General features: G+C 36.8%; 14 protein-coding genes and 1 long non-coding RNA gene across 17 annotated transcripts; 5 read left to right on the top strand and 10 right to left on the bottom strand.

The window, feature by feature from the left end:
* Window positions 1-2,063: 2,063 nt before the first annotated feature.
* On the bottom strand, window positions 2,064-3,074 carry LOC110867434 (transcription factor MYB73). Its single transcript, XM_022116459.2, has one exon. It carries the CDS (start codon window positions 2,944-2,946, stop codon window positions 2,092-2,094), a length of 855 nt encoding a protein of 284 aa, XP_021972151.1. The 5' UTR covers window positions 2,947-3,074; the 3' UTR covers window positions 2,064-2,091.
* Window positions 3,075-10,579: 7,505 nt separating this feature from the next.
* LOC110867435 (transcription factor MYB73) lies at window positions 10,580-11,370 on the bottom strand. Its single transcript, XM_022116460.2, has one exon. The coding sequence runs from the start codon at window positions 11,231-11,233 to the stop codon at window positions 10,748-10,750; it is 486 nt and encodes a 161-aa protein (XP_021972152.1). The 5' UTR covers window positions 11,234-11,370; the 3' UTR covers window positions 10,580-10,747.
* Window positions 11,371-39,061: 27,691 nt separating this feature from the next.
* LOC110867436 (probable protein phosphatase 2C 25) lies at window positions 39,062-40,959 on the bottom strand. Its single transcript, XM_022116461.2, has 4 exons — window positions 40,550-40,959; window positions 39,818-40,159; window positions 39,571-39,750; window positions 39,062-39,385 (listed from the first exon to the last, which is right to left on the bottom strand). The coding sequence occupies exons 1-4, from the start codon at window positions 40,940-40,942 to the stop codon at window positions 39,221-39,223; spliced, it is 1,080 nt and encodes a 359-aa protein (XP_021972153.1). The 5' UTR covers window positions 40,943-40,959; the 3' UTR covers window positions 39,062-39,220.
* A 3,905-nt stretch (window positions 40,960-44,864) lies between these two features.
* LOC110869002 (10 kDa late embryogenesis abundant protein) lies at window positions 44,865-46,377 on the bottom strand. Its single transcript, XM_022118287.2, has 2 exons — window positions 46,179-46,377; window positions 44,865-45,215 (listed from the first exon to the last, which is right to left on the bottom strand). The coding sequence occupies exons 1-2, from the start codon at window positions 46,321-46,323 to the stop codon at window positions 45,082-45,084; spliced, it is 279 nt and encodes a 92-aa protein (XP_021973979.1). The 5' UTR covers window positions 46,324-46,377; the 3' UTR covers window positions 44,865-45,081.
* Window positions 46,378-48,213: 1,836 nt separating this feature from the next.
* Window positions 48,214-50,814, bottom strand: LOC110868997 (protein ESKIMO 1). Its single transcript, XM_022118283.2, has 5 exons — window positions 50,163-50,814; window positions 49,691-49,862; window positions 49,238-49,437; window positions 48,948-49,106; window positions 48,214-48,845 (listed from the first exon to the last, which is right to left on the bottom strand). The coding sequence occupies exons 1-5, from the start codon at window positions 50,648-50,650 to the stop codon at window positions 48,497-48,499; spliced, it is 1,368 nt and encodes a 455-aa protein (XP_021973975.1). The 5' UTR covers window positions 50,651-50,814; the 3' UTR covers window positions 48,214-48,496.
* Window positions 50,815-54,594: 3,780 nt separating this feature from the next.
* On the top strand, window positions 54,595-55,305 carry LOC110867098 (protein ZW2). Its single transcript, XM_022116234.1, has one exon. The coding sequence runs from the start codon at window positions 54,595-54,597 to the stop codon at window positions 55,303-55,305; it is 711 nt and encodes a 236-aa protein (XP_021971926.1).
* A 1,915-nt stretch (window positions 55,306-57,220) lies between these two features.
* Window positions 57,221-116,875, bottom strand: LOC110869003 (pentatricopeptide repeat-containing protein At4g18975, chloroplastic). 3 transcript variants are annotated; one of them, XM_035975390.1, is made up of 9 exons: window positions 116,650-116,875; window positions 116,400-116,461; window positions 116,149-116,226; window positions 114,911-114,943; window positions 114,753-114,817; window positions 58,817-58,901; window positions 58,595-58,738; window positions 57,867-58,079; window positions 57,221-57,585 (listed from the first exon to the last, which is right to left on the bottom strand). In XM_035975390.1, exons 3-9 carry the CDS (start codon window positions 116,179-116,181, stop codon window positions 57,388-57,390), a joined length of 771 nt encoding a protein of 256 aa, XP_035831283.1. In that variant the 5' UTR covers window positions 116,182-116,226; window positions 116,400-116,461; window positions 116,650-116,875; the 3' UTR covers window positions 57,221-57,387. The 3 variants fall into 3 exon arrangements, with proteins under 3 accessions (XP_035831283.1, XP_021973981.1, XP_021973980.1); XM_022118289.2 differs by lacking the exons at window positions 57,221-57,585; window positions 57,867-58,079; window positions 58,595-58,738; window positions 58,817-58,901 and adding exons at window positions 112,709-113,099; window positions 113,343-113,555; window positions 114,068-114,211; window positions 114,293-114,377; XM_022118288.2 differs by lacking the exons at window positions 57,221-57,585; window positions 57,867-58,079; window positions 58,595-58,738; window positions 58,817-58,901 and adding exons at window positions 112,709-113,099; window positions 113,343-113,555; window positions 114,068-114,211; window positions 114,293-114,377 and having other exon boundaries at window positions 116,400-116,443; window positions 116,650-116,831.
* On the top strand, window positions 62,799-64,925 carry LOC110868995 (myosin-7B). The gene is made up of 3 exons (XM_022118279.2): window positions 62,799-63,661; window positions 63,744-64,034; window positions 64,109-64,925. Exons 1-3 carry the CDS (start codon window positions 63,242-63,244, stop codon window positions 64,520-64,522), a joined length of 1,125 nt encoding a protein of 374 aa, XP_021973971.2. The 5' UTR covers window positions 62,799-63,241; the 3' UTR covers window positions 64,523-64,925.
* LOC110869000 (probable protein phosphatase 2C 25) lies at window positions 65,698-67,603 on the bottom strand. Its single transcript, XM_022118285.2, has 4 exons — window positions 67,135-67,603; window positions 66,404-66,745; window positions 66,072-66,251; window positions 65,698-65,994 (listed from the first exon to the last, which is right to left on the bottom strand). Exons 1-4 carry the CDS (start codon window positions 67,525-67,527, stop codon window positions 65,830-65,832), a joined length of 1,080 nt encoding a protein of 359 aa, XP_021973977.1. The 5' UTR covers window positions 67,528-67,603; the 3' UTR covers window positions 65,698-65,829.
* LOC110868999 (probable protein phosphatase 2C 25) lies at window positions 82,418-84,228 on the bottom strand. Its single transcript, XM_022118284.2, has 4 exons — window positions 83,819-84,228; window positions 83,087-83,428; window positions 82,840-83,019; window positions 82,418-82,654 (listed from the first exon to the last, which is right to left on the bottom strand). Exons 1-4 carry the CDS (start codon window positions 84,209-84,211, stop codon window positions 82,490-82,492), a joined length of 1,080 nt encoding a protein of 359 aa, XP_021973976.1. The 5' UTR covers window positions 84,212-84,228; the 3' UTR covers window positions 82,418-82,489.
* LOC110869001 (10 kDa late embryogenesis abundant protein-like) lies at window positions 96,601-98,172 on the bottom strand. The gene is made up of 2 exons (XM_022118286.2): window positions 97,975-98,172; window positions 96,601-96,949 (listed from the first exon to the last, which is right to left on the bottom strand). Exons 1-2 carry the CDS (start codon window positions 98,117-98,119, stop codon window positions 96,816-96,818), a joined length of 279 nt encoding a protein of 92 aa, XP_021973978.1. The 5' UTR covers window positions 98,120-98,172; the 3' UTR covers window positions 96,601-96,815.
* Window positions 102,941-105,441, bottom strand: LOC110868996 (protein ESKIMO 1). The gene is made up of 5 exons (XM_022118282.2): window positions 104,715-105,441; window positions 104,244-104,415; window positions 103,798-103,997; window positions 103,509-103,667; window positions 102,941-103,436 (listed from the first exon to the last, which is right to left on the bottom strand). The coding sequence occupies exons 1-5, from the start codon at window positions 105,200-105,202 to the stop codon at window positions 103,088-103,090; spliced, it is 1,368 nt and encodes a 455-aa protein (XP_021973974.1). The 5' UTR covers window positions 105,203-105,441; the 3' UTR covers window positions 102,941-103,087.
* On the top strand, window positions 109,484-110,769 carry LOC110867100 (protein ZW2). Its single transcript, XM_022116237.2, has one exon. The coding sequence runs from the start codon at window positions 109,813-109,815 to the stop codon at window positions 110,668-110,670; it is 858 nt and encodes a 285-aa protein (XP_021971929.2). The 5' UTR covers window positions 109,484-109,812; the 3' UTR covers window positions 110,671-110,769.
* Window positions 116,876-122,249: 5,374 nt separating the features above from the next.
* LOC110867101 lies at window positions 122,250-123,130 on the top strand. The gene is made up of 2 exons (XM_022116238.1): window positions 122,250-122,363; window positions 122,480-123,130. Exons 1-2 carry the CDS (start codon window positions 122,250-122,252, stop codon window positions 123,128-123,130), a joined length of 765 nt encoding a protein of 254 aa, XP_021971930.1.
* Window positions 123,131-125,198: 2,068 nt separating this feature from the next.
* Window positions 125,199-125,443, top strand: LOC118480491. Its single transcript, XR_004862974.1, has 2 exons — window positions 125,199-125,289; window positions 125,379-125,443. It is a non-coding gene; the product is annotated as an uncharacterized LOC118480491 (long non-coding RNA).
* The last annotated feature ends 18,054 nt before the right edge of the window (window positions 125,444-143,497 follow it).

The raw sequence follows: 143,497 nt of genomic DNA, 5'->3' as shown, positions 1-143,497 counted from the left end.
GTAGCTAAAACCTATGGGATATGTATGGGATATATATAAAAAAACTATATGAACACCTTGCTCCTCGGGTATGACAAGGCCACCGCTTTTGTGCTTTGCGCCTCAAATTTAGACCTTGTCGCTATTGTGCTCCTATCGCTTTTTAAAACCAAGGATCACCCACAGCCTTTGTTTTTTGTGATTTGATCCGAAGCCGGTGTTTTAAGTGAATCGATCTGAATTCTGTGTTTTTATCATTTTATGGGCTGTGTCTGTGTTTAGTGAATCGACATTGATCTTGTATGTTTAGGTAGTCGACCTTGAGCATATGTGTGTAGTGAAAAACAACCTTGGGTCTGTGTATCTAGTTAATCGACCTAGAGCGTGGGTTATATGCTAATCGACTTGAGTCTGGGTTACCAGCGAATCGACTTTGAGCTTGTGTTTTCTATGACATGTAAATGTAAGTTGAAGTGGAATGATTTTAAGGTTGGATTCAGTAATCGATGTATTAGAGTGGTAGCCACGTCTAATAGGACGTGTGGGTGAACGCCGCCATGGGGGTAAATGAGCGCTAGTACTCGGAATCACACAGTTTTCACCATTCGCGTGAAACACAACACTGTCTTGCAAACCATGAATCAAATTCAGTTTCATCAAAAATACGTTCTTAATATACAAGTAATGGTTTAAAGGCGATAAAAAAGCCATATTGAAACAATGGACATGCAAAATACTATGTTTAAAATAGAATTAATGGAAATTTGTTAGACTAACTGTGTTAGATTATACTTGTAACAATAACAAGAGTTATTCAAATTTTAAGATCAGAACTGTAATTTGCTTATAACCATGGTTGCAAAAGTCGCTAGGCGCTCCCTAGTCGGTCGACCGGGGAGTTGAGAGTACTCGGCCTAGGTGGAGAGTACTCGGACATGTTAAACTATAAAGAAATTAGTTTTTGGAAATTAAATACATGTAAAATAACATAAATTTACTAATATCTATAACAAAATACGTAAAAATGATATTCATTCTTTAATATGGTAGGCATATAAATTATGTTTTATTATTTTTCAAGTCAAACTCGACCCAAGTTGACATACCAGATACGATTTTGGCCACAGTTGACCATGTTTGACCGATTCCGAGAAATTAGGCGGAGTCAAAGAAAGTCGCCTCGGCAACCTACCTTATAGCGACTACTCGGGGAATACTCGGCCTTGGAAACCTTGTTTTACAAGTTACAACCATGCTTATAACAAATAACCCAAACTAAAGTTTTAGAAACCCCGAATTGAAAGCAAAAAAAGAAACCTTAACTCATCATGGCTATGTCGATCAAATTGAGATAGAGGATGTAGAGTTATTTAAAATCTAAGATCAAAACTGTAATTTGCATATATCACTTAAATCACGTGTGTCTATTTCTAATGATAGGGCTCCAAACAACTGAAAACGAACAGTTTGTGAACTGTTCAGGGGACATTCTTTTACGTTCGTTCATTTGATAAATGTACGAATATGAACAAGAAATTAGTTCAATTAGTTAAATGAACGAACAAGAAAAATTGTCTTGTTCATTCAATTCTATGAATTTTCGGTAATGTGTTTGTGAACATTCCTTCATGTTGTTTGTTTATATTGTTCATTAAAGACTTTTGTGCATTTTTATTTATTTTACTACCCTAACAAATAAAAAAGGAAACCATATTCTCACCCTGTTTATGTATCGTTCCCCTATCCTTCTCATTATTCACATCGACAAATAAGGAGAAGGGCTTCAAGGTCTAGCACCGCTCCATCTCACCATCCATTTGTGTGCGTTTGTATCCGTGAACACGCTTATTTCCACAATGAACGAACACTGACATAAATTTTCGTTTGGTAAATGTTTATGAACCATTGGTGAACACATTATTTTCTTAACGTACTAACACGAACAAGATCTTGTTCGTGTTCGTTTGGTTCGTTTGCAGCTGTAACTGTAATGATAATAGACATCAATTTAACACTAGTTGTGAATAAATGTGGATAGAAGAGGTAAGATGATGAGAAAAAAAAAAAACAATTGACATGTTAACTTCGAAATAAAATCAAAATACATTGCTGCTAATCTTCTCGGGCTAAACTTTGGACTTGCTCACTCTTTTGGGCCCAAGCCTGTAACCCAGGCCCAGATGCAAGCCCAACCTCTTCTTTGCCCCTCATTTCATTAAAGTAAATCCTAACTTCTTCCGCTATCATACGCTTCATGATCGTCACCAAATACGTATTTTCAATCTCCACCGTCGATTTATCCTCCACGTCATCACCCCCCTCATTCTTTTCCGTTACTTCTCCAACCGCCTTCATCTCCCCGGGTGGAAAAAGCGTAAGCACCGTCGCTGGCCCGTCACAACTAACCGGTTTGGGCTCAACCGAGGTTTCTAAACACTTCCTTTTCAGCCCCGGGTCCGACTGAGTCGACTCGCTCGTCCCATCAACAAACGGGCGTTTCATAACACTGTTGTTTGTCCCATTTGACCCGTTTGGCCCGTTTGACCCGTTTGGCCCGTTTGACCCATTTGACCCGTTTAATCCAGGCGAACCATTCTTCGCAACTCCCCGTCGCCGAAGAGTGGAATTCCAATGGTTTTTAATCGCGTTATCCGTACGCCCATGAAGGAGTCTAGAAATAGTAGACCACTTGTTACCATGGATAGCATGAGCCCGAACAATGACATCATCCTCTTCACGAGTAAACGGGCGGTGTTCAACGTCCGGGCTGAGCTGGTTACACCAACGTAGACGACAAGACTTCCCGGACCGGCCCGGTATACACGAGCTAATGAGGGACCAGTTTCTGGGCCCATGTTGTTCCACCATTTTGATGAGTGTAGCGTCTTCGTTCGGGCTCCACGAACCCTTGATCTTGCACCCGCTACCGCCGCTGTTGCGACCGCTGTTAACAAGTGTTTCTGGCATTTGAGTTTTGTTGTTATTGAAACGGTTGAGGGGGTTTATGAAGGGGGAAGAAGGAGGTTAGGTTTAACCGTTTTGGGAAGGGGGAGTTGTTGGCATGACCTTAAACTGCTCGTGCGTTTGTTTGTTTTATTTATTAATTAATTAGTTTATCCGAAACTAACATTGAATGAGTAACAATATCACTTGGTCAGTTACTTAATACAACTTAAATAAATAAATAATTAATAAAACAAAGTAAATCAAATTTCATTTGGATAAAAGTTCATATACACAATTGGTGTATAACAGTTCGTGAACTGTTTGACGAGAATTTAATAAACGAATGAACATGAACAAAAAACTTCGTTTGGTTAGCTAAATGAACGAACGTGAACAGAGGTTTCATTCGTTCAGTTGTGTTCGTGAACGTTCGGTAATGTGTTCGTGAACATTTGTTCATTTGCATTCGATTATATTCGTTCATGTTTGTTTGTTTTTGTTTTAATTTAAGATTTTGTACTTTCTTATATTTTATCTAAACTTTGTATATTCTTTAATTTTTATTTATTTTACTATCCTAACAATTAAACTAAGAAATTCTATTTCTACCTTGTTTATGCACTTTACCCCTTTCCTTTCTCTTTATTTATATCGATGAATATGATCGACCTCCGTTCAAAGATTCTGGATTCAAGTTCTAGCACAGCTCTCTCCACCATCCAACTTTAGCCTTCTTCGTGTTCACGAATTTATTTGTGTTCATTTGTGTTCGTGAACACACTCATTTTCTTAGCGAACAAACACGAACAAAAAATCATGTTTGTTAAGTGTTCATGAACCGTTAGTGAACACATTTATGGCCTTGTTTGTGCTCAGTCGATTCGTTTACAACCCTATGTATAGTTGTGTAATTAATTAAACGGGATTATTTGCTATTCAAACTTTTTTTTTTATATTATAAACAAGTATAGAAATGAAACAAGATACGGTTTTTTAAATGCATGTGAATTGTAAAGGCGGTTGGTGATATAAACCAAAAATCAGAGATTCGGGAGGGCATCCAAATCCTACCTTATGTTGGTTGCAACTGATTACACAAGTTGTAACGGCCTTTCTATAAATATTAATGTGACACTATTGTTTTATACGTACCAAGAGTTGACCATTCTATATTTACAATTGTTAGTTGGGTGGGTACTTGTACATGATGTATGTATTTTGTTGACACCACATTAAAGTGAATGCAAGTACCATTTAGGTACAATAGAGAGTTCTATACATGTTATTAAGCTTTTATATTGATGACATTTTCAATCAAAATAAACGAAAATACATGGTGTAAAGATCAAATACAAATGGGTCATATATAACATACAAAATACATTTAACATGAGAAGTGAAAGCGAGATTTTTTTTTTCTTTTAATTTTTTTTGCTTACTGCTTTAGAATGATATTTAATTGCAAAATATAAAAAAAAGATTCGTGATTTTACAGTAGTAAAGTAATTACTATAGAGTAATTAAAATTACATAATAACTTACTAGTCTAAATTCATGATTTTTTGGATTATGAGCAGGGTTGTTCCTACATTTTTGGAGACCCTAAGCGAACTATGAAGTGGGGGCCCTAATTTCGTCGATAAACTCTCCCCTTATCTCAACGCCATGGGTGATTACCCTTACTTTTTTCGTCTAATAATAGCCGATAGCCTAAAATTACAAGCAGGTTGCGATGGGAAGTGAGAATGATGATTGCGGTTGTATTAGGGGCTTTAGGTTGCTAAATATTGATGATTAGGTCGATGGTTGTTGCGTTGTAATACTTGGAAATCAAGGCCAAATTGGTTTTGAATCTTGGCCTTTTTTGCTAAACAATATTTATTTTGAACTCCTTCAATTAAAAACAAGTTTTGTTTTGAAATAAATGTATTTATTTGGGCCTGATACATATACTATATAAAAACTTTCAAAAAACTTAGAGGCCCTTAGTTTTTGGTGGCCCTAGGCCCATGCCTAGATTGCCAAGTTTATGGAGTCAACCCTAATTATGAGACTAAAATACGTGATTAATAAGATGAGGAAAAAATTCAAAAAAAAAAAAAAAATCTTTTTCAATTCTCACGTTAAAACTCTTTTTGTATGTTAAGGCTATTTTTATAATAACCTCACTCAAAATATATGATACAAGAGTGAACAAAAAGTTAATGGAATAAGAGTGTTTTTCATACGGTACTCAAAATAAGTCCTTAAAACCTAAACATATATAAGAGTGAACAAAAAGTTATGGAATAAGAGTTTAAATAAGGTTTTTCATACAGGAGTCAAAAAGAATCTTTAAAACCTAAACATACATCCGAAATTAAAATTAGTAATTGATATTTAAACTTTTACAGATGATTTATTAATCTTGTTTTAACATGTTTTTCAGTTTTTAGACAACCTCTTATCAGGGGCGGACCTAGCACTTTACAAGCCGTAGCACGGGCTACGGCTCAACTTCGTCGGTATAGTGTAAAATTAGTGTAATTTCCTCTGTTTTTATAAACTTTCTTATATATATTACCCAAATTATTTACATAAACCAAAATGAAGTTGGTGCAGTGGTTGGTAAATGGCTACCTTCTGTCTCTAATTGCTGAGGAAGTTTGTCCGGCTTCGAACCTTTCGAGCCAAATTTTTGTTTGCTAATGTGGGTTTTTTAATTTGTCTTTGTGTATGTCTATAAACTTTATTAGATACAATTCATAGTGTAGTGCATTTAATGCCTTTTACTTTGTTTTTGTTTATACACTACATCTTCAAACTTTATTTAGTGAATTTCACAAAATTTAACAAAACACGTATTTCATCCACAAAAATTTTTTTTGGTAAATTCTCTCTTGATGACTAAAGGAATACAAATATTTTGACATGTTTATATATTATATATAGTTGGTTATAAATGTATATGATACTTTTTTTTTTTCCAATTTGATCTTTTATGCTATAAATAAATACTAGTAGCGTCTCACGCTTCGTTTAACTATTTAAAATAATCATTTTGCAACAATAATTTTATTTTTTATTATTGTTATGATGTTATTAAAATTATCTTCTTATTATTATTTTTTTATAAATAACTTTATATTAAGGGATGGTTCTGCCAAGATCCAAAATATTATTTTTTAGGATACTCCTAAACTTTTCTTCTAGTTCCGCCACTGCCTCTTATTATAGTTTCCTTTAATATCTTGTTTTAAGATAATTCTTCTGATGACACAAAGAAATATCTACATCAATCAAACAAAATAATTTTATCTTTCACTTATAGAATATTGATTTTAAGTTAATAAGAGAGATCAAATTGATTTTGATTGATTGATCAAGATATCATTCTTTGTATCATTAGATTAATTGTCAGATTAATTGTTGACTTGTTTCCATGGTTCAATGAAATATTGAAGGATGTTATCGCATACTGAAATGCTAATACTGTTAATTAGACCGGGCAATTGACTAGGTACAATTTTGAATCTTGTACCTGGTTCAAACTACTTGCATTAAGTGGGTTCATATGCCATATTATTGAGGTTAGTCAATGTCTATGAAGCACGGGGAAACCAAGTATCATTGAGTACCCGTCCCGGGGACGTTTTGGGGACGGAAACACAATGGGGATGTTCCCCAAACGTTTTCGGGAAAGTGGGGACGACGGTATGACGTTTCAGGGACATTTCCTATTATATCCGACGAAAAATCCGACTCCGGTGATGTTTTCTGCCGGAAACCATGAAGAAGAAGATAATAGAAGAAGATGAAGATAACGGCTGGGTTTTAGCATGTTTTAGGCTTTAGGGTTATATAACTTTATGTATTTTGACATTTAGCCCCTCTATCTTCTTGGAATATCTGCTGATAAGTTTTGATGGCGGTTGGTGGCAGCGGACAGTGGTAGAGAGAGGTACATAGAGAGATACAAGATGGGTTAGGGCAGGTGTATATGTGTGAAATACATATAAATATACTAGATTATAACCTCGTGTATTACACGGGTTGTATAAATATAATTTTATATACTAAATAACAAAAAAATATATCTTAAAAAAACCTGTGTAGTACACGAGTTGAATAAATATAATATCGGTTAACACATACGGTCATCAAGATATGTATTTAAAAAATGAACTTATATGTACTTAAAAAATACTATTTACTTATTTTAATTTTTTATTTATTATTATGTTAGAAACATGTGTATCACACGGGTTAAACCAATAAAATATTAGATGCTTATTAATAAGTGAAAAAAAAAACAGTTGAGAAAGTAAATTTAAATAAGTAATAATAATCTTACTATACTAATAATAATTTAAATAAATTTAATAATAAAAGAAAAATTTTCCATACTTACCCTAGTTATGGTTCTACGAATAAATTTAAAAAAAACATATATCTTCTACGGAGAAGAAATAAATACAAACAATATATATTATTATTAATATTAATTCAAAGTTGAAAAAAATCTTTACTTCTATCTAAATAAGAACACTCTAGAAATCCGCTCATAAATATCAAGGATATTTTGTATAGAATTCTCTAGAACTTGTGATGTACTAGTATAAATAGGTGATGGAGTCTAATTTGGAGATCACCCAACAACTTAACAAGTTAGCACACTTTTACTTGTAAATCTTCTTTTGATCAATACAAAGTTGTTCCTTTGTATACAATACTTGCAACCATCACTAGAATCAATCACAATACGAGCATCGTTGGGGTACAAAGCATAACTTAGAGTAAGTCTAAGTCGCTACACGCGAGTTAGGAAATTACTCTGTGACACCAAGCTCTTTAAGCTTTGTTCCCAAAGATGTCGTGATTGCCACCACAAAGTCCTCGCACGCCCCTTGGGGCCGGTTAAACTGGATATCAGACACGAGTCTGGTACGATAAAGGTCGGTAAAATACGAATACGGTATGTCTTATGTATCGGCGGTGAATCCGGTTCTACCGGTTCAAACCATTGAACCGGTTTGCATTATCTAAAATTTGATTTCTTAATTTTAATAAAATACAATATTAAGGTGATATTGATCTACCATATTTCTGGTAATTAACCTAGTGCCTTCTATTCCAATATTCCGTCCTTGTTGAAATCGTTACTCACCTCATACAATGCAACATTGTTTATAACTAATAAAAATATTCTTAAAATGCTTAATAGTTTACAATAAAAATAGTTGTTTTTAGATAAAACTATGATTAGTTACACAAATCCTAGTTGAGATTGGATTGTTTTTTGAGATGAATTTGTATTTTATGGAATTTATAGGGTTAACTAGTAACTGGTTCAACCGCCCGATACAACCCGATTCAACCGGTTGAACCATTTTAGAGCACAACCCGGTATGACTTAAAAATCGGTTTTCAAAACATTGTTTTAAACTCTCTTGTAAACCTTCTTTTGATCAATACAAAGTTGTTCCTCTGTATACAATATTTGCAACCATCACTAGAATCAATCACAATACAAGCATCGTTGGTTAGGAAATTACTCAGTGACCCAAGCTCTTTAAGCTTTGTTCCCAAAGATGTCGTGACTGCCACCACAAAGTCCTCGCACGCCCCTTGGGACGTGGAGACGTGCAAGACCTCCAACTTGTTAATTTTCTTTATTGCCTGTATGGACGTATTCACATTAAGCCTTTGGCAACCAACCACATACAACTCGATTAAGCTTCCTCTAAGATCACGCGCCAAGTCATTTAATCCACAACTTGTGATTTTGTTACACATGCCAATGTTAAGACACTGGAGTGATGGCGCTAGTTTGGCAATAAACGTGAGCGTGCTATCGAAAAGAAACCTTTTTGCGTGTCCGAGAGATAAGAGGCGGAGGCTTGGCAACACTTTTGTGACATATAAGGGAACGTGAAGGGTAATGATACGCAATAAAAGATCACAAAGTTGGACGACACTAACCTCGAAAGTACGGGTTGTCATAATAGCTATAACCATTACCTCTAGAATCTCAGGTGTCATTCGACCCGTGGCTTTGAGTTTGTCAACGAAAAGTTGTTTGAAATTCTCCGGTAACATCTTATACCTCTCTTGATCTGCTATGATTTATTTTGGATTCTCTTTTAAAACTTTCATACATAATTTCAACAAAGAAGGGGAACATGGTGAGGAACACTTTTCACATCTATCCTCCATATTAACGATAAACCACACCAACAAAAGCATAAAAAAGTCATTATTAATTAACATATATAGTGACTAATTGTATTATTTTTAAATCTAACTAGGATTTTGACCCGCCGCGCGTTGCGGCGGCGTCGAATGTTAAAGTAACTCGAATTTATACCGTATATTTGACCCGACTCATTGTTGATTACGTCGCCGTCGAATGAAAAACCCAAATATAAGATTAAGTGTGTGCCCAGGCTCTTTTAGTTCAGCTCGATTAGAATTTTTAGCAAGCAAAACAATCTAGAGTCGCTCATGGTGACTTTTTTATACCAACAATTTTAAGTTAAAATTGTTTGTTGTTTTTAGTTAACATCAAACTAATCTTGTAATTGCAAAGAAATATAATCGTACACTTGCTCAAATGTTGTTCTATTTTTTTCCGTTGAAATTACATTCTTGAATTCAGTCTTAGTTTTTTAATTCTCTATACATACCACAACTATTAAGGTCATGATTGCAATTGCCTTTTAATATGTTATATGTATGAATCATGAATGATCAACTTTTTTTTATTTGCTTACATTATAATTGAACCTTCGATGATGTAATTTCAATCCTTTTGTTAGGGCTATTTAAAAACATTTGAAACGAAAGGTAACGTAAACTACTAACGAAAGTGAGAGCATCCCAACAAATTAGTTTTTTTAATTGCTATCGATGTTATTTACTCGCATTGAATTTGTATTAGTACATCGGTTTTACTTATAACAATTGTCCAAACTATCTGTTTATATATGCTTACTTTTATTATTAGTTCTCAAGGTGAAAAATTAAAGTGACCCGAAATCGGAAATGAACCTACTTTTCGGGTTTCTGTCCGAGTCGGGTATGAGTCGGTTCAGCCCGGTTTCACTGGTATGCTCACCCCTGCAACCATCGTTTACCCACATTACCCAATTATTAAACACAACCAAGAAATTAAAAATAAATTCAAGAATTTAGCAAAAACCCACTTCAACCCTTGGGCGATGACCATGATCATTTACTTCAAAGTAAAAAACACAATTTCAATAAACAAACAAACATAAAACCATCCCAACAACCACCACCATGTCCAACGTCACTGAAACGACAATCAACCGGCAACCTACAAAACACAGACCCACAAAAACATATTTATATAAACGAAGAGTCGTCGTGCAATTTTTTACATACTCGAGTAGAATTTCCCTCTGGCTTTTCTAAACCCTTATCTTGATGTAGAGATCTACAACATACAAAAGCAAGACGACTAATATATAATGATAGGAGTAAAATATAGAATTCTATGATAAGTTGTACTAAAACTTACCTTTAATAAGTAGAAAGGTATAAACCTAGTAGTGCACAAGCTTCTACACCCTTTAAAACCTCTAAAATTGGTTTAGCAAGATAATAAATTCAAAGGCTTGGTTTGCAAGAGGTTCCTTATGACAATTAAAGATAACTAAAAGAAACCATCAATTCAACGGGTATCACCCTTAATGGTTAGTTCTTACATCATATACGATTGCAAACTGAAACAAATCATATCAAATGATATGAGGTCCTTAACATGCGCATTATGAGAATTAGACATTATACTCCAAGCCTAATGTAGCTGTGGACAACATCAGATTACTAACAGGATGCATAAGGGTTCAAATAAATATCCGTTTGGCCCGTTTGACCCGTTTGGCCCGTTTGACCCATTTGGCCCGTTTGACCCGTTTAATCCAGGCGAACCATTCTTCGCAACTCCCCGTCGCCGAAGAGTTGAATTCCAATGGTTTTTAATCGCGTTATCCGTGCGTCCATGAAGGAGTCTAGAAATAGTAGACCACTTGTTACCATGGATAGCATGAGCCCGAACAATGACATCATCCTCTTCACGAGTAAACGGGCGGTGTTCAACGTCCGGGCTGAGCTGGTTACACCAACGTAGACGACAAGACTTCCCGGACCGGCCCGGTATACACGAGCTAATGAGGGACCAGTTTCTGGGCCCGTGTTGTTCCACCATTTTGATGAGTGTTGCGTCCTCGTTCGGGCTCCATGAACCCTTGATCTTGCACCCGCTACCGCCGCTGTTGCGACCGCTGTTAAGTGTTTCTGCCATTTGAGTTTTGTTGTTATTGAAACGGTTGAGGGGGTTTATGAAGGGGGAAGAAGGAGGTTAGGTTTAACCGTTTTGGGAAGGGGGAGTTGTTGGCATGACCTTAAACTGCTCGTGCGTTTGTTTGTTTTATTTATTAATTAATTAGTTTATCCGAAACTAACATTGAATGTGTAACAATATAACTTGGTCAGTTACCACCTCTTTTTACAGTTATTTAATACAACTTAATTTAATAAATAAATAAATATCAAATTTCATTTGGATAAAAGTTCATATACACGATTCGTAAACTGTTTGACGGGAAGTTCGTTCGTTTAATAAACGAACGAATATGAATAAAAAATTTCGTTCGATTAGCTAAATGAACGAACATGAACATATGTCTCGTTCGTTCAATTGTGTTCGTGAACGTTCGGAAATGTGTTCGTGAACATTTATTCATTTGCGTTCGATTATATTCGTTCATGTTTGTTTGTTTTTGTTTTAATTTAAGATTTGGTACTTTTATATATTTTATCTAAACTTTGTATATTCTTTAATTTTTATTTATTTTATTATCCTAACAATTAAACTAAGAAACCATATTTCTACCTTGTTTATGCAGTTTTCCCATTTTCTTTCTCTTTATTTATATCGATGAATATGATCGACCACCGTTCGAAGATTATGGATTCAAGTTCTAGCACAGCTCTCTCCACCATCCATCTTTAGCATTCGTCGTGTTATTGATTTTATTTGTGTTCGTGAACACACTCATTTCCTTAGCGAACGAACACGAACACAAAATCATGTTCGTTAAGTGTTCATGAACCGTCAGTGAACACATTTATGGCCTTGTTTGTGCTCATTCGATTCGTTTACAACCCTATGTATAGTTGTGTAATTAATTGAACGGAAATACGGAATTATTTGCTATTCAAACAATCAAACTTTTTTTATATATTATAAACAAGTATATAAATGAAACAAGATACGTTTTTGAAATGCATGTGAATTGTAAAGGCGGTTGGTGATATAAACCAAAAATCTGAGATTCGGGAGGGCATCCAAATCCTACCTTATGTTGGTTGCAACTGATTACACAAGTTGTAACGGCCTTTCTATAAATATTAATGTGACACTACTGTTTTATATGTACCAAGAGTTGACCATTCTATATTTACAATTGTTAGTTGGGTGGGTACTTGTACATGATGTATGTATTTTGTTGACACCACATTAAAGTGAATGCAAGTACCATTTAGGTACAATAGAGAGTTCTATACATGTTATTAAGCTTTTATATTGATGAGATATTCAATCAAAATGAACGAAAAATATATAATGTAAAGATCAAATACATTTGTCTTAACATACAAAATACACTTAACATGAGAAGTGAAAGCGAGATTTTTTTTTAAATTTTTTTTTGCTTACTACTTTTGAATGACGTTTAATTGCAAAATATAAAAAAAAAAGATTCGTGATTTTACATTAGTAGAGTAATTATTATAGGGTAATTAAAATTACGCTACAAAATTACATAATTACTCTACTAGTGTAAATTCACGATTTTTTTTGGGATTATGATTCTAAAATACGTGATTAATAATTTAAGGAAAAAAAATTCAAAAAAAAAAAAAAGAATCCCTCTTTCAATTATCACGTTAAAGTTTTTTTTTGTGTGTGTTAAAGACTATTTTTACAAAAAACCACACTCAAAATATATGATATAAGAGTGAACAAAAAATTATGGAATAAGAGTTTAAATAAGGTTTTTCATACGATACTCAAATGAGTCCTTAAAACCTAAACATTTATGAAATAAGAGTTTAAATAAGATTTTTCATACGGTACTCAAAATGAGTCCTTAAAACCAAAACATATATAAGAGTGAACAAAAAGTTATTGAATAAGAGTTTAAATAAGGTTTTTCATACGGTAGTCAAAAAGAGTCTTTAAAACCTAAACATACATCCGAAATTAAAATAGTAATTGACATTCAAACTTTTACAGATGATTTATTAATCTTGTTTTAACATGATTTTCAGTTTTTAGACAACCTCTTATTGTAGTTTCCTTCTATTCTTTCTGATGACACAAAGAAATATCTTGATCAATCAAACAAAATAATTTGATCTTTCACTTATAGAATATTGATTTTTTGTTAAATAAGAGAGATCAGATTGATTTTGTTTGATTAATCAAGATATCATTCTTTGTATCATTAGATTAATAGTTAATTATACAGATGGACCCTGTAGTTTATAGATAGTTTCACTTTTGTGTACTAATTTTTTTTTAACATGTTTAGGTTTTATGGTTTTAATTTTGTAACACCTTTGGGAATTAACACCAAAATTATCAATATAATGACTAAAATACCCCTTCCATTTGTTTTTAATTTTATCAGTGTAACACCTTTGGGTACCAACACCTAATTTTATTTAAGTTTAAATCAATTTTACAAAATCAATTTTTTTATTTTCATCTTTTTGTTATATCTCTTAATTAACATAAAGTCTATTTATTTTTTTTATAAGTAAATATTTTTATATAATTTTTTAAGAAATGATAAATAATGTAGCACGATAGAAGTTGCTCAAAATCTTAAATAATAAAAAATTCAATAGGTATAATAATAGTTGGTAATGTGCAAATAAATTATTATTAAGATATTATGTTAAAACTTCGTGTATTACATGTGTTTAATGTATAAAACTTAGTTTTAATTTTTGTAATTTTAAATATATAGGATTAAATAATATAAAACCAATAACAATAATAATAAAAGACTGTATCTCATCGGAACTAAAGTGTTTCCTAAGCACATAGATACACAAATAAAATAGAGACGCCATCTTTTAATCACACTGTCTCAAAATGTGGCAAGTAATTGATCGTAACAAACAAATCAGATTAGATTATACATTTTTACGATTTTACTACAAAATATATTAAATTAATTGTAGTTATTTTTAAACAGTTTTTACTACATATCTTGATATATTAATTTAACTAATTTTCAGATATTATATTCGTGTGTTTTCAAGATTGCTATTGATTTTAATAGATACTTATTATATCATTTGTTTCATTATTTAATTTATATTTTAAAGAGTTTTTATATATTCATAATATTAGTCGGATTTATCTTGTATTATTTAGTAATATTATTCATAAATAAAAAATGGAGCGGGTGTTTTCTGACCTTTTTAATTTATATTTATAAATTAAAAATAAAAACATAAATAGATTTTATTTTAATTAAGAGATATAATAAAAAGATGAAAATAAAAAAAAAAATTAGATTTTGTAAAATTGATTTAAAATTAAATAATAATTCTTTTCTTTACTTTTTAACTTTAATTTAATGATTTTTAGTATCACATGTTGGAATAAGCTTGGTGTTAACCGGTATCGAAAATACCGGTACGATCCTGTTCGGTATCGGTACATGAAGGTAAAAACCAGCACCAGCCTGCACAGAAAACGCCAAAAGTCGGTACCGAGTTGATATTGAAAATCTTTTAGCTAGGGAAATTCGGTGCTGCTACCCGGTATCATTTGCTCATCCCTGATCACAGGTACTATACGAACAATAGTATCGCACAACGTTTTTTTTAGTTGATTTTCTTCAACTTTTAAAGATTTCTTTTTTTTAGTTTCAGGGGTAGGGATGAGCTCAGTGCCAACCGATACCGAATCGGTACTAGTATCGAAAATACCGGTTACAGTACTGTTATATGAAGGTAAAAACCGGTACCAAGAACGCTAAAAGTCGGTACCGAATTGGTACTTATGATCTTTCGGTTCGGGAATTTCAGTACCGACACCCAGTACCATTTACTCGTCTCTGACCTCGGATTTCATACTAACAATATCATTACCATAAAAAATTTTGGTTGATTTTCTTTTCAGTTATTTTTTAGTGTTTTTTTCTACATTTTCTTTTTTATTCTTCTCAGCGGGAAGTATAGACCTAGTTCATGTTAAATATAAAAATAAATTTATGTTTAACACTAGGGGTAACTTTATAGAAATGTAACCAAGTTTGCAAAGTGTTCTAATTAAGTCACTGAAACTTTTTTTGTCTCTCTAAAGTCATTGAAGTTTTATTTGTTATTATAATACTATGTAATTATCAGGTTACCAGGTCACTAGTGATGACGTGTCAGGTTACATTAATTTATTTTAATCTTTGATATGATGTGGAAAATATATATAACCACAAGGATTTTTTTTATTAAAAAAACAAAAAAAAAATCACATTTTAATTCTAAACTTACAATTTAATCAGTTTTAACTTTGAAAAATATTTGTTTGTTTTTTAAAGCATAAAGCTATATTTTTATTAGTTTGCATTTTTTTATTTATACTAAAACACTTTACGATGTGATTTCAAATACTTTTTTTAGTAGTCTTTCAAAATTTAAAGAACACCACTACCTCTAATGCTACCTGCTCCATGTTATGAACTTCATCATTCTTGGCATTCTTAAATCCTCCATTCTTTTCGATACCATCAATATGAAATCAATAAACATAAAACAAAAAAAAGCATCAATCATTCTTTTCCTTTCCTAGCCATCGCCATCCCATTAACCATCTCGTAGAACCACTAAACATGAAACTTCACTAGCTAGAGATCGCGAAAAAAGAAACCATACATGGTTTTCTTCGTCAAAGGTTGTCGGCCGAAGGTTCGCTGAATTGCTGGCTGGGTCATCGTTGAAGGTAGGTCGGTTGTCGGAAGGTTTGAAACGACGGTTGTCGGAGGGCCAGATTGGGTTGGGAGGGTCGACGAAGGGTTCAGTGATTTTGGTTCTGAAACGTCGGCAGGAAGTTGGGAGGGTTTATATATATTTAATTTTATAAAATCTATTTAACCTCATTAATATTCAATTAAACATTAATAGAAAATAAAAATATAAAAGAAAATAAATGATAACCTGATAACCTAGTAATTACATAGTACTAAAACACCAAATTTAAGTTTAGTTATTTTAGAGAAACAAAAAAAGTTTCAGTGACTTAATTGGAACAGGTGACAAACTTGGTTACATTTCTATGACATTTTCCCTCACTATCTTACGACCAATAATACAAATTTGTGAAAAGGGAAATATTTGTTTTAAGTTTTTTTTTAACAAAATAGCTGGTCAATGCCAAAAAAAAAAAAAAAAAAAAGAAACATGAAAATGAGTCAAATCAAAATCATTAAACTTTGAAAACTGAAATACATTCTTTTAAAAAGTAAAGTTTCTACAAATAACTTTAATGTACTAAACATACGAATAGTATAAAAAAGACAAAAACATGTGGTGCTATTTTTGTAATTATCTGCTTGTAGGGTAATTATCAAAATTATTCTACAAATGATACTATAGAGTAATGTTGATCTTGTATAGTAATTTTGTAAAATGTTATTTTAGAGTAATTTTGATTAAAAAAAAAAAACTATACCTCACCAAAAAAAACCCACATAACCTGACACCCACCCCCTCCCCCCCCCCCCCCAAAAGAAAGAAAAAAGAAAAACCTAACCCCCCTCCCCCCACCTCTCAAAAACCTAAAAAAAAAAAACCTAACCGATACCGAATCGGTACTGTTATCGAAAATACCGGTTACAGTACTGTTATATGAAGGTAAAAACCGGTACCAAGAACGGCAAAAGTCGGTACCGAATTGGTACTTATAATCTTTCGGTTCGGGAAATTCGGTATCGACACCCAGTACCATTTACTCGTCTCTGACCACGGGTTTCATACGAACAATATCATTACCATAAAAAAATTTTAATTGATTTTCTTTTCAGTTATTTTTTTGTGTTTTTTTTCTAGATTTTCGTTTTTACTCTTCTCAACGGGAAGTATAGACCTAGTTTATGTTAAATATAAAAATAAATTTCTCTTTAATTATATCACTCTCTTACGACCAATATAGTACAAATTTGTGAAAAGGGGAATATTTGTTTTAAGTTTTTTTTTAACAAAATAGCTGGTCAATGCCGAAAAAAAGAAACATGAAAATGAGTCAAATCAAAATCATTAAACTTTGAAAAGTGAAATACTTTTCTTTTAAAAAGTAAAGCTTGCGTAAAAATAACTTTAATGTGCTAAACGTACGAATAGTATGAAAAAGACAAAAACACATGGTGACATTTTTGTAATTATCTGTTTGTAGGGTAATTATCAAAATTACTCTACAAATGATACTGTAGAGTAATTTTGATCTTGTATAGTAATTTTGTAAAATGTTCTTGTAAAGTAATTTTGATAAAAAAAAATTATACCTCACAAAAATAATAGAACGCATCTTTTGTTTCAAGTACATGTTTGATATTTTTTTATTTACATACCAAGTTTAACAACCGGTATTAGAGCAATATACGATGGATCACACAAGATCAACAACGAATGATCATGCCCCTTTGATTTTGCTTCACACCTTTTCGAGGGGTTGAATAGGAAAAAAAGACATGAAGGATTAAATTAGAAAAAAACAACAAACCATCATGTTGGTTCATGAAAGATGCAAAATGATGCAATGATTCGCTACACTTATGTATGGATGTTATGACTGTTCGAAGAGGTGTCGGACTAAATTGAAAGAGCATCATCTACCCTATAAATAAAGTAATATCTTATTGCTTAAATGGCTATGCAATTCATTGACCGACAACTGGTGGCCAGATGAAGCAACCCGTTGTTGGTCGTATCTTTGTTATCACTAATGTCGATGCACCTCAATTCTGGGCACCGGTTTCCGATGGCTTCTAAAGAGTGGTCTGTTAACTTGATTAGATGATGTGTGTACAATAGGTAATTAGCAAAATTATCCATACCTTCAGTAATTAACTACTTACCCACAAGTGGCTAGGCCAATGTCACGATCCGTCTAAATACATAATTTTTTTCGTGAGTTCCAGAAGTTTGCGGAGCACTAAAGAAGCATCCAGGGCTCTCCGAAAGTCCCCGGAACAACCTACATATTGCTGGAACGTTTTGGCACCTTTAGAAGGATCAAGATCAGCCTTGAAGGGTCTAGAATGGGCTACATAATTCAGCCAAAAAATGGCAGCCAAGAACCATCTTGAATAGTCTTAAAACTCTTGGAATTAGGGATGGGCTTTTTTCCCCAAATACTCGTACCCGTATCTGTACCCATATCGATTTTAGGTATTTGGTACATGTATCGGTACCCAGTTTTATTGATTTTGGTATTCGGTACTTTCGGTATTGGTACGGTACATGTATAAACGGGTACTGGTACCGAATTTTACGTAGACCTAAAGTTTTTTTTTTGTATTATGTTTTATTTCGTATTACTCGTATTGATTTTACCTATTTGGTATTCGTACTATATTGGTACTCATGTCAATTTTACCTATTTAGTACTCGTACAAGTGCTCAAAAACTAAATAAAAACAAAATGGTACCAAAGCAGGTACCGCATCGAATATATCCGTACCGTACATATATATTTGGTACCCAGTTTTGTTCAAATTCGTTACCGGTATTTTCGGTATCGGAACGGGTACTGTACCAATACCATCCCTACTTGGAATTGCTTGATATTTTTTGCAAGAACACTCTAGAAATCCGCTCATAAATATCAAGGATATTTTTTATGGAATTCTCTAGAACAAGTGATTACTAGTATAAATAGGTGATGGGGTCTCATTTGGAGATCACCAACAACTTAACAAGTTAGCACACTTTTACATTTACTTGTAAACCTTCTTTTGATCAATACAAAGTTGTTCCTTTGTATACAATACTTGCAACCATCACTAGAATCAATCACAATACGAGCATCGTTGGGGTATAAAGCATAACTTAGAGCAAGTCTAAGTCGCTACACGCGAGTTAAGAAATTAGTCTATGACACCAAGCTCTTTAAGCTTCGTTCCCAAAGATGTCGTGATTGCCACCACAAAGTCCTCGCACGCCCCTTGGGGCCGGCTAAACTGGATATCGGACACGAGTCTGGTACGATAAAGGCCGGTAAAACCCGAATACGGTATGTCTTATGTACCGGCGGTGAATCCAGTTCTACCGGTTCAAACCATTGAACCGGTTTGCATTATCTAAGATTTGATTTCCTAATTTTAATAAAATACAATATTAAGGTAATATTGACCTTCCATATTTCCGGTAATTAACCTAGTGTCTTCTATTCCAATATTTCGTCATCGTCGAAATTGTTACTCACCTCATACAATGCAATAATGTTTATAACTAATAAAAATATTCTTAAAATGCTTAATGGTTTACAATAAAAATAGTTGTTTTTAGATAAAACTATGATTAGTTATACAAATCCTAGTTGAGACTGGATTGTTTTTTGAGATGAATTTGTATTTTATGGAATTTATAGGGTTAACTAGTAACCTGGTTCAACCGCCCGATACAACCCGGTTCAACCGGTTGAACCATTTTAGAGCACAACCCGGTATGACTTAAAAACCGGTTTTCAAAACATTGTTTTAAACTCTCTTGTAAACCTTCTTTTGATCAATACAAAATTGTTCATTTGTATACAATACTTGCAACCATCACTAGAATCAATCACAATACAAGCATCGTTGGGGTACAAAGCAAAACTTAGAGTAAGTCTAAGTCGCTACACGTGAGTTAGGAAATTACTCAGTGACACCAAGCTCTTTAAGCTTTGTTCCCAAAGATGTCATGACTGCCACCACAAAGTCCTCGCACGCCCCTTGGGACGCCGAGACGTGCAAGACCTCCAACTTGTTGATTTTCTTTATTGGCTGTATGGGCGTATTCACATTCAGCCTTTGGCAACCAACCACATACAACTCGATTAAGCTTTCCTCTAAGATCACGCGCCTAGTCATTTATCCCGCAACTTGTGATTTTGTTACACATGCCAATGTTAAGACACTGGAGTGATGGCGCTAGTTTGGCAATAAATGTGAGCGTGCTATCAAAAAGAAACCTTTTTGCGCGTCTGAGAGATAAGAAGCGGAGGGCCGACAACGCTTTCGTGACATATAACGGAACGTGAAGGGTAATGATACGCAATAAAAGATCACAAAGTTGGACGACACTAACCTCGAAAGTACGAGTTGCCATAATAGCTATAACCATTACCTCTAGAATCTCAGGTGTCATTCGACCCGTGGCTTTGAGTTTGTCAACGAAATGTTGTTTGAAATTCTCCGGTAACATCTTATACCTCTCTTGATCTGCTATGATTTATTTTGGATTCTCTATTAAAACTTTCATACATAATTCCAACAAAGAAGGGGAACGAGGTAAGGAACACTTTTCACATCTATCCTCCATATTAACGATGAACCACACCAACAAAAACATAAAAAAGCCATTATTAATTAACATATATAGTGACTGATTGTATTATTTTTAAATCAAACTAGGATTTTGACCCGCCGCGCGTTGCGGCGGCGTCGAACGTTAATGTAACTCGAATTTATATTGTATATTTGACCCGACTCATTGTTGATTACGTCGCCATCGAATGAAAACCCAAATATAAGATTAAGTGTGTGCCCAAGCTCTTTTAGTTCAGCTCGATTAGAACTTTTAGCAAGCAAAACAATCTAGAGTCGCTCATGGTGACTTTTATATTTTGTTGTTTATAGTTAACATCAAACTAATCTTGTAATTGCAAAGAAATATAGAATCGTACACTTGCTCAAATGTTGTTCTATTTTTTCCGTTGAAATTACATTCTTGAATTCAGTCTTAGTTTTTTAATTCTCTATATATACCACAACTATTAAGGTCATAATGGCAATTGCCTTTAATATGTTATATGTATGAATCATGAATGATACAACATTTTTTTATTTGCTTACATTATAATTGAAACTTCGATGATGTAATTTCAATCCTTTTGTTAGGGCTATTTAAAAGCATTTGAAACAAAAGGTAACGTAAACTACTAACGAAAGTGAGAGCATCCCAACAAATTGGTTTTTTAATTGCTATCGATGTTATTTACTAGCATTGAATTTGTATTAGTACATCGGTTTTACTTATGACAATTGTCTAAACTAACTGTTTATATATGCTTACTTTTATTGTTAGTTCTCAAGGTGAAAAATTAAAGTGACCCGAGATCGGAAATGAACCTACTTTTCGGGTTTCTGTCCGAGTCGGGTATGAGTCGGTTCAGTCCGGTTTCACTGGTATGCTCACCCCTGCAACCATCGTCTACCCACATTACCCAATTATTAAACACAACCAAGAAATTAAAAATAAATTCAAGAATTTAGTAAAAACCCACTTCAAATCTTGGGCGATGACCATGATCATTTACTTCAAAGTAAAAAACCCAATTTCAATAAACAAACAAACATAAAACCATCCCAACAACCACCACCATGTTCAACGATATTTTTTACTTTAACCCATAGAAGACGAACTTGTCCGATGGTGGCTAAGTTAGTGTCACGGTAACCGGATCGCAAATGCAAACACAAATAACAAAACCATCATCACCAAAGTAACAAAAGAAAGTAAAGAAAGCTAATAAAAGAATCGACTCAGATCTATAATCATCATCATCAATGGTAAATAAACAGGCCCATATACCGCTACGGCTGCAACCGGAGTTGCCCAGGTAGTAGACGCGAGACCACCATCAATGGCACAACAGATCTTTAAACGAACACCCTAAAGGATTCAGGGTAGAAATCAGATATAAACAACATCCAAGCCGAACAACCATCTCACATTCTATATGGGGGTTTCAAAACCCCAAAAAAGAAAAACACCAACGTCACTGAAACGACAATCAACCGGCAACTTACAAAACACAGACCCATAAAAACATATTTATATAAACGAAGAGCCGTCGTGCAATTTTTTACATACTCGAGTAGAATTTCCCTCTGGCTTTTCTAAAACCTTATCTTGATGTAGAGATCTACAACATACAAAAGCAATACGACTAATATATAACGATAGGAGTAAAATATAGAATTCTATGCTAAGTTGTACTAAAACTTACCTTTAATAAGCAGAAAGGTATAAACCTAGTAGTGCACAAGCTTATACACCCTTTAAAACCTCTAAAATTGGTTTAGCAAGGTAATAAATTCAAAGGCTAACACTTGCTGTTCCTGCAACTTTTTCATACGTTTCCTACGCTCGTGTGCTCCCCTACTGAACCATCCCCTCTTTTTCTGAGGAAATGGCTCTTCAGATTGAGCCTTAAACACAAATATTCCTTCTTCCGTATCAGCAGAGTACCCTGAGAGGGCACGCTGAGAAGAGGAGGTGCCTTCGCTTCTAGGCGAACCAAACAATTGACGATACGCGTCAGATGGTCCTTGGTCGCTCATACTGTAAACTAACAGATAGTCAGATAACACATAACAAGAAAATACAATTATGCACGTATTTCCGTTATTTATTTCCTAACACTTTTGAATTTTGATGTCAGCGGAACACTTCTGTGGCTGAATCAGTGGCATAGCTCTGATACCACCGTCTGTCACAGCCCCCGATCCTAAATCCCCGGGAACGGGCGGCCGCGAGCCAATTTCGGTGGTATCACGTTATTTATTCAATTTGGCAGCGGAAATTTTCATTAGGAACGTAGTTAGGAAATATTTTATCAGAGTAAACCACCACATTTTATAATATTAAACACATGGGTAAAGCCCCAAGTTTTCAGTACACATAATTTTATAGGGATAAACCTTATTTTATTTAAGAAAAAACATCTATTTCTTTTTAGGTAACTTTATTGCCACTTTTCCAAGCCTCCAGTGCTGTCCAGCTGGCTTCTATTTGGCTTTCATATTTTGTTACCTGAAACGCGTTTTAAAAATATTTTGTCAGTGGGAAATACTGGTGAGTGAATCCCAGTTTAATCAAGTTGAAATACCAATCATTTTACAGTATTAAGGGCGCATCCGCAATTACATTTGTTTCCAAGATATAACAATTAACATCAGTGGTACTGTCATACTCAACTTGTGGAATGTTACCACGCCAGTAACAAATTTTGTATACAAAACCCCAACATAGCCACTGTAATTGTGTTCTTACAAATACTCAATAACTGCTTTGTATATATTTAATTTAGTGAGGTTTTGTAAAAACAGTTAACAAAAAGATTTACAAGAAGTGGATCAACTCACATTGCTGTTTTAGGGTTTTCATTAAGGATTTCCTGGGAATAATCTATAAATTACACAAATGCACGTGTGTTAGTATAATAACCCATTTTAACATTAGTAATACCCTCCCCGAGACGGCATTCCAACGACTACGTTGGGCAGAACCACCACAGCCGTTACGGAACCCTAGATTAATCGGGCAGCGTATCTAATACATATCCAGGGGTTATAATACTTACAACGGAGCAGAACTTCGCTAATTTAGGGGTATAATACCCGAGTATTATAACTTTCCTACAGAAATTGTGATTCGAGATTGAAATTGTGAGCGAACTGAAATGAAATCCGATGCCATCTATTTATAGTTGCTGAATTCGACTTTCAGGCGGCCCGCGTAAGGTAAGGCGAAGCCTTACGCGGCCCGCGTCAACACCCGGTCAACATGTAGCTTAGCTAGGTCAGCGTATAGGTCCGCCACGATGTCGACACGTGTCGGCTCAGGGTGTCTCCGCGTAAGATTTAAGGTGAGCTTACGCGGCCGGCCTTGACTTAAAATTCCACCGGACTAAGTTTCAGCCTTGATACCGCCCGCGTAGGGTTGAGGTGGGATCCTACGCGGCCCGCCTCAACTTATATTTCAGATTTTATATTTTATTTTTAATATTATGTTATATTTCGGGCTCGGTTCTCACATACGGGGTGTATTTAAAGACATTTTGGATATTTTAAGATATATTAGGGTGTCGGAAAATAATCGAGGATGACGGTTTATTGAGGATTGTTACACCATGCGTCTTTCTTGGATACCCTACTAATCATAGGGGCTATAAATGTCTCGACCTTACTACACGTAAAATCCTTATCAACCGACATGTTATTTTTGATGAAACTGTCTTCCCCTTTGCCAATCACCCCACCCCCTCTTTACAAACTTATGATTTTCTTATTGATCCCATCCACCCACTCCACCTACATAATTTCGGCCCTCCTTCGAATACCGTCCCCACTACTCCTCCATCTCCCACAGTGGGCCCATAACCCACTAAGTCATTTTCTGGGTATTCACGTCCATCGCGAAGGTGCCAAGATGTTTTTCTCTCAACAGGTCTACACGAAAGAGATAATTGATCGGCCAGGCATGTCTTCTTGCAAACCTGCGGCCACACCAGTCGATACAAAGCCCAAGCTCGGTTCACACTCAGGCGCTGATTTCGAGGATCTGACATTGTATCGTAGTCTTGCGAGAGCTCTTCAATACTTAACGTTCACGAGACCTGATATTTGCTACGCGGTTCAACAGGTTTGCATGTACATGCATGCACCCAAAGTGGACCACTGGAATGCTCTTAACGTATCATCCGATATCTTCAAGGCACGTCATCTCATGAGCTCACTATCGGTGCCTCCGAAGATTTCTCCTAACGGGCATACACGGATGCCGATTGGGCGGGGTGTCCGGATACGCGGCGTTCCACATCGGGTTATTGCGTCTACTTAGGTCCGAACATTATATCATGGTCGTCCAAACGACAATTTGTTATATCTCGTTCTAGTGCTGAAGCCGAATATCGGGCGGTTGCTAACGTCGTTGCTAAAATATGTTGGCTGCGTAATCTTTTGCTGGAGCTGCACAGGCCTTTAACCACAACCAGTCTAGTGTACTGTGATAATATTAGTGTGATTTACTTGTCAGGCAATCCAGTTCAACATCAATGTACCAAACATATCGAACTGGATATCCATTTTGTTCGTGACCTGGTTCAACGCGGTTCAGTTCGAGTCCTTCACATCCCTACGCGTTTTCAAGTAGCTGACATCTTCACGAAAAGTTTGCCTAAAGTTCTATTTGACGATTTCCGGTCCAGTCTAAGCATTCGACCTCCTCTCGCTTCGACTGTGGGGGTGTAATAGACATAATCGACATTTGTATAATTTAGGAAATCTCAACAAACAAATCTGTTATATTTGTAATGTGTATATCTCCACAAAGAATAGGAGATTCTCTATACGCTATTTATTCATTGTAAACATGAATGAGAAGGCAAGCAGTTTACATTCTTTCAATTACAAAAGTAAGAAACCAGTTCAATAAAATGATGAATTAGCATTTGCCAGTTACCTTCTAAAGTGACTAGGTGGAGATCTATTGTTCTTTATTTTATACTAGTTGTAGGACCCGTGTGAACACACGAGTAGGTTTAATAACCATCGAAATCAAATATTAAAAAATAGATTATAATACATCATTTAAATTGTTTGTGTTTAGTTACATATCTTTATAAAACAATGTTAAAAACAATATGTGTTAGTTTTATAAGTATAATGATAAAAGTTTTTGTCTACATCTATAGGTAAAATATGATGTTACATTATATCATCACAACCTCCTACTTTCAAACAATTAAAAGCAGCAAAAAAAGTAAAGCAAACAGAGCCTCATTCACTTGATCAAAACACAATATAAGAAGATCATCAACTCATATATGATCAGAAGATCAAAGGGTAAAAGGGAGGTTATTATAAGAAACCCTCACACTCTCAACAGAGCCTCATTCACTTGATCAAAACACAATATTCCATGTAAGTGGCGCGTAAGTTTGCTATCACAATATGGAACATGAGCACCTTCTTTCCGTTACCTTTTATCGCCAAGGGTGTAAACTCCCTCAAAGACCTAAGAAAAGAGACAGGATGATTCAAAGAACCTTACATGCAATGGAGGTAGAAGACAGGTGTGTTATTACTCATGTTCAAGATAACCTCTTTCGTGTTCATGTGAGCAAGAAGAGAGGAAGACACAAAGGATGTGTCAAACACAGTTCAGATGATACAGGTTCAGGTAATAAGAAGAAACCCTCTGTTGAAGAAGCAACCAGTGATAGTGTTTTGGTGGAAAACGTGGAGGGGTCGGTCACATTGTCGAGCGTTGTCAGGAAATGCTATTTGATTTCTGACAACCCTCGATAATGTCACTGACCCCTCCACGTTTTCCACCAAAACACTATCACTGGTTGTTTCTTCAACAGAGGGTTTCTTCTTATTACCTGAACCTGTATTATCTGAACTGTGTTTGACACATCCTTTGTGTCTTCCTCTCTTCTTGCTCACATGAACACGAAAGAGGTTATCTAGAACATGAGTAATAACACACTTGTCTTCTACCTCCATTGCAAGTAAGGTTCTTTGAATCATCTTGGCTCTTTTCTTAGGTCTTTTAGGGAGTTTACACCCTTTCATTGCCATAAAGTCTTCTTCTTTCTCTTTGCTTGATAATGTAGTAAACAATCTGTGCCACAAAACCAAAATATTTCTATGTTTTTGAGGAGACAATTACTATCCAATAAGTTTCAAAACCACATTGAAAAATCATACATAACAACCTAATTTTCGAGATGTATTAAGGAAAACCATTACCTGATATGTAAACAGAAAGAATGTGATGGCTCAATGATGGTTGCTGTCATTAGGTGCATTGAGACCTAACAAAAAGAAAGTGATGGCTTAAGTATAATTATAAACTTATTAACAAATGAGACCATATTAATTTAAAATTTAACAATATGATAACCAAGAGGCAATCTTTGTATAGTCTGAAACATAAGTTATCTTTAAACATGGGTCATTGGCCAAATCAAATACTAAAAAATAGATTATGTCCCTGCATGAAAAACAAAATCGATAAATTTAGGGATGATGGGTTTGAAAGATGATAACCCAACAGTAGAGGATCTCATTCTACAACTCCGATAAATGCAAGGGTGTTCTCAAATAATGGTTTCCTAGATGTTTGAAAACCGACAAAGAACGACAAATGTCCACAGTGCTGCTTCTTTGGACATTTATCGGTCTTCAAACATATAGAAAACATTATTTGAAAACACCCCTGAATTTATCGAGGCTATAGAATGAGATCCTCTACTGTTGGCTAATCATCTTTCAATCACATTTTCCCTAAATTTATCAATTCTGTTTTTCATACCTCCGAAAGCCACCTATCCGCCTGCAAAGAGATCGAAAAAGCTTGAAGTATAACCCGTACTTAATTATATGGCACCGGATTTTCACTGATTCAAGAATCTCAACATCAGCTAACAACAAAGAACCAATTTACAAACATCTTAATAGCAATCCCTAATTCGGTTTATTAACTTCTGAATGCACTACCGGTTTTTCCTGAAGAATTGTTGTCCAGTCTGTGTAATGTGGTGTCAATTTTACTGTTATTCCGCTTCTTCGCTGTATTAACACATTAAAATCTTAAAACATAAAAACAAACAGAATGTTCCATAAAAAAATAAACAAAACACAAATAGTTAGTTATATGCTACCAACCTTGAAGTGTTGCACCGCAGCCTCCACATGTGTACACCGGTTTGTTGCTTATCAAACTAACTGTCATCGTAATCAACAAGTTGCTATTATCATGAAAACACATTTAAGAGAAAAGTAAAATGAATGAAAAACAAACAAACAACATTGAATCTATAAACATCATCCAGATTGCCTTCATTGAATCTATAAACATCATCTACAACAACCCAAAATCATCACCACAAACAAAACCAACCAAAAAAGATACAGCTAAATATGACCAATCACGACTAAGAACAAACAGACCAAGAACATCTTCAGCGATGGTAAAAGTACCTTATCTTTTATAGTGAACAACAATAAAGAATTGAGACTAACCGCCCTGATCTGTAGGAGAATGTGACAAATTCACAGGAATCAGGTCCAAACGTCAATTTATATGACCGATCTACAAACGAAAAAAATGGAAAACTTACCAGCGTCCTCAGATGCAGCTAAATACGCATCTCAAACCAACCAAACTCCATTTTCTTGTATAGATGTGACAAGGATTATACACGATTCCTTTTCAAAACCTTAATCACCAACACAGCGTCGGCAAAGGTCATTCATGGTGAACTTACAAAACATTTGTATTGTCATAATGCCAGGCTCAGATTGTGCATAAAGATGACAACACAATGGCTGCAAGAGAGGTTGCATGAACAACTGCCATCCTACAACCTTGTCATACCATAATGCTATCTTCATTCAATTTTTACTCAGATATACAAAATCATCACAGCCTCATTTTGAAAGGACAAGAAAAATGCACTTTACAAAATGCATTGGGAGATGAAATGAGTATTTAATTCACCTGTGAGAAGTAATCATATCTGAAGTCTCTCTTTCTTCTTCACTCTTTCTTCTCATAATAATAATAATAATAATAAAATGTTGTATTATATATTACAATTAAAAAACAGAATTATGATATCAGCATGTACATGTGGCATAGCTTAGGAGTTGACACGTAGGCAGATTTACATCATGCTGAAGTCTCTTATTATAGATAGTATAAATATAAATATAAATATAAATATAAATATAAATATAAATATAAATATAAATAGATTATTTAGATTAAAATTTGACATCAACATGGACAATGTCGCATATCTCAAAGGTTGACACGTAAGCAAAGTGAGGTCACTTTACTTACGTGTCAATCACTGAGATATGCCACATTGTCCATACTAATGTCATAAATCCGATTTAATCTATATAATATTGTATATAATAACAGTTCCTCGGTAGCAACATCACATACAGTGGGTGTAATTCAGCAAGATCTGTTGGTAAAACCACCATTGCCACACGACCACATGAAAACAAAACACAGCTAAATAGGAAAACTTACCAGCGTCCTCAGATACAGCTAAATAGACATCCCAGACCAACCAAACTCCCTTTTCTTGTATAGATGTGACAAAGTTATACACGATCCCTTTTCAAAACCTTAATCAACAACACAGCGTCGGCGAAGGTCATTCATGGTGAACTTGCAAAACATTCGTATTGTCAGAATGACAGGCTCAAATTATGCATAAAGATGACAACACCATGGCTGCAAGAGAGGTTGCATGAACAACTGTCATCCTACAACCTTGCCATACCATAATGCTATCTTCATTCAATTTTTAATCAGATCTACAAAATCATCATAGCCTCATGTTGAAAGGACAAGAAAAACACCATAGTTTTAGTCTCAGGTGAGAAGCATCTCATCAACATCATTAATATCCCTTAGCTGACATCGAGCTCAAAATCATCAACCGAACATCTATAATCTATATAATAATCTATAATAAGAGATGAGAAGCTGATGTCGTTTTGCTGAATATCCCTTAGGTGACATCGATCTCATCATCATCAACCGAACATCGATTAATTCAGATTTATGACATGACCATGAACAATGTGAGGTCATCTTCTAAACTCTTATTATAGATATAGATATAGATATAGATATAGATATAGATATAGATATAGATATAGATATAGATATAGATATAGATATAGATATAGATATAGATATAGATATAGATATAGATATAGATATAGATATAGATATAGATATAGATATAGATATAGATATTAAATAACCTGAGATCCAGTAAGAAAGAGTTCGAGACTTGCAGAAATCAACATTTATTCCCATAATTGGAAACAATTCTTCACATGAGCATTGGGCTGTCATGAACAAAATTAAAAATTATAATTTAAGATCTCATATGTAAAAATAAACGTGTTAATGTAATACCAAACATATAATTGCTTTTGTGATTTGACATTGCAATGCAACTGTTGTAGTCTTATTGAAGTAGACAGGAAGTCATCTAATTATTCTTAATCGTAAATGCACAATCATAACGAAACATATATCTGTCGAGATGTCGACAACGGTACAGAGCGTATGGTGCATCTTCAATTTTTAGAACGATTGAAAATCCATTTAGGTTAATGATCATAAACACAAAACCTAATTAAAGAAACCTATGCATCCATTACAAAATCTGGTAATAAACATACCTAAACTTCACTAGCTTGACGGTAAACATCTGCACCTGATACATAAATAAATGAATCAGATTTAATCATCAACAATTTTCATCAGCAATTTTAAAACAAAGATTTTGTACCTGATGACAAAAACTGAACAAATTCGAAAAAAATGAACAAAATCGCACCTTGTTCCTTACAAGCTTCAACAGCTTCTTATTTCACCACCACCACCGAATGTTTCAAATTCAAACCCATGAAATCTCGTTCCATAGTTCCACTACAAGATTCCAATCCCAATTTCATCAAATTTTCACCCGATCAAAAACGCTCAAAATTTCAAAAAACCCAAAACCCTAAAAATAAAGAACAATGTACCATCATACTGAAACTCAAAAGGGGATAATGTAAATCAATCATCTGGCTGGACGAATGTTGTTGTCCATGAGGTCTGTGTTTCTATGGTTCAGAACTTTCACAAACCATGTCTGCAAGAAGGATTGCAGGTTTAAACTTGCCTTCCACTATTCTTGGCACACCATGGTCATGAATTGTGTGTAAAAATTTTTAAGTCATCATAACCAAACCACAGACCACTACCAATTGAAACCAGAGCCACCATCGTCAACCACCGTCCAGAAACCCTAAAGGGTTCCAAGACGAACACGGAACAACACAAACGCGTAGTCGGCGAGTCTGTGCTCCCCATCATCAACAGAGATACTGAAACAAAAACCTTCCATCATGGCCACATCAAAATCAAAGAAGAAAAATTTAAGATATAAATCAACAAAAAAAAATCGATGTACCTTATCAGAAGTTTTAAATAACCTGAGATCCAGTAAGAAGAGTTCGAGTTGCAGAAATCAACATTTATTCCTATAATTGGAAACACTTCTTCACATGAGCATTGGGCTGTCATGAACAAAATTAAAAATTATAATTTAAGATCTCATATGTAAAAATAAACGTGTTAATGTAATACCAAACATATAACTGCTTTTGTGAATTGACATTGCAATGCAACTGTTGTAGTCTTATTGAAGTTGACAGGAAGTCATCTAATTATTCTTAATCATGAATGCACAATCACAACGAAACATATATCTGTCGAGATGTCGACAACGGTACAGAGCGTATGGTGCATCTTCAATTTTTAGAACGATTGAAAATCCATTTAGGTTAATGATCATAAACACAAAACCTAATTAAAGAAACCTATGCATCCATTACAAAATCTGGTAATAAACATACCTAAACTTCACCAGCTTGACGGTAAACATCTGCACTTGATACATAAATAAATGAATAAGATTTAATCATCAAAAATTTTCATCAGCAATTTTAAAACAAAGATCTTGTACCTGATGACAAAAACTGAACAAATTCGAAAAAAAAATGAACAAAATCGCACCTCGTTCCTTACAAACTTCAACAGCTTCTTATTTCACCGCCACCACCGAATGTTTCAAATTCAAACCCATGAAATCTCGTTCCATAGTTCCACTACAAGATTCCAATCCAAATTTCATCAAATTTTCACCCGATAAAAAACGCTCAAAATTTCAAAAAACCCAAAACCCTAAAAATTAAGAACAATGTACCATCATACTGAAACTCAAAAGGGGATAATGTAAATCAATCATCTAGATGGACGAATGTTGTTGTCCATGAGGTCTGTGCTTTCTATGGTTCAGAACTTTCACAAACCATGGCTGCAAGAAGGGTTGCAGGTTTAAACTTGCCTTCCACTATTCTTGGCACGCCATGGTCATGAATTGTGTGTAAAAATTTTTAAGTCATCATAACCAAACCACACACCACTACCAATTGAAACCAGAGCCACCATCGTCAACCACCGTCCAGAAACCCTAAAGGGTTCCAAGACGAACACGGAACAACACAAACGCGGCGTCGGCGAGTCTGTGCTCCCCATCATCAATAGAGATACTGAAACAAAAACCTTCCATCATGGCCACATCAAAATCAAAGAAGAAAAATTTAAGATATAAATCTACAAAAAAAAATCGATGTACCTTATCAGAAGTTTTAAATAACCTGAGATCCAGTAAGAAGAGTTCGAGTTGCAGAAATCAACATTTATTCCTATAATTGGAAACACTTCTTCACATGAGCATTGGGCTGTCATGAACAAAATTAAAAATTATAATTTAAGATCTCATATGTAAAAATAAACGTGTTAATGTAATACCAAACATATAACTGCTTTTATGAATTGACATTGCAATGAAACTGTTGTAGTCTTATTGAAGTTGACAGGAAGTCATCTAATTATTCTTAATCGTGAATGCACAATCAAAACGAAACATATATCTGTCGAGATGTCAACAACGGTACAGAGCGTATGGTGCATCTTCAATTTTTAGAACGATTGAAAATCCATTTAGGTTAATGATCATAAACACAAAACCTAATTAAAGAAACCTATGCATCCATTACAAAATCTGGTAATAAACATACCTAAACTTCACCAGCTTGACGGTAAACATCTGCACCTGATACATAAATAAATGAATCAGATTTAATCATCAACAATTTTCATCAGCAATTTTAAAACAAAGATCTTGTACCTGATGACAAAAACTAAACAAATTCGAAAAAAAAATGAACAAAATCGCACCTGGTTCCTTACAAACTTCAACAGCTTCTTATTTCACCACCACCACCGAATGTTTCAAATTCAAACCCATGAAATCTCGTTCCATAGTTCCACTACAAGATTCCAATCCCAATTTCATCAAATTTTCACCCGATCAAAAACGCTCAAAATTTCAAAAAACCCAAAACCCTAAAAATAAAGAACAAAGTACCATCATACTGAAACTCAAAAGGGGATAATGTAAATCAATCATCTAGATGGACGAATGTTGTTGTCCATGAGGTATGTGCTTTCTATGGTTCAGAACTTTCACAAACCATGGCTGCAAGAAGGGTTGCGGGTTTAAACTTGCCTTCCACTATTCTTGGCACGCCATGGTCATGAATTGTGTGTAAAAATTTTTAAGTCATCATAACCAAACCACAGACCACTACCAATTGAAACCAGAGCCATCATCGTCAACCACCGTCCAGAAACCCTAAAGGGTTCCAAGGCGAACACGGAACAACACAAACGCGGCGTCGGCGAGTCTGTGCTCCCCATCATCAACAGAGATACTGAAACAAAAAGCTTCCATCATGGCCACATCAAAATCAAAGAAGAAAAATTTAAGATATAAATCTACAAAAAAAAAAAATCGATGTACCTTATCAGAAGTTTTAAATAACCTGAGATCCAGTAAGAAGAGTTCGAGTTGCAGAAATCAACATTTATTCCTATAATTGGAAACACTTCTTCACATGAGCATTGGGCTGTCATGAACAAAATTAAAAATTATAATTTAAGATCTCATATGTAAAAATAAACGTGTTAATGTAATACCAAACATATAACTGCTTTTGTGAATTGACATTGCAATGCAACTGTTGTAGTCTTATTGAAGTTGACAGGAAGTCATCTAATTATTCTTAATCGTGAATGCACAATCAAAACGAAACATATATCTGTCGAGATGTCGACAACGGTACAGAGCGTATGGTGCATCTTCAATTTTTAGAACGACTGAAAATCCATTTAGGTTAATGATCATAAACACAAAACCTAATTAAAGAAACCTATGCATCCATTACAAAATCTGGTAATAAACATACCTAAACTTCACCAGCTTGACGGTAAACATCTGCACCTGATACATAAATAAATGAATCAGATTTAATCATCAACAATTTTCATCAGCAATTTTAAAACAAAGATCTTGTACCTGATGACAAAAACTGAACAAATTCGAAAAAAATGAACAAAATTGCTTCTGATTCCTTTCAAACTTCAACAACTTCTTCTTTCACCACCACCACCGAATGTTTCAAATTCAAACCCATGAAATCTCGTTCCATAGTTCCACTACAAGATTCCAATCCCAATTTCATCAAACTTTCACCCAATCAAAAACGCCCAAAATTTCAAAAAACCCAAAAACCTAAAAAAAAAGAACAATGTACCATCATATTGAAACCCAAAAGGGGATAATGTAAATCAATCACCTGAATGGACGAATGTTGTATTTCATGAGGTCTGTGCTTTCTATGGTTCAGAACTTTCACAAACCATGGCTGCAAGAAGGGTTGCAGGTTTAAACTTGCCTTCCACTATTCTTGCCACGCCATGGTCATGAATTGCGTGTAAAAATTTTTAAGTCATCATAACCAAACCACAGACCACTACCAATTGAAACCAGAGCCACCATCGTCAACCACCGTCCAGAAACCCTAAAGGGTTCCAAGACGAAGACGGAACAACACAAACGCGGCATCGGCGAGTCTGTGCTCCCCATCATCAACAGAGATACTGAAACAAAAACCTTCCATCATGGCCACATCAAAATCAAAGAAGAAAAATTTAAGATATAAATCTAAAAAAAAATTGATGTATCTTATCAGAAGTTTTAGATCGAGAGATCACTGTCATAATCTAAAGTATAAACCGAGTGTCCGTCATAATTCCAATCGGAACCGCCAGATCTCGCCATCGTAGCCTCGGATGACAAAATCATCTTCATCGATCAGAAAGACAAAGATTGTGATTAACGGACGGAATTCTTTGCGGATAACATGGTTCGTATAGAAGATGAAGAAAATAAACCATAGGATCGGCTGTAGGTTTGAAATGAGAAGAAAGAGTGAAGAAGAAAGAGAGACTTCAGATATGATTACTTCTCACAGGTGAATTAAATGCCCATTTCATATCCCAATGCATTTTTAAAATTCCCTCCTAACAAAGGATTTATCATAATAATATTAATAATTAATAATTAATAATAATAATAATAATAATTAAAAAATGGAATTATGACATCAGCAAGTACATGTGGCATAGCTTAGGAGTTGACACATAGGCAGATTTACATCAGCTTAAAACCTCTTATTATATATAGTATAGATGATAGGCGATATCTTTATTTTTTTTATTTACTCATTATTATAATACATGTTTGCATGATTTATGGTCTGAAACCAAGTTAAACGTTTTCATTATTTATGGCTTATTTTTGTGACCAGCGTGATCGACTTGGTGTTCAAGCTTTTGCGGATGCGCTCCTTTGTTGTTGGTTGATAAGTGTTGCAGAATTATTATAACCAATCGTTGTATGGTTAAACCATGTTCTTGACATCTTGAGTATCTTTGGCTCTTTTTTTGTATATTATTGAGTTATCATGTTGCATATAATGTGCCTTTTAGACTTAAGAGATTGGGTAATTGGTCATAATAGGTACTCAAATAGGCTAAGTTGGGTTGGGTTGGGTTGACCGTGAAACACTTTGTCGATTTTTTTTATTCATCTTATGAATATATAGTCAAATCTGATTATAAATTTATATTATGGTGAAAGAACTTTGTTTTTTATCTAAAAATTGTTAGAAGTTTAGTCTGCTATGTTTGTATATCGTGAAGAGATTCAAGTCTATCCAAGTGATTCGTTTGTTCATACCTAAAAAAGACAGCAAAAGGTAATCGTGTTCTTCATTTACATATGTTTATTTCCAAGTAAAAGGTTTGGTTTAAAAAGTTGGATTGTTGTAAAATTAAAATATTGTGTCTTACAGGTGCTTAGTTGGTGACTTCTGATCAAATTTTGGGGAAACAGTTGGATTTGATAATCTATACATTTTGATTGCTATGATGAACTGAAAGTGCAGGATTGGATAAGGCGTCCAGAGCATATTAGAAGGGAAATGTTTCGCTTGCGTGGAAGAGAAGCTTTACTTAACCAATTTGTTAGGACATAGAGGGAACGCCAAAGGGAACTTCAGGGCTTAATGGAGCATCGTGTTGTTTCTGATTTTGCTTATAGAAACTGAATTCAGGTAAGTTCTTTTATCAAGATTCATCATCTTCTGTTTTGCTAATGTTATACACCTTCCAATTCCAAACAACCACTAAGTTATCGTTTCTTGCTGTTATATTAGCAATTAGAAAGTTTTTTATAAGATAATTAGGTGTTGACAGCTTGACATTTTCTTTTATCATATCAGTCATTCGTTACTGAGGCAGATTCTTACGAAATGGAAGGTCTGTGGAGGAAGAGAGGCTCCCATCAGTGGCAACAAGTAGTTAGTCTAGCTGAAACAACGCCACACTGTCTTTGGTTTGAGGTGCGTTTTGGCAAAGTTGGCAACTTGGCATGTCAGACCCGTTGGGTCACGGGTCGAAACGAGGAACTTTGTTTACATATCAACACAAGTCAGGTTATATGTTTTTTTTCTTGTGATTCTCATCTTCTGATTGGGAAGCATCTTATTTTTAATTAGGGGAGGGTTTCGGTCTAGGCTAGAAACCATTTTTCATGGTCAAGAAAGTAGCTGACAACACAAAATTCATCCACATTTACCTCTCTCACTAAGAAACTCAAGTCTCTTCAATGAAATCCTAGTGCTTGAGATAATTCGAGCTGAGTTTGAGCCTGTGAAGGGTGTTTTATTTGGTAGAAATGTACACCAGTATTTTCATAAAAGAGAAACTTCGCAAAGAGATTATTCGTCTACCATTTGTTCCCTCTAGCATTGGAGGGAAGTGAAGATTTGGGTTTGAGGCCAGAGGTCTCAAGTTCAAATCTGATCCCAACCGGGTTTTATCACAATGAGCCTTCGGGCGGCAGTTTTTCCCAGAACTGATGATGCTGGGCTTGGGCTACCTATCGCTGTCTGCCGTCGCGGACGTATGGGGTCGCCTTTTGCCATTGGGTTACCCCGAGTAGCTTGGCTTTTATTTCATTGGCCGTTCAAAAAAAATGTCCTCTCTCAACATGAAGTAATGTTACACTTCATTACTCGCAAATTTATAGTTGTAAGCGTATTCGAATTAATGTTGATTAATGTGAAAATTTAGGGATAAAGTAGGTCGTTAAAAGATGTGTTTGCACTGTGTACATCTCACTCAAGTTGATTTTGATGTCGGTTAGCATTGGAGCGTTCACGACAAGACATCAACTTATAAGACCAGAGGAGGTGGCGGGGGAGTTGGATGACTATATTAAGAAGTCATTATTTATGAAGATTGAACATGTGCAGGAGGCTGGCCGCCAGGAGGTCACGCCTGATCCGATCTGTGGGGTGTACATAAAGTAATAATAGAAAATTTTAGTAAATTGATCAAGTTTGTTGGATAATTGGTATTTGGCCACATTTTGGGAATTGCAGGCACATGAAGCCTTACATGAAGTCACTGAATTAAGTCGAAGTGAAGGTGGAATAAAAGCCATTTGTTCAGCCACCATCACTAAAGCACAGAAGTTGCATGTACATGCACCTCCGCCAATTTCATCAGAGCTTGCTACTGAATATATATTATATTATTGTTTATTTTTTTAATTATACAAATTATTGCAGTTTTGTTGAGTTTTTCCTGATATTTGACCTTTTTATTTTTGGATGAAAATTTCTTAGAGGTTGTGAATGAAGAGTACATATGATTATGATGATTAATGATTAGTTTATGTTTAAATGGCAAATAAAATATTCTCCAAAGTATAATTATAAATCATCATTTTTTGTCTTTGGGTTAGAGTTTTGGTTAACCTGTCGATGGGCTCTCTTTGAGAGATGGTGGAGCACTTTGAAGGTTATGGAAGTTCGAAGGATTGTACAAAAATCCACCATTATGTTGTCCTGGTGGCCCTTTGGAAGTTTGGACGATTATTGATTGCTAGAAACGAGAGCGTGTTTAACGGGAAAAGGGCTCCATGGTTAAAGCTGGTAGAAGATGTAGAATAGCTATTACATGTTACGACACGTTACGGAGTACATTGAAATGGTCTGAGTTAGGGAGTACGAAATGGGTTGTGTAGGTTGGACTGAGGCACTGAGCCACACTTTCATGTTCATTGTTTTGATTTTAGAGTTAAATAATGCATTAAATACTTATGTCATTATACCATTGGTATACCCGTCCACCGGACGGGTATTAAACTAGTTAGCTAAGGTGAAACCACAGGTGACATGTGTCCCCCAATGGTTTCTTTTATTAGAGATATATATTGTTTTGATCGCACCTAAATAGTCACTTGACTAACTAATTTACAAGAAACGTAAACCAATTGCAAAAACTCCACACGGGGATATTGAGCTCAAACTGTGCCCAGAATCAGGTATAACCAAATGAGCCATCGGCATAGGCGGAGCTTTATGGTGGCCCGGGGGTGCCTGGCCCCCACTATTTTTTTTTTCGTTCGTAGTGTTAATTTTATTGAAAATTTCAGATTTTTTTATAGTGTAAAATGTAAGACTTTTAAGAGTCCGGCCCCCACTGATTTAGAATTTGAAATTTCGGCTCCATTGAGTTTTCGTTCAAGCTCCACCACTAGCCACCGGTGCAGGTATGACTAAATCCAAGCTGCAGCCGGCCAGAACCTGGACCCAACATGGGTGAGGGTGGGTGTAGGTGTGGTCTTTTCTCTTCATATAAAGCTAATCAAGAGCGGCTGCTTTTGGATTTACAAGCTAGTTGCAAAGTTTTTGACATATTCTCCATTGGACTTGCTTATTTGACTCAGTTACCACATTCTTTTAATCTTTATGACCCCCCAAAACAGGGAGAAAAAGATAACATTATTATTACTAAGTCAATTTAGTTAGTGGGATATACTTATATATTTGTTCAACTCAAACATCAAAGCACCTTATATTGTAACATTTCAAAATTGCACATCCTTCCATGCATCCACTTGTAGGCGAATTTTTATATGTGGTATATACTATATAGTTTTAGATACTATTTTTTATGTGCAATATTAATGACTAATCCACTAAAAGAGTGACATAAGTAAAAAAAAAAAACTTATGGATCAGTTACTGTACGGATCCATTAAATAAAAATACATGAATAGTTAACTTAATTCAGACTAGGAACAACAATGAAGAAGTATGAGTTAAGCAATAGATGTGTTGCTTCTCAAGAATTAGATTGAACTAATTTAATATGTTCATGAAATGAAATGAGGCAGTCGGATGACCATGACACTCTTGTCATCATAAGAACCCCTTGCCGCCGATAAGCTTACGAGCTTCTTACAAGCGGAAGTTAGATCAGGTTTCTTTGTTCCCACGCAAAAGGGACGAACAATGTCGATCGCTTCTTGGTTGTTCACCTGAAAAGGACACATCGGTATGTTAGTTACTTATGATTGTAATTTGTAAAAAAGATAGATTAGTTGAAGTTAGACTTAATAATTGTTATTATCTGTAACAGGTCAAACGAGTAAAGTAACCCCTTTGACCCACTCTTAATTATCGCGCGTTTTTTTTAGTTTTAAGTTGTTATCAAAGAAATTACCTTGTCCCATATCCCATCAGAAGCAAGGATCAAGAACTCGCATTCCGGTCTGATTTCTATTATTCTTGTTTCTGGTTCCGCGATCACCCATTTCTTGAGATGATTGTCTCCTATCCCTCTTGACACCGCAAGTGAACCTTGTATTCTCCAAACACCATTGCGACAATCAACATATCCACCCTATAAATCACAACATTTTAAAACATTTACATTTTCAAGAAGGAATGCTTCAATTCTTAATTCTTACCATTCTTTCGATTCTATCTTGTTCATCTTTCCTTGAAGGTTTATGATCAACAGTAACGGCTTCTGCCACTCCACCTCGGCTCATAACAGCGCGACAGTCACCCGCATTAGAGACTATAAGGCTGCCTTTGCGAATCAATGCCGTTACACAACAAGCACCACCATTCACATCTTCTTTTAAAAACTCCGAATCTGTTTCGAGATATCCCTCTCTAACAGCTTCTTTAGTTTCATCTTCACATGATTTGTTTGCTACTTTCGACATTATGTTTCTATGCAGATTTTTCGCTGCAAATTCCGCAGCCTTTGATCCACCATGGCCGTCAAAAACTCCAAAGAAAGCCTGTAATTAAAAAGACAAAAAATAAGTACTATAAGAGATATATCTAGAAATGATTGTATTAATGTAGTTATATATTTATTTTTATAATTATATATTTGTAATATCTTAGAATAAAGAGATTTTTAGGAGTTATCCTCTATGTTGAAAATACATTATTTCACCAACAATATTTGTAAAATCGGGCATATCGTATCACCAATATTGTCTGTTTTTCTAACCAGAAGATCACGAATTTGTTTTTATTTACCCTAATAGAGGAGGTAAATCATCCTAGTACTACTTCCACCCAGCACACTTAACTTGCCGTTCAAAAAAAAAAAAAAAATTCTTCCCAACCATCATTACACACAAAACGCGTTGTTGATATTTAACGATCAAATAAAGTTATACCTGTTTAGAATCTCCTTGGAAATCAACATCGGCGAAGTATCGATCCTCGATAAATCTTCTCTTCCCTCTTTTACAATACACACCATACTCCTCACCTTCCTCTTCCATCTCTGCCACATCATCATCCGGCTTAACAACCTCATCCACAAAACTTAACGGTACAAGCGGAATCTGAATCCTTGCCGGCCTCTTTCTCTTTGAAAGCAAAGAAGTAGACAAATTCGAATCACAACCGATAATCGGTCCTTCCTTGTATCCACTCGTATGATTTCGAACAGGAGTGGATGGAGATGATAGTGAATGAAGAGAGCGCGATGGTGATATCATCGGTTGACGAAACATCGGTGATGATGAGAACACCGGCGAATTTGTTACTACAACTGTACTGTGCATGTTATCAGACCCTAACAATAGCTTTGCTATGCGTAGAATTTATTCGTAAAATACTTGAAAATGAGAAAATTTGTGATTTAACTTAATTATGAATATGAATTTGGTGTTTGCTTTCTTCATGTGCATATATATACACACACATTGTCACACAATGACACAAAAGAGGGAGTTATAGAAAGCGATATTCAATTATTCATCAACGGTAACGGTTTAGATTGAAAGATGATATAAATTAATGAAAATATTTGTTATTTATATTCACGCGCTTCTTAATTACGTGTGAATCAGTAAGGTAGCGGTTCCGTTAATTATATGACTTAAAGTTGTAAGTTGTAGAGACGCGCTGGACATGTGTGGTGGGGGTAATATTCATGCATGGGGTTTGCATGAAAAGGTTATACATACAGGACCAGATCTTGTCAACGGTCAAAAACCTTTAAACATAAACTAAAAGCGCTAACATAAAACCTCATCCTCTCCTTTTGTTTTCCACTTTTTTCTTTCTTTTTTTTTTAAATAAAAGATATTATTGATGCTAGAAAGTAAATTATACTATAAATTAATTATTGTCTTTTGATGCGTTGCAATGGTGGTTATGTGGTGGCAGTTAGTCATAAGATCGGGTCAATGATGTGGTAATTTGTTGAATAACCGGCATCATCCAAATTGACCACAGATTGGTCAAAAAATGGCGTTGACAATTTCTATGGCCCAACTAGTTTGATATGGTTCCAAAATTTGTGATTTTGTACGTATTCCCCAACATTTCGGCTGCCTCTAAATTGGCATCCACTTGTTTCATTTGTTCTTGATAAAAGTCTATTAATCGCATTATCATGTTCAAATCAGATTTTTTTTTTCTTCGGTTTATATTTCGCTAAAATACTTGTCAAGTTACATCAAAACAGAAAGTAGACGGAAAACAAGCTGCGCCGCCACCATTTTCTGTTCTGAATTGCAAACCCTAACCTTCCAAAGACAAACCCAACAATTGTTGTGGATGACCTGTTGGACCCTAGTCAAGAAGTGGATAGCTTCTGACGCTAGGGAGCCAAATGTATCAAAGGCAAAAGGGACCCAATCGAGTTTTTTATAGTGTCATGAACGTTTCCTTTAGAACAATATACGCTTATACTTTGAGCATAAGTCAGTAAGTATCATTATGTAAAGTTAAAACAACAATCTTATCGTATTCGACATTTTCTTGGCGCGACGTATAGTTTTCAATTGATGCTTTAATTTTACGAAGGTTTTCGAAGCTAGCCATTCTCACAAGAAGAGGATGCAATTTTTATCTTATTTAAATACATATCTACAAGGGTTTATGATATGCACTTAATTGCATACTCTTGTAGTAAGCGTTTGAGTTGTTGGTTGATTAAGTATCTTCTTAGCCAGGGCCGGCTCAGGGTGAGTGAAATAAAGCAAGAGCTTTAGGCCTCCATTTTCCTAGGGCCACAAATTCTAAGAAAATATATTATATGTTGGTAATTTTGGCTTTGAGATTGTTAACATTGATGTTTATGATCTATAATTATGTGTATACAAAGATGATATATGAATAATAGGATCCATAGCATTTTTTTTTTGTTTACAAAAAGGACCCCAGTTTTACTATACGCTTTGGGCCTAGAAAAAATTATAAAATTTTGAGCCGGCCCTGTTCTTAGCTTATATGTGGTTCAGTGTAATTCAAATATGGAATCCACAACCTTTATCTTGACCTCTTTTTGTAATTGTTTGAAAAATTAGTTATTAAAAAATATAGAGGGGCGATCAAATGAGAAGAAAATTAATAAAAGAAGAAAAAGAAGAAATGACATACTATAGTAAAATACTAATTCATTTATAACTCATCTCATTATTTTTTTCTCTCTTTAATTAATTATTCAATTAACCATTAATTATCCTACATATAATCTACAAAACCTACACATATGAAAAATTTCCTACATATACCCTACACGCTACACATTATATAGTTTTATTTTACACACGTCGAAATTTATCTTAGACACTTTGAAATATATCATACACAACTCGTAATTTATCCTACACACCTAGTAATTTATTCTACACTTTAAATTAAGTTGTTTTTTAATTTGAAAAAATACATATATCTTGAAAAGGAGTTATACAAATTTAACTTATTTAGTTATTAAATATGAAAAATACAAATTAATGATTTATGTAAATTTACTAATATACCATTATAACAAAATTAAATACATATATTAAATGAAGTAAAATGAAACATTCTTATTGGTTGAAACTTTTTCTTTTTTTTTTCTTAAAAAAAATTTATTCTCAATTAAACCCTTCAAAATATATATATAAACACACATAAACTCTAGCTGTACCACTAAAGTCTCTTTCTGGTTAATGACTATTTAATTAAATTAATCGTTTGACTGTTGAAGGAGTAAAGTGTGATACAAGAATAGTACAAGTTCAATATAAAATTCATAATTCAATATTGAACAAATTAAGCCCGTGAGTTTGGTCGTACTCAAAATGTCATGAATATGGGCCTATTCGTTTTTGTTATATAGAAACCCAATCAAAATCCGGCATCAAAGGTGACGATTGAAAAGGTCCTTGAGATTTGAACAACTTGTCATACATGTTCTTTCATTCCTAGACTTTTCTAATAAAAAACTAGTTCAAAATTGGTTTCTATATTTTATTTTTAAGGTTTGAATTTACATAACACTAATGAAGAAAAATAATAAATATAAATCATTTTGTTTATATTTTGTAGCGATTACTCAGATAATACTCGGTCTCTGAAACCTTGTTTTAAGACAGTGGTAGGTTGTATTAAGCGGGTTCAATTAAACATTAGGTGGATAGATAGCAATAAATATTTAGAAGTTTAAAATAATATTTTAAACTTGCGTAAAAAATATCAAATAGTTATTACAATTTTTTAAATGGGTAAAGATTATTAGGCTCACAATGGTCACAATGGGCGTCCCTGGTTGTCACGGGATAAACCAATCCGCCTCGTAGTTGATTTGGGTCACTAGTTTCGTCCTGTCTTAAACTCATCAGAAGAGCGGTAACAGCTCTCGACCAGTGGTGTATTTGCCAGATAGACGTCTGCTAAGCACATACACCTTAATCCACTTAGATGGTCCCTGGTAAAATCCCAGACTAGCTAGTAAACCCAAAAAACGCCCATTGAACATTTGGCTCGTAACACAATTGTTACTTAATTATACAAGTTGGTTATTGGGCAAAAGAACATCGCCTACAATGGTTATTTATCGAGTAATAGAATATTGGGCTGTCAAAGAGATTTGGTAAAAGTTGGTACACGGGTCGGTAACTTAGTTCTATTGGGTAAAAGAATATTGGGCTTACAATTGTTACTTATAGGGTAAAAGGACAATGGGCTCCCAATTCTTGGAACCATAACAGGATTGAATTAAACCGGGGGAAAGTTATCAGACTAGAAAAATTATTAAAATAGCCATGAATATTGTTCAATGCCACTTAACCAGAGATAGACACGTGTCTTCCAGGCGAAGATCGCACCCGGGCGAAGATCGCACAACACAGGAGATGGAGATGAAGGGTTGGCGCAGGAGACCAAAAGTCAAGGCTATAGACCAAAAGTAAATTCAAAAAGGTCAGAGTCGAGACTATTTTCATAATTCTATTGATCAAAGAGGCTATTTTGGTGCTTTTCTCATTAAACCGGTTATTTATTTATTGGCTCCTAATAGTTACTTATTTTTATTTATTCGGTAAAAGAATATTGTTGTCACACTAGATGTTACAGCATAACCGGCTATTATTTATTGGGTCACTTATTTATTGGGCAATAGTCACATAATAAGCTTGTACGGAAAAATGTAAGTTGCTTATTATTGTCATTTGTACACATTATGTAAACTCTAGCGCCGAAAGAAAAGAAGAAAGATAAAACTTGTACTTACCATTATATCTACATATGCAACTCACAACATAGGACTACTAGTTTTACTAGTCGTACATGCACTAAAGAAGACACCAAAAACCACCAACAAAACATGAAACACGAGCTAAACCATACTACAGGTACATACGCATATATAAAACATGGAAATTAACATCGTCGTACATGCAAACACCATCACACCACTATTGACTATCTAGTCCTCCTCCTCCTCCTCCTCTCGCTCACCAGCCGACTTGTCACCGGTGGTCTGACCGCCCTTTTTCCCCATCTCCTTGTACCCTTCAGTTCCCAGCTGGTCTTTCCTCGTTTGTCCTCCCTTGCTCCGCCCTTCACCAACACGAAACACACAATTAAGTACATGCATATATTATTATGCATCACTATATAACTATAAATAAACTAATGTGAATTCGGAAAAAGTTACTCAAAGGGTGGACTCTACCCACACCCATTGCTTTCTAATCCCACACCGTCGTAGCTAGGGGCGTAGGTTAGAAGAGGGGGGAGGGGGTGTGTGTGCCAGACCCCGAACTTTTCGCTCAGGTATGTAGCTTTCGTATAGAAATTTTTTAGTATATACGTTTTAGAAATTTTTGGGTTTATACGTTTTCGACCCCCAATCGGATATCTCAAGCTTCACCACTAGTCGTAGAACAACTGCGGCCGTTTGAGGTACTTTATGTTAAATCACGAGCTCCGATACTTCATCTTAATTAAATCATGGCCCCCTTGTAGGTGTTAAAAAAATCGGTTTATGACCGAAACCGGGTTTTTTTTACCGCTTCTTAAAAGAAAAAAAAAAAAAAAAAAAAAAACCAGTTTCAACCCGAACCGAACTGGCGGTTTGCATACCGGTTAGTATTATTGACCTTCAAAACCAGTTTAAAAAAACGTTTTTTTGTCCCATACCGTTTCTTTTTTTAAAAAAGAAAGAAAACCAGTTTCAACCCGAACCGAACTGACAGTTTGCATACCGGTTAGTATTACTGATCTTCAAAACCAGTTAAAAAAACGTTTTTTGTCCCAAATCGGTTACCGAATCTACTAGTACCAGTTCGACTGCCCACCATGTAAAACCAGTTAAAAACCGAACCGGTATTTTTAGAAACCATTTTCGGTCCGGTTAAAATCGGACCCTTTTTTAAAGGGATTTGTACACCTCTAGGCCCCTTAATCTTATTCAAATACGTATGTCAAATCATGGGCCCCTAAATATTCGGGTTGCCGTTTGCGTAAATATCAAACGGCCATCCGCAATACGTATGTAAATTTAAATAAATAAGCATATACCTTCAGCAAGACGTTCTTGAGCCTCAAGAGATTTGCCACGAGTACCACCCGGAACAACGGTCTCGCCTTTAGCTGCTCGTTGGTCGAGATCCTTCTTCTCCTGTTCCGGAATTTTGCGTGTTTGTTGTCCCTGTTGTGATGCCATTTTGTTCACTCTTTTGTGAAGTTATGTTGTACAATTGAGGGTGCTAAGATGCATGTAATTTTGGTGAATATATATAGTAGATAAGTATGTGTATAGTAGAGAAGATATTAGCATGCATGTTGGCACGTGGTATGATGAGGTGGTGGCAAGGGTGACGAAGTGGGTTTTGGAGATACACGTGTCCTCACCTTAAGTCGTTAGGTTGTAGCTATCTCAGATAGTCTGCAATAGAGTGACATGCACTATGGGGGTAGGGGTGAGTTGCCATCACACGTGGAACAAAACAACACACTACCACCACTCCTTCTCATCACGCGTCAACCATATCACGCGTGATTGTTTTAATTGTTTGAGGGAAATTATTGGGTTGTGAGGGAAAATTGTTGGGTGCGGTGAATGATTGACATTTTCACTAAAATCCATTATTAGTAATGGGATAATGCTTAATGACATGGCGGAACTTGATTGGAAGTTGTGAGTGAGTGATGAGTGATGACCACCCCTACGGGCATCCACCACTCACCACCCACTATCACTCACAATATCCAATCAATTTCCGTCATGTCATCGAGAATTATTTCATCACTAGTGATGGATTTTAGTAAAAATGCTCATCACTTGGTTTTTTTGATGATAAAAACCATACGATATGATAGGGTAAACTTTCGTTTTGCTCCCTGTGGTTTGGTCATTTTAACGGTTTTGCTCCAATAGTTTAAAAATAGCCATTTTCCTCCCTGATTTTTCTAACTTATCTTCATTTTGCTCCCAGCCTCTAACTCCATCAGGGAGGAAACTGGCGCCAAACTCGAAAAATTAGGAGCAAACTGGCGACAAACTCGAAAGATCAGGGAGGAAAATGGCTATTTTTAAACTATTGAAGCAAAACCGTTAAAATGACCAAACCACATAAAGCAAAACGGAAGTTTACTGATATTTCAAATTAAATTTTAGTTATTTTTAGTAAAATATCCGCAAATTACAGGCTAATTAATTTCGTCCCTAGCTAGTAGCTTCTACTTTCTTTTTCTATTTTTTACTTGAGGGTAAATACTAAAACTCTTCATTTTAAAGTTTAACATTTGGGTGGTGTCATGAGTTAGGTCTAACTGACAAACCTTTGAAGTTAAAAGTGAAAACCACTTTAAAAAAAAAAATTAGGGATATGAAGGGACCAAAATAGTGTTAACTAAGTAGACAGTAATTAAAAGAGTCAAAAGAGTGTTTTAAGAGAAAAAAAAAAAAAAAAAAAAAAACAGTGCTTTTCAAAAAAAAAAAAAGAAGTGATGAAGAAAAAATTTACTTCTTCATAGAGATGAACTGTGTATAATTTACTCTAAGAGGTTGTTTGGTAATCTCTAAATTAGTAAAAGGCTCTGAATCGGTAAGTGCTGATTCAGTAAGAGTACGTCGATGTGGTGGTGGAGGAAGTGGTGGCGGGTTGAGGAGGTGATGCGTGAGTAGCTGGGTGAGGGTTATGAACATAGGTGAAGAGGCAATGGGGTAACAATTTCATTCAACCTCATATTGAAACTTAATCGGTAAGAGTCTTACTGCCCGATTAAGTGGTTTCCTTCTTGCTAATGTCGAGCTAACCCACTTGGTAGAGGTTCATGTCTCTTAGAGGAGAGATCCTAGGTTCAAATCAAAGCAAAATGAGTTATTTAATTAATTGGTGTAACGTAAGGTAGAAGTAATCTTTGTCATTAAAAAAATTAAAAAAAGTGATTTTCTTCTGGTGGATCAAACACGCTTAGTGCTGACCGATTCAGAGTAGCCTCCTAAGCAATCAATACCAAACATATTGTATAGTTCGTTTGACCACCAGATCTTTAGTTAAAAATAAAATACCCATAACACATATACATCCTATTTATTGGCCAACCAAACTTTAAACTGAAATGACACACACCTGCTTACAATGTGTGCATTCATTTATTTCGTCTTTCAACATTTCATTGTACATTGAGAGACAATTTCACTTTGCATTTGTGACCCAACGTCTAAACAAAAATTTTCATAATAAAAATAAAAACAAAATATAAAAACGTAAAATTGCCCTCTCACAAGATACAAGGTACGCGAAAAAAAACCAAAATTAATGCCTAAACGAAGGTAAATAAACAAATGAGATCAGAATTGGCTTGCACCAATCAAGATCAAATTCAAAAGGTCAAGAGCGAGAAATGATACGCGTATAAAGAAACTCGTTCCATGTGTCAGGTAACCCAGGAAGACACCAATGTATACAATCCGCATAAGTGTTTGGATCCGCCTTTTGCTCATCCGTCAGCATCTTGCCTTGGCGAATGGTGTATACCGAGGTATGTGCATCTTTACGGTATTCTGAAAGCGAAGTTATGTTGAGGAAGTGGACCGGAAGCTTCATCGACTGAATCACATCAGTTGCCGCCCTAAAGAGCCGCCTGTCCGTGCCCACGTTTATATGCATGGACATGTTTAGAATTGGACTAATCTCCTTTGCACATTTGATGCCATCCGGATTGTTCCAATCCAAGCTCCTACAAAAAAAAACAAAAAAAAAAAAACAAAAAAAAAAAAAAATCTTGAAGATTATTTACTTATCTTATTTAACTTTAAACATTAAGAGTAAAAAAAATTACTTTATATGTAGAGGAGACATGCTGCTGAAGAAAACCATGGTTCGGTTTGGGTCAATGTTTTTGTCGGCCCATTTAGCCCATGTCTTCAAAACTCTTGCATACGCAATGGGCCTTTCAACCTCATCATATTCTGTATCTCCTTTGTCAAATGATCCTCTCCTGTATTATTAATTTTTATTAGAATATTATATTGAAAAGATTAACAATTTTTTGATGTTTTTATTTTTATATTAATTGTTATTGTAAAAAAATATTGAAATTGAAAGATTTAGATAAAATAAAAAACTCACAGGACTTTCATGGCGAAGGTGTTCATCCACCAAATGTAGGTGTTGAAGACCAAATAATCGACGTTTTTCCAATTTTTACCATGCTTATTAATGGATCCGGGCATTATGATTCTATTCAATATGCTATGCATAGTTGGATCATCCGAATTCGACTCTACCAAAAATGGTGCCCAATAAAATTCCACCGTCGCATTATAATCCTACAATACATCAAACTGTTAATTTTTTAAGAATCATGATAAACTATAAACAGGTCGTGTCAGTTTCAACCATTGATTTTTTTTTTATTAGTTGCAAATTAGATTTGTACAAATGATGATAAAGTCTAAACGGGCTAGGCCCATGCCAGCCATTGAATATACAAGTTGTGCTTAGGTTTTTGTATCTAACACGATTTTCATGTTCAAATATGACACCAAAAAAAAAACAAATGAATAGATCAAAGAGAGAAACCTCAATTCGAAAAATGGAAAGGGAGCCGGTTTTTATCAAGCTCTTTCTTCCTGGAGGAATAATGGATTGTGCCAAACACACCATCGATTCCCATTGATTTCTATTTAATGAATCGCCGACAAACATTAGCCTCTTGTTCCTCAGTTTCTCCAGCAATAATTTCGCCCTAAATCTTCATATCCAAAACAAATATGTCAAGATCTAATTCAATTTCAATCCTACAAATTCCCTTTTTATTTTTAGTTTTGATGAAAGTAATGAAAAGGGTCAGGGTGTCAGCAGGTGCAGCCTTTCTATCCTCAGAATAGACTAAAGAGGAAAAGTTTGTCCTCGTCTCACTCTCTCAGTGTCTAGACTCTACTAATAGCTTTACTATGAGTGGATTTTACCGATGGAATTTTTCTATAAACGTTTAGTTTGTTTGTTTAATTGTTTGTTACTTTGTTTAATGTAAGTGATACAAGAATCTTACTTGGGTAAGTTACAACCCTTAGGTTGCCACCTCCAATTCTGATACATGGAATCTTTTCTCCCATTTCTCATGCATGTCACTTGAGCAGTAAGAAACTCACATTGATCTTCTTTATACAATGGATGTGTTGAATCATCAAAAACCCATTTTCCATCATACAAATCACATTCTTCGGGTGGCAATTCGACCTCCTCTTCATCGTCCTCAACTTCTTCCTCCACCGCATTGTCCACATGAACCGGCATATCAATCCCCTTATCCTCCACTCTTTTAGATTCCACCACTAAAGTCGTGGTGGAAGCGATTTCAATTTTTGACGCGGTGAATGGGAATTCGGCTATGGACTTGACATCTTCATTGTACATGAAGAGCCCAAATAGGATAAGCGAAAAGATGACAACAAAAACCGAAAGGTTATTGTTTTTGCGGTGTTTCATGGCCGCGGTGTAGGCAGAAAAGGGGGAGATTTTTCGACGTAAAGGATACATGAGAGGAGGTGGTGGTGATATGGTGATTGAGTGACATTAAAAATGGTGGGTTTGTTTATGGTAGAATTGGTGAAATGGGTTTGTCTTGAAGCAACTTCTTTCTATGGTGGATGAAGGGTCATCTTCTTCATGAATATTTATTATATTTTGTAACTAATCTCTTCAACCTCTTTGGTTTGATAATGTTTTACTCAAGAGTGAGAACAAAGTAATCATATAAAGATTTTATAAATTAATTTATTTATTTTTATGAATCATAAAAGGTGTTTCTTTAAAAAGAACAAAGAAAGTACACCTTTGTTGCCTTTAATATCACGAAACACACGATCGTGTGTTGTTGAGATCTATGTTCAACTATTTCATGTGAACTTTTTGCCATCTTTCTGCCACATGTATGAGTTAATAAATTCACTATGATAAAGTTATATTATAGTTTTAGCAACTTCACTTGTGTCATTTTACTCGGTTGTAACACTTTTTAGGGTCATACTCATTGTGTGGTAAGAGGGAGGACATGAATCACTAGGGATTAGTAAAATGGACCCGGTACCGGTACCGAATTTACCAAACCGGGTACCTTTTCGGTACCGATTCGGTACCGACTTTTGACATTTTCGGTACCGGTTCGGTACCGGTATTTACCGGTTTTTATCCTCAAATACCGGTACCGTACCGGTACCGAACCGTACCGTACCGGGTATATTCGGTACCGGCCGATACCGAGCTCATCCCTATGAATCACTACATGGAGACATCCGACTCCTGACGATTCACGACGTTGATTTCATCTTTGCTGCAACAAAAATGGAAAAAAAAAATAGTGAGAATCAACCGAAACAAACAATCTAAAAAACAATTTCTGGATCCGTCACTAAATTCCGGATCTTAGAAAACAATTTCATAGTTAAGCATGTTGAATACGAATCTTTGGGTAGCTTTTTATCAAAAGTTAGTAGAAGGTTAGCGTGAAGACGGCATGATATTTATAACATAAATGAATGATGCATATTTCAATAACCGCAAGTGTTAGAAACCATAGGGACAACCAGGCGAGAGAGAAAAACTTTTTGAATAAAAGTGACAAAAATGACTAAATCATAAGACCGAAAATGAGAGTTTACTCGACTTAAATGAATGATCCATATTTCAATAATGAGCACATTTTAGATAGAACCTTAATTGTGGAACTTCTGATTAGAAGCTTAAAATTGTGTTAAGAGAAATGGCAAGTTTAAGGTTTGTAGTCAATTTAATTAAGGTGTCAAGTGAATTATATATTGGTGTAGGCATAAGGCATGAGTGGGAAAAGTACATAGAAAGGCAAATTTAAATATTTTTAATAGAATCTGGTCCAAATGATATCTTATTTTTGGTTCTTGGGTGATTGATTGAGCTTGGATACCTTATTTTCGAAGCCAAGCAAACAATGAAATATTGAAATCTTTACTATTATTGGAAAGCAAATGGACCAGTCATACTACATGCAAACTGATGCAGAATCGGCTTTGAAGATGAAAACAATCAATAGGAAAAGAAAGAAAAATGAATTGATAGAACTCAAAAGTTCATAAAATTCTAATAATAATAAACTCACCCCGATATTTTTCATTCATATTTGCCAAGTTACATCAAAATAAAAGGTAGACGGGCAACAAGCTGCGCCGCTACCTAAAACAAAAACAAAAAAAAAACACTTTAATCAATCCTAAAACATAATATTTGTCGTGTTATATATATACGAAGGAAACATATAACTAAAAGATGAACACAAAATAATACATAATTATAACTAAAGAAAATAAATTATAAATATTCGAAATTTTAAATAAATATTAGAATTCTAAATAACCTTTGACTTGGATCCAACTCTGGATCGGGTTTAGCTCTTGGGTCTCCACTTGCATCATTCTCTCCGTCCTCAAAAATGAGTCGTCCTCAAAAAAGAGTTGTCCTCGAGTCTTGAGAATTTGAAAATCGAGTATAACATTTGGATCAAAATAAAATTTCGCATTTGCCTCAAAAATAGTATTCAAGTGTGACACCTCTTGTTGCCGACCCATTGCCATCGTTAAATAAAAGTATTCAAATAAAAATGGTCCGCACATGGCATCCGTGTCTCGTCCGTCCACAATGATGGCAAACCCTAAACCATTCTCCGTTCACATACGTGACTGTGTGATTAAAGAAACGTTCGTGAACATCATGTCCGTCACCTACAAGCGTAGCACTTGTGGCTGTTGATAGAAGCCGCATCACACGTACTTAATGAGTAAGATAAATGTTATTATACAATAGGTCAATAGCCAATTATGTTTACATTATTTATGTTAAATTTTCATCCGGAAATCATTAGGGCGGCTCAAGAGGGTGTGAAATAAAGAATAGGCTTTGAGCCCCCACTTTCATAGCCATGGGGTCTCAACATCTAAAAAATATATATAGGTATTTTAAGCTTTGATAATGTTAGCAATATGGTTTATAGTCTATTTACATAAAAGTGAAAGAAAAAGGCTGAGAGCCCCCTATCTATATAACACAGTCATTTTTTCACTTTTTAGTGAAAAAGGGTGAAACCCATACACTCTCACATGATACTCGATGGATTACAATTCCACCGTGCGCTCATCAACGAGATTACCTAATCTTTTTTTTTTTTTTTTTTTTTTTTCTGAAGTGTAAAGGAAATATATAAAGAAACAAAAAAGAAAAAAAATCAGCACAAACTGGCTACAAAGTTGAATATTACATCAAATATTGGGGGTGGGTTGGTGGTTTAAAAAAAAAAAAAAAAAAAAAAAAAAAAAAAAAAAAAAAAAACCTTGTTTTGAAACAAGTCTTGGTTTTGGAGGAATCAAACAGTCTCAAAACTCTTTCTAACATTTGTTCTTTAAAATGGATTTTCATAAATTATTTACTCCCTTCACATTCACATGTAAGATGTAACGAAGCACACTAGATAAATAAATTAATCAAACTATATAGTTCCTAAGTTTGATTCTCATAAGAGGGTTTTTTTTTTCATATTAAGTGAGTTTTTTTCCATATTAATTGGGTTTCTTCCTGAATTGGTGTATAGACATTATGCCTAATGGAGATGGGTATGATCGGGTAGTTCCGCTGGTGGCATGATAATACTCCAGTGGGCCGTCAGTGATCTAAATTTACCGTTAAAAAAAACTATAAAAAATAAAAATAAAAAAGAAAAACCATACAAACTGCCACCAGTAACTAACCGAACTTCGCTTCAGAACACCAAGAGTCGTGATGGAATTCCATCACTCACAACATCCAATCAAGTTTCGCCATGTCATCGAGCATTATTCCATCACTAGTGATGGATTTTAGTGGAAATGCCCATTTGGGTTTTTTTTTTTTTACTTAAATATTTAAATAAATATAACAATTGAAATGAAATTAATTGAAATATGAATTATATAATATAATTTTGATAAAATAATTAAATTTATATAACACTAAAATATAAAAAAAAACAAAGCAAAAAAGGCATTTTTAAAAAATAAAAGGGGTATTTTTTAACTATACATAAACTATAGAGGGGAATATGGATATTTCAATTTTATTTATGTTTCTTCCTTCCCAAAGAATGCAGATCTCCTCTGTTCTTCATGAATCCTCTTTTCTTCAACAGGTTTTCATTCTTCTTCCTCCCCGAGAATCCTCTGTTCGAAATTGCAGAAATTGATCTTGAAAAAGTTCCAACGTATACAAAGTTCCAATCTTTCACGCGTGAAGGCCACCACGCGTTACCACATCCACGCGTGAAAGCGACCACGCGTTGCCACATCCGCGCATGGTGAATAGCAGCCGCGGTGGCGTTTCACGCCATTCAACGCATGACCAACTCTAATCTTGTATGCTATATAAACCCATATCCACATGGTTCTATCTCCAGCCAGTTCCTACAACTCAACACTTTAACTTCCATGGATCACTTAACTCAATCTCAACCCGATTTCCATACCTTTTTGCGCAATTGGATGATCGGCTTAGAGCATTACCTTCACCAGCTTCTCCACCATCTTGAGTTCTTGGATCAACAAGACGAACCCAAACTCAAGCAACTCATTCACCAAGTAATGACTCACTATCACGAATACTTCCTCGCAAAGGCGCAAGTTTATCGACAAAATGTCTTTCTAGCTCTCTCACCACCTTGGTTCAGCTCATACGAGCGAACATTCCTATGGCTAGCTGGCTTCAGGCCCGGTCTAGCCATTCGTGTGGTGAAAAGTTGTGGGCTCGAGTTTACCTCGGATCAGGCGGAAATGTTGGATAGGTTGAGTGTTGAGACTAAAGATGGAGAAAAGATGATTACAGACAGGCTAGCAAGGTTGGAGCGGCAAGTGGTGGCGCCACCAATGCTCGCGCTAACGAGAATGGTGGGAAAGGAGGTGAATGGGTTTGTTAATCAAGCGGACACCGCGGTGGATAGGTTGGCGGAAGATATGGAAGTTTTGGTTGAATGTGCGGATTATTTGAGGGGGAAGACCGTGGCTAAGGTGATGGGAATACTTACGACGACTCAAATCGTGAGGTTCTTGGCCGCTATGGCGCAACTTCAGCTGAGGATTCGGCAATGGGGGCAGCTGAGGGAGGCCGAGGCACGTGGAGACGCTAATCTTAATCTTCCCTAACGAGAGGCGTTAATCGGTTGATCTACCATTTTTTTCAGTATGATGATGTTGTGTCTACTTTGTCATGTTTTTGTCTTGAAAGAGAAACATGAATCTACAACAGTGGCAAGTTCTTGTTCTTCTTATGTTTTCTTCTGTTTTCGATAGTGTGTCGTTTTCGTATGTTACTACTTTCATGGTTTCGTTTTTGTTGTAAACTACAACTATCAACCATGTTGTCAAGGGGGTATTAAATAAAAGTTTTCGTTGTCCTGTTTCCTATTTTTTTTTAAGGGGTAACTTATAGAAATGTAATCTAAGTTGTCAACTGTTTTAATTAACTCACTAAAACTTTTTTTATCTCTCTAAAGTCACTCAAGTTTGATGTACCGTTCTAATCTTACGCAATTCGCAGGTTATCAGGTTACCTTGATGACGTGGCATATTAGAACCTTTCTTTTAACTCCTAATGTCTATGTGCATTATATATATTAAATTTGGCTTTTAAATTAATTTTTTTTTTTGATTAAAACACGACATTTAAAAAAAAATAGAAGAGAATTCATTTTTTTATTTATTTAAGTCTAATTTTTTTTTTTTGTTTAAAATCAAAATCTATTTATTTATCCAAACATAAAATTTAATTTTAGGTACAAGATCTTAGGTAAATGTAATCATCATCATCCATTCCCATAAGAAGAGTGGGGGTGGTATCACTTGCAAAATTTCTATCATTCACAAACATCCAATCAAGTTCCGTCATGTCATCAACCACTATTGTATCACTCACAAGCTTTTTTTAGTGGCGGTGGTCATCAATAATGATGGAATTCCATCACTCACAACTTTTTTTTTTATTTTTTAAATTAGAAATTAACAATAAAACACTAAGTTATAAATTTCATTAAAATTAAAGCGTGTCGGCTCGCCAAGATTCGCTCGAACCTTGGGTCTTACGGGATTTTTCTTCGTACCCGAACCTCTTTTTTTCGAACCCGCACCTCTCTTGCTTGAACCTTCCATGTGTATTGTAAAATTATTTAGATTGAGTGGGAGAATTTTTTAAATGAAATGGAGAATTTTTTGATTTTTTGAAGTGAGTGGAGGGAATGGTTTGTGGAAAACCTTCAAAAAATTCAAGGCCCAACGTTCATAATTTCCTTTTCCACGCGTTAACTCTATCACTTGTTGAACTTGGTAGCGGCGGCGGTGTGCTATGTTGAATAACGAGTGATGGGGGTGCCATCACGGACCACCCCCAGTCCCCTAACACAATGTCTCTCCAAGAACCTTTTCTGAATTTCTGAAATTTATAGACACTACTGTAGATTGTAGAAAGCCTTAAAAAAATAAACCATATATTTACCCTCCATAGATGCAAAAGCTTTAAAGTTACATTTCCAACTCATCGTAAAAATATCTAAGAACCAGTTATAATTATCGGGGAATATATAAACACTGATCTTAGATCAAGTGAACAAAAAATAATAACAGTGATTGATCACAAGCATAGGAATTGACATATAAACAAAAGTATACAGACAATTAGGAAACATTCATATCAAACAATCAACCTTCAACTGATAATTATGAAGACAAACTTAAAATTTTGACAGGATCTCAACCCTTTCCCTTTCGATTACTTCGAATCCAAAATCGCCAGAACCGGATGGGGAACCATAACCAAAATCGAATCTACCAAAGGTTTGGGTCGATTGTGATTCCGTTAACGAAGGTTTCGGTCGAGTGATTCTCTGCGCCATTGATTTTGATCGACCTTAGGGTTTTGATCAAGTCGGTCTTATTTTAATGGAGGTTGTTATTTTAATCAATATTTATACTAAATAAGCAATTAGAAAATAAAAAGAAAATATTATTACCTGACACATCATCAATGTGACCTGGAAACTTGTAAAATACGCATGATTGGAACACATAATAAAACTTGAGTGACTTTAGAAAAACAAAAAAATAATGGAGTGACTTTAGTGAAACAAAGAGAAAACTTGGTTACTATTCTATGAAGTTTTCCCTTTTTTTAACAGCAAGAATATATTTATATACGAAACACTAACAAAACCGGCGAGCAACGACACCAATTCTTTAGTCGTCGTTCCATGAATATTTTCTTCTAACCCTTACTCTCTCACCCTTAAAATGGATGTATTTCCATTCACTCAGGTACTTGTCAAGAACTAATTGTTGTTTCTCCGTTTCACCAACGTTTTTAAACGCGCGTGCAACTTTTCTCGTAGTGTCCTCATCTGGTTTTACTCCTAGTTCCTCCATATCCGCAAACACCTGGTTACGTACAAGATTAGCTTCATTCGAATCATATCGGTTATTATTAAGGTAAGTACATACAAGGGCGCAGCATAGTGGGGGCGGGGGGGTGGCCGACCCCCCCCCCCCTGAACTTTTCGCTCAGTAGTGGAGAATATGTAGTTTTCGTATAGAAATTTTTGGGTATATACGTTTTCGACCCCTTGGTTTTATAGAAATTTTTGGGTCTATACGTTTTCAACCCCCCGGTCGGAAATATCAAGCTTCGCTACTGAGTACAGAAGTAGGTAGGTAGGTACCTCGATGATGTGATGAGGCATGTTATGATGAGCATATATGGATATCATCCTTGAAAACAACCTTCGCGAGATAGATCTTTCATGCGTATGCAAAATCATATTCCAAAACGATTGTGCTTCATCTACCCTTTGGTCCATATCGAAAGCTAATAAGAGGGTGTCGAATGTTCCCATTGTCATTCCTTGACCTTTTCCGAACATCCATTTCGCCACCTGTGTATTACGGAAATCGCAATCACATACAACATACTATTGGTTGATAAAGAGTAAAATGTCATTTTCGTCCTTGGGATTTGGCCAGTTTTGCGACTTTCGTCCAAAGGTTTGTTTTTCGACATCTGGATCCAAAAGGTTTAAAACCTTGCCATTTTAATCCGGCTCGTTAACTCCATCCATTTTCTCTGTTAAGTCAGGGGTATTTTCGTCTTTTTTAACTTAAAAGGCAATTCGGTCTTTTTCACTTTATGTACAAGTATTCAAAATACCCTTACTAAATAAAAAAGACGAAAATACCCTTGACATAACGGAGAAAAATGGATGAAGTTAACGAGCCGAATGAAATGGCCAAGATTTCAAACCTTTAGGAACCAGATGCGGAAAAACAAACCTTTGGACAAAAGTCGCGAAACTGGCCAAACCTCAGGGACAAAAATGACATTTTACTCGGTTAATAAATTTGTTATTCTCTATGTATAGCAATAACATTGGGTTAAGAAATATGTTCATACTTGAATAACTCGTTTCCATTGTTTCCGTTGTTTTAGGATATTAAGAGCCTTGGCTACTGCTATCACAGGGAATTCGGTTTCCCAAGCGGTCCATTTATCAAGCGCTCCGTAAATAGCTTCTTTCTCATTTGGTAAGCCGCAAACCTGTAAGTTAGAATTTCAAAACCTACAAATAAATTATCCAACTAAAAAAACTCACATTCTAGTGAACTACGCACGTACAGTTCGAACAAGATTAAGTGCCTTTTGCCCCGTTGCCGCAGAATCTCTCTTATTCCATAAGTGGTGTTCTTTTTTGGCAATTTTCCTACAATAATTGTTAAAACAGATTTAATTTTATAAATGATAGAAATGTATCTGTATACAATGTGAACTACTAAGACTGGAGGGTATGGGGGGCGGCTTAGGCCCGGCGTGGCCCGGCGCCGCACCCCCACACCACCCCCCATAGGAACGGCGCGTCTTCTCCGGCCTCCCATCGACGTGCTCGACGGGCCCAGTTTCTCTCTCCTCACACACACACAGCTATACATACATACATACATACATATATATATATAGGGAGAAGATCATGCGAGAACCACCTCTTATTGCGAGAACCGCGAGAACCAATGTGAACACACCAAAAATGCCTAAAAATAGCTAAAAATCACACAAAATTTTTTTTTTTTAATATTTTTTATATAAAAATCGCTACTTTTCGAAGCCAAAAAAAAAAAAATTTTAAATTTTTTTTTTTTTTTTTTTTTTTGCCACTAAAAGTAGCGATTTGAGCATAAAAAATACTTAAAAAAAAATTTAGATTTTTTTAGGTTTTTTGGGGGTTTAGTTTTTAGCATATTAGCTTGGGGGGTTTAGGTTTTTTTTTTTTTTTTGGGGGGGGGGGGGGGTTAGGTTTTTTTAGCTATTTTAGGTTGTTGAAGAAACAGTGATCTAATTAAGGTATTTATTAGGTGGGTTTATGTTCCTTTCATAGAGGTTAATCTTCTTTTAGGTATTTGAGCTCCGACTGGTTACTCAACCTGCAAAACAGAACACCGTTACTCGTTAAGAGGGGAATGTGGGGGTTTCCCTCTTAACCGGGCTCCGGCGTGAGAATAAGCGATTGCTTTGAGAGTAATTAAGTAGTAAAGAGTGAGAGCCAAGAGAATAGAATGAATAACCTGAGGAATGAAGGTCTCTATTTATAGCCGGAGAGGTGTAAGAGGTTGTGGGCTGATGGGCCTTGGGCCAGAAACGGACAACAACGAATATGCTCTTTGCCTCGCTGGCCTCGACTGCTTAGTGGCTTCTAGATGCTCGTCGGTGCTGGCGCACCTTGATTGGAGCCACGTGTCATTGTTGTCGGCCTTGTTGTCCCTTCTGTCATCAGCAGGCAAGTGGAGATCGTGGGACAGTTGTCCCCGTCTCTTGATTGGTGCCATGTAGGCGTCCTTGTGTACTTATCGTCAGAAGATCGTGGCGCACGATTGAACAGAGCCTGCTGGACGCTCATTGGCCCTTTTTACTGCCACTTGTACCCTGTGTACCTCTGTAGGTAACAGCGCGTCTTCCTATGGAGAGGATTTTGTTTGGTGGCAACTAACCCGCGCGGGGTTAGTGTGCTCACTTATACCATTGTTTTTATACTAAGTGTTGCTATCTGAGTTTATTATGTGCTCTTCCTCGCGCGGGGCTAAGTCATAATGTGACGTAAGCTGCGCGAGGCTGTTATTATCAAGTTGTTATGCTAAGGAGTATGGTCTCACGTGCAACCTGTTATGAGGTTTGCGCGACTTTTTGGGACCATACCCCTTCAAGTCCCCCCAGTCCAGTGCTGCACCATGCGCAACGCAAGTGGTTGGAGCTCTGGACTTGATAAGAATAAGAGAAGGGGAAGTTGTCCTTTTAATCGCGCGAGGTGTTAGTAGTTTACGTATATCTGGCGCGACTCTTGTGACTTCTGCATGAAGTTACTTGCACGTTTTATGGCGGGAAACTTTGAAATTTGAACCTCTGACAGGTTGGTGAGATAAGTCGCTGAGAGCGACGCTTGAGTTGACCCCTGGCACGGATGTCATCATGCCGCCTGCGGCGGTTGCACTTCATGTCAGGAGAGTGGATGCCACGCGCGCGTGGTAACCGTCGTCCCTGCTTTTCCGCTTGACGTGGCAACCTCTCGTTGGTTGCCCCTGCGGCGAGTGCGGCACGGTTACCCATCGCATTAAATGCGATGGGTATATATATCCGAAGAGAAAGGTGAGAGATTCACTTTCTCTTCGTTTCTTCTCCCTTTTTCTCTTTGAGTCTTCATATTGTTCTTCATCTTCTTCAAACTTTCTTCAAATCTTCAAACTTTCTTCAAGTTTTTTCCAACTTTTTCTTGAAATATGAGTGAAGAACATCAAGAAGCTCCTGTTAGTGAGGAGGGGCCAGTCCCAGTCCTGAGATGGGACTTAGGTTTATTCGAACAGATCGTTCGAAGTTTTAGGTTTCCACCGGAGTGGGATGCCCGGTACCCTGCTCAGGGTCAGACCGCGGCTGATGCCCCACCCGGTTACATTACTTTGTTCGAAGACTTCTTCCTTCAAGGAAACTTCCGGCTGCCGGCGACTAACTTCTTTGGTAGCATATTGTCCTACTACAAGTTTCATATCTCACAGTTAAGCCCACCTGGGATGGTGAGGGTGAGGCACTTTGAGTTCTTGTGTCAATCTCACGGCATTGAGCCGACGGTGAATAAGTTTCGTGTCTTTTATCAACTGCAAAGAACAATGGGGTTCTTTTCTTTTGCTAGCCGTGGTACGGCTAAGAAGATTTTGTTGAATCCTCCCAAGAGTTTCCACGACTGGAAACCCAAGTTCTTCTTCATCCGGGAGGAAGTCTTGCCAATAGCTATGCCGTTTAGGGAATGGACCGAGGTTATACCAAAGGAGGACCTTCCTATACCGAAGTCTGCTCAGTGGTATCAGCAGCTTACCGCAACCCCTAACCGGGTATTTGGGGAGAATGTTCTGGTTGCTGCCAAGATGAGTGACCAGTGGTCACCTAGTAGCAGGGAACTCCCGGTCTTGAAGATCGGGGATCAAGGTTAGATACTTTCCCCCTTTTTGTTTTGTTTCCGAGTACATTCACTTAACTGGTTTCTTATACTTTGTTTTTGTTGTGTAGAGACGCAACTCTATCAGGCTGCCTTCCCAGCCTTTGGTGGCTCCATGGGCGTTCGCCCTCTGCGCGATGATGAGGAAGGCTGGTATGACCAGATAAAGGGGAACTTCATGTTTCCTCCTGCTGACGCCTTCGCCTCGCCGCCGGATGCAACTGAAGGTGCGCAATATCCTAAACCTCGTCCATTGCGCTCTGTGACTTCTGCTGGGAAAGAGACTTTCTATCTTTCCAGCGAGGAGTCAGTAGGGTCTTCGAATGGCGAGTTAAGTTCGTTGCCTAAAATCTTTGCAGGTGTGTTGCGCGATCTGGGGGTTGACCCAGAGGAGAAGAAGAAGAAACCTTCGAAGAAGAAAAAGAAGGCGGATGTTGAAGTGACCAGCAAGGGTCCTGGCGCCAGTCGCGCAACTACTGCTGCTGTCAAAGGTACGCTTCGCCTCCGGCAACGTGACTTAGACGATTACGTGATAATCAGTGACTCTTATGAAGGTTTATCATATGCAGCTATGGGAAAGACTGGCGCTGGTGGGTCAAAGGGCTCTGGGAGCGCGGGTTCTCGTAACCCGGATGCTGATGCAACTCCATCTCAACCTGAGGATGAAGAAGAAGAGGAAGAAGAGACTGCCCCGTTGATTGGAAGAAAGAGGGGTAGAAGCGAGGCGACAACTGGTATGGCCTCTGCGCCTGTTTCAGTTGTTATTCCCGTTGTTGGGAAGAAAAGCAAGTTGCGCTCGTTATACCAGTTTTCTCCTGGTATGCTCTTATCTCCCTTCTTTATAATTTAACCTCTTTTTGCTCAAGTGCGTTTGCTTTATTCTTGTAGAGATCAAGAAGAAGACCCCTGAAAAGGGGGTTAAGTTTGTTGAACCCAGCACGAAAAGACCTAAGGTTGCCACTGAACCTTCCGATTCTGCTGCGCTTGATGCTGCGAAAACTGCTGAAGCGCAGCGAAAGGCAGAAGAGGATCGGAGGAAAGAAGAGAGTAGGATTGCAGCGCAGAAGAAGGCTGAAGAGCGAAAGCGCAAAGAAGAGGAAGAGAAAAAGAGGAGGGAGGAGGAGGAGAGAAAGCTGGAGGCGGAGAGGAAGAGGAAAGCGGAAGAGGAGAGAAAGCTGAGGGAGGAGGCGGATAGGCAGAGGAAGGCGGAAGAGGCGAGGAAAGAAAGAGCTGCCGATCAGTCTTCTGTTCAAGGGCAGTCTGGTGTCCCAAAACCTCCCCCTGCTGCGCCGATTGTTACCTCTAAGGGGTTAGGGCGCTATGTGTCTAGTGGTGCAAGCTCTGGAGGAGCTGGGGGCTATAACCCCAATGTGATAGGTGCGAAGGATACCGTCGGGGACATATATTATAAAACTTATACTGAAGAGGAACGTGGTGATGCTCCTCATCAAGCCCCTTGGAGCTTAAGGCAGAAGGATACGTTTGTTGAATTTGGTCCTTCTCGCGATTGGTACTTGAACCAATTCACTCCTGGCGAAGTTAACCGTCAAAAGGCGAAGCCGCATGAAATGTTGTATCGCACTTACATTCTTGCCGAGGCCAACGCTCGATCTGCTAACCATCAGATAGTTCGTGAATGGCGAACAATGGTCAGAGAGCGCGCCGACTGGGAGGCTTACCGAGAACGTGTGCTAAAACGTGTTGGTGAATTTGAGAAGGCTAAGGCCACATTTGATGAGGAGAAAGCCAAGTTTGAGGCTGATAGGAAAGCTGAAGAGTGGGGTCGCGAGGGCCTGCAAAAGAAACTTCATAATGTGGAAGAGCAACTGGCCAAGGAGAAGGCCGAGTTCAAGCGTATATGCGCTCAAGACAACGAGCGTACTTATGCTCTACGCCAGAAGATCGTTGGTCTTGAGGCTACAGTTGCGGACTTGACCTCAAAGGTGGAGGAAGCGCAGGGTGAAAAAACTGCCAAGCAGCAGATGGAGGTTAGTTCTACTGATTCCCGCTCTTCTTTTTTGTTTACGAGGTTTCTCTAAGTCAATTCTCAAGGTGTTTGTCAATTTTTAGGTTGAGCTGACTGAAGCCAAGGTGCAATTGTCTAACAAGGACAAGGATCTCCATGCCAAGGACGTTGAGATAGCGGAACTCAAGCGTCGCTTGAATGAGCAAATCGACAGATGCGAGTCTTTGGAGATTGACCTTGAGGCTGAGAAGGTCAAGGCCACCGATGCTGAGGAGGCGCGTGCTGTCAGCACTGCGGCGCTCAACGTGGCTCAGACAAATTATTCTGAGGCCCAAGGCATTGTGGACACGCTTGTTTCTGAAGCAGAATGGATGCGCACTCGGGGAATAGTGCTGGTAAGTCCCTTTTGCCTTACCTTTTTCTTTAACATGTTGAAGAGTCTATTCTTAATGCTCCTCTTTTGATGAAGGTTGCCAACTCCATCCTGAACGCCGGCGAGCTAGATCGCGCTGTTGCTGCTCTTACGGATGCGGCGCGTGCGGTTGGTCATCGAGGAGGTTACCTGGAGTGTGCTGATCACGTTGAGCGAATGCTGGGACAAGAATTCGATACAAGTCATTGCTCAGTGACGGAACAAGCTGATGCTGCGCTGGCCGGTGCTGAGAACTCATATGACAACCTCTCCTTGCCCATCATGGACTTGGTTGTTAGTGCCTTAAAAAAGGATGATTGGTGTCAGCGCCTCAAGGCGATCCTTGATCCACCGATTACTGTTGAATCATCTGATGAGGAAGCAGCTGGTGATGATGGCGGAGGTGATGACGATGGCGACGATGGTGAAGGGAACGAAGATGATGATGGTGAGAAGAAAGAAGACAAATAGAGTAGGTTGTTAGTTTGTTGATAGGCGTTTGTGCCTTTGTTTCTGACTTGATTGTAAGTGATGCGCTTTTGCGCAGTTTTAATGACAATGAAATGCCTTCGTTTTTTCTGTTGCAATTATTGCATTGCTGTAAAAACTTAGGTTAAATTAGCTCGAATAAATGGAAGCGTTATCTAAGTATAAGGTGGCCACCCGGTCTCGCGCTTTGTTTGCGTAGGACCTTGGAGGTGGTTTTGAACCATCTCAAAATGCTGGAGTGTTTTCGCGCTAATCAGAAGTTTAACATGCATTTGTAACGAAAAAACAATGTAATAGAACATGTCGTATGTTTTCATTCAAATCAGAAGTTGGCTCTTAGGCCTTCATACATATTTGCCAATGGCTCGTAGCCGGCGTGGCGAAATTGAAAAATGGCGCGAGGCCGAAAAGGTTACATATAGCATTTGCGCAATTGTTGCGCATTCGTAGGGATACGATCCAAGTCAACCCTCCACATAAAGATTCTGCACTTCGAAGGGACCCATCCGCAGCCCTTAACCCTGAAGCCGACCTCCTCGTTACACTCAGCCGCTGCAATGGACTTGAAAGATCTCGTGGAAAACAGTCCCGACTTTTTGACATGTTCTCCACTGGATTTGTATGTTTGACTCGGTTACCACTTAGGGGAGGGGTGGTTATCACTTGCAAAAAGTCTATCACTTATAAAATCCAATCAAATTCCGCCATGTTATCAACCATTATTCCATCACTCACAACTTTTTTTAGCGTCATCACTCACAACACCCAACAATAAACCCTCACATCCATTTATCACTCACAACCCATCACTCGTTGATTTTATCACGCCAAAGCTTCCATTACTCGTTGAATATGTTGGTGGTGGTGGGCATTTGTTGACTTCCATGCGTGATAGATTCCCTATCACGCACCACCCCCAGTCCCCTTACCACACTCTTTTAATCTTCATGACCCCCAAAACAAGGAGAAAAAGATAACATTATTAAGTCAGTAAATTAATGGGATGCATTTATTTATTTGTTCAACTCAAATATTAAAGCACCTTATAATATACATTTCAAAATTGCACATCCATCCATGCATCCACTTGTAGGAGAATTTTTACATGTGGTATCTAGTTTTAGATACTATTTTTTATGTGTAATATTGGTGACTAATCCATTAAAAGAGTGACACAAGTAAAAAAACTTATGAACTAATTCAGACTAGGAACAACAATGAAGAAGTATGAGTTAAGCAACTGATGTTGCTTCTCAAGAATTAGATATGATTGAACTAATTTAGTATGTTCATGAAATGAAATGAGGCAGTCGGATGACCATGACACTCTTGTCATCATAAGAACCCCTTGCCGCCGATAAGCTTACGAGCTTCTTACAAGCGGAAGTTAGATCAGGTTTCTTTGTTCCTACGCAAAATGGACGAACAATGTCGATCGCTTCTTGGTTGTTCACCTGAAAAGGACACATCGGTATGTTAGTTATTTATGATTGTAATTTGTAAAGTTTTAAGTTGTTATCAAAGAAATTACCTTGTCCCATATCCCATCAGAAGCAAGGATCAAGAACTCGCATTCCCGTCTAATTTCAATTATTCTTGTTTCTGGTTCCGCGATCACCCATTTCTTGAGATTATTGTCTCCTATCCCCCTTGACACCGCGAGTGAACCTTGAATTCTCCAAACACCATTGCGACAATCAACATATCCACCCTATAAATCACAACATTTTAAAACATTTGCATTAATTACAACATTTTAAAACATTTACATTAATTACAACATTTTAAAACATTCACATCAATTACAACATTTAATATAACATTCATGATTGAAGAACAAATGCTTCAATTCTTAATTCTTACCATTCTTTCGATTCTATCTTGTTCATCTTTCCTTGAAGGTTTATGATCAACAGTAACAGCTTCTGCCACTCCACCTCGGCTCATAACAGCGCGACAGTCACCCGCATTAGAGACTATAAGGCTGCCATTGCGAATCAATGCCGTTACACAACAAGCACCACCATTCACATCTTCTTTTAGAAACTCCGAATCTGTTTCGAGATATCCCTCTCTAACAGCTTCTTCAGTTTCATCTTCACATGATTTGTTTGCTACTTTCGACATTATGTTTCTATGCAGATTTTTCACTGCGAATTCCGCAGCCTTTGATCCACCATGGCCGTCAAAAACTCCAAAGAAAGCCTGTAATTAAAAAGACAAAAAATAAGTACTATAAGAGATATATCTAGAAATGATTGTATTAATGTAGTTATATATTTATTTTTATAATTATATATTTGTAATATCTTAGAATAAAGAGATTTTTAGGAGTTATCCTCTATGTTGAAAATACATTATTTCACCAACAATATTTGTAAAATCGGGCATATCGTATCACCAATATTGTCTGTTTTTCTAACCAGAAGATCACGAATTTGTTTTTATTTACCCTAATAGAGGAGGTAAATCATCCTAGTACTACTTCCACCCAGCACACTTAACTTGCCGTTCAAAAAAAAAAAAAAATTCTTCCCAACCATCATTACACACAAAACGCGTTGTTGATATTTAACGATCAAATAAAGTTATACCTGTTTAGAATCTCCTTGGAAATCAACATCGGCGAAGTATCGATCCTCGATAAATCTTCTCTTCCCTCTTTTACAATACACACCATACTCCTCACCTTCCTCTTCCATCTCTGCCACATCATCATCCGGCTTAACAACCTCATCCACAAAACTTAACGGTACAAGCGGAATCTGAATCCTTGCCGGCCTCTTTCTCTTTGAAAGCAAAGAAGTAGACAAATTCGAATCACAACCAATAATCGGTCCTTCCTTGTATCCACTCGTATGATTTCGAACAGGAGTGGATGGAGATGATAGTGAATGAAGAGAGCGCGATGGCGATATCATCAATTGACGAAACATCGGTGATGATGAGAACACCGGCGAATTTGTTACTACAACTGCACTGTGCATGTTATCAGACCCTAACAATAGCTTTGTTATGCGTAGAATTTATTCTTAAAATACGTGAAAATGAGAAAATTTGTGATTTAACTTAATTATGAATATGAATTTGGTGTTTGCTTTCTTCATGTGCATATATATATACACACACAAAAGAGGGAGTTATAGAAAGCGATATTCAATTATTCATCAACGGTAACGGTTTAGATTGAAAGATGATATAAATTAATGAAAATATTTGTTATTTCTATTCACGCGCTTTTTAGTTACGTGTGGGTCCGTAAGGTAACGGTTCCGTTAATTGTATGACTTAAAGTTGTAAGTTGTAGAGACGCGCTGGACATGTGTGGTGGGGGTAATATTCATGCATGGGGTTTGCATGAAAAGGTTATACATACAGGACCAGATCTTGTCAACGGTCAAAACCCTTTAAACATAACTTAACCTCCTCCTCTCCTTTTGTTTACCACTTTTCTCTCTCTTTTTTTTTCTTTTCTACAAATAATAACACATGTAATTCTCGCATTAAATAAAGTAACTTGTACTATAAATTATTTATTGTCCTTGGATGTGGTAATTTGTTGAATAACCCTCGTGATAAGTCATAACTAATAATTCATAAAATAATCCAAATTGACCACATATTTGTCAAAAATTTGTGATATTGTCGTACCCCCAACATTTGTTTCATGATGTAATATATGATTCAAATTGACTAATAAATATTTAAATTTTAGTTCCATGTGTTGTTGAATAATCTACCAAAGTGATGCTCCAATGTTCTGTCATCGGTTGGGGTGTTACAAAAAGGAGCAACATGTGGTGGACTCGAACCATAGTGACCAAATCTTCTTAGATTAGTGGAAGCAAACAAGCACATGATGTTCGGGTTTCTTGCGTAGTTGGTAAGGTGGGCCTATTGAACTATAAATGTGTATGCTACCTTTTTGCTTAAGGATTTTTAATATCTGCTTCAAAAACTGACCGCTTATCATTATACACTGTTTTTTTAATTGTATACGTTTGTTTTGGGGTAATTGCATTATCTCTTACCAACTGAAGTGGCATTTTTAATAAATTTGTATGATTCGAATTATAACACATCTTAGTTTACTTTTGATTATCAACATTCCGCTATAACGATGAAAGGTGCACTAGGAGATATAGAAAGTTGCGAGGCGCTCCACACCCAAATTCCTTGAACATTTTCCGTGACCCTGTTACTCTATTACGTAAATCTCGATTTATTTACTTATATTATCGACTCTTTCCACCCACATACGACAATGAAGCAAACTATTCGATAACCCCAATGTCTCGCGCAACGCGCGTCATCAGAAAAAGCTAGTAAAGTTAATAATAGTAACAACTTTTACAACTAAAGAATTCGACCACTGTTATTCCAAAATATTACATTATTTTTTTAAACTTATATAATGTTTACTAATTTTCAAATCATCTTCTTTCGTTTATTAGCTGTCTTAGGGGCTGTTTGGCTAAGCTTATTTTGGGCTACTTATAACTTATTTGCTTACTTGAAAAGCAAATAAGTCATAATGAAATGACTTATTTACTTATTCCTCTCACATAATAAGCTAACCCAAACACCTTTTAACTTTTCAAAAAGTAAATAAGTAAATAAGTCACTAAAATAAGCTTAGCCAAACAGCCCCTTAGTTTTAGTTCCTTAGTTATTACTGTAGGTCCCTCGGAGGATGAGATTCAACCTTAACCTTGTTATGCTAACACACTAGCAAGTGCGGAATCCAAGCTAGTGTGCAAACCGAGTTGAAACAAGCACAAACACAACACACAAAGTTCACCGATTAACACCACTAGTATTAATACGAATGAAAGGTTCCGGTTACAAGCTCAATGTTTACAAATCAGTTTTGCAAACTCTCTAAGTGTGTGTGTTCTTGACAGAATGCTCTCCTATCTCTCGAGCGTCTATCTTTCTGTCTATGTGCATCTCTATCTCTAAGTGAACACACTGCATGGGTATTTATACCCAAACACAGCAAGTCTGTCCGAAGGATCATGTTGACTGCTCGATAGATGATCTATCGAGCATTCAGCTATCGAAGGATACATACATATACCTCGAAGGATGGTATATCCTTCGAGGTCCAACTGCATCTATCGAAGGTTAACTATCGAAGGTTAACTTTCGAGCATATCGAAGGATCTATATCATCCTTCGATGTCTCATCCTTCGAGACAGACAAAATATAACCATATTCAAACTGTTTGTCCAAGTCAAACCAGGAGGACGGTTGACTTGGTCAAACTTACATGACTAACAAGGACATCGTTTTACATCGTGACCGAATACAGACAAAGTACAGACACAAGTGCACCAACAAACTCCCCATTGGCTGTAGCTTTGTCTCGATCTTGATCATCTTTGATCTTCGTGTCTTCAAGACTCTGATGTCCTTTCAAGTCTTCAATGTCGGAGGATCTTCAAAGTCTTCACGTCTTGAAAGTAGAGAGTGTATCAACAAACTACCCGTATCATGTAGGAAGTGTGTTGACAAACTCCCCCTTAACATAAGCTCCCTCTTGAGTTATGCTCGTGAATGACTTGATCTTTATAGCTTGAGATCCTTGTGGTGTTGATGATGGTCAGCGGCAACTCGATCATCTTCATCATTTGAGTTCCTTCACGTCGTGTCTTCATTCCGAAGCTTGTCATCGACCATGTTCTCCTTGCCTTTAGAATCTGCACATGCAAGAAATCTAAACGCGTAATGAGAACAACTGCTTGGAATATAGTTAGTATAAACAAATGACACACGAATGACCATGTCACAATCAAACACCGTCCAACAGTTTGAAAGTTTTACAAATTTATCAATTTTAGTTTCCAACTTTCAAAACTTGCAAATTTTGACCGTTTATGAAGATTTAGTCAATTCGGTTTTCGTTCAGGTTTCAGGTAACGAAGACTCGAGCTCCAACATCGTATGATCGAAAATAAAGTAAGAATAAAATCTTTTTGGCTTTTATAAGGTTTACATTAAAACACACCTAAAATCTTTTTGGTATTTTTAATATTTCGAAATGTAAAGACTGAAAGCAGTAAATAAATATATATACAGACATTCTTTTTGTGAGTTTCGAGAGTAAGAGAATCATATCAGTGTACGGTCACGCCAAAACGCTCTCTTTGTTCAATTAATTAACATTAAGATAAGCATCCTATAACAATCATCGATATTGTTGTCCACTTAAACTCAACTTATCAGATGTAATCATGGCAAGGGGATACGTTAAGGTATGATTTATACTTACCGACCGGTGTTCATCCACATCACGACACATTCCCGTATCAAGGTATGCACGAGGGTTCATCTTACCGGTGAGTATACCGATTATCATCTGTTTGACCGTATATGATGTGAGATTCTCACTTATTTTGATTTGAAAACAAGCCCTATGTGATATAATCACTTATTTATGAGGAACTTGATTTTCGTATGCATGAGGGCACAGGAGCAAGTCCGTGAACAGGTCAGTACTTCCGTACAGCAGAGAGAAGAACTTGACTCCCGGATAAATGTGATATTTTATCACTTATTTGATATGGACATGTGATTGTTTATCACTTATTGAGGTCGAATGCAGTATGTAATATGTACACGTATGTATAGTATCATGGAAGATCTAGACTTGCGTCCCCGTTATTTTTCGGTAAAAGATACAACCATGATACCCAGATGATAAGCAGCATAAAGACCGAATATCTCAGAACCTCGGCAATCTATCAAACGAAATTTCGGTACTAAGACCATATGCCAATCAATGGTTCCCACCTGGTCTTCAGTCGATTTAAGTTTATATCACCCTGCACACTTTAAAATGATTGTGAGCCTACCGATACATCTTATATAGAGCTGCTTATCGTTTTTGATTTAAAGTTTAAAGAGGTTTGGATAGACCACTGATGTACTATCATTTTCTCTTTTGCTCGCCAGGAAACTCATTTTTGTTTTTCTATTGTTTTTGTGTTTTTGAAATTTTTCGATGTTTTTGGATTTTCAGATTTTTGGATTTACTCCCCCTAAAATCAATAAACTAAGATAAATTTAAAACACAAAGATATTTACAAAAATGATTTTCCGATGTTGGTTTTACTCTTGCTTGACCTTAATGTCGTTTACCAGTAATAAAAAGTCAAATCTTGATTTGTCAAATGCTTTGGTAAAAAGGTCGGCACGTTGGTCATCGGTGTGGACCTTAACAACATCGATTAGCCTTTTCTCAAAGCAATCACGTATGAAGTGATATTTGATTTCGATGTGTTTGGTCTTTGAATGCTGCACAGGATTTCTAGTGATCTGTAAAGCAGCAGAATTATCAACGTAAATAGGAGTAGTTAGGAATTCAAAACCGTAGTCGCGTAATTGTTGTTGGATCCAAAGAACTTGGGAGCAACAACTTGAGGCAGCAATGTATTCAGCTTCGCATGTTGATGTAGCGACGCACGTCTGCTTCTTGCACTGCCATGTGACTAGGCGATTTCCTAAAAACTGTCATCCAGCCGTTGTGGATTTGTCGTCGATTTTGCATCCGCCAAAATCAGAATCACTGAAAGCGACCATATCAAAGTTATTATCCCTAGGGTACCATAGACCGGTGTCAGGGTAACCCTTCAAATAACGAAAAATCCTTTTGACAGCTGCAAGATGTGAGGCCTTCGGGTTGACTTGATATCTGGCAAGCAGGCACGTTGGGTACATTATGTCTGGCCTTGATGCTGTGAGGTACATAAGAGATCCGATCATGGCGCGATAGTGTGAGGGGCTAACAACTTCACCCTTCAAGTCTGGAGTAATTCCGTGATTTGTCGGCAATGGGGTACCAATGGGCGTTGCATCAGACATCTGGAACCGGCTCAAGATGTCACTAACATATTTAGTCTGATGGATGAATATCCCAGACTCAGTTTGTTGTACTTGTAGGCCCAAGAAGAAGGTCATTTCCCCCATAGCACTCATCTCGAATTTATCCTGCATAATGCGCTCGAAATTCCTACACAAGACATCATTAGTAGAACCAAAAATAATATCATCAACGTATACCTGTACCAGAAGAAGATCTCCATCTTGTTCTTTGATGAAAAGAGTACAGTCGATAAGACCTCTTCGAAAACCGTTCTCCAGCAGATAGTTAGATAAGGTTGCATACCAAGCTCGCGGTGCTTGATGAAGACCATAGAGAGCTTTGTTGAGCAACCAAACCCGATCGGGATGGATAGGATCTTCAAAACCTGGAGGCTGTTCGACGTACACCTCTTCTTCAACCACACCATGTAAGAATGCACTTTTGACGTCCATCTGGTAAACCTTGAATCCTTTGAATGAGGCATAAGCCAGAAAGATCCGAATAGCTTCCAGACGTGCAACAGGTGCATACACTTCGTTGTAGTCGATTCCTTCTATCTGACGAAAACCTTGAACGACTAAACGTGCTTTGTTCCGGATAACAACTCCGCGGTCATCCTTTTTGCATTTGAAAACCCAACGGGTACCAATCTTCTTGTATCCAGCAGGTTTCTCTACGAGTTTCCAGACACCAAGCTTCTGGAATTGTTGCAGTTCTTCCTGCATTGCTTCAACCCAAGAGTTATCTTTCATGGCTTCTTTCCAAGTTCTTGGCTCTTCCTGTGAAACATAACACGCGAAAGACCAATCGTTTTGTTGCCCGGATTCTCGAATAGCCGCGTACAAGCCTGCATTGTTGTTGTTTCGCAACATGTTGCTTGTTTGAATGCCACTTTGCACATTTCCAATGATGTTTTGTTGAGGATGGGTATTATGAATCCTTGTTTCTGGATTATCTGGAACTGGAATATTTATACCCAGGTTGTTGAGATTGAGATCAACAACTAAATCAATGCCCGGAATTGACGAAGAGGATGATGCAGTTGCTTCAGCTGTTCTATGGGTATCCACTGGAGGAGTACCCTCTGAAGTACCATGAACTGCTGTTGTCGGAGCTTCTTGATCTGCATCTAGAAATTCATCATCCTCTGAAGATTCGTTCAATTCGGCAGCATCGTGAAAATCCTCATTGTCGAGAGTATTATTGTTCACCGAAGATGGTTCTTGATTGACAAGAATTGGACGAACCACCGGTGAAACTGTTGCATTGTCACTCTCGAAAAACATCCTTGCCGCAGCACTTTCTTCAACGGCTTCTACATTAATCGAATTGAAAAAGTCATCGTACTCAAACATCCAAGGCTGACCCGGACATTTGACTGGCAAAGTGTGCCTTTGTACTCTGACCTCAGACCATTCCTCGACCCTTTTAGTCTCTAGATTCCAGACTCGTAAGTTAGGGGTGGCATACCCAAGAAAGTATCCATCAATTGCTTTTGCCCCAAACTTTCCATTAGGATCGATGATTGTACATGGAGCTCCAAACGGTTCAAGATAAGACAAATCTGGTTTCCGTTTTTGAAGAAGCTCAAAGCAGGTCTTATTGTGCCTTTTGACTGTAAGGACTCGGTTCAATGTATAACATGCAGAGGCCACAGCTTCAGTCCAGAATGGAATGGGCAACTGCGACTCTACCAACATAGTCCTAGCAGTCTCGATCAATGTCCGGTTCTTACGTTCAGCGACGCCATTTTGTTGAGGAGTATAAGCTGCACTAAACTCATGAAGAATACCCTTTGAAGTGCAAAACTCCGCCATGGCATGATTTTTAAATTCAGTACCATTGTCGCTACGTATCCGCCTAACCTTTAACTTATACAAATTCTCAATCTGAATGATCAAGTTTTTGATAATGCCAAAGGTTTCACTCTTGTGTGCCATAAACGCCACCCAAGAAAATCTTGAATAATCATCAGTTATCACGAGGCAGTATTGATCACCCCGAATACTCTTGTGCTTGACAGGACCGAACAAATCCATGTGCAAACGTTCAAGAGGAACTGCCACCGTATTGATCTTCTTTGTAGGGTGCTTCTTCTTTGTTTGCTTTCCCTTCTGGCACGAAACACAGACGTCTTGAAGATGGAAATTTTTTAGGGGAACACCATTCACCAATTCATTTGAAACCAAATGATTCATTTTGCGTAAGTGAATGTGACCCATTCGTCTGTGCCAAGAGATAGAATCTTTTTCTGTGGCTTTTGAAACGAAACAAGTTGCTTGTGCAGACGTAGTAATAGCTTGGCTCATATCAAGGACGTACAAATCATTTACCTTAGGAGCTGACAAGAGAATCCATTCTTTTGGAATTTTGAAGCCCGGCTTCAGCACATAACATCCATTAGCATCAAAGTGTACTGAGAATTGCTTGTCACAAATTTGAGAAACACTAAGAAGATTGTGATCAAGTTGTTGCACAAAGTTGATCTTGTCAAAGCTGACAATCCCGTTGGATATCATTCCTTCACCCGTAATATATCCACCTTTATCTCCAGCAAAAGCAACATAACCTCCTCTAATAGATTTGACGTCGTAGAGAAGCTTCATGTCGCCTGTCATGTGCCTGGATGCCCCATTATCAACAATCCAATGACTACTGATAGTTCCTCCTGGAACACCCTGCACATGAACTCAATTGATCAGTTGGAGATGGGGACCCAAGCCATTGTGGTCTTGGGTCTTCCATTTTCATCAATAACAATAACTTCTTGTCTTTGATGATTGGTGAATTGTGATGGTCCCCCAGATTCAGTAACCGTTTTTGGTTTCCAGGTCTGTTTTGTTTTACCAGTGTCATTCTTTAAAATTTTAACTTCATGATTGTCTGAAGTTTTTGAATTGTCTGGTTTTACAGAAACAGATGTTTTGTTAACCACATCGGTTTTAATCGCCTTTTCAATTTTCTTGACCTGTTGGCGTTTCTGTTTCTTTTCCCTTTCTTTTACAAGGTAGGGATCTTGCTTTACAGAAACAGATCGCTTACGGTCAGTTTGGTCACTGGGAACATCAACCTTTTCTTTTTGTTTATGAAGATATGGACAATTTCGAATTATATGTCCAATTGTTCCACACTCAAAACATGATCTTCGTTCAACAAACCCCGAAGTATCATGTGATCGTTTAGCCGATGATGTTGAACTTTGTGAACCCGAGGTACTAGGCTTTGAACTGGTTTGTTCATTTCTTTTCAGAACAGTAGCTTTCTTGACAAAATCTAAGTTAGATTTATTTTCAAACGTTTCAATTTTGTCCGTTCCCGTCGATTTCACAAAGTTTACATTCTTGTTTTTCTTCTGATTCGGCTTCTTTTGAGTTTGAGCCGGTGATTTTGCTTTTGGCTTGGTGTGATTTTGCTGTTTCTGCACTGTTGGTAATTTCTTGTTGCCAAATTGTTTTCGAATTTCGGCCTTTGGAATAGGAGGACACTGTGTAACTGTAACACGTGGTCCTGTCTTTCCCAAAAACTTACTTGTCGAGTTTTCAAAAACTTTGCTGATTAAGGATTGATTCACATTCTTAATGGGAAAGTCTTTGTCTGAATAAATCTTATCATCACCAACCAGAGTGTACAGCAAGTTCACACTCTCCGACTCTGTTGCAGACGAGGACTCAATTGCAACAGTCTTAGCGGGTTTTGCAGGAGGATCACATAGAATGTGATTCTCGAGAGGCATGTCCTCATTTTTGACTACCGCATCAGACTTTGCTGGGACAGCATCATCAGATTCATCATCAGAAGAATCAGCATCCTCAGTAATGACTGGAGGATCCTGATTCAGTTCAGCAGAAGACACACCTGTATCTGCTGACACATCTGAATCTGAGGATACTTCTTTCTGGTATCCGAGTCCTCCTGCAAACTCTTTCACATCTAGAGGCACAGATGGTTCAAAGAACACTCTGTCCTCCTCATCCGGCATGACATCATAATTATGTCTCACTGGTGGTGGACAATTCTTATAGCCTATGCACGTGACGTCCCTTTTCTCCTTTTGGACATCAATGATGTGATCCAACACATAGCTAGAACTCAAATAACTATCTAACTTGAGTTGGATTGCCTCACTTTCCGTTTTTACACAAGCCATCTCTTTTTGCATTGTCTCAAGACGAGATATATACAAATTAATGTCAGTTTGTTTTCTGGAAACCATTTTAGTTAACTCGGTTTTATCTTTCTTTAACTTTTCGATTACCGATTTAAACTCCTTTTCATGATTTTCATAAAACATGTTGGCTTCTGTACATTTGGAAAGGTCCACAGTCAATTTCTGATTGTGAATAAAAGTCACATCATACTTTTCTTGCAAAGCTTCATGCTTACTTTGCAAGTCACACAAATTCTCATTCACTGTAGTATGTTTGTCTTGCAAGTCAAACAAACTAGCTTGTAAAGCATCATGTTTGCCTTGCAACTCAGACATATTTTTCTCTACATCAGCACATCTAGCACGCAACCTATCACATTCATCACAAGTTACAACAGTGGGTTCATCGACACATACCTGACTTGATGAACCGTCGACATTAGCCATAAAGGCTGAATGGAGAGAAGACGAAGAATAAGCAGCTTGATCCACCAAGATAGATCTTCTTTGAGTTTCTGCTGCAGCTTCCTCCAAAAGTTCATCAATATCTGCATCGGTTGCTGCATTTGATGTCTCACCCACATGATCGTCGCCCGAACTTGAGGATTCTTCATCTGAACTCCTGCTATAACCCGAAGAGTCTTCATCCTCAGAAGATTCACCACCATTGGTGGAAGATTCTCCACCACTGGTGTGAACTAACTCCTTAACCACTTCAGCAAAACATGCTGTTCCATCGGGAGCATCACCACTCAACTGGATTGACCAGTCACACCCTTCATCCACTTGAACCACAAGTGCCCGGTTGGCTTGGTTGTTGACAGGCACTAATGTACGCTCATTGTTTCTGTTCTGGTTCTGCTGGTTGCCTTGGTTTCTGAAGGGGTTCTGGTTCCCGTGCTGTGCTGGCTTTGTACATTCCCTTTTAAAGTGACCCCGTTCACCACAGTTGAAGCATTTTACTGCCTGTTTATCGAACCCATACTTGGTGTCTTTCTTTCTTTCCAAGCTGGTTCTGCCAGTACTTTCCATCCAATCCTTTGCCCTTCTCACAGCACTAGCAAAGGCCCACTTGATATCCATCAAGTCCATCTCTTCCTTATCAATCTGCCGATAGTCTTCTTGTGTCAGATTAATGTTGTCAATCTGACCTTCTATTAACACACAGTACGCGCTCACTACAGTGTTAAGCAGCTCCATGTGTTCCTTTGCTACTTCTACACTGACCTTAGAGAAGCTTGAAGTGTCGAGCTGGACTGTATTTGGTTTTGATTGTTGACCAGCAGATGATGTTCCTCCATAACATGCGTGTTGCTGAGCAGGAGGAGGAGGAGGTGGTTGTATTGGATTTCCATACATGTCTGTGGTGGGAGGTGGCTTAACAGGAACTTGCACTGGATTGCCATACATATCCGTGCTTGTGACAAATGCCGTTTGAAGTGGAGCATGTGGACCGGTTCTTGCAGACGAAGAACTGGAAGTTCCATAATACATTTCTGGATTCTGTGGCAATGGAACTCTTTTTGCCTTTAATGTTTCCTCCTGATCCTTGTTTTCCAAAAGCTGCACGAAGTCGTTGATATTTGTAGTTCTCAACACTCCGTTATACTTCAGGATTTCCAAGAAACTACTCCATTGGGGAGGCAAAGCATCAGCAAACTTCTTCACCACTTCTGCTGTAGTTGTTGTTACTCCAAAATTGTTCAGCTCAGTAAGCAAGTGATAAAACCGGCTTGTCATGTCTCCCAAAGACTCCTTATCCATGCACGTGAAACAGTCAAATTCTTTCTTGAGCAAATCATGACGCAATTGGCGTGTTGCTTCATTCCCTACTCCTCTGGTTTTTAACCCGTCCCACAACTTCTTAGTCGTCTTGAAACTGACAAACTGGTGGTAGATATCCTTGCTCAACGCCTGAGTGAGAATGGCGTATGCTTTCTTTTCCAGATCATACGTTTTCTTTTGATCTTCAGGAAGATCGGCAAATGTAGCAGTATCTGAAGCAACAACTTCTATAGCTTGATCGAAATCTGTAGTGAACCGTATCCACAGTTCGGTGTTTTGACCAAGAACGTATGTACGGAATCTATCAACCCAGCCCGGATATTCGTTTAAGTGCATCAACTTTGGAGGTCGATTCAAACTTCCGGTTTCGCTTTCGCTCAATAGAATGCTTTGAATGCTCGGAGTTTGATTCGATACTAATGCCCATTGACTTGACGATATGGCATTTGCTTGTGAAGATGTTGATACCGGAGATTCGGCCCATGAAGGAGATAAACTTGTACTCGTGTACTTTCCAGTGTCTGGAGCCGGTGTACCCCACCATGAGGGAGTGGAACCTGAACTTGTATATTTTCCACTGTCTGGAGCCGGAGTTCCCACCAACTCGGATTCATCTTTGATAAGAAAAATAAATTCTATATCAATAGCCCGAAAGATGACAGCCAGCCGAAAGATCCTAGCTCGAAAGACAAGACAAACAGAAACTTGTTATATTTAAACAGACAAGAATTGAAAGATCAACACCTTGTTCGAAGGATCAACACTTGTTCGAAGGATCAACAGTGTTCGAAAGATCACTGTTGAATTTCGAACAATTGTTTTCGAAAGATTCACAATCACAATTGAAGGATCCTTATCTTTCGAACAAGGATTTCGAAAGATTCACAAGTGAAAGATCCTTATCTTTCGAATATATATCCTTCGAATAGATTCCCTGGATCGAAGGATAAGTCTCTGACTTCGAAGGATGGGTCGAAAGATAATTATCTATCGAAACTTCCTTGATCGAAAGATGATCTTTCGATGTCGAAGGATATCCTTCGATCGCTTCTGACACAGCTGACACTGAGATGACAGGTTGGTGAAAAAGGTGATGGGTTGGTAGTCAACTTTCGGCAAAAGGGTATGGTCGGACCTTACCTTTTCACCAAACAGGATTTGACAAATAAGATATTCCAAAAATGGAAAATCTTATCCAGAAAATCCGGTCACCGGAACACACCGGAATTTGGCCGGAAATCACCAAAGTTCTTAAACACAAGTTTTAAGTTACCCAACCCGCTTTTTAACACACCCGGTTGGTTTAGAACACGTTTTTGTGTTTATAAATGCAAGAAAACCACCAAAAACGGGTACTAAACCAAGTGTCCAAACACACCAAGAACTTGAACAAACCCGGTTTTTAACAAGGTAAAGAGCCTTAGCTCTGATACCACTTGTAGGTCCCTCGGAGGATGAGATTCAACCTTAACCTTGTTATGCTAACACACTAGCAAGTGCGGAATCCAAGCTAGTGTGCAAACCGAGTTGAAACAAGCACAAACACAACACACAAAGTTCACCGATTAACACCACTAGTATTAATACGAATGAAAGGTTCCGGTTACAAGCTCAATGTTTACAAATCAGTTTTGCAAACTCTCTAAGTGTGTGTGTTCTTGACAGAATGCTCTCCTATCTCTCGAGTGTCTATCTTTCTGTCTATGTGCATCTCTATCTCTAAGTGAACACACTGCATGGGTATTTATACCCAAACACAGCAAGTCTGTCCGAAGGATCATGTTGACTGCTCGATAGATGATCTATCGAGCATTCAGCTATCGAAGGATACATACATATACCTCGAAGGATGGTATATCCTTCGAGGTCCAACTGCATCTATCGAAGGTTAACTATCGAAGGTTAACTTTCGAGCATATCGAAGGATCTATATCATCCTTCGATGTCTCATCCTTCGAGACAGACAAAATATAACCATATTCAAACTGTTTGTCCAAGTCAAACCAGGAGGACGGTTGACTTGGTCAAACTTACATGACTAACAAGGACATCGTTTTACATCGTGACCGAATACAAACAAAGTACAGACACAAGTGCACCAACAATTACTATATTTTTTTGGTTAATGTCATGTCACTTGTATCATCACACAAACATAAAAAAACCTCAAATTATTTTTGTGCAGCTTTCAATGAGTTAGCAAATGATTTGGTTACAAAAATCTCAAAATATACATAATTTTTAACCCTTCTAAATTTTGAAATAAATAAACCAAAATAATATTTCCGGCAATTATCATCTCTATTTAACATATGTATGGGAGGCTTTGATGGTGTGCGGAGAGGACCTCCGCACAAGGCCCACAATTTCGAGTGGCATACGATTTAAAAAATCCGATACGTATATGTTATTTTTTTTAATAGTAAACACATACCACTTTCAATATAGGCCAATTTACATATTATTTTTTATGGTTTAGAATTTAGCTCACTTGAAATTAGGTTTATTAAGCCCAATACTGATTTGATCTTTTTTAAATAATAACAAAACATAACAGAATGACACATTTTTTCAATCTCGAATAGGGTGTACGTGAATTCTCAGAGACGCATACATTTAATGTATATACATGTTAAATATTAAAATGTTTTCCATTCAACTATATCACTATCCTAGACCAAAAGTACTAATTTGAGAAAGGGATATAAAATCAAAAGCATGAAAACTGAAAAGTTAAATACATTACTTTACAGCTAGTGGAGTGGCGAGCACCATCCGGTTGACCAGGTGTTTCATAAAATGGAAAATCACTATAATAAAAACTTATGAATAATTTCTTCAACAAAAATATTTAACAAAATTAACACTGAATTTTAGTTTTACAAAGATGTACTAATGAAAATATCAATTTGAAGAAGAAAAACAAGCGCTGACGGCTAAAGATCCTAAGCATAGTTAAGTTTTAGCCGACGCATAAAAACCATAAAAAATTCAATAGGGTCAACGAAAAAACAATCAAAACAATACATGTGTAAAGGGATAAAATTAGCCACTCTTTTAAGCTACATCGTAAAAAACGAATGCTAAACTTTAAAATTTTAAAAGGACAGCGAGTTAAATTTCAGCCCTGATAGGCGTTTATTTTTTCGTAAAAGAATAATAAAAATAAACCAAATGTGAAGCGTGTGTTAAAGTTTAGCTGCCTTGGTCGGTGCTTTAATTAATTTGGATAAGACTAAAAGTCACTGTTCATTTTGTTAATTTTTACGGCAATGTTTGCGAACTTTGTTTATCTAAATTATATTTTCTTATTGTTTTAAAAGTAAATTTCATTTCGTCCCTGACATTTGGCCATTTTTGTGACTTTTGTCCATTATGTGCTATTTTTATCCAAAAAATTTGAAATCTTGTCATTTTCATCTCTCAGGGCCATTTTTTTAGGGACGAAACCCGCAATAAACTGTCAAGAAAATCGTTTTAGATTAAGTAAATAAATTTGCACAAACAACCTAATGGACAATTTGACAAACTCCACGTGGATATATTGAGCTCAAATGGTACCCACTAATCAGGAATGACCCAAATATGCGCCCACGGCAGGTGTGACCAAAATGAGCCACCGGTGCAGGTATGACTGAATCCATGCAACCGGTCTGAACCTGGGCCCAACATGGTTGGGGGGTGGGTGTGGTCTTTTCCTTTCATATAAAGCTAATCAAAAGCGGCTGCTTTTGGATTTGAAGCGGCTAGTTGCATAGTTTTTGACATGTTCTCCACTGGATTTGTTTGTTTGACTCACCACATTCTTTTGATCTTCATGACCCCCAAAAACATTACTAAGTCAGTAAATTAAGGGGATACATTTATTTATTTGTTCAACTCAAATATTAAAGCACTTTATAATATACATTTCAAAATTGCACATCCTTCCATGCATCCACTTGTAGGAGAATTTTTACATGTGGTATATAGTTTTAGATACTATCTTTTATGTGTAATATTGGTGACTAATAATCCACTAAAAGAGTGACACAAGTAAAAAAAATTATTAATGGTTAACTTAATTCAGACTAGGAACAACAATGAAGAAGCATGAGTTAAACAATTGATGTTGCTTCACAAGAATTAGATTGAACTAATTTAATATGTTCATGAAATGAAATGAGGCAGTCGGATGACCATGACACTCTTGTCATCATAAGAACCCCTTGCCGCCGATAAGCTTACGAGCTTCTTACAAGCGGAAGTTAGATCAGGTTTCTTTGTTCCCACGCAAAAGGGACGAACAATGTCGATCGCTTCTTGGTTGTTCACCTGAAAAGGACACATCGGTATGTTAGTTACTTATGATTGTAATTTGTAAAAAAGATAGATTAGTTGAAGTTAGACTTAATAATTGTTATTATCTGTAACAGGTCAAACGAGTAAAGTAACCCCTTTGACCCACTCTTAATTATCGCGCGTTTTTTTTAGTTTTAAGTTGTTATCAAAGAAATTACCTTGTCCCATATCCCATCAGAAGCAAGGATCAAGAACTCGCATTCCGGTCTGATTTCTATTATTCTTGTTTCTGGTTCCGCGATCACCCATTTCTTGAGATGATTGTCTCCTATCCCTCTTGACACCGCAAGTGAACCTTGTATTCTCCAAACACCATTGCGACAATCAACATATCCACCCTATAAATCACAACATTTTAAAACATTTACATTTTCAAGAAGGAATGCTTCAATTCTTAATTCTTACCATTCTTTCGATTCTATCTTGTTCATCTTTCCTTGAAGGTTTATGATCAACAGTAACGGCTTCTGCCACTCCACCTCGGCTCATAACAGCGCGACAGTCACCCGCATTAGAGACTATAAGGCTGCCTTTGCGAATCAATGCCGTTACACAACAAGCACCACCATTCACATCTTCTTTTAAAAACTCCGAATCTGTTTCGAGATATCCCTCTCTAACAGCTTCTTTAGTTTCATCTTCACATGATTTGTTTGCTACTTTCGACATTATGTTTCTATGCAGATTTTTCGCTGCAAATTCCGCAGCCTTTGATCCACCATGGCCGTCAAAAACTCCAAAGAAAGCCTGTAATTAAAAAGACAAAAAATAAGTACTATAAGAGATATATCTAGAAATGATTGTATTAATGTAGTTATATATTTATTTTTATAATTATATATTTGTAATATCTTAGAATAAAGAGATTTTTAGGAGTTATCCTCTATGTTGAAAATACATTATTTCACCAACAATATTTGTAAAATCGGGCATATCGTATCACCAATATTGTCTGTTTTTCTAACCAGAAGATCACGAATTTGTTTTTATTTACCCTAATAGAGGAGGTAAATCATCCTAGTACTACTTCCACCCAGCACACTTAACTTGCCGTTCAAAAAAAAAAAAAAAATTCTTCCCAACCATCATTACACACAAAACGCGTTGTTGATATTTAACGATCAAATAAAGTTATACCTGTTTAGAATCTCCTTGGAAATCAACATCGGCGAAGTATCGATCCTCGATAAATCTTCTCTTCCCTCTTTTACAATACACACCATACTCCTCACCTTCCTCTTCCATCTCTGCCACATCATCATCCGGCTTAACAACCTCATCCACAAAACTTAACGGTACAAGCGGAATCTGAATCCTTGCCGGCCTCTTTCTCTTTGAAAGCAAAGAAGTAGACAAATTCGAATCACAACCGATAATCGGTCCTTCCTTGTATCCACTCGTATGATTTCGAACAGGAGTGGATGGAGATGATAGTGAATGAAGAGAGCGCGATGGTGATATCATCGGTTGACGAAACATCGGTGATGATGAGAACACCGGCGAATTTGTTACTACAACTGTACTGTGCATGTTATCAGACCCTAACAATAGCTTTGCTATGCGTAGAATTTATTCGTAAAATACTTGAAAATGAGAAAATTTGTGATTTAACTTAATTATGAATATGAATTTGGTGTTTGCTTTCTTCATGTGCATATATATACACACACATTGTCACACAATGACACAAAAGAGGGAGTTATAGAAAGCGATATTCAATTATTCATCAACGGTAACGGTTTAGATTGAAAGATGATATAAATTAATGAAAATATTTGTTATTTATATTCACGCGCTTCTTAATTACGTGTGAATCAGTAAGGTAGCGGTTCCGTTAATTATATGACTTAAAGTTGTAAGTTGTAGAGACGCGCTGGACATGTGTGGTGGGGGTAATATTCATGCATGGGGTTTGCATGAAAAGGTTATACATACAGGACCAGATCTTGTCAACGGTCAAAAACCTTTAAACATAAACTAAAAGCGCTAACATAAAACCTTTTTTTTTTTTTTTTTTGAAAAGTAAACTTCATTCACACCAAGCCGACCCAAACCGGGCCGACCCCAAACAACAAACAACTTACATATTTACAAAGGGCATCCATTCTTCCCATCTAATACCTTTATATCTAGATTTGTTAGAAAACCATAAGAAACCTAAGGCTTTAACTTCACTCAAAATCCTATCAATCCTGACCGGGATATTTTCGAAAATGAACTTATTTCTCGCGCGCCAGAGACACCAACAAACTAAGATGACGATTCCGTGAATAGCCTCCTTTTTTTTGACCGAAACTGAAAGAGTCTTATGGAGTTCGAGAAGATCTTGAATCGTGAATGCATAAATGAAAGGGATTTTGCACCATATACTAATACCGTTCCAAACAACCGCGGAAGTAGAACAAGCAGTGAACAGATGTTCAGCCGATTCATCAGCCGAGGAGCATAGTGGGCAACTTGAGACTTCGAAAAAAACGTTCCTTTTCCTTAAGGCGAGCCTAGTTGGGATTCTTTCTTTTTCCGCTCTCCAAATGTGAATGTTGCACTTATCCGGGAGCCAATCACACCATTCCATGACGAAATTATTGTCCGAGGTCCTAACAGAATTAAGCAAAGATTTGACCGATCGGACAGAGAAGCTACCGTCGTGCTGAGGGGACCAAGTCCACTTATCTGCTCTGTCAACTAACCGAACCTGCGCCACCAAATCGCTGAGCTGCAAAAATCGATCAGACAAGCCTAAAACCGCCAGGTCTTCCTTCCAGTTCCACGAGAATTGAGCATCCGACCCATTACTTATAACACGGTCAGCAACAATACATTTTTTAACAGCCTCCAAGCGAAAGAGATCCGAAAAAAGAACCTTGAGGGGCTGGTCCGTGATCCAAGAATCCAACCAGAACGATATACTGTTTCCATTCCCGATGTCTCCCTTAATGTGGTTTTTAAGAGCGAGGTCCCCAACTTTGACACAATTCAGCACCTTTACAATATTCTTCCAAACACCATTCAAGGATTTCTTAATCGGAAAACCATCCCACCCAACCCGAGTTGCGTGTAAGGCGTCGATAACCTTTCGCCATAAACTGTTGCTCTCCGTTTTAAACCGCCACCCCCACTTAGACAAAAGAGAAAGGTTAATATCGGAAAGCTTGTTGAGACCCAAACCTCCCTCTTTTTTAGGCGTCGACACCAATCCCCATTTAACCCAGTGCATCTTTTTTTCTTCAGTCGATCCTCCCCATAAAAACTTCTTCACCATTGACTCTAAATCTGAGATAACCTTCTTCGGGGCTTTGTACAAAGAGAAGTAATAGCACGGCAAACTTTCCAACACGGATTTGATAATAACAACCCTTCCACCAATCGAGAGCAGATGAGATTTCCAACTAGCCAGCCGATTGCGAAAGATATCGTACACCGGTTGCCAATTGGTGATCCGATTCATGTTCGCCCCAACCTTTAGACCAAGGTATTTAAAAGGAAAAAAATCTGACTTACAACCCACCACATTAGCCATTTCTGAAACTTCGTTCGATTCCACGCCGATACCATAAAGGTTGGACTTGTCAATGTTGATTTTAAGGCCTGAACAAATGTAGAAACAACGCAACACTCTCACAATATTAACCACTTCAGATTTTGCCCATTCACCCATAACAATAGAATCGTCCGCGTAAAGAAGATGGGACAAGGACGGCCCTTCGTTAGGAGTGACAATGCCATTTATTAATTCAGCATTTTTGGCACTATTGATCATACACGACAAAGCCTCCATAACCACTAGAAAAAGGAAGGGCGAGAGCGGATCTCCCTGCCTCATACCCTTACCACATCTGAATAAAAACGTAGGCGCCCCGTTAACAAGGACCGACGAAGACGCAGATTTGAGAATACCCCTTATCCACTTACACCACCGCTCCGGAAATCCCATTTGGGATAAAATACTTAACACAAAGTTCCAATTTACGTTATCGTACGCTTTTTCGAAATCTATCTTAAGAAAAAACGCTTTCTTCTTACTCTTTTTAATCCAAGAAATGATCTCATTGATGATTAGGGGACCGTCTAGGATGTACCTGCCTTTAAGGAAAGCCGATTGGGAGTCCGAAATAACACCCTCCAGGACCAATCTCATCCTATTCGCCAAAGCTTTAGAGATCGCCTTACTAATCACTCCGATCAAATTGATTGGCCTATAGTTATTGAGCGACACCGGGTCCGGAATTTTGGCAATTAGAGCAATGAAAGACGCACCACAACCATCACTAATATCACCATGATTGAAAAACCAATCAAAAATTCTATTAAAATCCTCTTTGAAAATTTCCCAAAAGTGTTTAATGAATCTGAAGTTAAACCCATCCGGGCCAGGGGCCCGATCGTCACCGCATTCGAACACAGCATTTTTGATTTCAGTCTCAGAAAACGGCTCAACTAACATATTACCTTCCTCTATAGAAATCCTTTTAATATTATTGCACTGTAACGGCGGCCTTTGCATATTGCTTTCTTTGAATTTGTCCCGGAAAAAATTAAAGATCTCTTTTTTAACTCTAACCGGTTTGGTGCACCACTCCCCCTCGATAGAAAGGCCATGGATGTTGTTCGATGCTTTCCTATTGTTGACCATAGCGTGAAAAAATTTTGAGTTCTCGTCACCGTCAATGGCCCACTTTAATCGCGCTTTTTGTTTAATGTCTGCTCTTTTTCTGTCGTCGATCTCTTTAATAATTTTCCTATTTTCCGACAAAACCCATTTTTCTTCTTCCGAAAGCTCCCTCAATTCCATTTCTAATTCCAATTTTTCCATCTCAGAAAGAGCCAAAGATTCACTTTCCCTCTCCTTTTCCAAGAACTCATCTCTCCATGCTTTAAGAGCCTCCCTGATCCGAGCAAATTTGGTCATAAGGAAGGAATCAGGAGGGTCAAAATGCTGCATACCCTCAACTGCCGCTTGAACAGACTCCTCAAATCCTTGCTTCCCAATCCAAGAATTGTAGACTCTAAACGGCCGAGGGCCGTAATTAAGACTGACCAACTCTAAAAAAATAGGGCAGTGATCGGAAAAACGATTGGACACCGCTCTAACACATGCGGAGGGCCACTTATTAAAAAAATCCGGGCACACCAAGAAACGGTCTAACTTGCTTAGTTTCTTACCATTCTCTCTTATGCACGTAAATTTCCTTCCTTGCATCGGATACTCAATCAACCCGTTATCATCAATAAAGTTATTAAAGTTTGAAGCACACACCGGTTTGAATTTCGAACGCTTCCTTTCTTCACTATATCTGACCGCGTTAAAATCCCCAACAATAACCCACTTCCCCAGCGAGTGGTCAATAATGTTCGAGAGCTCTCCCCATAACTGCAGTTTTGACGCCGTATTTTGGGGAGCATACACATTGATAAGATTGATCGGCTCCCCGCTTCCGACCACCGAACCCTTTAACAAAATATAATATCTCTGTTGAATACTGGACTCCAGCTTGAAGATCTTAGGATCCCAAATCCAAACTAGACCGCCCGATAAACCCTCCGAAGCCGAACAAACATATTCAAAATTATTGTTGCCCCAATATTTCGAAATCAAAGATCTTTGAACAGAATTGACCATAGTTTCTTGAAAAGCAATCATACTGATTTTGTTAGACACCCGTAAATTCCTGACCCAAACAGCTTTCGCCTCCCCAGCAATACCCCTAAGATTAAGAGACATGAAATTCATGGTTCCACAACATTCATTCCTTCCTTCCTGACAGTCTCATTAACCAGATCAATGTGGTTTCCCAAATCAACTCCCACAACTTTTCCCAAATTTATCGTATCCCTGACTTCTTCGTGAAAAGACATAGAATGATTATCACTTACCTCAAAGTTCTGTTGGTCGCCCCTGTCTTCCGATCTCGAAGCACCGGCTACTGGGTTCTGAGATAAAGAATCCGTATGAACTTGACGAGCCTGATCGACCTCATGCCCCATGATCCGATTCGTACTAGCTTCGCTCCCGTCACTCTTCGAAGGGGAGTTCTGGCAGCTGACTCCAGCGACATAATTCAGATCAAAAGAGAATTCCTGGTTTTCCCTAATACGCTTCCTTGGCCTTGGATCCGAAGATGGGCTAGCATTGGGCCCACATGCTTGTTTTTTGCTCCTGGGCCTATGCCTTCTAACTTGTAAAGTGGGCCTACCCATATTAAAATAATTACCATTGAAAGAAGAACAATTAACCTCCTTGGGAACCCAATGGTCCCCACCACGATTATCCGGTTCCCCTCCTTCCTTGGAATTGGGAGCACCATTATTCCCACATGCATCGACACACTTATCCAGACCTGAACCGCCGCCATTAAACAAAGCATCCGACTGTTGGTATTCCGTCGCCGGAGGATGACCATCCGGCACCTCATTCCCGTCCCTGACATCTTCCGATCTCACCGGAACTCCCTCTTCTTCTTCGTCCGAACTTTCCTCTCCCTCTATACCATCCTCTACGTTCTGACCTGCCTGCTCGTCCATTACATGCACCTTCTTCACCCTTTCCTCTTCAAACATACAGTCAGGAATCCAGTCTTCAGATTCTTCCGATACCCAAATCTTGAATTTCTTATTTTTCCAAACGATTGAAACCGATTCAGAGATTCTAGCTCCTTGATCCACCAACACACCGACTACAGAAAAAGAAAGATCCCAATCCTCAGGAGAGAGTTGAGACCCCTTAATGACTTTCCCGAACAAGGAAGCAGTGTCATTGAAAACTTTGTTTTCAGCCAAGTGAAGAGGAACACCGTAAATTTTCAGCCAGGCCAATCTCTCATAAGCCAACGTCTGACCGGACCAAATATCAAGACAATCGAACCATTCCTTCCAAAGGTTGACATTCAGAACTAATACAGACGCATCAATGTCATCCTCCAGAGATATCATCATGTTAAGGCCCCCGAGATAAAAAAGTTTGAAACCGTTAATACCAGCCGAGTTGAGGTTAACCTTCAGGTTGATCAGACTCTCAACGTCCTTGGCTCTTCCCACCACCGCTCTGCCTTGCATGTCGAAGAATGCACTTGTCTCACTGTGAACTTCCACCGTCTTATCATTACCTAGCTCAGGGACGTCCAGTTTCGAACTCGTGTTAACATTGTTCATCAAGGCCGCTGAAAACGAACAGCCACTCCTTAAAAAAGCATCCTTCCTGTGACCTTCCATATTCAAGTCTCCCTGTCTCGAGAAAGAATGTGGCTTCTCTGCAGGGCGGCGATGCTCCTCCCCCATGTCATTCTCCCTGGCAAATCTAGCGATGTTAATCTTGAGTTTATAACCTCCCAAGCTGAGGCCCTGAAGGTTCCGTTCCATTTCTTTCCAGTCCTTAACCCCCTTAAAGCTGACAAAGCCAAACTTCAGCCCTTCTTTAGATCTCTTCCTAGCAATGAAAGAGCCGGCAATCTCACCGTAGTTGCCCAGAAAGGTGGCCAAATCCCATGGACGACATCCATCGGGGATGTTTGCCACATAAAACTTAGTTATCCTTACAGCCATAGACCAAGAAAGAAGGAAGAAGACGAAGAAACCGTAGCCGCAAAATCTGTCGCGAATGGATATGTCCGAAAGCCAATCTAGGATGAAAGGTAAAATCCAGGAACACAAACTCAGTGTGTACCGATAAGACCTCGCATGCTAGGTGATTTACGTCGACATCGTCGAGCAAACAGGAAGCCGGCCGGTCAGAGAGAACTATACATGTAAAATCCTTCAAAGCAATTAGCTTACATATTGTGGTTGCTAACATAAAACCTCATCCTCTCCTTTTGTTTTCCACTTTTTTCTTTCTTTTTTTTTTAAATAAAAGATATTATTGATGCTAGAAAGTAAATTATACTATAAATTAATTATTGTCTTTTGATGCGTTGCAATGGTGGTTATGTGGTGGCAGTTAGTCATAAGATCGGGTCAATGATGTGGTAATTTGTTGAATAACCGGCATCATCCAAATTGACCACAGATTGGTCAAAAAATGGCGTTGACAATTTCTATGGCCCAACTAGTTTGATATGGTTCCAAAATTTGTGATTTTGTACGTATTCCCCAACATTTCGGCTGCCTCTAAATTGGCATCCACTTGTTTCATTTGTTCTTGATAAAAGTCTACTAATCGCATTATCATGTTCAAATCAGATTTTTTTTTTCTTCGGTTTATATTTCACTAAAAAACTTGTCAAGTTACATCAAAACAGAAGGTAGACGGGCAACAAGCTGCGTCGCCACCCCTTTCTGAATTACAAACACTAACCTTACAAAGACAAACCCAACAATTGCTGTGGATGACCTGTTGGACCCTAGTCAAGAAATGGATAGCTTCTGGCGCTAGGGAGCCAAATGTATCAAAAGCAAAAGGGACCCAATCGAGATTTTTTTATAGTGTCATGAACATTTCCTTTAGAACAATATACGCTTATACTTTGAGCATAAATCAGTAAGTATCATTATGTAAAGTTAAAACAACAATCTTATCGTATTCGACATTTTCTTGGCGCGACGTGTAGTTTTCAATTGATGCTTTAGTTTTACGAAGGTTTTCGAAGCTAGCCATTCTCGCAAGAAGAGGATGCAATTTTTATCTTAGTTAAATACATATCTACAAGGGTTTATGATATGCACTTGCATACTCTTGTAATAATTATTATAAGCGTTTGAGTTGTTGGTTGATTAAGTATCTTCTTAGCTTATATGTGGTTCAGTGTAATTCAAATATGGAATCCACAACCTTTATCTTGACCTCGTTTTGTAATTGTTTGAAAAATTAGTTATTAAAAAATAAGAGGACGATCAAATGAGAAGAAAATTATTGAAAGAAGAAAGGACATACTAGTAAAATACTAATTTATTTATAACTCATCTCATTATTTTTCTCTTTAATTAATTATTCAACTAACCATTAATTATCCTACATATAATCTACAAAACCTACACATATGAAAAATTTCGTACATATACCCTGCACATTATATAATTTTATTCTAGACACGTCGAAATTTATCCTACACACTTCGAAATATATCCTACACAACTCGTAATTTATCCTACACACCTAGTAATTTATTCTACACTTTAAATTAAGTTATTTTTAATTTGAAAAAATACATATATTTTGAAAAGGAGTTATACAACTTTAACTTATTTAGTTATTAAAGATGAAAAATACAAATTAATAATCTATGTAAATTTACCAATATACCCTTATAACAAAACTAAATGCAAATATTAAATAAAGTAAAATGAAACATTCTTATTGATTAAAACTTTCTTTTTTCTTAAAAAAAATTCTTTCCAATTGAACTCTCTACAAAAAATATATATAAACACATATAAACTCTAGCTTTACCACTAAAGTCTCTTTCTGGTTAATGACTATTTAATTAAATTAATCGTTTGACTGTTGAAGGAGTAAAGTGTGATACAAGAATAGTACAAGTTCAATATAAAATTCATAATTCAATATTGAACAAATTAAGCCCGTGAGTTTGGTCGTACTCAAAATGTCATGAGTATGGGCCTATTCGTTTTTGTTATATAGAAACCCAATCAAAATCCGGCATCAAAGGTGACGATTGAAAAGGTCCTTGAGATTTGAACAACTTGTCATACATGTTCTTCCATTCCTAGACTTTTCTAATAAAAAACTAGTTCAAAATGGGTTTCTATATTTTATGTTTAAGGTTTGAATTTACATAACACTAAAGAAGAAAAATAATAAATATAAATCAATTTGTTTATATTTTGTAGCGATTACTCAGATAGTACTCGGCCTCTGAGACCTTGTTTTAAGACAATGGTAGGTTGTATTAAGCGGGTTCAATTAAACATTAGGTGGATAGATAGCAATAAATATTTAGAAGTTTAATATAATATTTTAAACTTACGCAAAAAGTATCAAATAGTTATTACAATTTTTTAATTGGGTAAAGATTATTAGGCTCACAAGTCGCAATGGTTACAATGGGCGTCCCTGGTTGTCACGGGATAAACCAATCCACCTCGCTCTTGATTTGGGTCACTAGTTTCGTCCTGTCAAGACTCATCCGAAAAGCGGTAACAGCTCTCGACCAGTGGTGTGTTTGCCAGATAGACGTCTGCTAAGCACACACACCTTAATCCACTTAGATGGTCCTTGGTAAAATCCCAGACTAGCTAGTAAACCCAAGCAAAACGCCCTTTGAAGATTTGGCTCGTAACACAATTGCTACTTAATTATACAAGTTGGTTATTGGGCAAAAGAACTTTGCCTCACAATAGTTATTTATCGGGTAAAAGAATATTGGGCTGTCAAGAGATTTGGTAAAAGTTGGTACACGGGTCGGTAACTTAGTTATTGGGTAAAAGAATATTGGGCTTACAATTGTTACTTACTAGGTTAGTAACCCGTGTATTACACGGATTGAACAACAAAAATGATGAAATTAATAAAATTGTAACGCAAGTTGAATGGTCATAGAAATAACAAACATAAATTCAAAAGGATCGTACCAATAACAAACATAAACTAAAAGTATTAAATTTTGGGAATGTAAAACAAAATTATGAGATTAGATACAACTCAAAATTGGCATAAATAAAAACTTCTATTAAAAAAACAATAAGTTAAAAAAAGTAATGGTAACACCTATAACTTACAAATCTCGAAAGACTTCTTTGTATACAACATTTGTTGTTTTGTTGGTAACTTTACCATCTTTATCTAAAATTAATAACCTTAACCCTTCTCTACTTTTGACTCTGGATAACGCAACATACAATTGACCATGTGTGAAAACTGGTTGTCTCAGAAACAAACCAACCTTCGACAGTGACTGCCCTTGACTCTTATTTATTGTCATTGCAAAACATACGGCAAGCGGAAATTGTCTTCTTCGAAACTTGAAATGAATTCTTTTGTCTGAAGGTGTCAAACTCATTCTTGGAATATAAATACGATGGCCAATGTTACTTCCAGATATGATTCGCGCTTCTATAACACGATTACCCAATGACAACACCTGCAGTCTAGATCCATTACATAAACCACTTTTCTGATCAATATTTCTTAGCAGTATCACAGGAATCCCGACTTTTACCTTTTGAGTTTGTAGCTTTCGAGTAACACATCAAGGTCACTGATGAGAGTAACTTTATTTAAAGTCATTGAACTGTGGATGTTAAAAAAAGTAAATTAATGAAGCATGTTGGACAATAAAACGATAAAATTCATAAAATTGTATCACGGGTTGAATAATCATACCAATAAGAAACACAAATTCAAAATGATTGTACCAATAACAAACATAAATTTAAAAACTATAAAAACCCGAAATCACATCGATTTCAATTTTTAGCCTGTTATCAGTGATTCATGAATACACATTAACCACCCTACCAAATAATATGACGGTAACGTTCTTGTGTCGAATTATATCAACTTCCCAAACAACACGAAGAATGGAATCTTTTGGACCAAAAGTGTAGTATGTAAACCAATTTGTAAGCAGTTGAACATATGATAAGAACGAAACATATGATTTACTAATGTCATTATATGCCACGAACATAGAGCTTATACGCTCTAACTGTAAACAACCTCTACTGCAAAATACAACAAGAAGAGCACTCTTAGATTACAGAAACAAATGTGGTAGGGGGAAATGGGGGACAAATCAAAAGCCGAACCACCACAACATGCAATATTGTTCACTGGAGAATATTATCAAACAGTTGGTGAACCAAATTATCATACACGGTTGTATCACAGTACGAACGAAAATAAAAGAAGATCTGAAAGCTGATCAAATAAAATAAAAAACTAACCTGAAATTGAAGCTAATACTCGCAATTGAGAGAAGCCGTATGCAGTGGAGAATTAGATAGTAACACCGATCACATATATATAACTCCATTAGCGGGATTAAAAGCTGAAGAATGTGGATTTGAATTTGAAATGTATCTGTAACCAAAATCGATGAAAAAGAGGAACACCTTAATCCGAAGAAGTCGACCGCAGGATTCAATTTTACTATTACATTTATGATTGAGGAGTGATTGTTGGCCCTAACTCTCCGATTAAGAATGCCAAAGGGGAAGTGGGGAGTCAAAGGGGAAGATGCTCTGAAGAATAGAAAAGTATACTATTAAAATTAAAATTTTAACTTTTGATAGGGGTATTGTGGAATTTATGTATATTAAAATTAAAATTTTAGAATGTATAAAAATATTTTTTGTTTGAACTACTTTTTGGTACGGGTATTGTGTGGAACACAATATATTAACATATTAAAATTAAGATTATGATAAAGTTTACTGAAGAATAGAAAAGGTCAAAGGAATATGCTTCACCGAATATGGTTTATGGATTTTTTTATTTATGTGTAATATTAATATGAACTCCTAAAATGACGTAAAGAATAGATGTGAATAATGGTTGCCAACAATTTTCCTTATTTTTAGGAATTGATTTAATAAATGTTGAGATAATAATTAGATTATTAAATAAAAAAATGTAAAAATTCTAGAAAATTTTCCCTCCAAATTTATGGATTGTCAAGGGTGCCAAGTGGCAACCCAAGATCTTTATTTATTAGAATAGGATAGATAGGGTAAAAGGACAATGGACTCCCAATTCTGGGAACCATAACATGATTGAATTAAACCGGGGGAAAGTTATCAGAATTAGTGGCGCACAAAAAACCCGAACCCAGACCCGGACCCGAAAAAAAACCCGGAACCGGGTATTATAAAACCCGGGTTTTTTATACCCGAAACCGAACCCGACCCTACCCGTAGGGTAGGGACCGGGTATGCATATTTGATCTAAAACCCGAACCCAGAACCGGTTTTTTTTTATACCCGGTTTATACCCGAAACCCGGTTTTATAAATACCCGAACCCGTAACCGGGTTTTATAAATACTCGGAACCGGTTTTTAAAAAAACCTGATTTTGATGTAATCTTGTTTAATTATGTATGCATTAAGATTTCTAGTTCTTATGATTTAACAAAATTATGTATGCACTTTAATGTAATCTTGTTTAAATATTAGGTTTCTAATGATATTTGCCACCGCTACTTAATTATTTAGTATATTTCATTACAAGTGGAAACAAATATGCCAATATATGTTGGCCCTTCTATTTTTTTTGTTTGTTTAATATCATTATTAGTTTTTGTATTTAATAAATTGTGCCTCTGTTTATAAAGTTCAAGAATAACCACATGAAGAACTATAAATTGTGCCTCTGTTTATAAATTGTGCCTCTGTTTATCAATAGATTTGATGTCTATGTATGAGAGTTATGTTTGATACCCGATGAATACCCGAACCGGACCCGAACCCGGAAATTGGGTATTATAATACCCGGGTTTTATAAAACCCGACCCGAACCCGGTATACAGGGTATACATTTTTGGTAGAAAACCCGACCCGGACCCGACCCGGTTTTAAAAAAACCCGATCCTACCCGAACCCGATCCTACCCGAAACCCGTTTTTTAAAAAAAAACCCGATTTGTGCACCACTAATCAGAATAGGCATGTTCACTAGACACGTGTCGTCCGGGCGAAGATCGCGCAACACAGGAGATGAAGGGTTATTCAAAAAGGTCGAGTCGAGACTATTTTCATAATTCTATTGATCAAAGAGGCTATTTTGGTGCTTTTCTCATTAAACCGGTTATTTATTTATTGGCTCCTAATACTTACTTATTTTTATTTATTCGGTAAAAGAATATTGTTGTCACAATAGTTGTTACAGCATAACCGGCTATTATTTATTGGCTCACTTACTTATTGCCTTATTGGGCAATAGTCACATAATAAGCTTGTATGGAAAAATATAAGTTGCTTATTATTGTCATCCGTACACATTTTGTAAACTCTAGCCGAAAGAAAAGATAGATAGATAAAACTTGTACTTACCATTATATCAACATATGCAAATCACATCACATCATCATAGGACTACTAGTCGTACATGCACTAAAGAAGATACCAAAACGACCAACAAAACATGAAACACGAGCTAAACCATACTACAGGTACATACACATATATAAAACATGGAAATTAACATCATCGTACATGCAAACACCATCACACCACTATTGACTATCTAGTCCTCCTCCTCCTCCTCCTCTCGCTCACCAGCCGACTTGTCACCGGTGGTCTGACCGCCCTTTTTCCCCATCTCCTTGTACCCTTCAGTTCCCAGCTGGTCTTTCCTCGTTTGTCCTCCCTTGCTCCGCCCTTCACCACCACCAAACACAAAATTAAGTACATGCATATATTATTATGCATCACTACAACTATAAAATAAACTAATGTGAATTCGCAAAAAAGCTACTGAAAGGGTGGACTCTACCCACACCGTCATAGCTAGGGGCGTAGGTTAGAAGAGGGGGGAGGGGGTGTGTGCCAGACCCGAACTTTTCGCTCAGGTATGTAGCTTTCGTATAGAATTTTTTGAGTATACACGTTTTCGACCCCCGTTCTATAGAAATTTTTGGGTATAAACGTTTTCGACCCCCAATCGGAGATCTCAAGCTTCGCCACTAGTCGTAGAACGACGGGTTTGCGCTTGAATCAAACTGCGGCCGTTTGAGGTACTTTATGTTAAATCACGAGCTCCGATACTTCATCTTAAATCATGGCCCCCTTGTAGGTGTTAAAAAAATCGGTTTATGACCGAAACCGGTTTTTTTTTACCGCTTTTTTTTTAAATCATGGCCCCCTTGTAGGTGTTAAAAAAATCGGTTTATGACCGAAACCGGTTTTTTTACCGCTTCTTTAAAAAAAAAAAAAAAACCAGTTTTAACCCGAACCGAACTGGCGGTTTGCATACCGGTTAGTATTATTGATCTTCAAAACCAGTTTAAAAAAACGTTTTTTGTCCCATACCGTTTCTTTTTTGAAAAAGAAAAAGAAACCAGTTTCAACCCGAACTGGCAGTTTGCATACCGGTTAGTATTACTGATCTTCAAAACCAGTTAAAAAAACGTTTTTTGTCCCAAATCGCTTACCGAATCTACTAGTACCAGTTCGACTGCCCACCATGTAAAACCAGTTAAAAACCGAACCGCTATTTTAGAAACCATTTCCGGTCCGGTTAAAACCGGACCCTTTTTTAAAGGGATTTGTACACCTCTAGGCCCCTTAATCTTATTCAAATATGTATGTCAAATCATGGGCCCCTAAATATTCGGGTTGCCGTTTGCTAAATATCAAACGGCCATCCCCAATACGTATGTAAATTTAACTAAATAAGCATATACCTTCAGCAAGACGTTCTTGAGCCTCAAGAGATTTGCCACGAGTACCACCCGGAACAACGGTCTCGCCTTTAGCTGCTCGTTGGTCGAGATCCTTCTTCTCCTGTTCCGGAATTTTGCGTGTTTGTTGTCCCTGTTGTGATGCCATTTTGTTCACTCTTTTAACTTAAGTTGTTAAGTTGTGTTGTACAATTGAGGGTGCTAACATGCATGTAATTTTGGTGAATATATATAGTACATAAGTATGTGTATAGTAGAGAAGATACTAGCATGCATGTTGGCACGTGGTATGATGACGTGGTGGTAAGGGTGACGAAGTGGGTTTTGGAGATACACGTGTCCTCACCTTAAGTCGTTAGGTTGTAGCTATCTCAGATAGTCTGCAATAGAGTGACATGCAGTATAGGCAGAAGATAAGGGTGTAAAGGTTGGAAGCGGTAAGGGGTTGCGGTAAGCCCTTTTGTCGCTTGGGGAACACCACCGCTCACATAAGAGGGTGTAAGGAGTGGTTAAACAATTGAGAGTGGCAAACTAAAAAATCAACCAATGAGAGTGTGCCACGTCAATCAGAGAAAAATGTTTAAACTTTGGTGAAAAGTGTTGGCAATGGTTTAGACATTTAGTGAAGTGGTAAACTTTTTAAATAAAAAAAAGGAAAAAAATGTGATTAGTTGAGATTGGAATGGACCCCACCTCACACTACCCTCCTCTCTCTTCTTCCTCCTTCGCCGCATCGGCAAACAATCACCGAAATGGTGAAACTTTGATCGGCAAAGTTTATTGGCATTGGTTTGCCGACCCCCACTCCGTATCCCCTAATTTGTCGTGTGGGTATGGTTCAAAGCAAGGTCGGTTTAACCATTTTGGTGGCCTAAAGCAAATTAAAAATTTGAGCCTTTTTTTAAAAAAACAAAAGGCAAAACATAACAAAAGATTTATTGTTGGCGAAGTTAATTTATTTTTTTATTTTTTATTTTGGAATTATATATATTTTTTTGTACATATAAAGATAAATTCAACTTAACCTAAATATCATATATAATTTTTTTAAGTTAGAGTCCCTATTGATTTAGAGGCCTAAAGCCCAAGCCTCAAAATTCTTAGGCTTGGGCCGGCCCTGGTTCAAAGCAGGGGATATATGCCACATGCGGGGACTTGATTGTTTGGCTTGATTTGACCGTTGGGGACTTGACCGTTGTGCTTTAAACGGCTATATGACCGTTTATGGTTTAAAAAAAAACATTAAATACCTTTATAATTATAACATTCCATTTTACCATGTTAAACATTCCATTTTTCACCCAATTTACCAATTCAGATGCATACCATGGATAGACAAAACAAGGGTCATGAAAAGAAAAAAGTATCGGATTCCGGTTCGAATGCGAGGGGGCGCGGCTCGCAAAGTAGACGAGGTGGATCTATTGTGTACCAACCCAACTTCCCACCACATTTTTTCCACAAACGGGTTTTTACAACACCCAACCCCAACCCAACTATCCACCACAGTTTTTTTCATTACCACAAAGTCCCACGATGGTTGCACCGGGTGTGTACGAGTATCCTACGGAAGCCCAAAACGCTTTTGACCCGTTTGCTTATCGGAGTCCACCGTCTCAATATCCAAGAGATAATGTTAAACACATGCTTCTCATATACGATGACAACGAAGATGAATAATTTGTACTCGATACTCAACACTTAGACGAAGATGAAGAAGTCGACGAAGAGGAAAACCTTGAAGGTGAAGAAGAAGTTGAACATGAAGGGAAAGGAAAAGGGGGTAGGGCGGATCCGCAAAGATGGAAGAAAAAACAAGAAGAGGGTTTAGCGATGGTGTATGTGCATTGTAGTCTTAACAAGAAAAAAGGAAATGCCCAAAAATCGAAAGGTTTTTAGAAGAAAGTTCTCACACACTACAATGCAACCGTTGGAGGAAGCTCACGGACCGTTCATCAAGTCTGTCCGAAATGGAAAGCTATGCAAGCAAAGTTGAACTTATTCAACGGTTTTTTGCATCAAGCTGTATAATTTTTTACGTTTACATACTTTTTATTTTTTACCCTAAAATATATTCTTATTTTTACATTAATATAATTTATATTTTTATTATAGGATCGTTTACGTTCTAGCGGAAGTGACGATGCTCATGTTATGAAACAAGCGCTAAAAGATTACCAAAAACAACATTCAGGTGGCTTTTCTCATATTGAGGCGTGGGAGGTGGTAAGAAAGCATGAGAAATGGGCCCCAGTACCATTGGTGGGTGAGGATAGTGGTAGTTCGGGGAAAAAAAGAGAGTCATCGGATTCGGGTAACTACCCTAGTGATATACCCGACATAAACGTAGACCCATCTCCAACAAGGCAAAAAAAGAAAGAGAAAAAAGATAAAGGACCCGCAACGTCGAGCGAAAGGTCAGTTGGTATGTCCGACAAGCTCCAAGAATACAAATTTATGAAACAAGAGTTAGTGGAAATCAAAAAGAAACGGGAGGAAAAATATATCGAGTTGGCGGATGAACATCGAGAGATGTTGAGATCAATTAGGTTTGATAAGGATCTGGAGACGTTTAACAGGTCATACAACAATGTTCCACCGGGGATGTTGGAAATCACACTAGCCCGAGAACGCGAGTTCGAAAAAAATATGGATGGCCATGTAGTTTCTAAATTTTTTATGGTTTTATTTTTTTAGTAGGTTTAATTTTATGTAATATTTTTTTAGTTTAGTTAATGTAATTTTAGTTAGTTTAATTTAATGTTTTTTAATTTAATGTACTTTTATTTTGTTAAAATTATGTTTCATTTATTAATTAGGTAGTTTAACAAAATTTGTTTACCCCATGGCATGAGGGGAAACCATCTCTTACGATTTTTGGGTAATAGGAGAAGAGAGGAAGTGACATGGCACATTATGATTGGGTGAGTGAAAAATTTCCTCATATTATGACACCCCTTACACCCTAAGGCTATAGGGTGTGGTTGGAGCCCCATGGGGCTTTATCAAGTCCACGTAGGATCCACGTAGATCCACGTCAGCGATGGAGCACCCCTTTAATTTGTAGGGTGTGGATGAAGTCCCCCTATTAACAAAATTAAAAAAAAAATTGATTGGTTTACAAGTTGTGGGCCCCACCTGAACACTTTAACCTTCTCGTTACCATGCTAGCGCCTCACCTATGGCGCCCCCCTCTTAAAATGAAGGGTGTGGTGATGGAGCCCTTAAGGGCGCTATAGTGGCTGAGTTGGCAGGGGTGGCGCCACCACACCCTCTAGCCTAATGAAACAATGTGTTAAAAGTTAAACGGTGTAGTTTTTTGGGTTATTATTGGAAAAGCATGGTTATAAGTTAACTCATATGAAAATTCAGTCTTTTTGATGATAAAAACCATATGATATGATATTTCAATTTAAATTTTAGTTATTTTTACTAAAATATCAGCAAATCACAGGCTAATTTCGTCGATCTACTTTCTTTTTCTATTTTTTTACTTTGGGTGGTGTCATGAGTTAGGTCTAACTGACAAACCTTCGAAGTTAAAAGTGAAAACCACTTCAAAAAAAAAAAATATTAGGGATATCAAGGGACCAAAATAGTGTTAACTAAGTAGACAGTAATTAAAAGAGTCAAAAGAGTGTTGTAAGAGAAGAGCAAAAAAAAAAAAAAAACAAAAAATATAAAAAAAACAGTATTTTTCAAAAAAAAAAAGTGATGAAAAAATTTACTTCTTCATAGAGATGAACTGTGTATAATTTACTCTAAGTGGTTCGTTTGGTAATCTCTAAATTAGTAAAAGACCGGTAAGTGCTGAGTCAGTAAGAGTACGTCAATGTGGTGGTGGAGGAAGTGGTGGCGGGTTGAAGAGGTGATGCGTGAGTAGTTGGTGAGGGTTATGAACATAGGTGAAGAGACAATGGGGGTAACAATTTCATTCAACCTCATATTGAAACTTAATCGGTAAGAGTCTTGCTACCCAATTAAGTGGTTTCCTTCTTGCTAATGTGGAGCTAACTCACTTGGTAGATGTTCATGCCTCTTAGATGAGAGATCCTAGGTTCAAATCAAAGCAAAATAAGTTATTTAGTTAATTGGTGTAACGTAAGGTAGAAGAAGTCTTTGTCATTAAAAAAAAGGTTATTGGTTTTTATTACCTCTAACTATTGGCCATTGGCCGCTGTCACCCTCAACTATCACTTTGATGCCCTTTATCCCCAACTTAACACTTAATATGTTATATCACCGTGTCGTTAACTGATCACTAACTTTTGATCCAGTTTTTATACTCTTGGGGGTGTCATAGGGATCTTAGGAAGGTTTTAGTGATCTTTGGACACCTCGAAAAGTATAGTAACAAGCCCAAAAGTTAGTGATCAGTTAATGACCTGGTGATAGAACAAACTAAGCGTTAAGTTGGGGGTGGTGGGCGTCAAAGTGATAGTTGGGGGTGGCAGCGGCTAATAACCAATAGTTAGGGGTGATAAAATCTAATAACCCTTAAAAAAAGTGGTTTTTTTCTGATGGACCAAACACGCTTAGTGCTGACTGATTCAGAGTAGCCTCTTAAGCAATCAATACCAAAGAACCCTTGAAACTAATATAGCCAACGCCTCGCTCTTCTAATAATCGTAACCCAGTGACTCAATACACCCCTCTAACCAAGCTTACCCACTAATTAACACAATAGTGAGCTTATAAGAATATTATATTTATTTAAAAATAAAATACATAGAAACAAACATATTGTATAGTTAGTTTGACCAGATCTTTAGTTAAAAATAAAATACCAAAACACATATGCATCCTATTTATTGGCCAACCAAACTTTAAACTGAAATGACACACACCTGCTTACAATGTGTGCATCCACTTATTTCGTCTTTCAACATTTCATTGTACATTGAGACAATTTCACTTTGCATTTGTGACCCAACGTCTAAACAAAAATTTTCATAATAAAAATAAGAACAAAATATAAAAACGTAAAATTGCCCTCTCACAAGAATAAGATACAAGATACGCGAAAAAAGAAATACCAAAATTAATGCCTAAACCAAGGTAAATAAACAAATGAGATCAGAGTTGGCTTGCACCAATCAAGATCAAATTCAAAAGGTCAAGAGCGAGAAATGATACGCGTATAAAGAAACTCGTTCCATGTGTCAGGTAACCCAGGGAGACACCAATGTATACAATCCGCATAAGTGTTTGGATCCGCCTTTTGCTCATCTGTTAGCATCTTGCCTTGGCGAATGGTGTATACCGAGGTATGTGCATCTTTACGGTATTCTGAAAGCGAAGTTATGTTAAGGAAGTGGACCGGAAGCTTCATCGACTGAATCACATCAGTTGCCGCCCTAAAGAGCCGCCTGTCCGTACCCACATTTATATGCATGGACATGTTTAGAATTGGACTAATCTCCTTTGCACATTTGATGCCATCCGGATTGTTCCAATCCAAGCTCCTACAAAAAATATTCTTGAAGATTATTTATTTATCTTATGTAATTTTAAACAATAAGAGTAAAATAAATTACTTTATATGTAGAGGAGACATGCTGCTGAAGAAAACCATGGTTCGGTTTGGGTCAATGTTTTTGTCGGCCCATTTAGCCCATGTCTTCAAAACTCTTGCATACGCCATGGGCCTTTCAACCTCATCATATTCTGTATCTCCTTTGTCAAATGATCCTCTCCTATATTATTAATTTTTATTAGAATATTATATTAAAAAGATTAACAAATTGTTGATGTTTTTATTTTTATATTAATTGTTATTTTAAAAATATTGAAATTGAAAGATTTAGATAAAATAAAAAAACTCACAGGACTTTCATGGCGAAGGTGTTCATCCACCAAATGTAGGTGTTGAAGACCAAATAATCGACGTTTTTCCAATTTTTACCATGTTTATTAATGGATCCGGGCATTATGATTCTATTCAATATGCTATGCATAGTTGGATCATCCGAATTCGACTCTACCAAAAATGGTGCCCAATAAAATTCCACCGTCGCATTATAATCCTACAATACATCAAACTGTTAATTTTTTAAAAATCATGATAAACTATAAACAGGTCGTGTCAGTTTCAACCATTGATTTTTTTATTAGTTGCAAATTAGATTTGTACAAATGATGATAAAGTCTAAACGGGCTAGGCCCATGCCAGCTCGTGAATATACAAGTTGTGCTTAAGTTTTTGTATCTAACACGATTTTCATGTTCAAATATGACACAAAAAAACAAGTGAATAGATCAAAGAGAGAAACCTCAATTCGGAAAATGGAAAGGGAGCCGGTTTTTATCAAGCTCTTTCTTCCCGGAGGAATAATGGATTGTGCCAAACACACCATCGATTCCCATTGATTTCTATTTAATGAATCGCCGACAAACATTAGCCTCTTGTTCCTCAGTTTCTCCAGCAACAATTTCGCCCTAAATCTTCATATCCAAAACAAAAACGTCAAGATCTAATTCAATTTCAATCCTACAAATTCACTTTTATTTCTAGTTTTGATGAAAGTAATGAAAAAGGTCAGGGATGTCAGCCTGAGCAGCCTTTCTATCCTTAGAATAGACTAAAGAGAAAAAGTTTGTCCTCGTCTCACTCTCTCATGTCCAGAGTCTACTAATAGTTTTACTATGAGTGGATTTTACCGATGGAATTTTTCTATAAACGTTTAGTTTGTTTGTTTAATTGTTTGTTACTTTGTTTAATGTAAGTGATACTAGAATCTTACTTGGGTAAGTTACAACCCTTAGGTTGCCACCTCCAATTCTGATACATGGAATCTTTTCTCCCATTTCTCATGCATGTCACTTGAGCAGTAAGAAACTCACATTGATCTTCTTTATACAATGGATGTGTTGAATCATCAAAAACCCATTTTCCATCATACAAATCACATTCTTCGGGTGGCAATTCGACCTCCTCTTCATCATCCTCAACTTCTTCCTCCACCGCATTGTCCACATGAACCGGCATATCAATCCCCTTATCCTCCACTCTTTTAGATTCCACCACTAAAGTCGTGGTGGAAGCGATTTCAATTTTTGACGCGGTGAATGGGAATTCGGCTATGGACTTGACATCTTCATTGTACATGAAGAGCCCAAATAAGATAAGCGAAAAGATGACAACAAAAACCGAAAGGTTATTGTTCTTGCGGTGTTTCATGGCCGCAGTGTAGGCAGAAAAGGGGGAGATTTTTCGACGTAAAGGATACATGAGAGGAGGTGGTGGTGATATGGTGATTGAGTGACATTAAAAATGGTGGGTTTGTTTATGGTAGAATTGGTGAAATGGGTTTGTCTTGAAGCAACTTCTTTCTATGGTGGATGAAGGGTCATCTTCTTCATGAATATTTATTATATTTTGTAACTAATCTCTTCAACCTCTTTGGTTTGATAATGTTTTACTCAAGAGTGAGAACAAAGTAATCATATAAAGATTTTATAAATTAATTTATTTATTTTTATGAATCATAAAAGGTGTTTCTTTAAAAAGAACAAAGAAAGTACACCTTTGTTGCCTTTAATATCACGAAACACACGATCGTGTGTTGTTGAGATCTATGTTCAACTATTTCATGTGAACTTTTTGCCATCTTTCTGCCACATGTATGAGTTAATAAATTCACTATGATAAAGTTATATTATAGTTTTAGCAACTTCACTTGTGTCATTTTACTCGGTTGTAACACTTTTTAGGGTCATACTCATTGTGTGGTAAGAGGGAGGACATGAATCACTAGGGATTAGTAAAATGGACCCGGTACCGGTACCGAATTTACCAAACTGGGTACCTTTTCGGTACCGATTCGGTACCGACTTTTGACATTTTCGGTACCGGTTCGGTACCGGTATTTACCGGTTTTTATCCTCAAATACCGGTACCGTACCGGTACCGAACCGTACCGTACCGGGTATATTCGGTACCGGCCGATACCGAGCTCATCCCTATGAATCACTACATGGAGACATCCGACTCCTGACGATTCACGACGTTGATTTGATCTTCGCTGCAACAAAAATGGAAAAAAAAAATAGTGAGAATCAACCAAAAGAAACCATCTGAAAAAAAAAATTCCTGGATCAGCCACTAAATTCCGGATCTTAGAAAACAATTTCATAGTTAAGCATGTTGAGTACGAAAAAATGTCATCTTTGGGTGGCTTTTTATCAAAAGTTAGTAGAAGGTTAGCGTGAAGACGGCAGAATATTTATAACATGAATGAATGATGCATATTTCAATAACCGCAAGTGTTAGAAACCATAGGGACAACCAGGCGAGAGAGAAAAACTTTTTGAAATGAAAGTGATAAAAGTGACTAAATCCTAAGAACGAAAATGACAGTTTACTCTTCTTAAATGAATGATTCATATTTCAATAATGAGCACATTTTAGAGAGAACCTTAATTGAGGAACTTCTGATTAGAAGCTTAAAATTGTGTTAGAGATAAATGGCAAGTTTAAGGTTGGAAAATACAAGTTTAAGGTTTGTAGTCAATTTAATTAAGGTGTCAAGTGAATTATATATTGGTGTAGGCATAAGGCATGAGTGGGAAAAGTACATAGAAAGGCAAATTTAAATATTATATTATATTATATTATATTATATTATATTATATATATTATATATTATATATTATATATTATATATTATATATAATTTTATATATATATATAATTGACCAAGGATGATGAATAGTAACTTTATTTTTAAAATAATATATAGCATTTTTTTATTATTTTATTATTATTATTATTATTATTATTATTATTATTATTATTATTATTATTATTATTTAACAAAGGATGATGAATAGTAACTTTATTTTTAAAATAATATATAGCTTTTATTATTATTTTTTTAATATATTATAATAGTTTATTATTATATTTACTTTTAATAACATATTTTTATTTTTTCCTTTTTTAAAACCATATATTTCCTTTACCATTTTTAATAATTTTTTTTCTTTTTTTTAGAACATATATTAATTTATCAAATAATTTGATACTTCTTTAATAATTTACGTTTGTAACTTTTTTCTAAAACTTAAGTACATAGTTTTGTTTGATTTTTCTCTCGACATTCCGTTATAAGTTTTGTTAAAAATGAAGTTGTACCTAGAATAAAGTATTTATTTGAAACCGTAAAACCCTACAATGATAAACTAAACCGTTCTAATGGTTTGACTTTCTAAACAACATGTTTTATTTTCAAATTACATTTATTTTACATTATCATTTGCTCGATTTCGCCGCAACGCGTGACTTAATAAAAACTAGTTTTTAATAGAATCTGGTCCAAATGATATCTTATTTTTGGTTCTTGAGTGATTGATTGAGCTTGGATACCTTATTTTCGAAGCCAAGCAAACTATGAAATCTTTACTATTATTGGAAAGCAAATGGACCAATCATACTACATGCAAACTGATGGAGAATCGGCTTTGAAGATGAAAACAATCAATAGGACAAGAAAGAAGAATGAATTGATAGAACTCAAAAGTTTAACATGCGTAGTGGGCAATATTCACCCTTGGGCTTTTTGTGTTATGTGGCAGCCCAGTTAGCAATGGGGCATTACTGGGCGTTTTTTAAAATGGGTGTAGTGGGGATGGGGCATTATTGGGCATTATGTTTTGTAATAAAATAAAATTAAAAAAAAAAGAACTTAAAATTCTTATTGGCCAATTAATTCAAACTGAAATATGATTGGACAACCATTCCCCCATCTAGCGTTTTTTATAAAACGCCCAAACAAAAAAGAAGCCAAACACGCCCAAACGTAATGGTTACGCGGCGTTTTTTTGGGGTGATTGGGCAAAGAAAACGCCCATTTTGTTTGCCACTACGGTTGGTCTAATAATAATAAAAAAAAACTCTTTAATCAATCCTAAAATATAATATTTATAGGGGAGTATAAATTGCCAAAATAGTCCCTGAGGTTTAGTCATTTTTGCCACTTTAGTCCAAAACTCAAACCTTTTGAATATGGGTCCTTGTGGTTTCAATTTTCTTGCCATTTTCATTCAAAATCAAAATCGGGTCAAATTTTTTAGTTAACATCCAGTTTTTTTGGTCTTTTTTCTCCCTTTTAATGAAGAGCAAAATGATCTTTTAACGTTTTATTATAACAAATTTAAAAAATATGACCATGACATCCGTGTCTCATCCGTCCACATGGTTGGCAAACCCTAAACCGTTCACATACGTGACTGTGTGATTAAAGAAACGTTCGTGAACATCATGTCCGTCACCTACAAGCGTGGCACTTGTGGCTGTTGATAGAAGCCGCATGACACGTACTTAATGAGTAAGATAAATGTTATTATACAATAGCCAATTATGTTTACATTATTTATGTTAAATTTTCATCGGGAAACCGTGAGGGGCGGCTCGAGAGGGTGTGAAATAAAGTATAGGCTTTGAGCCCTCACTTTCATAGCCATGGGGTCTCAACATCTAAAAAATATATGTAGGTATTTTGAGCTTTGATAATGTTAGCAATATGGTTTATAGTCTATTTACATAAAAGTGAAAGAAAAAGGCTGAGAGCCCCCTATCTACAAAACACAGTCCTTTTTTCACTTTTTAGTGAAAAAAGGTGAACCCACACACTCTCACATGATACTCGATGGATTACAATTCCACCGTGCGCTCATCAACGAGATTACCTAATCTATTTTTTTTTTTTTCTGAAGTGTGAATGAAATACATAAAGAAACAAAAAAGAAAAAAAATCAGCACAAACTGGCTACAAAGTTGAATATTACATCAAATATTGGGGGTGGGTTGGTGGTTTAAAAAAAAATAAAAAAAATAAAAAAAAATAAAAAAAAACCCTTGTTTTGAAACAAGTCTTGGTTTTGGAGGAATCAAACAGTCTCAAAACTCTTTCTAACATTTGTTCTTTAAAATGGATTTTCATAAATTATTTACTCCTTTACATTCACATGTAAGATGTAACGAAGCACACTAGATAAATAAATTAATCAAACTATAGAAATAGTTCCTAAGTTCGATTCTCATAAGAGGGATTTTTTTTTCCATATTAAGTGAGTTTTTTTCCATATTAATTGGGTTTCTTCCTGAAATGGAGATGGATATGATCGGGTGGTTCCGCTGGTGGCATGATAATACTCCAGTGGTCCGTCAGTGATCCAAATTTACCGTTAAAAAAAACTATAAAAAATAAAAATAAAAAAGAAAAACCATACAAACTGCCACCAGTAACTAACCGAACTCCGCTTCAGAACACCAAGAGTCGTGATGGAATTCCATCACTCACAACATCCAATCAAGTTCCGTCATGTCATCGAGCATTATTCCATCACTAGTGATGGATTTTAGTGGAAATGCCCATCACTAGTGATGGTTTTTTTTTACTTAAATATTTAAATAAATATAACAATTGAAATGAAATTAATTGAAATATGAATTATATAATATAATTTTGATAAAATAATTAAATTTATATAACATTAAAATATAAAAAAAAAACAAAGGAAAAAAAGGCATTTTTAAAAATAAAAGGGGCATTTTTTAACTATACATAAACTATAGAGGGGAATATGAATATTTCAATTTTATTTATGTTTCTTCCTTCCCAAAGAATGCAGATCTCCTTGTTCTTCAAGAATCCTCTGTTCTTCAACAGGTTTTCATTCTTCTTCCTCCCCAAGAATCCTCTGTTCGAAATTGCAGAAATTGATCTTGAAAAAGTTCCAACGTATACAAAGTTCCAATCTTTCACGCGTGTAGGCCACCACGCGTTGCCACATCCACGCGTGAAAGCGACCACGTGTTGCCACATCCACGCATGGTGAATGGCAGCCGCGGTGGCGTTTCACGCCATTCAACGAGTGACCAACTCTAATCTTGTATGCTATATAAACCCATATCCACATGGTTCTATCTCCAGCCAGTTCCTACAACTCACCACTCTAACTTCCATGGATCACTTAACTCAATCTCAACCCGATTTCCATACCTTTTTGCGCGATTGGATGATCGGCTTAGAGCATTACCTTCACCAGCTTCTCCACCATCTTGAGTTCTTGGATCAACAAGACGAACCCAAACTCAAGCAACTCATTCACCAAGTAATGACTCACTATCATGAATACTTCCTTGCAATGGCGCGAGTTTATCACCAAAATGTCTTTCTAGCTCTCTCACCACCTTGGTTCAGCTCATACGAGCGAACATTCCTATGGCTAGCTGGCTTCAGGCCCGGTCTTGCCATTCGTGTGGTGAAAAGTTGTGGGCTCGAGTTTACCTCAGATCAAGCAGAAATGTTGGATAGGTTGAGTGTTGAGACTAAAGATGGAGAAAAGATGATTACAGACAGGCTAGCAAGGTTGGAGCGGCAAGTGGTGGCGCCACCAATGCTCGCGCTAACGAGAATGGTGGGAAAGGAGGTGAACGGGATGGTTAATCAAGCGGACACCGCGGTGGATAGGTTGGCGGAAGATATGGAAGTTTTGGTTGAATGTGCGGATTATTTGAGGGGGAAGACCGTGGCTAAGGTGATGGGAATACTTACGACGACTCAAACGGTGAGGTTCTTGGCCGCTATGGCGCAACTTCAGCTGAGGATTCGGCAATGGGGGCAGCTGAGGGAGGCCGAGGCACGTGGAGACGCTAATCTTAATCTTCCCTTACGAGAGGCGTTAATCGGTTGATCTACCATTTTTTCAGTATGATGATGTTGTGTCTACTTTGTCTTGTTTTTGTGTCTTGAAAAGAGAAACATGAATCTACAACAGTGGCAAGTTCTTGTTCTTCTTATGTTTTTTTTTCTGGGTCGATGGAGTGTCGTTTTCGTATGTTTCTACTTTCAAGGTTTTGTTTTTGTTGTAAACTACAACTATCAACCATGTTGTCAAGGTGGTCTTAAATAAAAGTTTTCGTTGTCCTGTTTCGTATTTTTTTAAGGGATAACTTTAATAGAAATGTAAATTAACTCACTAAAATTTTTTTTGTCTCTCTAAGGTCACTCAAGTTTGATATACCGTTCTAATCTTACGCAATTAGCAGGTTATCAGGTTACCTTGATGACGTGGCAGGCGGATCTAGGATTTGCGCCAAGCGGTAACGTTTTATAAATAAGCGGTAACGAAATCGAAAAAACGTCAATTTTTTTCAAAATTTACACTAATTTTACACTACCGCTGGAACGCCAAGCCGTAGCGGACGCCACCCCTTGCACTGATGTACATCCGCCCCTAATATTTAGAACCTTTTCTTTTAACTCCTAATGTCTATGTGCATTATATATATTAAATTTGGCTCTTTTAAATTAATTTTTTTTCTTGATTAAAACACGACATTTAAAAAAAAATAGAAGAGAATTCATTCTTTATTTATTTAAGTCTAAAAATTATTATTTTTTATTTAAAATCAAAATCTATTTATTTATCCAAACATAAAATTTAATTTTAGGTACAAGATCGTAGGTAAACGTAATCATCTTCATCAATTCCCATAAGGGGAGTGGGGGTGGTATCACTTGCAAAATTTCTATCACTCACAAACATTCAATCAAGTTCCGTCATGTCATCAACCACTATTCTATCACTCACAAGCCTTTTTAGTGGCGGTGGTCACCTAGTGATGGAATTCCATCACTCACAACTTTTTTTTTATTATTTAAATTAGAAATTAACAATAAAATACTAAATTATAAATTTCATTAAAATTAAAGTGCGTCGGCTCGCCAAGATTCGCTCGAACCTTGGGTCTTACGGGATTTTTCTTCGTACCCGAACCTCTTTTTTTCGAACTCGCACCTCTCTTGCTTGAACCTTCCATGTGTATTGTAAAATTATTTAGATTGAGTGGGAGAATTTTTGAAATGAAATGGAGAAATTTTTGATTTTTTGAAGTGAGTGGGGGGAATGGTTTGTGGAAAACCTTCAAAAAATTCAAGGCCCAACGTTCATAATTTCCTTTTTCCACGCGTGATCCTTTCCACTCGTTAACTCTATCACTCGTTGAACTTGGTAGCGGCGGCGGTGTGCTATGTTGAATAACGAGTGATGGGGGTGCCATCACGGACCACCCCCAGTCCCCTAACACAATGTCTCTCCAAGAACCTTTTCTGAATTTCTGAAATTTATAGACACTACTGTAGATTGTAGAAAGCCTTAAAAAAAATAAACCATATATTTACCCTCCATAGATGCAAAAGCTTTGAAGTTACATTTCCAACTCATCGTAAAAATATCTAAGAACCAGTTATAATTATCGGGGAATATATAAACACTGATCTTAGATCAAGTGAACAAAAAATAATAACAGTGATTGATCACAATCATACGAATTGACATATAAACAAAAGTATACAAACAATTAGGAAACATTTATATCAAACAATCAACCTTCAACTCTTCAACTGATAATTATGAAGACAAACTTAAAATTTTGACAGGATCTCAACCCTTTCCCTTTCGATTACTTCGAATCCAAAATCGCCAGAACCGGATGGGGAACCATAACCAAAATCGAATCTACCAAAGGTTTGGGTCGATTGTGATTCCGTTAACAAAGGTTTCGGTCGAGTGATTCTCTACGCCATTGATTTTGATCGACCTTAGGGTTTTGATCAAGTCGGTCTTATTTTAATGGAGGTTGTTATTTTAATCAATATTTATACTAAATAAGCAATTAGAAAATAAAAAGAAAATATTACCTGACACATCATCAATGTGACCTGGAAACTTGTAAAATACGTATGATTGGAACACATAATAAAACTTGAGTGACTTTAGAAAAACAAAAAATAATGGAGTGACTTTAGTGAAACAAAGAGAAAACTTGGTTACTATTCTATGAAGTTTTCCCTTTTTTTAACAGCAAGAATATATTTATATACGAAACACTAACAAAACCGACGAGCAACTACACCAATTCTTTAGTCGTCGTTCCATGAATATTTTCTTCTAACCCTTACTCTCTCGCCGTTAAAATGGATGTATTTCCATTCACTCAGGTACTTGTTAAGAACTAATCGTTGTTTCTCCGTCTCACCAACATTTTTAAAGGCGCGTGCAACTTTTCTCGTAGTGTCCTCATCCGGTTTTACTCCTAGTTCCTCCATATCCGCAAACACCTGATTACGTACAAGATTAGTTTCATTCGAATCATATCGGTTATAGTGGGGCCGGGAGGGGGTGGCCGACCCCCCGAACTTTTCGCTCAGTAGTGGAGAGTATGTAGTTTTCGTATAGAAATTTTTGGGTATATACGTTTTCGACCCCTTGGTTTTATAGAAATTTTTGGGTATATACGTTTTCGACCCCCGGTCGGAAATATCAAGCTTCGCAATTGAGTACAGAAGTAGGTAGGTAGGTACCTCGATGATGTGATGAGGCATGTTATGATGAGCATATATGGATATCATCCTTGAAAACAACCTTCGCGAGATAGATCTTTCATGCGTATGCAAAATCATATTCCAAAACGATTGTGCTTCATCTACCCTTTGGTCCATATCGAAAGCTAATAAGAGGGTGTCGAATGTTCCCATTGTCATTCCTTGACCCTTTCCGAACATCCATTTCGCCACCTGTTTATTACGGAAATCGCAATCACATACAACATACTATTGGCTGATAAAGAGTAAAATGTCATTTTCGTCCTTGGGATTTGGCCAGTTTTGCGACTTTCGTCCAAAGGTTTGTTTTTCGGCATCTGGATCCAAAAGGTTTAAAACCTTGCCATTTCCATCCGGCTCGTTAACTCCATCCATTTTCTCTGTTAAGTCAGGGGTATTTTCGTCTTTTTTAACTTAAAAGGCAATTTGGTCTTTTTCACTTTATGTACAAGTATTCAAAATACCCTTACTAAATAAAAAAGACGAAAAATACCCTTGACATAACGGAGAAAAATGGATGAAGTTAACGAGCCGAATGAAATGGCCAAGATTTCAAACCTTTAGGAACCAGATGCGGAAAAACAAACCTTTGGACAAAAGTCGCGAAACTGGCCAAACCTCAGGGACAAAAATGACATTTTACTCGGTTAATAAATTTGTTATTCTCTATGTATAGCAATTTGGGTTAAGAAATATGTTCATACTTGAATAACTCGTTTCCATTGTTTCCGTTGTTTTAGGATATTAAGAGCCTTGGCTACTGCTATCACAGGGAATTCGGTTTCCCAAGCGGTCCATTTATCAAGCGCTCCGTAAATAGCTTCTTTCTCATTTGGTAAGCCGCAAACCTGTAAGTTAGAATTTCAAAACCTAAAAATAAATGATCCAAATAAAAAAACTCACAATTTTCTAGTAAACTACACACGTACAGTTCGAACAAGATTAAGCGCCTTTTGCCCCGATGCCGCAGAATCTCTCTTGTTCCATAAGTGGTGTTCTTTTTTGGCAATTTTCCTACAATAATTGTTAAAATAGATTTAATTTCATAAAGAGTAAATTACGTTTTTGGCCCCTGTAGTTATATCACTTTTACTATATTAGCCCAAAATAAGATTTTTTAACATATCTGCCCTCATGGTCTCTATAACTAACCATTTTGACCCCTAAGTCTAACCATTTTAGCCCCCATGGTCTCTATAACTAACCATTTTGGCCCCCGTGATCTCTAGACTTAGGGGCCAAAATGGTTAGTTATAGAAACCATGGGGGCAGATATGTTAAAAATTCTTATTTTGGGCTAATATAGTAAAAGTGATATAACCACAGGGTCCAAAAACGTAATTTACTCTTTCATAAATGATAGAAAAGGAAGGAAAAGTATCAGCATACCGGTCCACATCATTTGACTTGATCAGTTGACGAGATCTTCGACAGTTGACAATGTGACTTATTGGCTATGGATTTAAGAGAGAAAAACAACTTCACATTTAATGAAAGTATACAATATAAACATATAATTTGACAAAAGATGGATAATGGATACTTGCCTTTTGTGCAGAAAAGAATGTTTTGATTCCTATCTACAACAGAAAAAGAAAAACAATACGAAGTTAATTAGTGAACGGAAAACATAGAGAGCATAGTGGTCAATAGCGGCTATAGCGCTCGTTATAGCGTTACGTAACAATGCGCCCATATGGCAGTGTTCAGCGACAAATAGTGACTTTTTCTGTGATTTTTTTAGTTTATTTTATAATTATTTTTTGATAAAGAGTAAATTACGTTTTTGGCCCTTGTGGTTATATCACTTTTACTATATTAGTCCAAAATAAGAATTTTTAACATATCTGCCCCCATGGTCTCTATAACTAACCATTTTGGCCCCTAAGTCTAGAGATCATGGGGGCCAAAATGGTTAGTTACAGAGACCATGGGGGCCAAAATGGTTAGTTATAAAGACCATGGGGGCAGATATGTTAAAAGTTCTTATTTTGGGCTAATATAGTAAAAGTGATATAACCACAGGGGCCAAAAAACGTAATTTACTCTTTGATAAATATAAAATAGCGATGATGCCCATTAGGGTTTTTTTGTTTCACGACTGAAAAAAGAAGAAGTATATTTAGATGAAATATACATGTAAGAGTAGCGTATTTTGATATAAATATACATGTAAAATATTTCTCAAATTTTCAACTACTTTATCACTAAACATGAAATAGTGGCCGCTATCGCTACGTAGCATATAGGTAGTTAGTCGCTATCGCTATTGACAGCTATGATTAGGGGTGCAAACGAGCCGAGCTACTCGCGAGCTACTTGAGCTCGGCTCGAAAAAAAGCTCGAACGAGCCGAGCTTAAACGAGCTCGAGCTCGAGCCCGAGCCTAAAAATAAGCTCCTTTAGTAAACGAGCCCGAGCTTCGCTTATCGAGCTCGAGCCGGCTCGCGAGCCTTAACGAGCTTTCTTTTTATATATTTTTATTAATATACTAAACATATATTTAAATAAATATTTACCAATTATATAAATATAAAAGAATAACTAAATTATATATATAACAATAATTATAATTAATAAAAACTAATTAATAAATACTAAACGAGTCGAGCCCGAGGCGAGCTCGAGCTTGAAAAATTACCTTCGAGCCAAGCTCGAGCTTTCAAGTGTTAAACGAGCTCGAGCCTGGTCGAGCTCGGGCTCGGCTCGTTTGCACCCCTAGCTATAATTTTGTGTGTGTGTGTGTGTGTGGGGGGGGGGGGGGGGGGGGTCTAGTTGTGTTGGACCTGATATGATGAAATTGGGAACAACAATAGCATGCTTGCTTGATTCAGCTATCAACGCCACCCGCCTAATTACTCAAGCTTCAAATACCAAATGCAAAGTTTAACACCAGTTTCAAATAAACACCGATTCGATTCGTGAACTTAATTCGACTTCCAATTTAACCTAACGCTTACATCTATTTTAGGATATATAAATTAAAATCGAAATAAGCATTGAATTGTCTTCAATTACAAGAAACAAATCTGTTTACCTTTCTTGTCGACCCACGCAATAGGCATTAATAGCAGAGAGCAGCTGCATACGAACGAACGACTGTAAAAATGGGTCATTTTGGACTGTAAATATAAGTAATTGGCTCTTTTGGATTAAGTGCTATTTCTATGTAAGTTAGAATGAATTTTGTAGTCATATTTCAGGTAACAGGCTATGTTTTACATAAACCCTAACACCCAAACGAACAAAAACACGGTAATAACTATGAAAAATCAAAAATTACGTACCTGGGTGTTGAAAGTGCGGTTTTCACAACAGATTGGGTGAGGGGCGGCGGCGGCGCTGTGGTTGGAATCGGCGACGGTGGACGGTGGTGCGACGAAGTGGGTGGGGGCGGCCTGAAGATGGAAGTGGTGTGGTGTGGTGGTGGTATCAGGAACTTATGAATATTGGGGAAAATATGGACGACAAAGATTATCGAAACCACCCCTACCCAAAACTCATAACCAACCAGGGATGAGCACGACACTTGTTCGATACTGGTATTGAAAAACAGGAAAAAGTGGTACCGGTATTGAATATACCGTTTGGTGTCGGTATTTACCGGTGTTTTACTTATAAATATCGGTAGTGTATCGGTACCGCAAAACGAGGAAAATGAGAACTGGTACCGGTACCGAATATATCCGGTACCAAATGCTCAACCCTAACAAGGGGTGCGTATGGGTCAGTTTGATTCGATTTTTACGATTAATCATAATTATAACCGTTAGAAGTGTAGGCTAAATCATATTCGTTTCAGTTGGCGGCCCTGATGTGACAACTTCTGATTAGTGGAAATAAGGTTGCTTACTTTGGAAAGGCTAAAAAGACAATATCTATTTTGTTAAGATTTGTGTCTAGATTGCTGGACTTCTTGTAAAATAAAATAAATAAATAATCAATATCAAAATAGCCACAAGAAAGCTCTCATAAATAATAGACGGTTGCAACATAAGTTTCCAAGTTAAGTCTAAAGAAACATTCTAAGATGAGCCATAGGTCATCTTCATAGACCCGACAAATAAACGCACAAAGACCGACAAGAGCATTCAACCCACAAAAGATCTCCGATGAACATTATCGTTACACCTTCACATATCTTTAAAAACTCAAAATGTCTCATCCAAACATCCAAAAGCAATTGTAAACCTAAATCAAGGTTAAACAACAGCATTAAATGTTCGGTAATGAACCCCCAATTATATAATCCTACAAAAAGTAACTTAAGACACAATGGTTTGGATCACACCCCTTCAAAGACACAATGGTTTGGATCACATCCCTTTAAAAAGTCACAACCTTTCAAACTTTATATATATATATATATATATATATATATATATAGAGAGAGAGAGAGAGAGAGAAAGTATAATGTACTTCAAGGCTTAACCTACATTAACATACATGACAAAAAATATAACGTGCGTTATTATCATAGAACGTGCGTGATTATAGTCTCATGCGTGATTATGTGGTCTCATGCGTGATTATGTGGTCCCATGCGTGATTATGTGGTCCCATGCGTGATTATACCCCTGATCCAACGGTTACCATTGTCTCCTACGTGATGTATGATAAGGCTTTTTGTATGTTAACCTTACTCTATATATATATATATATATCACACCCTTACAAAAAGTCACAACCGTTCATATATTTACAAAAGGTCACAACCCAACACACACCTTCAAAAAGTCATAACCTTTCAAACTATTTTTATACTAAAAAAAAAAGGACACAATGGTTTATAAAGTCATGACCCTAACATCTTAATACCAGTGTTTTTAGATATAACAATGAAAAAGAATATATTTAACAAAATACGTTATGTTTGGGCGGTGGTGGTTGTGCCTCATCAACATAAGAGCCACGCCGGTTATACTACCACTCACACCGTTTCATTCTTTATTTTTTTCCTTCTTTTTTTTAATGGAATCTCACGTTCCCACTCAGTAATTCATGATTTTAGTGTTTCCTTCTTGAATCGCGAATACCCTTACATCTCTAATTACATGTCTTATGTGTTCAGTTTTTGAAAGATGAAATAAGCGGAAGATAACAATTAATTTTTGGAAGATGTCTTACGTGTTTTTTTTTTATCAAATCTCACAAGTAAACCATTCGTAAATCTATTCTATTAATTTCTAGAAAATGTCTTTATGTGTTAAACTTTTGGAAGATGACGTTAGTTTAATTGGTATGTATCAAGATTTTTTTTTATTTAACATTTTTTCGTTTATTAATATAACCAGAAAACTTGTTAAGTTACATCAAAACAGAAGGTAGACGGGCAACAAGCTGCGCCGCCAATCCTTTCTGAATTGCAAACACCAACCTCCCAAACACAAACCCCTGCCCCCTTGGGGTCGAACAATTGCTGTGGATAACCCGTTGAACCCTCGTCAAGAAGTTGATGGCTTCTGGCGCTAGGGATCCAAAAGTATCAAAGGCAAAAGGGATAAAGACATGTTGGTTCTCTGCGCAAGCTTTAGCGTGCTTATCCACTTCTTTGATTCTGCCTTTCTTGCTGCTAGTCCAGCTACAAACCCGTTTTCCCTTAAACCAACCAAAGGGGAAACCCCCGTGAGGTCTACACAAGCATGTTTCCCCCCAGCCCAGCCAAAGACGAGCAGATCCGCTGGTCGCAGAGTAGATCTCCCTTCCATAGGGTCCGTGAGGAAATTCACAGGGGCCTCTTTCTTAGCAGAAATCCCAGCTCTTCTTAAGATGTCCCCCAAAACATCTCGCACCCAGTCATGCCGATATTTAAACCCAGGGAGCTCTTTACAGTGAACTGCGTGCTCCCCATATTTATCCATACAAGCTTTACGACATATCGGGCAGGTTTCATCTTCTGGGTACATAGGGATCATTAGCCGGTATTTGAGAATGGTTCTATATTCTACTGCCGACATGCATTGTCCTAACCCCTCAATCGGGATAACGGTCAAAAATTCCTGAGCTGGGGACCCTTCAGACACTCAAACACCGCCTTCTGGCGGGGTGACACTCAAACGGATTGCTTGAAAAATTGATATTCACCAAACAAATTAGTATTTCATTCTAAAATAAAAGACAAAAAATCTTTGATGGTAAGAAATATGAATTTCCGCGCGAATTGGTGTCAATGATTTGTGCTTTAGTCCCTTCTTGATCATTCGTAAACAACAAGTAAATGCCACCGCATAAACGCCGTCTCCTCCGTGTATGGGCCATTCACACTCAATCAACAACATAAACACAAACCCCGTGCCATGCATGATAATGCCTTTAGTCACATTTACAGTGCGGTCACATATACGAAGCAATCGGTTAAATTTCAACGGAGAAAGAGGTTGAAGAAAAAGAATATGTTTACAGGTATATCTCGATGTTCAACAAGAAAATTACGGGGGATAACTTACAATTAATACTTTCAATCTTAGAATAAATAAATATATTTTTCTTGCATTGCTTTCTAATCTTTACATCTAAAGCAATTTCTTCTCTACCATTCGGTAGAGCATGTCTTAAAGAGAGACAGGGCGTTTGAAATTGAGTTGTAAAGACACAAAATGTGATGTTCAGATGATATCATAGTTTGTTTAGTGATAGGAGGGTTTTGGATGTATGTGGTTTCCTCTCATTTACAGTCTTTGATGTTTTGCAACAATCAAAGGTAACATATATGTTCGTCAATTTTTTTATTCTATTGATTATTTTATTTATTTGAGGTGATCGTATTGCAGATCTCTTACTTTTTTTTCATTGATAAGTTTTTTATAATCTCTTATAGAGTAAATTACGTTTTTGACCCCTATGGTTATATCACTTTTACTATATTAGTCCAAAATAAGATTTTTTAACATATGTGCCCCCATGGTCTCTATAACTAACTATTTTGGCCCCTGAGACTAACTCCATCCCAAACCCTGGTTAATTATTAGACACATGACATGCACATGATGGGTATTTTTGTAATTATTAAACTGAGCGGGAATCGAACGAGCATTTTTCGAGCATTTTTCGAGCGATCGTCGAGCAGTTTGGACAGCCCTAGTTTGAGCACTAGTTTTAAATTTCTCTAAAAAACGAAATTACAAAAATGTCCTCATGCGCAAGGCACATGATCAGATTTAACAAAAAAAATTAACTTGGTTAGGGCTAAAGGACATAACATGCAACATTTTCAAACATTAAGGACAAAAGTCATCAATTTTAAAGGTAAAGGACAACGCCTGAAATTTGAGACAAACATAAAGGACAAAACTAGTAATTTACTCTATAACATAATATACATTATATTTGTTTATAAAATAGTCTGCTTAAATAGATCAACCGGTGACCCCGCCAGCTTGTGTCATGACACGACCCGTCTTGCGAAACGTGTATGTGGGTTCGACTCGAAACTGACCCGAATCTGTTTAGACTAAATCAATGGAGGGTACGAGTATCACCAGTATTGATTTTCCAAGTATTTGCAATACCCGGGTCGGGTTCAGGTACTGGCCAGAAAAACCATACCCGGTGTACCCGGGTTTGGGTTTTCTATACCCGGGTATTAAAATACCCTATATGCGGGTATAAAAAACTCGGTTTCGGGTATAGGTCGGGTCGGATATTAGGAAAAAACTATACGAATATAGAAAAAACCAGGTGGATATACAAAAGTTTTGAAACGATTTACAAACACTCACTTTCATTCGAATGGCTATCCGTTCGAATGGTCATCCGTCCGGATGACCATCCGTTCGAATGGGTTACCCCCATTTGATCGGATCACGTTCGACACTCTGTTTACACGCTGTTCGACGCTTACGCTACTGTTCTATAATCAGGCTGACCTAGAGCTCCCTTCAATCCAATTTAGCCGTGTTTGGTTCTAAGCACCTACTGTGAGTATACTCGATCCCTTTTTGTTTTAAACACTTTTGGGATGCAACATGTATTCTATATCAAGACACTTGACACTTGAAACTTACTCGAAACATACTCTATCTGTATTAAACATGAAACATGAAACTATTGATACTTGAGACTATCTTATGCTATGTGAACGTTTAATCCCTATGTGTAGTTCCGCCTTAACAATAGTAGCGCTATAGGGGTAACACACCTCTCTGCTAGTCTCTTGGGGTATTGTTAGGATGAGACATTTAACCTCCCGCTATTCTCTTGGGATAGGCATGTTAACGCGTTGGTAAACTTGGGCTATCACTTGGACTGCGTAAACTAGCATGTTGAAACTATTCTATGTTATTCATGTTGGATATGAGTTTTAAACTTGAAACTATTATGCTATGTACTCAAACTTGTATACTCGCCAACATTATTGTTGATTTTATTTTAATACATGTTGTAGGCTGATAGGCGAAGGGAACTCAAGAAATCAAGCTAGGATGAGCTTAGGAACCCATCTTAGATAATTAGTCAATTTTGAACAATATTTGAATTATTATGTTATTTTGATACATTATGTTGGTTGTGGAACGTGTTGACATTTTAGATATATTTATGAAATTTTGATTAAATTATATCGAAACGAATAATGTTATGGAAACTTTTGAGCAATCTGAACGCTTAGCGCCGCGCCCCGATGTTTCTGCCGTCGGTTGGGGTGTGACACGTAGACTCACAAAATCCAGACAAAAAAGTCAAAAATCAAATGATGACACGTAAGACGTCGTATTCAAGGACGGAAGAACCCCCCCCCCCCCCCGCGCCCAAAAAAAGGCATGCAATAACAAATACTTCAAACCAACATAAAACCCCAACATTAAACTCTAAACAGAACCACAAAATCGTAATCATTCGTTTTTAACGATGTTCCATTGCGTAAAAAAAGTGAGAGAAAACAATAGCAACTATGTACCTGCAAACAACGAGAAGACAAATGATCAGAGCAACTCTGCCCATCGCAGGCAGCGAACGTGAAAGAGGCAGTGGAATTTCGTCGGACACAGAGAGAGAGACAGAAAGAGTGTGTGTGTGGAAAATTCAAAGTGAAATCAAAACCCATAAAAACTCACACTTAAATAGCCCTAACAAAACAACTTATAAACATAAAACACACTTGGCGGTACTAAACTTTCCCAGCTTAAAGACACTTGGACGTGGAATGATGTTCCTCTTCAACACTTGGCGGTTCATGATACTAAAAAGTGGGTTACCAGAGATGAAGTGGAGGAAGCTAACGATTATCATACGTGGTGTAAATGGGTTCCGTCTAAATGCAATATCTTCATGTGGAGAATTAGTTTAGACAGGATTCCCACGAAACAGGCTCTTAGTAGACGGAACATATGGGTCGGAGATCTCAAGTGTAGCCTCTGTGAAGACGGTGAAGAAACGACTGATCATGTATTCACTTCCTGCCCGGTTGCTGATGGCGTATGGTCCGGTATTGCGCATTGGTGCCATCTTCCTCCTATTTTTCTGTTCTCGGTCAAAGACATTCAAAGCTTAGCGGATCAGACGAGATTTAGGGCAGGCAAAAAAGACCTTCTGCTCGGCATCTTCATTCTCACGTGTTGGAGGTTGTGGAAGGCTAGAAACGAGAAGGTTTTCAAGGCGGCGAAAGTTCAAATTTGTAACATTATTGCGGATGTTAAATCTCTTAGTTTTCTATGGTTTAATAGTAGGGCCAAGAAGGATAGGGTAGAGTGGAAGGAGTGGAATCGCTTTGCTTTTGATGTAACGTATCGGTTTCTGTTTTGTGTCCCTCGTCTTTCTCCATCTTGGAGATAGGCGGTTTGGGTGGTGTTTAATGAAATTTGCCCTTCAAAAAAAAAACATAAAACACACACTAAATCAGTATTGCGTGAGTTACAACCAGTAGAAGCACACATATATTGCAAATTGATAATATATAAATAGTAACTAGAATTAAGCACCCCCGCGTTGCGGCGGGGGCCTAAAACTATGCCAAATAACATCAATGTCACACCGCTGGTAGCGACCACCAATACTAAAGTTGTGGCGTGTTAATGCGAAGAAATAAGACTGAAACATATAACATATAAAAAATAACCATGTCGATTTAGGACCCACGCGTTGCGACGAACTTATTAGATGGAAAAAATAGACATAAAAACGTTGAACCACACACGCACGTTGCGCCGTGTTAACTCGCAAAATAATGTAGAAAAGAATAATTAAGTCGATGTAGGACCTGCCCGTTGCGGCGAACTTGCCAAAGGGGGGAAAATAGACACGTTGCGACATACCTGTCAAATGTGAAAAAATAGACCAAAAACGTTGAACCACACACGCACGTTGCGACGTATTAACTCGCAAATTTTAGAACGAAACGTAAAACGAAAAACTTGCGAAAAATAAAAAGTATGAGGGGACCAAAGTTGTAAATAAAAAAGTTTTTGGTTAAATCACAAAAGATGAAAAGTTTTGGGTTAAAAGTAAACAAACTAAAAGGGTTAAAATACAAAAGATGAAAACCTTTGGGTTGAAAGTGAAAAATCACAAAACTTTTTTGAAAAACACCCAATGCTTTGGTTACAACAACACCATGTAACAATATATTGCTAATTTATATTATGGAAATTATATAACTTAAAAAAAACCTTTTTTTTTTTACTTTTAATAGTTTTTCTATAATCTCATGATTATAATTAGTTTTTTTTATATTCTTTTTCTTTTATAACTTATAAGATATAGTGGCTTATATATTTACGAGCATATGCCATTGCGAAATGCCTAGATCTATCTACATCTCGATACAATGGCTTATATATTTCTGAGTATATGTATCTTGCGACGTGCTTATATTTATCTACGTCTCGATATAAAAGAAATCGAAACCGAGTTCTGGGTAGTATTATACAAGTAATCGAAACACAAACGTACATGCTATCAAATCTATCCCACGTTTAGTTTTGTTTTAATAGTTGTCTTTTTTACCATTTTCGTCGTTATAACAAAATAACGCAAAGAGTAAATTGTTATTTTAGTCCCTGCGGTTTGACTAAAATTGTCACTTTAGTCCAATTGGTTTTTTTCTTGCCATTTTAGTCCAAATAATTTTGTTTTCTGCCATTTTAGTCCCTGACTTTTGTCATTTTTTGCCATTTTCATCGACCACCACCTCCCACCATCCACCCCATCACAACCTTCTATCGTCGCCACCACCTGCTTGCACCGTCACCACCCACCCCACCACCATCACCACCCACCATTTCTACCATCACCGGCCACTTTTCCGCCACCCACGTCATCAACCAACACCGCCGCCAACTTTCATCTTTTCATCTTTAGTCTCCAACTTTCTAAAATTACATGTATGCTCCCTATGGTTTGATCATTTGTTACTCGGATAGTCCCGTGAGTGGATGGTCGTTAGTTTGCTCAATTAAATTTATGTAAAATGACTAAATTGCCCTTAATGATAAAACAAAATAAATTAAATAATTATTAAATATATATTTGTTGGGCCACTCAGGGGACTATCCGAGTAACAAATAAACAAACCACAGGGAGCATATGTGTTATTTTAGAAAGCTATGGACTAAAGGTGAAAAAATGGCAAACCACAGGGACCATCCGGGTAATTAACTCTAAATATTAATAAAAAGTAACATTACACTAAGGCTTGATAAGGCTCGACGAGCCTGGAAAGCTTCACATGCCCAAGCTTGGGCTCAATAAATAAACGAGCTTTATTCTAGGCTCAAGCTCAGCTCGGGCTCGATAAGGCTCGGCTCGTTTCAAGCTTTTTCTTGAGTCGATCTCGAGCAGCTCACGAGCCGCTTGGCTCGTTTGCACCCCTAGCATATACACACACATGTATGTTAAATGCTACAAAACTTGGGCTTGTTCCAGGTCAGCAGCTAGTAATTACCTCAAAGAGGCCGGTGATGCTCATGGCACTGTCAAAATTCAAATTTCCATAGGTAACTTTCTTGGTTAAGCAGTATGCAAACTTAACAGATTCATATAAACCGCCTTGTCTCTGACGTCGTTTAATTATGTGTATTGATAGGGGATGGACCAAGAACGGGTGTGGCTTGGGGGTGTGATTTAAGTTATGACTATGTGAAGATTAACGCGGAATACACGACATAGGGACTCCACTTCTCTATTATGTACCAAGTCAGAAAGAAGGTCTGTTTAATTTAGAGTAAATTTCAAGAATTGTCCTTCATCTCTATACCAATTTTCAGGCGTTGTCCTTTATGTTCAAAATTGACGAATTTTGTCCTTTATGTTTTCATATCATACACGTTTTGTCCTTTAGGCCTAACCCAGTTAGTTTTTTCAGTTAAATTTGGTCATATGCTTTGCACATGAGGGATTTTGTCAATTCAAAGGTAAGTTCAACGATAGATTTACAGCTCAAAGCTTCTGCAACCTTCGAATTGACAAAAATACCCTCATGTGCAAAGCACATGACCAAATTTAACTGAAAAAACTAACTGGGTTAGGCCTAAAGGACAAAATGTGTATGATATGAAAACATAAAGGACAAAACTCGTCAATTTTAAACATAAAGGACAACGCCTGAAATTGGGTATAAAGATGAAGGACAATCCTTGAAATTCACTCTTTAATTTATAACCGTGGAAGCTGAATTCGAACGCGCTAGAGGGGCTCAAGCTTACCAATGCACCAGGCTGTTGAAACTGCCCCTTATTTGTAACATACAGTGTTTGAGCACTATGTAAGAATAAATAAATAATATATTTATTTATATATGGCCATTATAATCATTTACATTATATGGATCAAAATATATAACAATCCATTAAATAATTAGTTGGTAATTGTTGATGGGCCTTATTACCATTATTAACTAATTAGGGTTTCCTCCTGGGGGCATATAAGGAGACTTGTGTTGAGGTTCTAGGGTTAGACACATAACCTAACTGATTCACATAACATCAATCGACCTCCTCTCTACAGCCGATTACCCTTTATCGGTTTCTCATACCACCATCATTAGATTGCACCCTAAGGAGGAACCAGATCAAGATGACAATCATGTCAAACCTTATTGCTGCGTTTCACATCTGGATTCTCTGCTGACCTGTACTACTGCAATCAGGTATGTTTTCATGTTTTCCATTATGCCTAAAACAGAACTGACCAACATGTGGTATCAGAGCATATGTTGATTAGTCAGTTCTGTTTTCGTATCCATTAATTATGGGATTGAAATCTGGAAAACGGACTTTTGAAAGCCTAATTAAATTCATAGCCGGTTTCGAGTCACATAACCCGAGTCCACTGTTTCGCGGAAAAAGATTGTTTTAATGACTCGGAATCATAATCATAAATCTTAACTGTCCGAAATCTGTATAAAACTCTTAAATATTCAGGTTTCGGGTTCCAGAATTATTATTTTATTTATTAGGGTTCTTCATGTTCTTAGTGAAATTCGAATAAATTCCCTTATTTTGGAATGAATTAAGGATTAGAAGGTGTTTTTCCTGTATTTGATTAATTTTTATCCCTTAAGATTTCGAAAAAATCTGTTAATGTTATTAGATATAATTTTCCAAATTATTGGATAAATATAAAATATCTTTTAAAATCAGGAAATAAAATATACCAAATCCCTTAAAATTCGAATTTCAAACTTATCACACAATCAGCTGATTAACAGGAAGTTTCGAGATCCCTTTAACGAGCCGAGACCAAGATCTCGACTCGAGACCATAAGGTCTCTACTCGAAATCATAAGTGTTCTCAAATCTTCATAACTCGAGACAACGATTTCGACTCGAGACCACAGGGTCTCGACTCGAGACCACCAAGGTTTCGACTAGGGACTTAAATCTGTACAACTCGAGACCATAAGGTTGCGACTCGAGACCATAAAGGTCACGACTCGAGACCTCATAAGGAGTCGAGATCTCATAATTCACAGCAGTCGAGACCATGATTACGACTCGAGACACTGAGGTTGCGACTCGAGACCATTAATGAGTCGAGACCTCATAACGTTATAAGCTGAGTCGAGACTTGACTCGAGATCTCACTCGAGACCTCATAACTAAGTCGAGATCTGACTCGAAACTTCATTATTTTAGGCTGTTTAATGTGAACTAAGATCTAGCTCGGGGCTCCACCCCGAACCCCGTGCGGGGGCACGCTGCCCCCTGCAACCCCCAGCGAACTCACCGCGGAGTTCGATCCGCGCTAACAGGTGGTTTGCTACTAAATAATTGGTTTTTGTAAATACTTAGTTAATTAATAAGGATCAAATAATGTTTTACAAAACCAAAATGGCTTAACTTGAATGAGCTTTTGATGTATCACTTCTGGCCAAAGCTGATTTGATGCATCTATTTATTGTTCAAGTATTATAAAAGCTATGTTGAGTATGCATTACAAACGTGAAATGTCTTAATTCTGGCCAAAGCTGATTTAATTCATTTATGTTTAGCATGCTTGACAAGTGCATAACTAGAGTGATTGTCTCATTTCTGGCCAAAGCTAATTTGTCACGATTACTTTGCAGACGTACTTAAATGATTACACTTCTGGCCAAAGCTGATTTGTCTTCGTTTAAGTAGAACTTTAAATAGTCTATTATTTTGATGTTAGTAATAGACATATCACAACCTCTTCACATAATGATCCTTATATTAATGATCCTCAATTAATTTTGTGATCATTTTGTCTGCCTTATTCTTAGTACCCATAATTTTTACTCACTATAATTTTCTTCTATAAATCTATATCTCATCCACTCTAATTTTAAAACCTAAAATGTTTGCTTTATTTAAAGTTTCTATAAGAATTAGCTCTTAAATTAAATCCTTGATTATCTCTTAAGACACGATAATCGTATTGCTCTCTTCTGATAAGGCACTACAGAAGAAAAGTAGAGTTAGGATAAATCGAACATGATGTCTCTTATGATAATCAAGAACTCTCTAACATAACTGCTATCACTAAAGTTATTCCAGATTAAGTCGTTTCTAAGACTAATGTATAATTGTGGAATAATCACAAGAGCTCCTAAGATGCATGCCTTCATTTAAAATTATAAATTATAAAGCTAAGTGGTATATGTGAATACACAACAATGTACAATACCATGACTCATAAAATTAAGGGCTTACGCATGGAAATAAGTACATTTTCCAGTACATTACATACTAAGATTTTCATTTGTACAATTTGATGCCTTATAAATCAACTATAACACTCAAAAATACCAAAGTATAACGAGTGTGTTGATAAGCAACATATGTACAAAGAAATAAATGTTTGAAACTGGAAAATAAGATGTTATTCACCTTAAAACCACTAAAACTTTACAAGAGGATTGTTCTAAGGTCCATAGACAAATTACAAGTGCTAATCCCAACGTTAAGGTTCTTCAAGGGAAAATCTCACTGCATAATTATGTCATTAGACTAGGCATAAGCAATGAGACTATCCATTATTCTAAAGAACAGTTGGATAAATTAATTAGATAGTAACTTACTAATGATATTTAAGTCTGATAATTTTAATATTCCAATTAACACATGATTAGTTGACTCTAGTTCCATACGTTTCCTTACCAGAACTCGACAAATAACTAACATGAGAGTTAGTGACAAAATTAAATGTTAAGACTATAAGAACCATAATGAGCAGTCTTCCAACAACGCTTTTCGATACCTTATATATTCTGAAGATTAATCAGAATATAGTGTCATAATTAAGCAATGTTGTGAAGGTTGTGAGGTTTGCATAGTCAACATAAAGTCACACTTACCTTAAACTCTCCTCTTATTTGTTCTAAGTATCTGGATAGAAACATTACTAAGATGAAACTAGATGATACCTTACTTTTTCACAACTTTTGTCATCATGCAAATGAGAATTTGACAAAAGGAAAATGAGACTTATAAATTTCATCCATTAGAACCAAAATTCATGAGAAATCATAACATGGTTAATGAGGATGATTTTTTTCATCTAATCTCATTTTAAGTGATTTTAACTCATGACGTTAAAGCCCTAAAAATATGATTTGGCTTAAGGAATAAGCATGGGTCCATCATAAGTCATTCATTGACATTCGTGGAACTTATTCCAAATGGAATATTCAGACATAATTCATTTATCATTTAACAGACTATCAACTTGTATCCAATTTTGTCACATATGGCCCACTGTCTTAGAAGAACTCTATTCATACATATACTTTATAAGATTTCTATTAAATATGTCCCTAAGTTTCTTATGACATCTGGACGTTAAAGAAATCAAATAAAGTCTAACATATATGTGACAGGTTCCCACATCACGTAGCTCATTGAAACTTTTCTTGTAAGCATTCTAGAGATATTAAAGATCAGTGGGAGCATTAAGTGTCTTAATAATAACTTGCAATAGTTGCAAGAGGTGGGGAGTGAAAAGTTTACATTACCTAAATTTGCACCTCTTGTACAAGACACTGCTCTATCATGACACTGTTCCATCAATACTTATCTCCTTAAAATCTAATGCTACTCTTACAAAAGGTTCATTGTTGCTTAATTGTGGGCACACTTAGATTTCTTACCTAAACTAACATAATCCTCAACAAGAGAAATCACAACGACTAACGTCATTAATTTGTTTTCTCAATTAGATTTTTGTTGGTCGTTAAATATTGACCCTAAGCATGCTGAGTTCCTACAGATTTCTAAGGTCAGTAGGAGCAGTCAAAGTCCTTATCATGACTTGCAAAGAATACAAGAGGCGGGGGGAGAGTATCATTAAATTTCACTCCGAATTTAACTCCGATTACACCTCTTGTATACCATACTGCACCAACTCTTATAAACTTAGAATCCTTAAAATGATAGCAACCTAACCAAGAGCTAATCCATAAAACTGAAACTTCTAATGAACCCAATAATCAACTTAGGAGGTCATCTAGGTTTAAAAGCCTACTAACTTTGATGATTACATAACCTCCCTAATGAAGTTGAAATGGATTTTGGAAATGTTTAATGATCTTATCTCTTAAAATCAAGCCATTAGTGTAAATCAATCATCTGAATGGAATAAAACAGTTTTCTAGTAAAACTGATTTTATGTGTTCGTGTAACATTTGGGATTTGATTGAATTACCTAAGAGTGTTCATAACTAAATCAAATCCTAATATAAGCGTTAAGACACTAAGAAGCATGATTGATTGTCAAATGTTGTACTCAGGAAGAGATAAATTATTAAAGAATCTTTATTACATATCTAACAAAAGATTTCTTTGAGGATCATCACTGTTCTAGTAGCTTATAATAGTTTTAAGCTACATTAGATGAACATTAAAACGATTTTCCCTAACAAATGGCTGACACATTTACATGTTCATTAGATAACAACCTAAGGTTTCAAACTGAAGGTTAAAGAACACTTTATTTGTAAGCCAATAATATCCATGTATGGGTTAATGCAAACATCATAATGTGATGAAAAGCTAACGTAATTATTTTCATCAAGAATCAAGTGGATTAATGAACCTACCTCAAAATGAGTGGGAGCAACTAAGATAAACTTGTCTATATAGATGATATTCTTTTGACAAGTATATGTTACATAAGTCAAAGCATTGTTAACACAAACTTTGATATAATAGATCTCAGAGATGTCTCTTATGTAATAGATATCATAACGTACCGAGATAGACTCAATGGGACATTAGTTTCGTTTCATAAGTTTAACATTAAATGGGTCCTTACATATGTAACAAAATACTGCTCTCCTTTAGAGGATAATAGGACAAATGAAATTATTTCCTTATGCTTCATTAATTGGAAGCCTTATGTAAGTTTAAGTCTATACTCGTTTAGATATTACTCACATTGCAACACACTAGATATGTCTAGATTAATGTGAAGCATCTAATGGAGTATTACAATATCTTTAAAGGAAATGAGAGACTATGCTTTAAAGAAGAAGTGAGAATTAAAACCGGTTTATTACTCTAACTTTGTGATATTCAAAGATTACAAAATGTAATTTTGGGTATATCTTTATGTCAGCAGACAAAATCTATCTCATGGAGGAGTCATAATACACTGATATCAACAACCTAAGTTATAACGACATAATATAGTCACTAAATGTTGTTAGAAATTTATCAGTGGACTCATAAGTTTATTAACTCCATATAATGTTTTGAAGACTTAGTGTGATAAAGTCAGCTACCATAACTCCTTGAACAGTAACAGTTCAAGAGGTGTTGTATTAAATTTCGATACGCAATTAATTATTCGTTTATGAACGAATTGAGGAAACTAAGTTTTGTATCGAATACATTCATGATATGCTTAAGGATCCTATAACTGAAGGGCTATTACCCATAAGTCTTATTAAGAGAGCTCATAGACGGGTATTAATTAATGGTCGTGCGCAATTGCATATCGTACTATGAATGACTAAGTATTAGTTAATTTTCCTCACCAGTTTGATTTTGTATGTCTCTAAGAATATGTCAAGTCGACATAATGGCATATAGACAAATAAAGTTACAAATCAAACAAAGGGCTTATGCGTATTTTGATCATAACAATTAGGTTTTAAATTAAGGCTATAGTATGATTAATGGGGGTCCTGAGTCGCATAATGATTCAACGGCTGTATTTCTCTGCTATAGTACTTGTTTAAGGCTAAAATGAGTGTTAACTCCTGATCAGGCTTATCTAATACTCATAGTAAATGATTACTCGGCCAAGTGGGAGAATGTAAGAATAAATAAATAATATATTTATTTATATATGGCCATTATAATCATTTACATTATATGGATCAAAATATATAACAATCCATTAAATAATTAGTTGGTAATTGTTGATGGGCCTTATTACCATTATTAACTAATTAGGGTTTCCTCCTGGGTGCATATAAGGAGACTTATGTTGAGGTTCTAGGGTTAGATACATAACCTAACTGATTCACATAACATCAATCGACCTCCTCTCTACAGCCGATTACCCTTTATCGGTTTCTCATACCACCATCATTAGATTGCACCCTACGGAGGAACCAGATCAAGATGACAATCATGTCAAACCTTATTGCTGCGTTTCACATCTGGATTCTCTGCTGACCTGTACTACTGCAATCAGGTATGTTTTCATGTTTTCCATTATGCCTAAAACAGAACTGACCAACACACTAGTTTTAAACTTCAAATGCTTCCAAGTTTGTTTTGAAACTATTTTAAGGATAATACTGAGTAGAGTTTGATCACTAAGTTTAAACCTCAAATCATTTATTTTTGAAACTTAAGAATAGTATGCATAGCTTAAGAATATATTAAAACATTCTCAACCTTAATCCAGATATGAATTAATTTACAGTTAGTTATAAATTTATTTTTTAGGAATCAATAACTATTATAAACATTTATGCATCATGTTTGTGTAGAGGAGGAACTTTCAATTAGTGGTTTAAATGGGTGGTGTCTGTCATAATCATAAAGCCAAACACAAGTGAAACTTATGAGTTGACACGAACAGAGTTTAACTTGAATTTTTGAAATAAAAGTTACAAATTTACAGACTTATATAAAATAAGTTAATTATCAATTTGATGCTCTTTTTTTTATTTAATTTTTCGTAAAAAATAACCAATTGGTTTAAGGTATAACATGATATACATTATATTTGTTTATAAAATAGTCTGCTTAAATAGATCAACCGGTGACCCCGCCAGCTTGTGTTATGACACGACCCGGCTAGCTAAACGTGTATGTGGGTTTGACCCGAAACTGACCCGAATCTGTTTAGACTAAATCAATGAAGGATACGGGTATCACCGGTATTGATTTTCCAAGTATTTGCAACACCCGGGTCGGGTTCGGGTCCGGGTACTGGCCAGAAAAACCATCCCCGATGTACCCGGGTTTGGGTTTTCTATACTCGGGTATTAAAATACCCTATATGCGGGTATAAAAAATCCAGTTTCGGGTATAGGTCGGGTCGGATATTAGGAAAAAAACTATACGGGTATAGAAAAAACCAGGTGGATATACAAAAGTTTTGAAACGATTTACAAACACTCACTTTCATTCGAAGGGCTATCGCTCGAATGACCATCCGTTCGGATGACCATCCGTTCAAATGGGTTATCCCCATTTGTTCGGATCACGTTCGACACTCTGTTTACACGTTGTTCGATGCTTACGCTATTGTTCTATAGTCAGGCTGACCTAGCGCTCCCTTCGATCCAATTTAGCCGTGTTTGGTTCTAAGCACCCACTGTGAGTATACTCGATCCCCTTTTGTTTTAAACACTTTTGGGATGCAACATGTATTCTATATCAAGACACTTGACACTTGAAACTTACTCGAAACATACTCTATCCGTATTAAACATGAAACATGAAACTATTGATACTTGAGGCTATCTTATGCTACGTGAACGTTTAATCCCTGTGTGTAGTTCCGCCTTAACAATAGTAGCGCTATAGAGGTAATGCACCTCCCTTCTAGTCTCTTGGGAATTGTTAGGATGAGACATTGAACCTCCCGCTATTCTCTTGGGATAGGCACGTTAACGCATTGGTAAACTTGGGCTATCACTTGGACTGCGTAAACTAGCATGTTGAAACTATTCTATGTTATTCATGTTGGATATGAGTTTTAAACTTGAAACTATTATGCTATGTACTCAAACTTGTATACTCGCCAACATTATTGTTGATTTTATTTTAATACATGTTGCAGGCTGATAGGCGAAGGGAACTCAAGAAATCAAGCTAGGATGAGCTTAGAAACCCATCTTAGATAATTAGTCAATTTTGAACAGTATTTGAATTATTATGTTATTTTGATACATTATATTGGTTGTGGAACGTGTTGACATTTTAGATATATTTATGAAATTTTGATTAAACTATATCGAAACGAATAATGATATGGAAACTTTTGAGCAATCTAAACGCTTAGCGCCGCGCCCCGATGTTTCCGCCATCGGTTGGGATGTGACACATAGACTCACAAAACCCAGACAAAAAAGTCAAAAATCAAATGATGACACATAAGACGTCATATTCAAGGACGGAATAACACCCCCCGCCCAAAAAAGGGCATGCAATGACAAATACTTCAAACCAACATAAAACCCCAACATTAAACTCTAAACAGAACCACAAAATCGTAATCAGTCGTTTTTAACGATGTTCCATTGCGTAAAAAAAGTGAACGAAGACAATAGCAACTATGTACCTGCAAACAACGAGAAGACAAATGATCAGAGCAACTCTGCCCATCGCAGGCAGCGAACGTGAAAGAGGCAGTGGAATTTCTTCGGACACAGAGAGAGAGACAGAAAGAGTGTGTGTGTGGAAAATTCAAAGTGAAATCAAAACCCATAAAAAGTCACACTTAAATACCCCCTAACAAAACAACTTATAAACATAAGACACACACTAAATCAGTATTGCGTGAGTTACAATCAGTAGAAGCACGCATATATTGCAAATTGATAATATATCAATAGTAATTATATAACTTAAAAAAAACCTTTTTTTACTTTTAATAGTTTTTCTATAATTTCATGAACATAATTAGTTTTTTTATATTCTTTTTCTTTTATAACTTATACGATATAGTGGCTTATATATTTACGAGCATATGCCATTGCGACGTGCCTAGATCTATCTACATCTCGATACAATGGCTTATATACTTCTGAGTATATGTATCTTGCGACATGCTTATATTTATCTACGTCTCGATATAAAAGAAATCGAAACCGAGTTCTGGGTAGTATTATACAAGTAATCAAAACACAAACGTACATGCTATCAAATCTATCCCACGTTTAGTTTTGTTTTAACAGTTGTCTCTTTTACCATTTTCGTTATTATAACATAATAATGTAAAGAGTAAATTGTTATTTTAGTCCTTTCGGTTTGACTAAAATTATCACTTTAGTCCAATTGGTTTTTTTTCTTGCCATTTTAGTCCAAATAGTTTTGTTTTCTGCCATTTTAGTCCCTGACTTTTGTCATTTTCATCGACCACCACCTCCCACCATCCACCCCATCACAACCTTCTATCGTCGCCACCACCTGCCTTCACCGTCACCACCCACCCCACCACCATCACTACTCACCATTTCCACCACCACTGACCACTTTTCCGCCACCCACGTCATCAACCAATACCGCCGCCATCATCGTAAAACCAACAACCACCGCCATCATCTTCACTGTAATCCGGCACAACACCATCCACATACCACTGCACCTGCAAAAAAATGTGGCTTGGCCAAAATTCACCTAAGTTAACTAAATTTTTTGAATGGAGTTAGTGGGTTGGAGGGAAATAGCAAAAAATGACAAAAGTCAGGGACTAAAATGGCAGAAAACAAAACCATTTGGACTAAAATGGCAAGAAAAAAAACTATTTGAATTAAAGTGACAATTTTGGTCAAACCTGAGGGACTAAAATGACAATTTACTGTAACGTAAAGTTTTATACAATTCTAAATTGTCGTTGAGACGTGCTTATATTTATCTATGTTTAAAAAAAAGCCCTAAATTATTGATACGGTAAAATATTTTTTATTCTTTTTTTTGTTTTTACATTGACAAAACGAGCTAATATCGTATACGGCTTCAATAGCGGCACAAATATTCATTTTTATTGTTTCTCTTACGAGTTTCGTTGAAAAAAGAGTTGTATATGCAATATATCTTTTTTTTGTTATAATCAGCTATAGCGAATATTGGCATCGTATCAGTACCGTAACGAGGCAAACTGATACCATCTCAACAATATCGGTACCACGACGATATCAACTAAAGAACATATATACCTTTATCCTAATAAACCGAACTGATACTAAACAGATTCCCGTCGCGCAACACGGGATGAATTCCACTAGTTAGAAACATAGATAATCTAGTGGATCAAGACCCAGTGACCCACCCACCCCTAGAGGTGTGCAAAAAAACTGATTTTAGAACCGAAAACGGAAAAAAAAACCGAAACTGGTTTTTTTTAACCGATTTTTTCATAACCGGTTTTTTTTAACCGCCGGTTTTTATACCGGTTACTATTCTTGACTTTAAAAACCGGTTATTAACCGAACCGGTTATTAAAAAACCGGTTAAAACCGGTAAAAAACCGTTTTTTTTTTGGGAAAAACCGGTCCCAACCGGTTATACCGGTTATTGTTTTGGACCTCAAAAACCGGTTAGTAACCGAAAGCGGTTATAAAAAAACCGGTTTTTATTTTGGGTGAAAAAACCGAAACCGGTTAATAACCGAAACCAGTTTTTGAAAAAAACTGATTTGTACACCTCTACCCACCCCCCACAAAGGCTTTATACATCATATAACCTATATCTATACATGTATATGCATAACTGCAACTTGCACTTGCAACAACAGAGTACCCAAAATTAGGGGTGTTCAAAACCGGATATCCGAAAATTCGGATATCCGAATTTCGGATATCCGAAATTTTCGGATACTAGATTTCACTATCCGAATCCGTATCCGAAATTTCGGATATCCGAGACATGCCCTTGCATTTCATATCCTCACAATCTCATATCATCAAACACCCCTTTTTATAACCTCCAATTTTGCACACACCCACACACCAATTTAGATCTGAAACCCCCTCTTTCATCCATCTGGGTATCATCAATGGCCACATGGGTCTTATCAGAATGCTGTGTTAGACCCATTCCAAGAACATCATCATACCCAAAACCAAGATTCACAATCTTGAATTCCCCTGTTTCCAATTCAACACTATTCAAGACCAACAATAAATTATGCTCAAATTCAGGAAATTCCAGGATATCCGAATTTCGGATATCCGAAATTTCGGATACGGATTCGGATAGTGAATCGGATATCCGAAAATCCAACTTTTTATTTAATTTTTATTTTTTTATTATTTTTTTCATATTCGGAAACGGATATTCTGGATAGTTTCGGATATCCGAATATAAATTTTCGGATATTTTTCGGATATTTCGGATATTTTTCGGATACTTCGGATATTTTTCGGATATTTCAGATATATTTCGGATATCTTCGGATATTTTTCGGATATTCGGATATCCGAAAAAAATGAAAATTAAATTTTTCGGATATTTCGGATATCCGAAAATTTTGAAAATCACTATCCGAATCCAAATCCGAAAAATTCGGATATCCGAATTTCGGATATCCGAAATTTCGGATATCCGATTTTTCGGATATTTCGGATTCGGATATCGGATATTTCGGATCGGATTTTCGGATACGGATACTTTTGAACACCCCTACCCAAAATCTTGATCTACGTGGAGAAAACATGCCCTTGCATTTCATATCCTCACAATCTCATATCATCAAACACCCCTTTTTATAACCTCCAATTTTGCACACACCCACACACCAATTTAGATCTGAAACCCCCTCTTTCATCCATCTGGGTATCATCAATGGCCACATGGGTCTTATCAGAATGTTGTGTTAGACCCATTCCAAGAACATCATCATACCCAAAACCAAGATTCACAATCTTGAATTCCCCTGTTTCCAATTCAACACTATTCAAGACCAACAATAAATTATGCTCAAATTCAGGAAATTCCATGAATTTAAGCAATCTGAAATTTGTTGATGCATGACAGTAATTTAGTTAGATTAATGATGATATAGTGTCTAGGAGTAAAACCTAGACAACTATATGTGAAATTATGCTCAAATTCAGGAAATTCCATGAATCCATGGAAGCTAGGTTATGGGTTTTATATGTTGATGATGAACACTAGGATTTTGAATGTTAATCCTAGTATAAATTTCATTATATGAGGTAATTCCTGTGATATTGATACTAAGATGTGTGCAAGGTTTACTAATTAAAGTGAAATTCGAGGTTTAAATTGCAAGTCATGAACTTGAAGATGATGGTAGGAAAATCTGACCCATTAGGTGTTTGTTGAAATGCCTAAGTGAGGATTTTTATGTTAAATTTGATAGAAACGCAGATTTTGATCATGTCTCATAATTGATGTGAAAATGGTCATGAAAAGGATTCTAAACAAGTTAAAAACTGAATTTTCTAGGCAAAGAGTCCGGTTCATCTAGCGGACAAGCCGGAGGGAATTCACGAGGAAAAGGCGTGCTCTAAAGGTATGAAATTTATCGTTTCATTACATATATATATTGTTAGCTTTATGCCATTATTTAAAAAAAACATGAAGATCGAGAATTACCATTATGTCATGAATTCGACTATTGCCTTAAACAAGTAATAAACATGAATTTGAACGTCCGTAAGGTGCTTAATTTTAGCACCCAAACGGGTCGAAACAAGATTGTGAATAATGTAAAGCTAGACATCACTACCTAAAGCATGGTTATAATCATTGCGTAAGTTGTAAATTTGACATGCTAGGTTAGTTGCGAAGTTTAAACTCCTAGTATAGGAGTTATGATCTTGATTTGGTAAACATGACTAGTAGTATAGATGACAAACACGAAGTCTTGGAATTAATTATGTAGATTAATACGTAAGCGATCCCTTATGGGAAAGCGAGTCATGATAACGAGTAATAGTTCCAAACATGGGTAATTAGCCTTGGGTGGGTGATAAACCTGTTCAAGGTCATTTCCCTGCAAAACGGAACTAGGATGCCCAAGATCACAAAGCAAGAAAACAAGTGCAGGGTCTACCGTAAGTTACGGTGACACCGTAACTTACGGTGGCCAATAAAATGCTACGGTGGGAATCTCCTGCTTTACGGCAGGCAATAAACTTCCAGGTGCCACCGTAATTTACGGTGACTACCGTAAATTACGGTGGCCCCCAGTTCCAAATGCTGAATTTCATAGTTTGTGATTTCTCTAATGGGTTTTAACACACCTTTTCTCTTATATTATTGGTCAAGGACCATAATACTAACATTGGATTAAAATGCTCGGTTTTCAGGTAAACTAGCAGAAGGGTGATGATCAAGCACATGCATCTGAACCGAACACACTAACAAACGCTTCCGCACATGATCTTTAGTTTTAAAAACTATGTAAACAATTGTAGTTATCCTTTTGATTACGGTTTCGTAAGAATAATACATGTTGTTGTGTCTAGTTATGGTTTAAACTATTGAAAGTTTTTGTTAAGTCGTCATTTTGGCGTTAAATGCAAGGTTCTATGTTGTTAAATCTAGTAATATAAACTGGGTCTTACAAGTTGGTAATCAGAGCTCAAGGTTGTCTATAAGTGTTCGGTTCAAGCTTGATCAAGTACCCGGTAAGAATTATTATGTAAGTAAATTTTGATAAAATAGAAATAAATCACGAACAAGTATGCATGGAAAAGAGTGTGTAAACACACTCAAACACAAGAAAAGCATGAAACAAGAACGATAGAAAAGAGTGTGTAAACACACTCAAACACAAGAAAAGCATGAAACAAGAACGATAGAATTAAGAGTGTGTAAACACACTCAAACACAAGAAAGGCGTGAAACAAGAATGATTGAGTCAAGTCATGAACTTGATTAAATCAAAACAAGTAAAACATGTGTTACAAATGAAATGTTTAACAATGTGTGTAAACATTTCAGTATTAAAGATGGCGGATGGAGATGATGATACGGTGCCAAGAGTCACCGAACAAATGAGGATAGTGATTGCCGAAGAGGTTGGAAAGGCGATCGAAAACAGTTTGTCAAACTTCATTGATAAAATTCAAAACACGGTTTTATCAGTGGTAGAAGAGAGAATCAAGAAGCTAGAGGATAATTCGAACTTAGCAAAGGAAAAATCAGGAGGACGAAAGCCTTGTTCATACAAGGAATTCATGGCTTGTAAACCACCCATATATAATGGGGAGGTTGATCCCATTGTGTGTCAACGATGGATAGGCGATATCGAGGGAGTATTCGAGAGAACTCATTGCGATGAGAATGACTACGTAGCTTATGGTACGGGTCAATTAAGAGGTCAAGCGAAAGACTGGTGGGATAATAAAAAGAAGGAGATTGGAAGCGAAGCGGCTAAGGCCATGACATGGGAGGAATTTAAGACGCCGTTTCTTAAACACCATAGTCCCAAAGCGGTTATAAACAAGATCAAGGAAGAGTTCATGCAACTCAGACACAAAGGTGAATCCATAGGCAAGATCACGGGGATGTTCATGGACAAGATGAAGTTCTGTGACGATCTGATAACGAATGAAGAGCAAAAGGTTTATTACTACCATAACATGCTAAGCGCAGAATATAGGGAGTTCATAACCCCTTCAAAGTACGAGACCCTTACCGAGATTGTCAATGCCGCTCGGGAAAGGGAGATCGAGCTGAAAAAGAGTATAGAGCGGGGTGAACGAAGGGCACAAGACGTAAATCCAAGCCCTACCAAGAAAGCAAGAACGAATGAAACAGCGAAGAAATCAGATACAAAGGGCGGTACACCCAGTTGCAAAATCTGTGGCAAGAATCATAAGGGTGAATGTCGCTTCAAAGATAAGCCCTGTCCCATATGTCGAAAAACGGGACATATGGCTATATCATGCCCGGAGAAAATGACCGTTTGTTACAACTGTTACCGAACGGGTCACAAAAGATCGGAGTGCCGGGAACTGGTGGGAAAGAAAGAAGGGCAACACTCGAAAGGTGAAGCCTCAAAAGCCAAAGCAAGATCTTTCCAATTGACCGCTACTGAAGCAAAGGTCTAACCTGACGTGGTCTTAGGTATATTCACTGTAAATTCAATTCCCGCACGTGTGTTATTTGATACTGGTGCGAATAAATCCTTTGTTTCATATGGGTTTATTCGGCACCCTTCATTTGTTCTAACAAAATTACCTATGCCTTTAGAAGTAGAGATAGGTAATAACAAAAGCTTTATTGTTTGCGATGTATGTGAAAACTGTACGATGAACATTGATGACGAGGAATACGCAATAGATTTGATTCCGATGTCGATGGGAGAATTCCAAGTGATAGTGGGAATGGATTGGCTATCCCGTTACCACGCGAAAGTGGTTTGTTTCCGAAAGGAAATAAAACTAACGTCTCCTAGTGGAAAACAAGTTACGATATATGGTGAAAAAGGAGGTAACCCGGTGATATGCACAATGTTAGAAGCCCATAAACTCATGAAACATGGATGCAAGGCATATATGGTATATGCAAGTGAAACGGAAAAAGAACCCCTCAAAATTGAGAATGTACCGGTGGTGCGTGATTATGAAGATGTATTTCCGGAAGAACTACCGGGGATACCACCAGAACGGGAGGTAGAGTTCGGAATCGAGTTGATTCCGGGCGCGAAACCCGTGGCCAAGGCGCCATACCGACTTGCACCGTCGGAGTTACAAGAATTGATGTCTCAAATTCAGGAATTTCTTGACAAGGGGTTTATCCGACCGAGTGTGTCTCCGTGGGGCGCACCAGTCTTATTCGTGAAAAAGAAGGATGGCAGTATGCGCATGTGTATCGATTACCGAGAGTTAAACAAACTCACGGTGAAGAATCGATACCCACTTCCAAGAATTGATGATTTATTTGACCAATTACAAGGAGCAAGTTGGTTCTCAAAAATTGATCTCCGATCTGGTTATCACCAATTGAAGGTCAAGGAGGAAGACGTTCCGAAGACGGCTTTTCATACACGGTACGGGCATTATGAGTTCCTTGTAATGCCTTTTGGATTGACAAATGCACCCGCGGCTTTCATGGACCTCATGAACCGGGTTTGCAAACTCATGCTAGATAAGTCGGTAATCGTATTTATCGATGACATTTTGGTATATTCGAAGAATGAAGCTGAGCATGTGTGTCATTTGCGGGAAGTATTAGACACCCTCAGACGAGAAAAGCTATATGCAAAATTTTCTAAGTGCGCTTTTTGGCTAAGAGAGGTGCAATTTCTTGGACATATCATTAGTACCGATGGAGTACTAGTGGATCCGTCCAAGGTGGAAGCGGTGTCAAAATGGAACCCTCCAAGAAACCCCTCAGAAATCCGAAGCTTTTTAGGGCTTGCGGGGTATTATCGGAATTTCATACAGGATTTCTCCAAAATTGCCTTGCCATTGACCAAATTGACTCGCAAGGAGGAAAAGTTTGTATGGGGCGTTAAGCAAGAGGAAGCTTTCCAAACGCTCAAAGAAAGGTTGACCCACGCTCCGGTATTGACATTACCGGAAGGGACTGACGACATGGAAGTTTACTCGGATGCTTCTTATTTAGGGCTCGGGTGTGTTTTGATGCAACGAGGTAAGGTCATCGCCTACGCCTCGAGGCAATTGAAGGTTCATGAAAAGAAATACCCGGTTCACGACTTGGAATTGGCGGCAGTAGTGTTTGCCTTAAAGATATGGAGGCATTATTTGTACAGGGTAAAATTTACAATTTTTACCGACCATAAAAGCTTGAAATATTTCTTCGACCAGAAGGAATTAAACATGAGACAAAGGCGGTGGTTGGAAACAGTCAAAGATTTCGATTGTGAAATACATTACCATCCTGGGAAGGCCAATGTAGTGGCCGATGCGCTGAGTCGCAAAGCAGATTATACCCCGATACGGGTAAGATCAATGCAACTTGTTGTGACTTCAAGCTTACTAGAACGAATTCGAGAAGCGCAGGATGAAGCTGTAAAGGCGAAAACTGGAAAAAGGAAAGAATTATCGGCCAAGTTAAAGACCTTGAGATAGGCAGTCACGGTCTAAAGACTCGTTTTAATAGAATCTGGGTCCCAAACACATGTGAAGTTAAGAAGCTTCTACTTGATGAAGCTCATAAATCCCGCTATTCCATTCATCCGGGAGCGACCAAGATGTATAATGACTTGAAGCAAAACTATTGGTGGCCTGGAATGAAGCATGACACCGTGAAATACGTAGAAAAGTGTTTGACTTGCCTACAAGTTAAGGCGGAACACCAAAAGCCATATGGTAAACTTCAACCGTTAGAAATCCCGGTTTGGAAATGGGAGCAAATTACGATGGACCTATGGTAAACTACCTAAAACAAGTCGTGGTTTTGATGCTATATGGGTAGTCGTGGATAGGTTAACTAAAAGTGCTCACTTTATTCCGATTCGTGAGACTTATACATCTGAGAAAATGTCGGAGGTATACACCAATGAAATCATAGCAAGGCATGGAGTACCGATATCCATTGTGTCAGACAGAGATACTCG

Source organism: Helianthus annuus, chromosome 7 (assembly GCF_002127325.2).
Source record: "Helianthus annuus cultivar XRQ/B chromosome 7, HanXRQr2.0-SUNRISE, whole genome shotgun sequence".
In the NCBI taxonomy this organism is placed as follows: Eukaryota; Viridiplantae; Streptophyta; class Magnoliopsida; order Asterales; family Asteraceae; genus Helianthus; species Helianthus annuus.
This window is presented reverse-complemented; position numbering and strand designations above follow the sequence as displayed.

What these genes read in the sequence shown, in the direction of transcription:
- LOC110867434 (XM_022116459.2), bottom strand. Translation starts at nt 2,946, where the DNA reads ATGCCAGAAACACTTGTTAACAGCGGTCGCAACAGCGGCGGTAGCGGG.
- LOC110867435 (XM_022116460.2), bottom strand. Translation starts at nt 11,233, where the DNA reads ATGGCAGAAACACTTAACAGCGGTCGCAACAGCGGCGGTAGCGGGTGC.
- LOC110867436 (XM_022116461.2), bottom strand. Translation starts at nt 40,942, where the DNA reads ATGCACAGTACAGTTGTAGTAACAAATTCGCCGGTGTTCTCATCATCA. An exon ending in TCCAAGGAGATTCTAAACAG is followed by an intron (nt 40,160 to 40,549) that starts GTATAACTTTAT and finishes TTTTAATTACAG; the next exon opens with GCTTTCTTTGGAGTTTTTGA. An exon ending in CTGATGGGATATGGGACAAG is followed by an intron (nt 39,386 to 39,570) that starts GTAATTTCTTTG and finishes TGTCCTTTTCAG; the next exon opens with GTGAACAACCAAGAAGCGAT.
- LOC110869002 (XM_022118287.2), bottom strand. Translation starts at nt 46,323, where the DNA reads ATGGCATCACAACAGGGACAACAAACACGCAAAATTCCGGAACAGGAG. An exon ending in TCAAGAACGTCTTGCTGAAG is followed by an intron (nt 45,216 to 46,178) that starts GTATATGCTTAT and finishes GTGTTGGTGAAG; the next exon opens with GGCGGAGCAAGGGAGGACAA.
- LOC110868997 (XM_022118283.2), bottom strand. Translation starts at nt 50,650, where the DNA reads ATGTATCCTTTACGTCGAAAAATCTCCCCCTTTTCTGCCTACACCGCG. An exon ending in AAGGGTTGTAACTTACCCAA is followed by an intron (nt 49,863 to 50,162) that starts GTAAGATTCTTG and finishes TTGGATATGAAG; the next exon opens with ATTTAGGGCGAAATTATTGC. An exon ending in ATGTCTCCTCTACATATAAA is followed by an intron (nt 48,846 to 48,947) that starts GTAATTTTTTTT and finishes TTTTTTTTGTAG; the next exon opens with GAGCTTGGATTGGAACAATC.
- LOC110867098 (XM_022116234.1), top strand. Translation starts at nt 54,595, where the DNA reads ATGGATCACTTAACTCAATCTCAACCCGATTTCCATACCTTTTTGCGC.
- LOC110868995 (XM_022118279.2), top strand. Translation starts at nt 63,242, where the DNA reads ATGTTGTATCGCACTTACATTCTTGCCGAGGCCAACGCTCGATCTGCT. An exon ending in CTGCCAAGCAGCAGATGGAG is followed by an intron (nt 63,662 to 63,743) that starts GTTAGTTCTACT and finishes GTCAATTTTTAG; the next exon opens with GTTGAGCTGACTGAAGCCAA. An exon ending in GCACTCGGGGAATAGTGCTG is followed by an intron (nt 64,035 to 64,108) that starts GTAAGTCCCTTT and finishes CTTTTGATGAAG; the next exon opens with GTTGCCAACTCCATCCTGAA.
- LOC110869000 (XM_022118285.2), bottom strand. Translation starts at nt 67,527, where the DNA reads ATGCACAGTGCAGTTGTAGTAACAAATTCGCCGGTGTTCTCATCATCA. An exon ending in AAGATAGAATCGAAAGAATG is followed by an intron (nt 66,252 to 66,403) that starts GTAAGAATTAAG and finishes TGTGATTTATAG; the next exon opens with GGTGGATATGTTGATTGTCG. An exon ending in CTGATGGGATATGGGACAAG is followed by an intron (nt 65,995 to 66,071) that starts GTAATTTCTTTG and finishes TGTCCTTTTCAG; the next exon opens with GTGAACAACCAAGAAGCGAT.
- LOC110868999 (XM_022118284.2), bottom strand. Translation starts at nt 84,211, where the DNA reads ATGCACAGTACAGTTGTAGTAACAAATTCGCCGGTGTTCTCATCATCA. An exon ending in TCCAAGGAGATTCTAAACAG is followed by an intron (nt 83,429 to 83,818) that starts GTATAACTTTAT and finishes TTTTAATTACAG; the next exon opens with GCTTTCTTTGGAGTTTTTGA. An exon ending in AAGATAGAATCGAAAGAATG is followed by an intron (nt 83,020 to 83,086) that starts GTAAGAATTAAG and finishes TGTGATTTATAG; the next exon opens with GGTGGATATGTTGATTGTCG.
- LOC110869001 (XM_022118286.2), bottom strand. Translation starts at nt 98,119, where the DNA reads ATGGCATCACAACAGGGACAACAAACACGCAAAATTCCGGAACAGGAG. An exon ending in TCAAGAACGTCTTGCTGAAG is followed by an intron (nt 96,950 to 97,974) that starts GTATATGCTTAT and finishes GTGGTGGTGAAG; the next exon opens with GGCGGAGCAAGGGAGGACAA.
- LOC110868996 (XM_022118282.2), bottom strand. Translation starts at nt 105,202, where the DNA reads ATGTATCCTTTACGTCGAAAAATCTCCCCCTTTTCTGCCTACACTGCG. An exon ending in TTTCCATTTTCCGAATTGAG is followed by an intron (nt 103,998 to 104,243) that starts GTTTCTCTCTTT and finishes GATGTATTGTAG; the next exon opens with GATTATAATGCGACGGTGGA. An exon ending in ACCTTCGCCATGAAAGTCCT is followed by an intron (nt 103,668 to 103,797) that starts GTGAGTTTTTTT and finishes TTAATAATATAG; the next exon opens with GAGAGGATCATTTGACAAAG.
- LOC110867100 (XM_022116237.2), top strand. Translation starts at nt 109,813, where the DNA reads ATGGCAGCCGCGGTGGCGTTTCACGCCATTCAACGAGTGACCAACTCT.
- LOC110869003 (XM_035975390.1), bottom strand. Translation starts at nt 116,181, where the DNA reads ATGCTATTGTTGTTCCCAATTTCATCATATCAG. An exon ending in CATTCTTTTCTGCACAAAAG is followed by an intron (nt 114,818 to 114,910) that starts GCAAGTATCCAT and finishes TTAAATCCATAG; the next exon opens with CCAATAAGTCACATTGTCAA. An exon ending in AATGGAAACGAGTTATTCAA is followed by an intron (nt 58,080 to 58,594) that starts GTATGAACATAT and finishes CGTAATACACAG; the next exon opens with GTGGCGAAATGGATGTTCGG.
- LOC110867101 (XM_022116238.1), top strand. Translation starts at nt 122,250, where the DNA reads ATGTACCTGCAAACAACGAGAAGACAAATGATCAGAGCAACTCTGCCC. An exon ending in CAGAGAGAGAGACAGAAAGA is followed by an intron (nt 122,364 to 122,479) that starts GTGTGTGTGTGG and finishes AAACTTTCCCAG; the next exon opens with CTTAAAGACACTTGGACGTG.